The sequence below is a fragment of the Falco cherrug genome, chromosome 16, assembly GCF_023634085.1.
Source record: "Falco cherrug isolate bFalChe1 chromosome 16, bFalChe1.pri, whole genome shotgun sequence".
In the NCBI taxonomy this organism is placed as follows: Eukaryota; Metazoa; Chordata; class Aves; order Falconiformes; family Falconidae; genus Falco; species Falco cherrug.
This window is the reverse complement of record NC_073712.1, coordinates 9,888,709-10,032,126: the sequence shown is the minus strand read 5'-3', so window position 1 is coordinate 10,032,126 and position 143,418 is coordinate 9,888,709. Positions and strand designations below refer to the sequence as shown.

At 46.6% G+C, this 143,418-nt stretch overlaps 1 protein-coding gene and 2 pseudogenes across 1 annotated transcript; all 3 read left to right on the top strand.

Annotated features, from left to right (window-relative positions):
* The first annotated feature begins 38,857 nt into the window (after positions 1–38,857).
* LOC129737460 (ankyrin repeat domain-containing protein 26-like) lies at positions 38,858–41,512 on the top strand. The gene is made up of 3 exons (XM_055727924.1): positions 38,858–39,147; positions 39,570–39,704; positions 40,854–41,512. Exons 1-3 carry the CDS (start codon positions 38,995–38,997, stop codon positions 40,896–40,898), a joined length of 333 nt encoding a protein of 110 aa, XP_055583899.1. The 5' UTR covers positions 38,858–38,994; the 3' UTR covers positions 40,899–41,512.
* On the top strand, positions 41,046–115,159 carry LOC114018152 (ankyrin repeat domain-containing protein 26-like; annotated as a pseudogene).
* An 8,169-nt stretch (positions 115,160–123,328) lies between these two features.
* On the top strand, positions 123,329–124,269 carry LOC106631149 (olfactory receptor 14C36-like; annotated as a pseudogene).
* Positions 124,270–143,418: the final 19,149 nt, after the last annotated feature.

The window sequence follows — 143,418 nt, the reverse complement described above, 5'->3', positions numbered from 1 at the left end:
AAATACGAGCGTGGGCACTGACAGGTGGCCTTTGTCAGAGATCCAGCACACTTTGAAGGTGATGCCATTAGCTTCCTGACAGCAAAACAGCTCAGAGCAGCGCATAGAGGTAGCTCTATGGGAGGTGCAGCAAAAAGCATATGGTGGGGAGGGCTGGATCCAGCCACAGGGGACTCCTCTCACTTTCCAGAGATCGTTAGCCTGGTGAAATGACTCCCTTCTCCGGTGGTGAAGTGGCATCAGCAGACCTTTGCACGCTGTTTGAAAAACCAGAATATGCTGGTGGTGGTGAGTGTAGCAGGAGCAAAAGAACTGCTCAGAGGATCGATGTGGAGGTACAATGACACTCTTCTGAGTGAAGAGCTTGGCTTTCGTTGCTTGCTTGTATTTTCAGTGAAAAAGCAGCAGGACCTGTCTCTTCTAGAAGACGTGAGAGCCAGGCATAGTTTTCTGACAAACTGGGCAAATTAACTTAAACTTGCTTTCCCTGTTACCCAAATATTCTGAACCTGATTGTCATGCACTCCTAAAAAGGTTTAAAATCCAAATTCAGCAAGGAGAGAGTTACAGGGATAGAAGAAGAATATTAAGGTGAGGACTAAAGGCAGCAGAGTGCTGTTTTGTTTCTCTTCAGTCGTATCCATCTGGCTACCAGCTTCCTAATATTTAGAGCAGTAATCGATGGAGGAAGGTACTGGCTGTTGAATGCTAGGAACACATTCTTCATAAAACCTGAAATTTGTTTTGAAATCATGTTCAAGGGTTTGCTTTGATCAAGGGAAAGATACTTTAGCTCTTCTGTAAATTCCCTCTCCTCCTGCACAACAGGCCCCACAGAGGATGGCCCAGTGCTGGGTTTCTTACTTTCAGATAGTTAAAAGTTACCATGATGTGCTAAGATACCGGTGTCCATAGCCATGCAGATGGATGCTGGAATAAAACATGGTGGTGTTCCTGCTGTCTCAAAAAGCATCGTTCAGGAGTGCACAGCCCAAAGCACCTGCTCTACTGCTGTATAAGAAGCCTCTCTTTTAATTTCAAGTTCAGGTGTCGCTTTGTTCAGGTTGCAGAGTGAGCTGTGTTCTGCTCATGTAAGAATGCAAGAATGAGAGAACTGACAGCCTGTAATAAGATCGTGTTGTGTAAGTAACGCTAGGGCAGGTACGTCTGGCTTCAGTAAATGTGCTTTCATGGCAGCAAAGCATCCCAAACCACAGACCCATGGACATTACCCCGTCAAGTGAAATACCTAGGGCTACATTGCTGGTACAGTACAGAGATTGTTTTGTTGTGGGTTGTTTTTTTTTTTTTTTTTTCCTCCAGACTTATATATTAAACAACCAAGAGTCTTAAATAAATGTCACATCTAATTTGGCACCCAGGACATGAAGCCTGCAGCTGCCCTGGGCCAACCCTGACAGCTCTGCTCTGTGTCAGTTTATCTGCCTGGCAGAAAGACCTGCTGCTCCTTCCTGACTCGCTGGCATCTGCACGCTCTTGTCTGTACCGGGAGGTTTGTGGGTTTACACAGTCAGCACGATGCCAGATCCTTCTCTCTGTGGTAGAAGGTGCTCTGGCAAAGCCCTCCAGCCTTCAGAAGCATCCTCGGTGCCTGCAGCCGGGAGTGTAAGTGCTCTCCAGGAAAGCAGCAGTAGGGGATGCTTAGCAAAGCGTGTAGAAGCAGGCAGTGCATGTGCTTTCTCCCTCGTGGGCCTTGGAGGCAGCATTTTTCTGTGCTGGAGGCTTTATTCACGTCTTTGTTTAATCGCTTTTGATGGTTTTACCTTCCAAGCCTTTGTCCAGTTGCTTTGTGGATTTATAGTGATGAGCGTCTGTAGGCACCTATGGCAGTATGTTCCAAAGGAAGGAATATTCCTCGGAAAAGTACTAGTACTACTTTTCTCTAATTTTGACTAATACTATTTCAGGCCCTCGGGTTCCTGTTTTATAACAAATGGTGACAATTTTTTCCTCGTTCACTTTCTCCCAGGCCATTCATACTTTTACAAACCTACCTATCCCCTATATGATTTCTAGGTTGAGGAATCCTGTTCAGTCTTTGTATAGAAGCTGCTCTGTACTTCGGAGAAGGGCAGAAAGAATGATTACATTTCAAAGGCTTCAGCTTGGTTTTTAAGATCAGAACTATACCCATTGTTTCAAGACCCACCTGTCCATGGGCCTAGACAGGGAGATCATGATAGTTTTTGTGGAGTTTATTTTGCAGTAGTTAGTTGTCTTGTAGAGCATTTTTCATGTCATGTTTCCATGAACCTGAGTTGTACATGCTCAAAGCACTGTGCATGTCTCCCATTTCTTGGGTCCTGCTTCCTCTGCTTGCCAATGTACGCTGAGGATTCAGCGGAGGGGGAAGGCAATGCTTATAAAGCACGCCTGCCTCTGTAACGCTTCTGGACCTTGGTTATTTTTGTACGCTGAGCTGTCTGTTATAGAAAGCAGGCTGTCCAGTCATTGGAGACGTTGCTGTTTCTTGCAACATAACTCATGTCTGGCCACGAATCCCTCCCACTCCTCCTCGGCTCCCTTAAGAGCAGAGAAGTTGAGGTTATACAGGCACAAAGGCTGAACTCTCCATGTGTGGAGGTGAAGGAATGGCTGCAGAGATCTGTTTGAAGGGTGATTCATTCCCCAACCTCCCTCCAAGAGAGGGGCTCTCTTTCTTCTGGCACGACTGTGATTCGCCGCATTGTGTCTGGCTTAGGGTTTAAGGAGTCCATCCAGTAAGCAGCCAGCTCTTCCCCTGTGCTGTTGCGTGGCAGCCTTGGAAAGGCAGGTCCATCCCCTGGCTGCCTTGCTGTAACCCGTGCAGCGAGGGGAAGGCTCTGCCTCGGCAGAGGGATGCTCTCCAGGGATGGCCGGGTCGCTGCCCTTCTCAGCTGGGGCTGGCTCTGAGGCTTTAAACACCCTCCACAGAAGTGCCATTTTGATGGAGAATGTCTCATGTTTGGGGTTTGCTTCTCACCTGGGAGACCCTCACCTGCAACAGGCAGAGTAGGCTCGGTGCTCAAGTTTGAGCTTAGTTGATTCCCGGGAGTTGCTTGGTTGGGAAGAATGAAGGTTTGGAAGCTCTGGCAGTGAGGGACGCTTTGGTGGGGGTCTCTTCTGGAGGGTGAAGGGCTGGCAGGTGCTCCAGCAAGACTCCAGGCATTAATTGGCTGCCGTGCGCAGCCAGGGGCTCTCTCCTCTTCAGCTTGGGCCGAGGCGGAAAGCAAAGGTGTGCTCGCTCGGGTTGTGGGACAGCTTGGGAATACTCGGTGTAGACTTGCACACTCGGGCATAGGCATCGATAGGCTCCAGGCAGAAGAAATGGGCTTGCAGGGCTGTGATGGGCAGGTTGGTGTGGGCCGTGCCCCACCAGTCTCATTCCGACCTATCTTCACAGACCCACAGCAAGTGAGGGCACTGCTGCTCCAACACAGTGAAGTTCTCATCTGCGTCCCATCCAGCCGTGGGCTGTCACTTTGCCTGTTTCTCTTCACCTCTCTCTTCTTCCTACATGCCCCAGGCACCTTCGCTTGTTGGCAACAAGGGATCAGGAGAGACACAACCCTGGTGGCATGTTTGCAGGAGACTCTGGGCGAGCTGTGACCGAGGTGGGGCCTTCTCAGAGTCACCTGAATGACTCAGATGCAGAATTCCCTGTGACCCGCGTGGGATTGCAACCCAAAGGCCACCTGGGCACATCTGAAAAAGTCTCCCTGTAGGTAGTGTCACCTTGGGGATAAATCTTTACAAGCCCACCCAGAAATAAGGTGCTTAAGGTGGTGTCCAGGACATCCTTATTCTGTACACGTGCAGCTATCAGGATGTGATAAATGTATTGATCTGTGGAACTGCTAATATAGCTAAAGGCTGTGACACTTCTGTTCCTTGTGGCTTCCTCTGTTCCTTGTACTCCCATCAGCAAGGGCGATGAGCAAAGTCTCCCTTTTGCTTTATTCCAGGTGAAGATATTCATGCAAGCCTTCATGGAGCCGCTGAAGATGTCAACATCAGGCTAGACAGGAACTCTTTGACAGTTGGGAAGACCTACATCACGCTGTCAAACCACAAATCCATCGTCATCCACAATCGGAGTAAAGTCATAGCCCACTCCAGTGGAAGGCTTTTGTTAGTCAAGAAGAGGAGGATCAGGAGAAGCTGAGGTTCACTGGGAAGATTCCTTTCAGTAACACACACTGCCCAAGGGTAAAACTAATGTACAGCCTCAGAGGGATGTTGATGCTTTTTTGAATGTCATAGGACAAGTAAACCATCCACGACATCAGGGTGTCCCCCTGGGCTTCAGGGTAATGGAGCTCAGTGCTTCCCATTCTGGTTCCATCCATGTTCCAGCTGATGTTTTGGGGAGGAAAGGTTGATTGCAATGACTGCATTTCCTCAGAGAGCAAATTCCCATCTGTGGGAGCCCTAAGTCAGTGAGGCCAGGTCCCTGGGCTTGCAGAGGGTCTGTGAGGCTGAGGAAAGTGTCGGCACTCCTTACCTGGGACTGCGTTGAGCAGTAGCACCTAACAGCTGCAGGCAGCGTACCTGCTGTGATATTCACTGCAGTTTCTTCCCCTCCAGCTCTGGTAGGATGGCAACCTCCTTCAGCCTTCTTTTGCAGTAGTGCGCAGGGCAGGGTGCTTTGCTGGCCCCGAAAGTAGAGGCCATCCGGCTGTAGGATGCTAGGTTGCCTTGCACTGTCCCGGCTTCCAGCACAACGAGGTATACCTGCCCCTTCTCCGGGGCTGGGGAGAGTTTGGAGGTGGAGGGTTCTGCGGGGAAGTCAGGGACAGGACTTGGAAGTGCCTTTGGGCGTCAGAACCTGTGTCTTCATGGTGCTGAGAGATGGGGCAGGCTCTCCAAAGGGTGTCTCTGAAGCTTTGAAATTCCATTTGGGGCAGCAAGGAAATGCTTCTGGCCCAGGGGGAGGCACTGGAAATGACACTTCAAAGCTGGGGTGATGTAGGGGGTCCTTGTGTGACTTTTCAGAGTTGGACGGCTGTAGGTGTATAGGAGTTAGTCTGAACCCAGAGCTGATCAGGAAACTGACTTAAACTGGAGCACTTTTTAAGGGCTTCTGAGAAAATAAAGTTCAATGTAATTAGGTCAGAAATGCCTTGAAGACCAAAACTAGTTTTCCACTGTTCTCTGTTTTTAATTGCACAGTGCATGACTTCTCTGCAAGATCAGTATGTTAACAGAAAAAGTCTGTAGTTACAGAAAAAGTATGTAGTCCCTGCATGCACAGGCTATCTGCCCTGGCTGAAACCTGACAGGATAACAAACGGTGATTGCTTCAGGCAGCTTCCCTATGCAGATGTCCCCGGAACCCCTTTGGAAGAGTAACCCAGAGAGGGTGCTTCAGGGAAACCACAGGCACTTCCAAAGCACGGAACTAATGAGCAGGACATGCATGGGAGAGTCTGTGTTTAGTAGCCACCTTATAGCTTGAAGTGAGCTTTCCAAATCCGTTTTCCTCCTGCCTAACCCAACTGGAAGAGTGAGTTCCACCGCATTTTTTTCTGATGTACTGAATGTATTCTTTTTTAAAAGCAGGTGCCACCTTCTTGGCTTTGCTTCATGCTTTGTGCTGTCCCCTTTTTCTATGTACAAGAAACTGCACTGAAGACAGGGCGTTGATGGTTCTATTCAGCTGAAGGGGAACTGCCATGGAGGCTGTAAGAGAGGGGCAGGGCCGGGCGCAGGCCGGGGGGTTTATCCGTTCTGAGCCCCTCGACCCTTGCTGTGCATATCTGAGAGCCCTGCCTCGCTCACAGCCGCTGTCCCAGAGGGAACAAAGCCCACGAGAGAAAGTTCTCTGTCGGCTCAGGGGAAGCACACATGCATGGGTGCAGCACGCTCGTGTTGCAGCCAAAGTGATAAACCAGCCTTGCTTAGCGCAGCTCTCCGTGCAAAAACCTCCATGGCTGCAAGGATCTCAAGCCTCGACTCTGAGCGCTCGATGGAGCTCCCTCCCAGCCAGCCAAGATTCCCGACCGTCCTGACGTGGCGCTTTCCCTCCCAGCAGCGACCATGCCCATTGAGTGCCTTTCGCTTGCAGCCGGCTGTAATGCCGGCATCACCCCTGCACTCCAGTTTTTGGCCTCTCTGAGTGTTGCTCACTAGAATAGCCCCGAGAGTGACACCCCCCCCCACCCCCCCCTTTGTGCCGGCTGCCCCCATTGTGTCCGTAGGGATAGCGGTTTGCCTGCGGGCATGGTGGGATGGTGTTTCTTCCAGGAACCACATGGATGGCAGGGTGAGCCCTGGGGGGGCTTGCGCCACCCGGGCTCACAGCTGGGGAGGCGGATTCCCCGCTCGCAGGGACTGGGGGCGAGGGGAAGTGTTTTAGGGACGAACTGTGGGGGCCGGAGGGAGGGATTTGAGGGACGGACGCCGAGGAAGGCCTCCTCTCTGCAGAGATGGCTCAGGCCCAGGGCAGGGCTCTTCTCTGGATGCCACGGGGTCGATTGCAAAGGACCAGGCTGCCCCATGCAGGGAGCAGGTGCGTGCCGGGGCTGCCAGGGGCCCTGCCTGGCTGTTCCCAGCCCAGCCCCGGCTGGGGCCAGCCCTGCGCTGCAGCCCTGGGGCCGAGGCGCAAGGAGCCGGGCATTGCTGAGGGTGCTGCACCCTGACGTGCCCTGCCGCCAGCTGCCGGCTGCCCTGGGCTGCCCCTCGCTCTCCCCAGCTCTGCCTGCTGCCAGCGCCGGGGGCACCGCCACGGGGCTTGCCCCCTGCCCACAGCTGCCCTGACCCACATCTGCAGCTGTACGTGTGCCCACATCGCACAGCTGGGGCGGGGGGTGGCAGGTCTCTCTGGTGGCGGCCTGCGACTGGGGGCAAAGCCAAGCCCATCCCTCACTTGTGATCTTTGTCCCCAGGGAGATGTGCTGCGCTGGAGAGCGTCCCGCGGGGAGGTGACGGCCGACTGCAGAGCAGCACTGAGACCCGCGTGACAGCAACGGCAGCCGGTGGCCGCAGAGCAGCCCAGGGGAGCTGGTTCCCTTGACGGGCCCCAAAGCAGCCTTCCTCAGCCCCTGCTTTTGGTGACCTGTGGAGCAGCGCAGGGATGTCTCTCAGGATTACAAGGTTATGGTATGCCACTGGTTAAGCGAGTAAAGTGTTAAAGCGTGTTATTGTTATGGACAGAATGTAGGTTTGCTGACCTGGGTTCCTGGGGTAATAGTAGTGTGATCTTGTGTTCTGTGTGTGTGGGGTTTTTTGTGGAGAGTGCCTTTTCTCAGCTTTTTGGCCTTTGCAGGGTTTGGATGGGGGCCATTGGTTTGTGTACAAAGTTTCTTCTGGTTGTTTTTCTGCTGTGCTGGTGGATGGTGGTGTTTATTCTGTCTTGAAACCATCGTTACTGGTCTAATATATCTCCTGCAGGTCAGGCAGTGTCACTTCTGGTGTGGTCTGACTCATTTCTGGTGAGCTGGTAGGTAGGTATGGAGGACTTGTGGTCCCTCCCTGGAAAATGACTGCTAGAGGACTAAGAGGCAGATCTGTGGAGGGGTGAGAGGACTGCTGGCCTGTAAGTAGTGACTGTCAGAGGACTAAGTGTACTTGAATTTACATGGGCTTCCAAATTCATGGTTATTTCTCCTGCCTTGCAGAAGAGCCATGGGAAGTCACCAGCCACACAGAAGGACAAGGGGTTTCCCAAGGCTACGTGGCTTTTTGGGTTTTGCTTTTGAGTAAGAAAGTCTTGTCTCTACATGAGTGCAACTGTGAACGGTCAATTTTGCTGACTTTAGAAAGCAGGGAGCAGCACTTTTCTGCTGTGCCTCACATGGCTGTAAGGATAGAGTGAGAAACAGCAAGAGGATTCCTTCCTGTCACCTTCTCCAGGGGAGCAGTGCTGCACTTGTCAAGGTGAGGGTGTTTTTGGCTCTATACAATTGCAAATGTGAGGGGTTCATTTTCAGAAGACAGATATTAGGGAGCAGAACATTTGTGCTGTGCCTCACATGGATGCAAGGACAGAGTGAGAAACAGCAAGAGAATTCCTTCCTGGCACATTCTCCAGGGGAGCCGTGCTGCACTTTCCCACAGTGAGGGTTTTTTTGGCTCTGCGTGATCGCAAATTGAGAGGTCAATTTTCTCACCACAGGAAGCCGGGAGCTGAACTTTTGTGCTGTTCCTCACATGGCTGCCCGGGCACCGTGAGAAGTAGCAAGAGAATTCCTTACTGGCACTTTTTTCAGGGGAGCAGTGCTGCAGTTTCCCAAGGTGTGTTTTTTTGTCTTTCTATGAGTGCAACCATGATGGGTCAATTTTGCTTACCACAGAAAGCAGGGAGCAGAACTTTTGTGCTGTGCCTCACATGGCTGCCAGGGCAGGGTGAGAAGCAGCAAGATAATTCCTTCCTGGAACCTTCTCTAGGGGAGCTGTGCTGCACTTTCCCAAGATTTATTTTTTCTTTTAGCTCTGCATGAGTGCAAAAGGTTTGGGTCAATGTTCTCACCACAGAAAGCAGGGAGAAGAAGTTTTGTGCTGTTCCTCACATGGCTGCCAGGGCAGGGTGAGAACAGCAAGAGAATTTTTTCCTGGTACCTTCTTTATGGGAGGCGTGCTGCACTTTCCCAAAGTTACTTTTTTGGGCTCTTAACGACTGCAACTCTGAAGGATTAATTGTGCTCACCACAGAAAGCAGGGAGCAGAACTCTTGTGCTGTGCCTGACATGGCTGCCAGGGCAGGGTGAGAAGCAAAAAGAGAATTTCCTCCTGGTACCTTCTCCAGGGGAATTTCTCTGTTCCCGAGAGACTCCTGGCACCGTCTGCAAGGGGGCTCCCAGATGAAGGGTGGGCCTGGGTGTTGTTGGGGTGGGAATTGGTGATGTCTCCTTTCCTTAGTCACATTAACACTTTGGAATAACAATTGGATGCTTCGCTCCTGTTGCTCTTTTATCATATCGCTCACAATGACTGCTACTGGTGCCTTATATCATATTGCATGCTATTCTCTTTTATTGTAATATAAGAAACTGCATTTGATATATTCCATTATTTGATATAATTGGTAGATTTGATTATATTTGATGTGGAGTTCATCTTTGCTGGGTATCCAGTCAGTCAGAAAAACATAATTTGCCGTAGTCGGCAGTGTACGAGGTAAAATGCTCTCTATTTAGGGAAAAAAAAAAAAAAAGTTCTTCGACTTGCTATTCTCAGGTGGGAACCATTGCCTTATGGTGTTTGGGCCAGAGTGGTCTGGTGGTGCTGGGCAGTTGGGCCATGCCAGGGACAGAGGGACGGGAGTAGGGGAGGGGGCGGGGGAAGGGGTTTAGGGACGGACGGGTGGGAATCGATGAAGGTGTTTAGGGATGGACCGGGGTGTGTGGGGGTGGGGAGTGGGGCAAGGATGTGTGTTTGTGGGAGTGGGTGTGTGGGGTGTGGGGGGAGGTGGGGTGGGGGAGTGGGGGAGGTGGGGGTATGGGGTGTGTGTGTATTGATACACGGGGGGGGGCGGGGAGAGGTGTTGAGGCTGTGTGTGTTATTTAGAGAACAGAGTGGGGAGTCTGGGGGAAGGGTTTAGGGATGGACGGGGGTTTGATGAAGGCCTTTAGAGAAGGACGGGGGGGGGGGGGGGGCGGGGGTTGGGGGAAGGACTTCAGGGACAGATCGAGGGTGGGGGAGCGACTTTAGGGCTGGACCAGGGTCTGGGGGAAAAGTTTTAGGGCCAGGGCGGGGAGGTGGAGGTGGGGGATGACTTCAGGAACAGCCTGGGGTGGAGGAGGGGGTCAAGGGAAGTCTTTCAGGGTTGTTTGGGGGAAGGATTTTAGGGATGGTTGTGGTGTCTGGCAGGACGTTTGATGCCACCGTATAGATTCCACTGTATATACGTTTATGTCCAGGGATTCTGTTAAGGGAAAGCTGCTGGCTCGGCAAAGGGACAAGATGTCTGAGCTCCCCAGTTACCACGCTCTGATTTGCTGTGTAGCTCTACGTTAAACACACCTGCGCACAAAGGTTAGGCCAAGCTGACTCTCTAAAGCTGTTAGAAGTGACGAATTAAGGGACCTCTCATCCAGGGAGTCAGCCTTGGGAAAGATGGGGAACAAAGAATGAATGGGAAAAAGATCTCCGCTCTCTTCAGTGATGCAGAAAGAGCCTCCGGGTGAGGACGTTGTGGCCGCAGGAGGAGACAAGCCGATAGAGTGCTGCGATCCGCAGAAAGTTGGTTGGAAGTCGGGCAGAGGTAATTGTTGTGCGGGGAGATTGCGACCCCTGACTCAGATAGCCCCCCGAGAGAGGGCAAGGCCCCGCTTGGGGAGCACGGGGAGCTAGTAAAAAACCTCAGCAGTGCTGTCTGAGGGTGTGTGCTCGTTTGCATTAAAGCAAGCAACTTGTAACCCATCTCGTGCCTGACTGAAAATGCATGTGTAATGCGCTATGAGTGTGCAAGTGCTCTGCTGTCCATAGTGCGTGCCCTCGAGTAACTGGGTGAGCACGCTCAGAGGAAACATTCCCCCGTGCTCCCAGCACTGCCATAAAGAATGCCTGCCTTCTGAAACTTGCAAGCAAGTCTTAGAGGGCTTTTCTCCCTGACCAACTTTATGGTATCATTCCCACCATACTGGAGAAAGCATATCTTTTTCTGTTTGGTGGTGAAAGCAGCTTGGGGAGCGTCACAGAAGTGCAGCACTTTTTTAACCTCAGGTCTAAAGTGCCACCGGTCCTACCGTGGAATACATCCTTTCCTCAGGCTTTCAACAAACGGAAAGGATGCATCAAACCCACCCCACAAAGATGTCCTGCACTTTTTTTATCTTCCTTGGAACATGGGGACATGACCCTGCTGGGCCATCTGTGCCACCTGCCTGGGAGCCAAGAGGGTGCCTTTACATTCCAGGCTAAGAACTTACCTTCTTTTTTTCCTTTTCAGCGACTTTAGAACCATCCTTAGGGAGGCTGGTTAAGCTGGTTTACTGCACAGCTGGTCGCCAGTGGAGGGAAACGGTAAGCTCTGCTACTGCCTTTGGTGTTTACTTGTTACTGTGTTGCTCATTTGAGTGATCTTCTCATGCCCTGGCAAGCAGAAGCTATCATTCCACTTTAGGCCTTGGTCTAATAGTCATGCAAAGCAATACTGAAAGTCATTCTGAGATCTGGAACAGGCCCCAATGTGCATTTTATAAAAGTGCATCTTGGCTGTTCTTTATCTTTGTATGGGTTTTTTTCCCGTTTCTCCCGACTGTTGAAGCTCTGAAAGGCACCAATGAGCTGCTCTCCCTCAGTTTGCTCCTTTGCCTTTGGGGAGTGCTGTTCATGTTTTCTTCATGGCTTTGCAGAGGAGAAAATCCATGAATACACAATCTTGCTTGAATTGATCTTGCTGGAAAGTGGTTGAAAGCTTATTGCTGCCCCATCTTGCAAATGGCATACATTCTGGTTCTCATTTGATGGGCAGCGTGTCGGCTTGTCAGATAACTGTAGAACAATTCAGTTGCTCAAAGCAGCAATGCTGATAGGGAGAGTTTATGTACTTCTTTGCACAAAGCAGTACTGGGCTTTTTTCCCTCTGCGTGTGTTTCTGTGCAGACATGTGCATGAAACACAGGCGTCTCTCTGTGCCACAGGTGGGACTGATGACAGCTTTTCATCTCATTTCAACTAGAATTTAAACAAAGATTGTGCCTGCAAAAGAATTTGAGCGGCTGTCCTTGTTTCCCAGAGCAAGCATGCAAGCACTGGAGAGCAGTTTGCATGACAGATGGACGTTCCCACAACTCAACATCGTCTTTACATTCATGTCCCAATTGGTATACACTATGTCTGATGCGTTTAAACTTGTTACTTGTGTTAAGCATTTGATGGATACTAGGGGCAAATAATGTTAGTTTGCCAAAGTAGCATGGTCCTCCTTGTGCCCTTGCAGGTACGGCGGGCCAGGCACCATCTCCACAAATAAGGAATACTCCCAGAGGCAACATCTTTGTTTTCTCGTTTGTCTTACCAGACCATGAAACAGGCCAAGTCCAATTGTTACAGTAACTGGTGATGTTATAACGCCAGGGGGACCCAGGGGCAATCCAAGTATTATCATTTCTTGGTTTGTGGATCCTAAAATTACCTGAGTCAATGTCTTTCTTGTAAAATCCAAAAATCAAACAGTAGCTTCCCGGCATAGATCCTAAGATGTCAAGCTCCTGAGGTTCCATGCCGGTAACGTTCCAGCCCTGAGCAATTTTGAATGCTTGAGCCCCCAAGGGCTTTCTTGGAATACCAAGTGATTGGCACCAATCGGCTTGCACAGATCCACTGTTGATGGTCTAAAAGTCATTGGCTGCTTGGTCAAGGTAGTCGGAGTATATTTTACCTGGTTTCCAGTGCCCAAACTCCTTCATATGGTTTAAAGGGACCCAAATCAAACAAGTATAAAATGGGTCAGATGGGGTAGCTAACGATAAGCAAAATGAATTTTGCCCTGTCTTGTTGGCCCAGGTAACCCACATGGTCATTTGTGGTTGGGCAGGAACCCACACTGTTCCTTGTGAGGGTATTTTGATTATTCCTACCAGCCCTATAATCAAAGCACGCAATGTCATTATCTCACAATTCTTGTTTCCAACTGACAAAACAAGTACCACAAACCAAGAGCTTGTGTTTTCTTTGTATTTACAACCACAGTTAAGGCTTTGGTCAAGGCCCACCAAGTGATAGCTTCACTTATGCTGACAATACTTTCTGGCATCCATATTTCTGGAAAATGTTGATTTGGCTTAAGGTTCAAAATTCCCCTACAAGTATTTTCCAAAGTGATATTAACAAAGCTGTTTTGACAGTCTAAGCACAAAGCATAATCATTTCAGAAGCGGCTACAATATGTAACAAAATTCTGTCTACAGTTAACACAACTTAATATTATTGCTGCTGGTTCCCTACAATTTCCACAAACAGTATTCTTGGTATTACAAAGTTTTTTCAAAACAGTATTACAAGCTTGTGACCCGAATGATTGTCCTCTCGCTGCTGTCAACAGAACGTCTTCTATGGCACTTAGCTATTGTTCATGCACCATCACACACCATTTGATTGGTCCCGGTATGGTACCCACACGCTGCTCCCCCCTTGTGCAGGCATCCAGTTTTTTCTCACCTCTCTGTCCAGATCTCTTATCTCTCTGCGAATACACAGTCTCTTTGTCTCTCTTGGCCTTGCATATGTCCTTCACAACACCTGCAGCTTGTTACAGCTGCGGCCTGCTCGGCCTGCTATTACAACAAAGTTACGTGGTCTGCATTGCTCATAATACGTCCGTTGCCTTCCAGCCACTCCACAAATCCCCCTTTTTGTTTTTGAGCGATCCAGACCCCTTTTATCAATCTGTTCACCATTCTCATAAAGCAATTCCACACGCAGCCCATTATCACTAAAGAGATTACAATGGCAATTAACATCGTTATCCCATGCAGAAACAAGCCTTTTAACCCTCCAGTGATTCCTAAACTCTGCAGCCAGTCCGTTAACCCGTTCTCAACCTTTATGGCCTGTACGTTTTTTCTCAACTCTGCAAGCTGCTTATGAATAGAGTTTGAGTGATCAGTCAAATTCATACAACACGTTCCTTAGCGCTGTTCACTCTAGGCTACTCTCTACTGTTCATGCTGGTTCCTTATCTTCTAGAGGTGAGATCGCATTCCTCCTTTGTTTCTGTCGCATCCTAGTTTCTTCTCATACTCCCTCAAAGTTATTGAACTCCTTGCTGCAGGATCTCAGCTGCACATCGCCAAAGCAAGGCCAAAACTGCACATTATCAATGTCAAAACAACCCACTGTCTCCGTTCAGTACGATTCTACAATTACCAACACACACACACCCACCCCCTTTGGTTTCTTTTGTTTGTTTTTTGAACAGCTAGTACCAGGTTTGCCATGTTCTGCAGGGCCCTTGCAAACATGACAGCAACCAAGGCAATAGCAAAGAAACAATACTGCCCATTGAGTGAATGGATGCCAAAAAGGCTGACATTTTCTCAGGTTTTGATAACATGTTGCTGCAATGGGGCGCCTAAAATCCACGCAGCATGTACCATCAAAATCCTCACAGCCATGTCCTTGAGTCAACAACAAAAAGCCAATACTTGCTCTGTTTTGTATGTAATAGTGGTCAATTTGACTCACGTTCTTAACTGCCTAACAAACAAGGTGATTTAACTCTTGAATGCTTTCCCTGCTGTTACTCCGGAGAAGAGAAGAACTACTGCAATACGTTCCCGCCAGTTCCATAAATCAACTACATCATTACCTGCTTCATCCAAAGCTATATTGCGTTTAAGCGCATGATGCTTATCAACATGTTCACGTGTTGATTTATGTGGGTGTCATGGTCCCATCATAGCCTCCTACTACATTAGCATCTACATAAAGACAACTATCGACACTCAAAGTGCAAACAATATCAGCTTCTTATTGGATTAACATTATACAGAGGTAATCACTTATCCCCGATATCAAGGCTTTCTGTAAGATTCTTCATTCCCCACATACATTCACTTTTTTGCAACAATGTTTGCAAGTCAGGAAGGGCACACCAAGCCAGGATGTGCTCGGTTGCTGTGCTAAGGAGACCCACACATCAGTTGTTGGGTTGACTGGCGGCGGCAGCGCTCCCACGCTCCCACGGTCCCACGCTAAGCTCAGGCCGCACACAGCGAGCAGGTATCCATCGCGTGCCTTCATCTGTAGAAACACAAGCATCACCTCTCCCGCAAGTTAACAATCCATGCGGTCCTGACCAATGCCTGGTATGAGGGTCTTTCACGCGTTCTAAGACACCTTGGTGCTTTTGCTGCTTGTCACCAATTGACACAAAATATCGTACAATGGGAGGCACCGCATGCTCGACAGAGATTGTCAAAAAGTTCAAAATATAGCATACTTTCTCTGAACATTCCTCTGGGTCATTCCCCTCATTCCCCTTTTCTGTTTTTCAAGCAGGCGTTTAAGAGTATCATTCATGCATTCAGTGATGGCTTGGCCCGCAGGGGAATGGGGAATACCAAATTGCTGGGGATCCCCCGCCAGCATTGTAACAACTTACATCTGTTGTAACACCAGACTTGTTACACCAGACCTCTGCCATTAACTCCAAAACTGGGCATGGGGATACCGTTTGGACAGTCTGGACAGGCTGCAACAATGCTGCGTGCAGCAGCCTGAGAGAGACTCTTTTGGCCAATCTGTTGATACAAGCATCGCCAATTCTGATGATAAAATTGGTGGGCTAACACGACCTGCAGGTGGGCCTCAGGAACAGGCACCGACAGAGCCACAGAAACTGGAGCATCAACTCCAGCGTTGCCATCGATTGCAGAACCGCGTAGGGAAGTGTGGCAGTAACATGCATAACATAGAATGGAGAACGGCGTTTCCAAATCCCTTCCCAAACTACAGTCAAAATTGCCAAAAAGCTTAGGATGGTTGATATGGCCATGGACAGCCATCTCCAACTAGGAAAGGAGGGCTGCCACACAGGCTGAATCAGTAATGAGATTAACAGGGCCTGGGAAATAAGGAAATGCCAAGGCCGCAGCCCGCAACGCCATGACTTGCGATGATCCCTCCTGATGCACAATTTGGGAAGGCCATTGCCCATTTTTTTCCAAGCCACTGCGGCTTTTCCCACTTTTCCAGACCCATCTGTAAATACCGTATCACCTTTGATTGGTCGTCTCCAACTCAGTTGCCGTGGCTGCAAAGTTAGATCTACAGTCATTGTCCAAAGTGCATGAGGTGGATGATGGTACTGAACTTGCCCTTGAAAATTGCCAAGAGCCACTTGAAGGGCAGTAGAGTCTGACAGCGCCCATGCAGCACAAAAGTGTTGTACAGGGGCTATCACAACATGTGGAACACCTCCAGTCAACTCTAAATATCTTTTGGGGATTTTTATGATCAATTCAGTAACAAGTTCGTACCATCAAACCAGCAGATTTCATAGACTGCAAAGGCAAAGTGATCCCAGCTTCTGCTTCCACTCCTGCTTGGAGCCCCTCCTATTGCCTCCCCTCCCTACCCTCACCCCCCCGCCCCACCCCCCCCCGCCCCCCCGACACCACCACGCCCAGCACCCGGAACCAGGCACTCTGTGACATCAGTCCCACGTCCAAGGGAACCCTGGGCAACGGGAATCCTGCGGCCAGTACGTCAGCAGCCGTACTGGTGGCGACAAGCCCTCGTCCTTGCAGCTGCCACATGTGGCTGGCAGCGATGGATTTTCTGCGTCTCCTCATTGTCCTGCTGGCCGCGTGCTGTCCTGTGCACGGCACATGGGACAGCTGTGGGTAAGTGGCCCGAGGCTCTGGGAGGGAGCTTGGGCAAGCCTTGGTGGCTTCACTGGAGGGGGCCTGCTTGTCCCCCGTGGCCACCCCCCAGATTTCTGAAAGCCATGTGGCAGGCTCAGTGCCTTGACAGCAGCCAGGCTGCCGGCACAACTCGTCTATGGGCTGAAGCAGAAAGCGGGGCGAGGGGAGCGGGTTTTGGCCCCACGGGTTTCCTCGGCTCTTCTGGCCACGCCTTGTGGGGAGGGAAGGCGGCTGGCCTTCAGCCGCAATGGCACAAGCCATCCAACAGCATAGTAAGGAGCTTCTGGTTACAGAGGGAGCTGCGGGCTTCGTCCCATGGCTTTGCACTACGGCATGTCGCGCGTCGTGGGTGGCATAGATGCCCAGCCAGGGGCCTGGCCCTGGATTGTCAGCATCCAGGCTCTCGTGGAAGGAGGCACGGTGCACATCTGCGGGGGCTCCCTCATCAGCCCACAGTGGGTTCTCACAGCAGCCCACTGCTTCATCGAGGTCAGGTAAGGAGGACCAGGGGTCGGGGCTAGCCCCACAACACTAGCAGGTGCCCTGAGCGCAGCAGCACGTGCTACTGCCGTCCCGTTGCCCTGCAGTACGCCCAGTGCCTGGGCACTCCGGAGCCCCGCCGAGGGGCTGCTCAGGAGAAGGCTGGGCTCGTGCCACTGCTTCCCAGCAGCCTCCCGCTCGACACTGCTTGAGCCCAAGGCACGCGAGGGCAGTCGCAGCCTCCCTAGCGCTGCTTGCCTCTCTCCCTCGTCGAGAAGAAGGCAGGGCAAGTGCCGGGCTGCTGCAGCACGTGGCTGCGCTCCCTCTGATCCCTCTCTCCATCTGCCTTCCAGGCACATCACCGTCTTGCGCGTGGTGCTCGGTGCCACCCAGCTGACTCAGCTGGGCCCTGAGGCTCAGGTGCGCGCCGTCAGGCGGCTGCTGGTTCACCAGCACTACTGGAACGTCACGCAGAGGAATGACATTGCCTTGCTGGAACTGGACCAGCCTGTCCAGTGCAACAGCTACGTACAGCTTGCCTGTGTGCCTGACGCCTCGCTGAGAGTCTCAGAGCTGACAGCCTGCTACGTCAGTGGCTGGGGTGCCAGGAAAGCAAGAGGTGAGTGGCCCAAACGCAGTGGCGGCGCCAGTGCAAGCTTGGCCAGCTTGGGGAAGCATGGCCAGCTTGGGGAAGCCGGGTGCGCTTCCTGGTGGCAGAGGCGAAAGCCAGAGTCAGGCTGTGGGGGCGTATGCCTCTCTCTTCCAGAGAGGGGCCGGCGCCATTGACCCAGAGCAAGGCAGAAAGGCAAGAGCGGTCCAGCGCCTGTCGGCATGCAAAGCCAAGCCCCGGGGGAGGGCTTCAGCCAGACGGGGGAGGAGAACTGGCAATGAGCTGCTGGGTGTTCATTCCTTTCTGTGCTCTTCACAGCTGGAGGATCGGCATACGCGCTGCAGGAGGCCCAGGTCCACCTCATTGATGCCAGGGTCTGTAACAGCAGCGGCTGGTACAGGGGGGCCATCCACAGCCACAACATCTGTGCTGGCTACCCGCAGGGTGGCATCGACACCTGCCAGGTAGGAGCGTGCTACAAGCCAAGCCCCGGCAGCACAGGCAGCCCCGCCACAACCGCCCAAACGTGCGCCATCACGGCCTTTTGCTGGCCACTCACACTCCCATGGCTGGGTCCCCACCGCTGAGGGCCTTACCCGCCCTTCCCCATGGGCAGGCCCTTGCTCAGGGCCTGCCCGCCTTGTCCCAGAGGCCTGGCACGCTGCCCAGAAGGCCCACCCGGTGCCCTTGGCAGCCCACAGCTCCACCATCCCAGCCGTCTGACACACCTTCACCACCACCGTGCCGCGGTGAGAGCAAGCCCTGCCTTACAGGCCCACCGCCCCCTGCCAGGCAAGCTTCTACACAGCTTGGCTGGCCACTGAATGCAGCTCTGGCAGGTGCCGTGAGAGAGAAGGAGCCAGCCACCGGGCTGACGGTGGCCACCCAACAACCCCTTCATCCTCTCTCCCGCACTGCAGGGGGACAGCGGTGGGCCTCTCGTGTGCCAAGACGAGCAGCACCATGAGGAGCATCCAGGGCAGGCTGCAGCGCACAACGACCGTTTCCTGCTGGGGCAATTCCTGCTGATGAAAGGCAGCCTCAGTGACAAAGGCCTGCTCTGTCCTGCCCGTGCTGCTTGCAACGGCAGAACTCAGCAGGCTGCCTTCTTGCAATAAAGTGTTTCCGTTGGCATGGCTAACCATGCGCCCGTGCACTGCAGTCTCCTGTGCGAGGCAAGGACTTCCAGAGCCGGCACCTGCCGAAGGAGGCAGGCTGCCAAGTCGGGCACAAAGGGTCACCGCAAAGGGCTGTAGCTCTGCCTGCTCCGAGAGAAGCATGAGGGAACAGCGGAAGGAAGGAAGGCAGGTCATAGGAGGGCTCAGAGCCTTGGGGGTGGCAGTTGGAAGCAGAGAATGCCTTAGGCTGGCTCCTGCTGGCATCCCTGTGGGCTTCTGTACGAGGTGCAAGCCAGCTTGAAAGTGGCCTCTCAGGGCCAGCTGGGCTTCAGGGCAAATCCACGAGCTGGGGCCTTTGCTCATGCCACGGAGTTCCTGGGCTTCCCCAGGCTGCTCTGCTTTCACAGCTGTGCCACGTTTCCAAGCCCAAGCCTACGGCTGCAGTGGCCGCAGGGAGCGCCATGAGCTTTGAGTGGGAGCAAAGAGGCTGCTGCTGCTGCTGCTCGGCAGTTGCCCCCCTCCCTGGCTGCCTTCTGGCTGTAGTAGCGGCCACGCTAGAGGAGCAACCGGAGGCCTGGGGCATACCAGACCCCTATGGAGGGGTGCCGCGGGGACTCGAGTGGAATGGTCGAGACTAGGGGACCGGGCCCCCAGTCCGGTGTCTTTTTGAGGGCTTGAGGCTCTGCAGAGGGGTCTGGGGTGCAACGAAGGCCTCAGAAGGGGGCCTGAGTGGACTAGAGAGAGCCTAAGGCAGCCTCCGGGTAGCCAGGGGAAAGGGTGCCCAGTGCCAGGTGGCCTCCACAGCCATCAGGGACCTGGGCACAGGCACTGTCATGTGGGGAGGCAGGGAGCGTGGCATGGGCCTGTTGTGCTCATCATCTCCTTGCCCCTTTGCAGTGCCTTGATGTTGCAGCTAGCCCAGGCACTGCCCCCCACCAGCACAGGGACCCTTGCACAGCACTCCAGCTTAAGATCACTGGCACCGGCTGCCCAGAGAGGCCTCTGGAAACATTCCAGCACCACCTGCACAGGAGTTTGTGCAACCTGCTCTAGCACAGCCTGCTTTTGCAGGGCGTTGGACTAGATAATCTCCAGAGGTTCCCTCCAACAATGACCATTGTGTGATTCTGGGACTCGTGGCACTTTGGCTGAGGAAGAAGAGGTCAGGACCCTCAGGCCACCCGACACCTGACTGCCTTCCCAGTGCCTGTCCAAGAAACCTGCCAGTCCTCACTAACAGAAGTTGGACCTGCACACGTGGGCTTGCACATGTGCATGAGCGCTGCAGGGCAGCAGCCTTCTCTCTCTTCCCCGTCCTCTACCGCAGGGCGAGTGCAGATGTTCTGCCAAGGGAGCACCAGCCTGCACAGGCCCTGCCGCTGTCGCTGCCATGCAGCGGCTCTCCTACCCCCGGGCTCCCTCTACTGTGTCCCACACCACTGGCCTGGTGTGACGGCAGAGCCAGTGGCACTACCCGGCTCTGCACCTTCCTGGTCCATCAGGGCAACCTGGGTGCCAGTGGGGAAGCTGGGAATTGCCCTTGGCCAGGGCCTCTCACTGGAGCTGCCAGAGGAGGAATTCCTTGTGGATGGCAGGGATGCCAAAGCATGAGGAAGTCCCCATTGGATGGCACGGACAGTGCGTAGAGCCCCATCAATTTGAAGCCACCCCCAGCAGCCCCTCAGCCATGGCCACGGTCACACAGAACCTCACCAAAGGGCTCATCCATATCGTCCAGGGCACCCTCATAGTGACCAGGCAGTACCAAAAGTTTCTGCAAGTAATGATGGCCAAGTGGCAAGAGGCGGTCTGTAGTGGGACACACACCACACACACCACCACCCCACAGTTCTCTCCCTCCTCTGCCGCCACGAAAGATGAGCAGCAGAAAAGAGGATCAGCTCTCTCCAGGGCTGCTGGAGCCCAGAGGGTTTTTTCCAGGGCTTTCGAGTAGAGCTGCTGGGGGCAGATGCGCACATGGAGAAGATGGCAGATGGGGACAAAGACCAAGGGGAGGACATGGGGCCAAGCAGAAGCAGCCCTGTGCAGATGGGCAGAAGGAACCCAATGGGGATGAGGAAGAGGAGCCCCATGACACCAGACAGAATCAGCTCCATGGGCCTGGGCAGCACCATCCACGTGGGGCCGGGCAGCATTACCCCAGCAGAGCCCAGGCCCCAGCACCATGTCCCCATGGGCAGGGCACGTGGGCAGGCAGCCTCAGGACGGTGCTGGGCAGGATTGTGCCTGCAGGAGGGCTGCTCCCACCTGTGGGGGTACCCAAAGGCTTGGTGGAGATGCGACTGCCGGCACCACTGTGTCTGTTTCTGCAAGCCCCCGTGGTGGCAGCGCTGCTCCCAGAAGAGCAGTGGGTTCCCCTGCCAGTGAGCAGCTGGCAGAGTGCAGGGCTGGGAACCCTCTGGGGTGCACCCCCATGTGAAATGTTAAATCTTTCCTCTGTCCTGGTGCTGGGGCTCATCCATCCATCCCGCATATGGGGCTGTGTCACCCTCAGTGCCTGAACCCAGTGGGGATGTGGGCACTGCTGGCACCCACAAAATGGGAGGTGGGGGTGTCTAGTACCACAGTGGGTGTGCTAGAATGTGGGGACCAGGCTGGGCTAGAGAAAAGGGCCAGCATGAACCTCATCAGGTCCAACAAGTGCCGACTCTGGCCCCTGGGGATGAACAAGCCCAGGCCCCAGCACAGGCAGGGGCCACCTTGCTGGAAAGCAGCTTGGCAAAGAAGGTCCTGCTAGGCTCCTCAATGAGCTGCCTGCTGGGCAGGGGATCTGTGCCCCTTGCAAAGGGGGGAACTGGTATGTATTGAGACCCCACGGTGAATCCATACACCACAAATAGAAAGTCATGTTATCCCCAGGTTGGCATATTCAAAAGGCTAACAAATGGGGTATGGGCTTGGTGCCTTAAACATTTTTGTCCAATCTAGATAACAGAGTTGAAACATGGGAATAAATCCCCCACCCCATCAAACACTCCCCTCAGGAATTTTTTGTGAACCATTTGTTGTGAATTGTGGAATAGAACTATGGAGCATGGCATACCCCAGACTTGAGAACCCTTATTCCAAGCATGTGTCCTTGTTGGGGTTTTCAGGCACCAGGGTTTAAACCTGGAGATCCCACCTGTTATGAAAAAACTACCAGTCAAGGAAACACATTGCAATATGCAGTTTTGCTTACCCACAAAACAAAATGGAATTTTGTGTGGGAAGGAAAAAAACAAACTACAACCCATAACACGCTCCACTGTTCAATATCCAGCCCCTCAGGGACCTTTCTGAGCATGTTCGGATGGGAAGATGTACTTTGTACTAACTACTTCCTCAAAATTATTTACATATGCATAAGGCACTTGGGTATGTCACTTTGATCCCGGGGGCCTTTCTTGGGGTCTTTAGAGATCGTTAGTGGTCAACAACTTGGTGAACTTCAGCTGAACTTTCCTGGGGCACCTGCACTCTACTTGTTGTTCTAGAACTTCATTTATTCTCCGTGCTGTATGGTCTTGAAGGCAACACACCGTTACCCCACTTCCCTCATCTATTGGTATAGCCCAGGTGCCTCAGAAAGCTTGCCACCCCTTACTGAGCTTATTCAATAGGTCGAGTTAATCATTGCTTTAGTTGCAGCCTCTCCTAGTGATTCTTTATAACTTCATCCCATCAGCGAGGAGAAGCATCCAGCTGTGCCACTGAAGGCAGCAGCCTCGAGTCACCAGGCTGCTCCCTACAGGAAGCAATCCCGTAGGATCTCATCTGCCTGGATCTCACCGCTGAGAGGCTGTATTTAAGAATGAAGTGTTTTCCAGCAAGGGAAACAAGGCTTGAGCCCTCATACTCCGTCTGGTGACTCTCCCAGGCAGCTGCATATTGCCAGTCCCTCAGCAGGGCAGGTGTAGCCAGAGCTCTGCTGGAGTCAGCAGCAAAACACGCTAGTCCTATTCCTGCAGGAAATACAAACGCCGGGGTGGCTCTGGGGGGCTCTGCGAGTCGGGGTGCCCGCTGCCTGTGCCCAGGGCACCTGCCAGCGCCTCTTTCCCTCCTTAGCTCTCGGCTCACCTCCAGGGCTGCCCCGGCCGGGCCTGACTCCAGCTGCCCTGGGGGCCCGGCACACCGGGGGGTTGGAGCCTCCCCACAGAACCCCCAAGCAGCCAGCAGGCAGCAGATATCCCTGCGCTGGCCTAAGGGCTTCCCTCACCCCATGGCCGGCCACAGGCCCCCCTCAGCTGGGACACAGCCCCAGCACAGGCTGTGCCTGCCCAGACCAACATGGCTGCCAGGAGGCTGACGGTGGGCAACAGCAGCTCCCAGCATGCCCTGGGAACAACATGGCTGCCAGCAGCCCCGGGCCTACAGCTCCCAGCATGCCCTGGGTACAACATGGCTGCCAGCAGCCCCAGGCCTACAGCTCCCAGCATGCCCCGGGAACAACCTGGCCATGGGGCAGCCCCGGGCCTACAGCTCCCAGCATGCCCCGGGGCACAGCTTCTCCCAGCAGGCCCCGGGGTGCCCCTGCGCTGCAGTCGGGCCCTGTGGGGACACCAGCCCCCAGCCCTGGCCTTGCAGGCCGCACAGCCACTGCCCAGGGCTGCTTGAGCACAGGCCTAGGACCTGGAGCCCCCGTGGGACGAGGGGGAGAGAGGCACCGAGCGACAGGGAGAGGTGGGTCAAGGCGGAGGGGTGGACGGAGAGGGACAGTAGGCATCCAGAGGGGCAGGGGGAGCGGGAGGGGCTGGGCAGGGATGGAGAAAGGGCAGGGACTGGTGAGGAGCAGGCAGAGGGTTGGAGCGGGACAGAGACAGAGGGGCAGGGGGGTGCCAGAGGGAATGCAGGGTCAGCAGCAGGAGAGAGGGACAGGGAGAGGAGCGGAGGGGTGGGAAGGGGGACAGAGGCACAGACCAGCACAGACAGGGTGAGGGACCAGGATGAGCAGGCTGTGACTTTGGCAGTGGGCGGCAAAGCTGCTTCTGTGGGTCTTTCCTTTCTCCCTCTGCCCTTATCCCCTCCTCACCCTTCCCCTCGGTGAGGCTGTGTCTGTGGTGTGCCTGCTCTCATGAAAGGAGCTCCTGTACCAGCCTGAGGGCAAAAGAAGAGGGGCAAGGAGCGAGGTGTTGCAGTCCTTAGTTTGCAGGTTTCATGTATCGTCCCTTTTCAGAAAACACAGCGTGTATGTGGGTCAGTGGTGCCGGCAGATTTTTATTCTTTATAGCAATTTCTTTAAATACTGGGCTTCATGCAGAAGGTTCACATGGTGCTGTGCTTCTAGTAAACAGAATTGCTTTTATGCATGCTGCAGTCTGGAGGTGGCAAGTGCCAGGTGAGAGATGAAGATGGAAATGAAAGCAAGTGACGCACATGCAGTGGTGATCCTGCCACAAGCATGCTGTGTATTGACCTGGGAGAACGCTGCAGGGACTCTCAGAAGTCAAGGTTTTCAGTGCTGTTTCTGTATTTGAGACCCAAGGGATGGTTTCCCTCTGCGTGTGTTTCTGTGCAGGTATGTTCATGGAACATGGGTGTGTCCCTGTGCCATAAGTGGGACTGATGGCAGCTTTTCATTTCATTCCAACTCAAAAGTAAAGAAAGACTGTACCTGCAAAAGAATTCAAACAGCCGTCTTTGTTTCCCAAAGCGAGCATAGAAGCATGGGGGAGCGGTTTACAGGTTCAGAACTTCAGCCAGCTCTGGATGGTAAACCCTCAGGAGAGGAAAGAGAAGCCCCACTTTTTTAACTACAGCTCTGCTTCCCTTAATGTGTCTTCTTGTTAGATTGTGTCGGTGGTCAGTTTAAAAGGACATGATTAAACTGTGCTTGTTTATCAAGATATTTGAGGGTTATTTACTGTCTTAAATCCACTTACGAGTGGGGCACTCTGTGCCCTGTGGCACAGTACAATGTCGAGACTGGTATTTTTCCTTTTCTTCCCTAGTGTACGGATGCATTTATGAAGGCAAGTGTTGGGTCTTATTGGTGCCGCACAAGAAACCAACGTGTGAAGCCCAGACATTCACTGTTAGAAACAGGAAGAAGCTATGGGCCCTTGCTTCAGATTCTGCAAAAGATGTACCAAGGCTGAGGAAAGTGGCAAAAAGGGAAGAAATGCCGTAGCATAACTTTGGGATGGCAGGTGAGGTTTCCATCAGTGTTCCTCAAACGTAGCAGCCTCATTTTGTTTGCGGATGTGGTGTTGAACTCAAACTGCGAGACTAGTTTCCTTTATTGTGGGTGATACTATAGCGCACGTACCTTTCATGTCCCAAGTGAAGTTGCCAAGGCTCTAGTTAAACTACTGCAGAACCACCTCAAATTTTCCTTAGTGCATGATTTCCTTCAACAGTCAAGTCCAGGTCTGTGGCATGCAATAACCCCTACCCCATTTGGGATCTGGATGTGGCTGTTTTTTAATTTAGACTTATCTGCTGTTAGAAATTTTCTTTTTTTGGTCCAAATAGGGAAATGCTGATTGTGTGCATTCTTTTGCTTTTTCATAGTGTTGTTCCATGTTTAGTCATTTGTTCCTTACAAAAAAAAATGTATGGGTGTCTATGAAGCTGGAGGTGTTTACGTTCTTGTGGCTGAATGTAGCAGTGGAGCTATCTTGCTGTATTTAAATCAAGAGGAGCATAATGTAATTTCACTTAAAATCTGGTCTTGGTAGGCAGATCCTACCCTGATAAGCATTTAAAAAAAACAATACAAAAAAATTCAAATCTGTAAAGAGGTATAGGTGGAGCACCTGAACTGGTGCAAAGCAGGAATTCTCTCGCTGGTATCCACACATTGCAGAACTGTTGCCATCATGACCTTGAAATAGTGAGCCATTAATGTTAACTACTGGCAGCTTGTGAACCTAATAGTCAAGGTAGAAATTAATTTCCCACTGCCACCTTTCTTAAATTTTCTTTTATGTTTTAAAGTTTCTGATTTGATACTTTCTGATGTATTTGAAACCTGTGTCATATCCTGTGTAGTTTGTGACATGTGTGTGGCAGATGGGACTTTTCTGCTTGGAGAGGTGGTGAGATGGAGAATGGTTTTATGGCACAAGTGTAAAAGTATAAAAAGGGATTAAGAGGCTTGTGTACCTTGCTGCCAGTTCAGTGGCATGAGAATTCCTGTAATGACAAATTCCTTCTGGCTCTGAAGGAATGAACATGCCAGCCTGCTGAGTTTCCACCCAGAGCAACACTAGCAACGGATGTCGTTCCCAAATGGTGAGGTGGTTGTAAGCTTCATCAGTAGTAGAAGCTGTGGAGAAAGTCACGAATCATCTGCCATTCTGCAAGTCAAGTGCTTGGCTCTTTTGTCACTAGTGTTGATTTAAGGGTACGTTGCTTATAAATAGCACTTGACCTTTGTAATTCTTCATACTGCTAAGTTCTCGGTGCCATAAGAGAAACATTGTGCTGTGAAGGCCCTGTAAACATACGGCAATGTTTGTGTTTATCCATTTTGCCTTCCCTTAGATGATGCTATTTTGTAATTTGAAACCTTAGTGGCAGGATTTGGGGCTTTATCCTGATCAGCCATCTAAGGGCCAGCTCTCAGCTGCAGCTGCAGCATAAATATTCAGGTAGTTTGAGCACCAAATGAAACTTCCACTTGGCTGTCATTTTGGCTTTTCCCTTCCTCTTAATTTTTATATTTTAATAAAGAGTTTTAAGTATTTGGCTTCCTTACAGAAAAAAAAAACCAACCCAACAGTGCTATCCTTGTCCTGTTATGATAGACCCCTAATCTGGAGGGCAGAAAGCTGAGACCACCAGGAAGATGTTTAAAGGAAGGGGAAGAATGTTAGAGCCATGAGTTGGGTGTTCTTCAGCTGGCCAGATCTGAGGAGATGGAAAAGGTGCCTCCCAGGTAGCTACAGGGAAGCGCAGGAGAGCAGCTTGGAGCCAGAAGTGTGGTGTGGGCATATGGAAGTGCTACGCTGTGGTGTGTCAGGTAAATTATTTTCAGGAAGTTTCACATTTGTTGTCATTTCCCAGGCTCCTGAGGTGCAGGAATGCTGGAGGCAAGCAGCTGCCAGCATCAACTATGTGGAGAAAGAACACTTCTATCTCCATTTTACTTTCCTCACTTCTGTGTTGCAGTGGCAGGGCAGTAAAGACCCAGACCCTGACCCGGACCCGGACCCTGACCCGGACCCAGACCCTGACCCTGACCCTGACCCTGTGAGTACGCAGGCAGCTTGTGTGGCCAGTGCCGGTGTGGTTCTGGCACAGAGGATCAAGCGCTTCATGCTTCAGAGCTGTCAGGCTGACACTCTTCAGCACTCAATGAAGCTCTAAATTACAGCTAAAGGAAGACAGAAATTTTGCTTCAGAGCTTGATAATGTCATTCTGATCCATCCTTTTGCTTGTTCAGTGGCTACAGAAGGGAGCCACTGCCTTGGTAGGAGCATCCATTGAGTTCTTCCTGTGTGATATTAGAGAATCATTGTGTCTGTTTATGCATGAGATCATTACAGTAGGTGTTTTGATGATGTTCACATGTGGTACATAAAACCTTTGCCAGTTAAATAGTAAATCCACGCAGTGGGGTCTAAAGCACACAGATCCAATGCAATCCTCCAAAGAGCTTTGAAAGTCTCTCCCCGAGGGTACAGACCTGGCTGTTGGTGATTCTGTTGAACTGCCTTTTATAGCAGGTTGCTTGGAGAAGTTGCTGTGTCAGAAGTCGTCTTCTGCGGGCTGGATGCTGCAAATGGTAGGATGTTTAAGGAAGCAAATGAATAACCTTCAGACTTGGTTTTATTCTTTTAACAGATTGTACACAAATGAGTAGGCTGCTTTTAGCAGGGAAACATGACCTGACTGCACAGGAGGCAAGGAACTCTCTTCTTCTCACTGACCATGAGCCCTCAGTTTCAAGGCAGATCTGAAGAGGAATATTTGACCCGTGGGAAATGCAACTTCAGATAAGTAGCTCAGGTGGGACTGCCGTGTGTGCCCTGTGATAGGAGCCGTGTATCCCAACCGTGAACATAGAGACTGGCCCCGGTTTTTAGCTTGGTTCAGTATGAACTGTGCTGACTGATTCTGTGATCAAGAGCAGGCAAGTCTGCCCCCTGAGAGGATGCTGTCATGGGTGGAAGGGTTGAAGTGCAGTGACTGCGTCAACAAACAGGTGGTTTGAAAAGTCTTTTGGGAAGGATCTGGTACGCTGGTGTAATGCCTTTTCCCTTTACAAAGGTGTCCAGTAAACACAAGTGTTCCTGCCTGTGTCCAGTAGCGCAGAGACCTCTGTACTTTCTTTGGACTGATTGTTGTGTAAGATCTGGGGGTTTTTGGACAGCTCTGAAAATTGTTCAAAAGATGTCTTGTATGTTGGGTGAAATGGGTCATCACTTCCATAAACCTCTAGCCTGTAAAGAAGAGCCGTGGAAGTAAGGAGATTTTCTTTTTTTTTTCTCTTTTTATTGTTACTGGGAGGAAAAGAAGTGATTAACTATTTGACCTGTAATACCCCCAGATGCAGGCTGTGCAGTGCATTTGAGGTGGATCACTCCTGTACTGCCAAGGCTGAGCCCAGACTCCTCAATGCTTTGCACACTGGCAGTGGAAGTCCTTGTGCAACTGTGGGTACTGGCTTTCTGTGCTGTAGCATGAAAAATACAAAGCACTGGGGTTAAGGTTTGCAGAGAAGTGGGAAAAAGTTGATTATTTTGTGCTAGGAAGAGAATGTCCTGTAGTTTTCAAACTTTGAATGTCTCCACTTGGAATTTAAAAACTGCTTTTAACTCTGCTGCTATGTTTCAGTGGGCGGGAAGGTGTCTTGTAGTTACAGATGATCTGTTCCCTTAAGAAGGATCTTTGCCTTCTGAGTTGAGCTTTGTTGGCTTTACATGAAAAGTGCCTCAAGCTGTACGATTTCAGATGGCAGTGAGGGAATTACATCTCCGTGGGGATTTAGAGACAAATCCAGAAGTATGTTGCCTTATCGTTTCAGTATATGAACTTTTCTAAACAGGATTTGCTGGGTTTTGAGCAAGAGACCCACTTCCCACGTGCCTACATAAACCCCATTTTCTCAGACAGACACATGCATTATGGTTTGTGATGCAATATTGACTTGATTCGTAAGCCGTACTGTGCTGTGCTCTTCTGGGCTTGTCGTAGTCCTTTGAAACACAGCCCTGCACATCAAAGGGGCAAGTTGCTTTCCCCCACAGCATAGAGCAATGTAACTGTCATAAGTACAGGCAGAACAAAACTAGTTGAGGGATTTGTGGGCTGCTGTTCGAATCATGGTGGGCCAGGAATCAGCCCATGCTTACTAATAAGTTTAATTGTCCTACGCCACCTGAGGGGCAGGGCAGTGTCAGGGCATTTCCCCAGGGAATAAAACTGGACATGTCTGATTCTCTCCGAGGGTCCCCTATGTAAAAAAAAAATCCTTCAGCACCATCTGGGTGCTTGGTGTTCTCAAAAGGACCCAAAGGGATGAAGTTCACTCCTGCTGCCTGCGTGACAGCAGGAATTATGTCTGCAGCTGTGCTTCTGCGCACTTCGAAACTGCCTCCGTTTCTTTGCTTGGCCAACCAGAAAAAACCAAAAAAACCTAAGCTGAGTTGGCAACAGTGTCTTGCTGTCCTCTCTGAAGGAAGTAATTTACCATCATCTCGCAGCTTGTCAAACGTGCACTAAGTGTGCAGAAGAACATGACGTGCACTGTCCTAAGCTCTCAGCAGGTCAGGTTTTGCTGTCCTCTGGAAACTGTCTAGCTCTTCAGCTTTTCTCCACGAAGGTCACATTGTTTGGAGTAGTGATGAGGTGGCCCCCCAGATGCCCCAGCTTTGTTTCTAAACGCTACTAAAGTATTTTGCCTCCTGAAGAGACTGTGTTCCTCATGAGGAACGGTTACTTCTCAATAAAGTGACACCCTTCCCGTCTAAAGGGATGGAGCTTGAGACTGTGGAGGTGGAGGTGCTTGGTGAGGGAGGCAGTCAGGCAGTGCCCGTCTGGGGTGCCCAGCTGCGCAGGGCAGTGACGGCACCCATGTGCCTGGTGAGCGCTTCTCTCGCAGTGTTGCAGGGAGAAGGTGTGAGGGTGCTGGGAGAGAGCCGTCGCCCCTGGGAATGACAGCAGCTAAAGGTGAGGGCTGGCTGCGTGGGCAGCAAAGGGTGAGCCAGCCACTCCCTTTGCAAATGCAGTGGAGAGGGAGGGAGCCCCTCCACCAGCACAGCAATGTCTGCTGGGGCAGGGCCAGAGGCACCGGCACCCAGGGCAGGGCTGGCAGGGGGTCTGAGAGAGCCACTCTGCCACCCCCTTGCTTACTGACCCTGTGGGGAAATCACTTTGGGGGCAGCGATTAAAAAGTGCGTGCAAAGTTTTTAGGTCCAGTTGGAACACTGAGAAGGGGTTCAGGGCCTTTCTCAGAGCACCACACGTTGCATAGTCATGTGTCATACACAGGTTTGGTGACTGGTTTCTCGCTTCTAATGCAAACGCGTACGCATCCTCAATAGCACTGCTGAAGTGTTTTACGGACTACGCATGCTCCCCAAGCGGGATTTTGGCCTCTTTGGGGCAGAACTATTTCAGTTAGAGGTCACCATCTCCCACTACCACAATTATCTTTGTCCTATTTTAAACTCATTTTCTGTTGATGTCAGTGGATCCCAAGACCTGATCAACTTGTGTTCTCTTGCAGCCAGAACTTTCCTCATTGGAAGTCTTCTTCCTGGGCAACTTAGATAACGGTGCTCTTTTCGCTACCTGGTCTTTGTTTCTCACCCCTGCCAAGGCTGCCTCCCTTGATGAAAAGTCCCTTCATTTGTAAATACTTTCAAGAGTGGGTCAGCTCGGTGGAGGTGTCACCTCGACAGAGGGGAAGGTGGAGGGTCCGATCTCTGCATGCGGCAGGGGCTGCATTAATCCCTGTCTCCCACTGCGTGAATGACTGCAGGCAGAGGCACTGTGCAAGGAACATCAAGCCTTTAATGAATTAAGACAGACAGATCTGGTAGAGGGCCGGGGCTGCAGTGGGTGGGTGCAGGTCACACGTCAGAGGGATCTGTGCCCCACACCTTCTCTATCAATATATCAACGGTGACTGGGGCAGTGTGGAGCACTTTGTCTCCTGGTGTTCCTCAGGGTTCTGGCTCGCTTGGTGGGCACATAGTTGCTATTGGATGCCCTCTGCTTGCTGCTGCCCCCCTGCTCCCCACAACAGCCCACCGCTGTGGCATCCCTGGCGTGGCATCCGGCTTCCCCTCCCAGAGGGTTTTGGAGCTTTTTGGCACCGGGCACACCACCATCTTCTTCCTCTTCTTGGGTGGCATGCTGCCCCGTGGGGACGTCTCTGGCATCCTGAGGGTGTCAGTCAATGTGGGGCACTTGCCCTGTTTACCAGCAGCCTTGCCTGATCTGGGCACCACCCGGCAGGAGGAGATGCCCGGTGGTGGTGGCGGCAAGCGGGTCAAAATGACCCGGGGCTGCCTCTGCAGCACCTCCTCCACCACCCGGCACGAAAGGACGCCCGGTGGTGGTGGCAAGTGGGTCAAAATGACCCGGGGCTGCCTCCGCAGCACCTCCTCCACCAGTTGGGCCATGCAGGGTGGATGATGCTGGGGTGCAGTTGGGGGGCTGGCCAGGGGACTCTTCAGCAAGATCTGCTGAGGACTCTCTGGGAGACCCTTGTGGGGACCCTCTGGGCATCCCTTCAAGGGGCTCTCCTCTGGAGTGTCCATAGGACCCTCCTGAGAGGGCTCCATGGGACTCTCTGGCAGCCGGGTGGGGAAGACCGCTGCCAGCCCACCCTGCCTGCCCGTGGTGTCCAGCAAGGGGGATGTTGCCACCCTCTGCCAGGAGGGGTTGGTGTCCTCCTGCACTGCGGCCACCACTTGGTCCTTGGGACAGTCGCCCTCCATCATGCACTCTTAAGAGGTCAGGGATCCTGTTGAGGGTGGTGGTCAAGACAGGACATCAGGGACACCATGGCTGGTGTCCTCGCTGTCCCCCAGCCCTGCTGCCAGTGATTGCTCCTTAGAGCAGCCACCCTTTGCCACGTACTGTGAGAGCTCTGGGAGCTTGTTGAGGATGGTGGTCAAGCAGGAGCCGCTGAGAACTTCAGAGAGCTCCAGGATGCTGTCGAGCCAGGCGAGCGGGTCACTGCTGTCCATGGTGGCCGAATGCTCATCCTGAAACTGCAGATTGTCCTCTGCCAGCTCAGGAAAGGCCTTGTTGAAGGCATCTGGCCCCAGCTCGGGCAGGTCCAGGAGATTCTCTGGGCTTGCCAGGGTGGTCACCACTTCTGAAAAAGCAAACGAAGCCAAGCCACCCCCAGGGTGATGCAAGCCTTCCTTGGTGCAGGTCACCCCCTATGGGCTCTGCCACCCTGCAGACCTCACCTTGGTGCTTGGTCCTGCTTCTGCCAGAGAGCATATCCAGGGTGGGCTGGCAGGGGGTGGCGGCAGGGATGCCATCCTCACTGGCTACCACGTCGTTGTTAAAGGCCTCCAACAGCTTCTGGGCACTGCCAGGATGGGTGCAGAGCACAGGGGGGACCTGCACGCAGTGCTGAGCTGCAGGGTGTTGGGGTGGCAGGGGCCCAGCATGGGCAGGGACGTTCAGCACAGTGCAGCTAGTAGGGTAGAGGGGCTGCCCCTGGCCCACGTCCCATGGGCCCAGCCCCACTGGCTGGTAGGGCACAAGTGTCCCATCACCACTTGCTGTCCCTGGCCATAGGCAGGGGGACAAGGAGCAGGCAGAGGGGGCAGCTGCACACCACTGGGGAGCTGCAGCACGTGTGGCAGCTGCACGACCTGCCCCGAGTCCCCCAGGGGCCCCTGCACCCCCTGCCAGGTTGCCTGGGCGGGCTGGTGGGTGATGGTGTGGAGCTGGGAACGCCGAACGGTGATCAGCAGCCCCGGGACAGAGGGCAGCACACCAGCAGTGACCGGTGGCGGCATGGTCAGGGTGGTGAAGCTCATGCCGGGCCCCTCTGATGCCATCTGCAGCTGGAGGGGGAACCTCTCTGTTGGCAGAAGCGAAGGGGGTGATGGGGTGAGGTGCTGGCCGGCAGAGCTGGTTGGGGGTTACCCGGAGGGCAGGAGCACCACAAGGAGCGTGCTGCTCTATGCCGTGGCAGTTGGCCAGCGTGGCGTTTGTTGGGGCAAACAGTGTTCTGGGGTTCCGTCTCCATGGCGATCATTATGCCAGCACCTGCGTCAGCCAGCGTTGTGACGGTTTGACTTTTAATGACAGAACAACTTCCCATCTCAATGGTTTCCCATCCTGCTGATGCTTTCCTGCCCTCAGCGCTGATTTCCCACCCCCACCATAGTTTCCCATCACAACTGTTTTTTGTTTGGGGAGTTGAGTTTCATGTGAAAGGGGAGTTTTCACCTAAATTTCTGTTGATGTCAGTGGATCCCAAGACCTGGTCAGCTTGTATTCTCTTGCAGCCAGAACTTCCCTCATTTGAAGGCTTCTTTCTGCCTTCTTTCAGCCAGGGCAGGGCTGGGAGGGAGTTTGAGAGAGCCACTCCTCCACTGCCTTGCTTAGGGACCCTGTGGGGAAATTGCTTTGGGGTGGGGGCAATTCGAGAAAAGTGGGACCTCAGAGAAGCATAGTATTACAGGAAGCTTTTTAGGGTAAAAGACAGCTGTCGCTTTCAGGATGGCCGGCATTCACCATCCTAAATGTGTGTTGCCACGGCTCCCTAAGCAGCGCAGCCTGCAACCTCAGCACGTGCTGACAGGAGTAACGGAGGCTGGAGCGGAGAGCCCGCGGCCAGGCTCTGTTATGCAGGAAGGGGAACTTGACGGTACCACAGAGCTATTGAGATGTCCACTGCCATGATTTTCCCTTTTATAACAAATTATACCAGGGACGAGCAATGACAGAAAAGGCAGGAATATGGTTACGCCAGTACTTCACAGTCCCTTGAACTTGTTGTAGTTCCAGCGTACTGGATGGATTGTGCCCAGATTCTTTCTTTTCCAGTGTGTCTAGTGGAAGAGAGGCAGCTCCTGCAACCCACCAGACTCCTTGGAATTTAACTTCTCATGCTGGCCCTTGGCACTTTGACTCTGGGACTTCCAGTCCCAACTTGATTAGTGTTGCCCAAATGGTTTTCATTGCATCTGTAATGCTTTCTGGCCCTTCTGCCCCGCTGAGGATGCCATCAATGTATCGATACACTGTGAGGCCAGGTGGAATGGTGATCTGTGCTAAGACTGTGGCCAGAGCATTGTGAGCGATAGTGGGGCAGTGTTTGTATCCTTGCAGAAAACTGTTTGAAAACATACCGAGTCCCGCTCCAGGCAAAGGCAAACTGGGCTTTTTCTTGTGCGTGGAGCAGAATCACGAGAAATACATCTCTAACATGTAAAGCATCTAAAGCTAACCTAACATCTATGCTAACCCTAATGTCCCACAAAAATCACTGGGTAGCTAGGTTACTGACAACGAAAGGAGAGGAAACAGCACTGTGAGAATGAAAATACCCCACTAAGCCAATTTTTTTGTCTACCTATATGACAGAAGTGTTCTTTCATGTTAAAGTCAGAGTATGTTCTGATTTGCACTGCCCCACTAAATGGTTTTATGCTGTAAAAGTTTACTAAGAAATAATTGTTAGTGTTCTTCCTGGTTATGCACCCACATCTTATAATGAAAAAATTGGATGATAATGCCTTTGCTGTGCTACACTGTTGTATAAGTGAGAGTTAGGTTGTGTTTCATTTCAAACATTCTCAAAAAATACAGATAATTACAGCTTTTACTAACAGCACTGCGGCAAATGTGAATACACTGGTGGGCTTTTAAGCCTTTAAGCCTCACCTCAGCATGTTTGGTGTAGGAACAAACATAACAAGTACTCTAGTATTTTTGCCAATGCTTTCCTGCACAAATTGTATTAAAAGCATAGATTCTTCTGGTCTTCCATGCAGAAAGTATGGTGAGAATAAATCTGATATCAAAATTACTTCTTCAGGTGTCAGAGGTTTATTTAGAAATGTCCACTACCTGTATTTTTTCTTATTTACTTGCAGTGGGTCATAACAACCTGCAGAGAAGATATGCAAAGTATGTCATCCCTATTATTTCCATTCCTGGGTTATGATAGAATTTGGCACAGAATTTTAGATCAGTTGCAAAAAGTAATGCTGGGCCACACATATTCAGATTGATCCATGATCCCAGGCAGCTGTATGGGATTTGGTAATTTTCTTTAATAAGCAAAGGAAAACTGCATGTATTATGGAAATGAGAATTTAGTGAGACAAAGCGCAGGTCCAGTTCCTTTTTGACTACTACACAGAGATATTCTAACATATCAAATGAGAAGAATTTCTAAAGAAGTAGACCTTTCTGAGCTGGAGAAGAGATAGATGAAATAGAAAAGAGAGAACTAAAATCTGCAGCAAAATATTGCCTCTAAAGGAAGATGTGGTGTTTTTTTTTTTCTTTCACGGAAACAAACCAACAATTACTGTGCGATTCTCCAAACTGGAAATTTGCAAAAAGCTGTGTAGCGTGGTTTTCAGTAGTATAAAAAGCAAAAGCTCTTCAGGGTTTCAAGTACACCTTTGCAACAGCTGTTAAAAAATGTAAACATGCAGATTGTTCCATTGTGTGAAAACACCTTCATTTACTACTTATTTGTCATACAGGGAATAAACTAGCAGTGACGACTTGGAAAATTTTACATGAATAAAAAAATCCTCCAAACCAGGAAAAATACTGTGTTATCAGGTAGCTGCAGCTTTGCTGTGTGAGCTTATTATTCACATAGTGACACATTTAGAAAAATGTGTCACTTAAGGCAGGGATGGCTTCTTATTCTAAAAAGCCATTTGCCTAGAGCAGTCGCTCATGTGCCACATATAGGATTTTTATGCTAACACTATTAACAAATTTCCCTAGAAAATTTTCCACCACCTTTGAGTAAATACAACCGATGTCCCTGACTGTCTCCGTTTCCTATTCCACCATAGGTTGCTGTATTTCAAAGACAAAGTTAACCAACGGCTGGTTACTAACTGAGGGCTCAAACCAATTTTTGGAGCAGTCAGGTAGAGAGTTGCCATTTAGTCTGGACCCACTGAAGTGCCAATATAAATATAAACAAAATAAGGTATATCAAACTTTAGATTCTCTAGCAAAACAACAGAAAGGATATGAAGAACTACGTCTTGTCTACTGTCTGTTTCCCATATGTGTGGAAAACAAGAGGCTGTGCTGGTCCTGGCTGTGCCCATGAGCTTGCCAGCTGAGTGCTAGGTGGTAGCGAGCAGAGCACTAGAGAAAAGCACAGACCCATTGACCCAGCACCACCGTTCTCATGTTCTTCATGCCTTTGAGGCCTGTTAGCCATTGTACATGTATTTATTCTAACATGGGACATCAGTCAACTGTCACAACACCGGTGGATTACCAGCACTTCCGTCATATGCTTCACATATAGTGTTACAGGAGAAATTTACACAGATGTGGGTACCACTAGGTTTGCTTTAATCGCTCCTCAGAGCTGGGCCACCGCCCCAGCGAGTGGCAGAGAGCAAAGGGATACAGCATAGCTTATACACACTTATCAAATCATTAGTCAATGCCCGAGGTTTTTAGAAGTTTCCTTTGGTCTTGTCTGTTCTGCAAATCCATCACCTGACCCTGTCCCTGTTGATTCATCTATTTGCTTCCAGTCTCTGCCTCTGTTCCAAGCTCCTCCTCGGATCGTGATCTTTCTGCCTGCTTTAACTCACACACTCCTTCAAGCACACTTAGTCTTTGAACAAGCAATTCCTATTCACATATACTGATTTTTTTTCTCAAAACATCTGCATGTCTGCGAGCACCTGTGTGCACAAGTTGATCATCTGTTGTTTCTCTGCTCTCCCACTGATTAACTGGACTGGGTGTTAAACCAGCCTTGGATTAGGGCTACACTAGGGACAAGGCCTGGTTCTGCCACTTTAGCTGCTTTAGCACTTTAAATTTCTGAATTTAACACACATTTTCTTTAACAAGCAATACCAGAACAATGGAGAACAATTAATAATGGTTTGGTCACTGCCATGACAAAATAATGACAATTATTATTTCTGGTGTAGGTTGCTGTATGTCATATTTATGAAACTAGGATTTGCCGGAAGAAAAATGTTCTATTTCACACCCACAGATGAGCTCCCTGAGATAGGCATCCACGTTTTAACAAGCCTTTACATCAAAGGCTGTAAACGAGTGTCAGTCTGCACAACCAGCTGGGAATCTTGTGTTGTTCCAGGCCCATATTTTTGTCCCATTCAATACCTTGTCTGTGTGATTTGCCTTTTGTCTGTCCTCTGCTTTCCTGCTAAAGACTTTATAGGCTTCAGTCTTCTGATACTGCTCCAGCTCCTGCATCTAATGCTCCTTATCTCTATCTGCTCCATCAAGGTATTGCTGAAACAAAGAAGTCCAAGAGTACCAGGGAGTTGCCTCCCCTTCAGGAGGAAGGGAAGAGAAACAACTTGCCAGATGAAGTGCTGATCCATTTCACCTATGCAAACAGGAAAGGAGCGAAGAAACAATGAGAATGTACGTGAGATGCAAAGACACAGGATTTCTGGATAATATTACTGTATTCTGGCGTGTGTCGTGTCCATGTCTCACCACCACCACCACCACGGGTTTTTTTTAAATTCAAATCACTGTTCTGTTAACCCTTTTGTTTTTAGATCAAGCTTTAACGTTCAGACCTGTAACAGTGGGGTTCCAATACGCCCTTGGTTTTTTGCCCCACAGACAAAAATGCACTACCATTCTACAAGCACACACTTTTCCCATCTGAGAGGTGAACAAAACATCATGGCTATTGGAAAAGAGTAGCATAAAGATAAAAGAGCCTAGGTTATATCAATTTAAGCTATCTACATTTAGGTTAAAAGAAAACTTCAGGCTAGGAAGAAAAAATATATTTCACACGTACATAATAGAATGAGCTGAAGTGGAGAATTCTTTAGGGGGACCGATGAACTGAAAACCATTTAAGGAGTGGTCACAACCCTGTCTAAAGGGATCATTTCCAGGGAAAAAAAAAAAAAAAAAAAAGTTGTTGAGCAAGTTTTTTACCCAATGAGTTTAAAATTCAATGGAAATAAGTATTCAATCAGAGTGAACAGTAGTCACTGGGTATGCCTTTTATTTTCATTACATCATCACAACAATACATGCAATAGTTATACATTTCATGCATTTGCAAACCTGTTTTGATGCTGCCGAGGACACAGTTAACATTCTAGATTGGGGTGCAAATTTAGTGGTGCTGGGTTTGCATTTCTTTTGGACACTGTATTCTTCCAGAAGACATTAATTCTTCTCTTCTGTCTCCAGCAATGTGCTGCTGACAGAGTACAGTAACCGACTCAAAAACAGCAGAAGTTTTTCCTCAGCTTGTGTCTTGGATGGATTGTTTTGAATCAGTAAGAAGGAGTTCTACTGTACTACCTGTAAGTAGATGTCCTAGGTTTTCTAGCACAGACCCATACAGTTCTAGAAATATTTCTTTATATTTATATATATATATATTTCTTACAAAACTTAAACAAGAAGAATGATTTTTAGGGGTTTTGCTCTATGAGTATAGTAATGGTCTTTTTCTAGGGGAGACTCACCATTTGGTCAGCTCAACCAGTCCTTATTTCAGTCAATTCTAGTCAGCTCAGTGGTCCTTATGCTCACCACCCACAACAAGAAGTAGCAGGACTACCAGGCTGGAAGAGGGGAAGCGCCAGACCTTCCCTTTAACTGTTGTATCGGACAACTAGTTTGCTAGTTGCTGCAGCTCAGACACTTTTCCCTTGGACTGTGGGACAATAACCCACACACGGTAGTATACTATGACTCTACCACTTGCTTCAGGAGAACGACTTCATATTCGTTAGCTAACCAAAACCAAGCTTACTCAGCTTCAACAAGAATGTTGGGCTGTTGTATTAGGGATGGGGGCTGCCAAGCAGCAGTGGCCTTCAGTGCCACCTCAGTTGCCCGCCCCTGAGAGCTCTCTCTCCAACTTTATCCTCTTCTGCCTGGCTGCCCGCCCCTCCCCTCTTCACAGCCAATAATACATTCCTAATACAAAGTCCTGCCTTCAGTCACCAGAGTAATATTTGCAGTCAAACTATGGCTCTTAGTTCACAACAGATTTCTTTGGGGTTTGTTAGGAAAAAATACCTGATTGCAGTGTGTGCTTGTGTATTGTTCAAGGAAGAACAATACCTGAGCCTTTTTTATGTGTTAGGAAACAGAAATCCTCATGAACAGCTGCTGATAGTTGAAGGTGTGCAGCTGAGAAGGATGACGAGAGGTCATCATCCATGCAGATGCCTGCTGGTGGCAGGCAAAATTTCATACCTTTGGGTTCAATCTAAAGACAGGTCTAATTGTATAATAAAATAAGTTAAAGGCGTATTTCATGTTCTTAGAACTTTCTTCATGCTCATTTAACTGTTTTGTTAGGGCATGGTTGCACAACTGCAGCAGGAGCTTGCTGATGCACCTAAAAAGCAATCTATGCCAGAAGCTTCACTTGAAGTTACTACATGCTACCGCAGTGACCTGGAGAGAGACAAGCTGCACTTGCAAAAGGATTTGGAAAAAAAGTTGAAAACTAAGGTACTTAATGTCTGTAACTATATGAATAAATCTGAGTGTAGCTGTTGAAAGTAGGAGCGAATGTTGTCCTTTTGCACCACCTTTTGCAGTGTTCTTACGAAAACTGAAGTATAGAGGGAACCAGAGGAGCTTTGCAGGAAAGCTGTAGGGTGATTTTGTGTGTGCGTGGACACGTCATCTTGCCCCCCAAAGTTGTAACCTCATCCTGTCGCTTCTGGAGTATTCCTTCTTCCCACCAGCTCCAGCTGCTGTTCTTGGTTATGGTTCCTAAGGTGTGTTTTACACTCCACATCAACCTTGGCCATAGGTCTTGGATGGGTGGAGGAGAGTTAGGCCTGTTTCTGTGTAAGTTACTGCATTCTCCTGCGCTCTTGTCTTTTCCGGCCACCTTACTTTTTCTTCTGCCACGGTTGCTTTCACAGACGCAGAAGCAGAACACGCTGGCTCTGACATCCAAGGACTTGCACAGCACGTGGGAGGAGCACTTGAAGTCAAGATCCCACCTTGAAGAGCGTGTTGCTCATCTTGACAAGGAGAAGGCTGAACTGTTGCAACAGGTGAGCCCAGAAAATTCTCCGGGCACCGAGCCAATACCCAGGAGAACCATGCACCTTCTGGTCAGGTTCTTACATACTCATTGTTTTCTGTTATCCCTGCCATTCAGGCTGCGAGTACCTTATCGTTTGGGGGTCATGGAGGAAGCCAATCAAAGCTAGATGGGTATCTTTGTGTAAGTTCTGTAGTGGCTCTGTTGGGAAGAGTTCCCAGTTACTCCCTCTCGGAAGAGAGGGGAGTAACGCCACCATCACTCGGAACAGCTCTGTGCAGTTGGCCTTGCCCAAGGTCACCCCCTGAAGCCTGTCTCAGGCACGAGTTGAGCAGGAGGCAGGTGGGGGTTTGCTTTTCGGAATGGTGTCTTTGCTTCCCAGGGCACAATGCAGCGTGAGGTGATGCATAAAAAATGAATGCAGTAACTTATTGCTTACTAGTAGCTGACTCAGTCCGTCTTTCCCTTGTCATGGAGACCCAGAAGCAGAGTTCCCAGAAGTGCTTTTGAGGTTGCTCTGGGTGATAGATTCTAGTTTTTAGGTTTGCATCCTTTCTGGCTAATAATAAACAAATAGTGCCTGTTGTGCCCATAATACTATATCCACAGGACCCATCAGCAACCTCTTATCTTCAAAGCCTGAAACTGAATTTCAGCCCAGCCAGCTACCAAGTCCCTGCCAACTAAAACTGGGTAATCATGGGGGGGTTTAATACCATTCTGAAACATTTAATATTGCACAGGAACTGTAGAGTCTCCTGGTCTTGGTTGGGGAGTGACCTGTAAAAAACCCAAGTTTTTGTGGCTGAGCATGTGTGCACTTGAAAAAGGACTGGAGAAGAAATACTTCCTCCTGGAAAGAGCAGAGATGGATTGTGTTTACTCTGTATTGCCACCTTGTAAATAAAATCCTGCCTTTCTTCTAACGTCTGGAAGAAAAAAAATACACTCAATTAAAAAATGCATTTTGCTCTCCATTCCCCCATTAAATGGTCAGACGGATTACAGAGTTGCTCTTGAAATGGCTGCTGCTCATAGCCATTTCCCAAAACTCATAGAATTCAGGTTTTGCAGCCTGAATTTACTTGGCTGTGTTTTCAGCAAAAGTCTTTTTTCTGTCTTTTAAAAAATATTATTATTATTATTATTATTATTATAGCTCTTCCTTCTAGAGATCACGTCTGCAATAACGGAATGCTGCTAATACACTGAGCATCAACTAAGGAAAGTGACTGTACATCAGCCACTTTGGTCGGCGAGAACACTGCCAGAGCGAACAGGCTTGATAAAGCTGTGAAGGCTCATTCCAGAAAGCAAAATGAAGGTTTTAGGAGCTGTACCCTTATTAGCGATGAAGGAAGAGAAGGTATTTCAGAGGGCTGAATCTCCTCCCTAAAAAGTGGTACTAGATTCCTGTCCTGTTGTCATCAATATTTTCAGCGCTAATCACAGTGAAGTGTGTCCCTCTCTCTGATTTAGGTTTTCTTTGCCATCTCTCCCATTTTTCACAAACTCATTGGCAAGAGGCAGTTTCTAATAGGAAGTAGTGTGCTGGCAAGGTGTTCCATGAGTCAAACCATCTAGGGTATACTGGACTGTGACATCACCCCAAAACCATATGGTACTTATAGTAAGGTTTCACCACGCTGAACTACTTAGTGCCATCACCGCAGCAGTACAACACGGAGGATGGTTCCCAACTTATCTATACCAAAGGCACAACCTGTCTTTTGATTTCTGGACCACGTTTCCATACACTCAGTGGCTGCTTGTGTTCTTTTGTGGCAGTGCCAGCTTGGCCACATTTACTGGAAAGTAACTTTCTGACCCTGTCATGGCAAGGCAGGTAACTAGATGATGCCTACAGGCCCCCCCCCCAGCCCCCCTCCCGCTATTATTAACCCTTGCTGTTTGCTCCTTTGGCATCCATTTGCCCAGGGCTAACGATGGCACACAAGCAGGACTGCTCAACAAACTAGGAAGCGAATTGCGTCGGAGAACTGTTTTGGCCATAACTCCCTGACGAGACTTCCTTGCCCCGAACAACAAGCGCTTTCCCAGTTTGAGCCATTTTCTTTTAAAACCAACTCGCCCGAGCCGCCCCGCGAGCTCACAGCACGGGCCCCGCCGGGGCCAGCGGGGAGCTGCTGCTGCCCGGTACGCCGGCACCCCCCGGGCTTCCCGGCAGCGGCCCGAGTGCTCTGCGGGGGGCGCAGCGCCGCCGCCACCCGCCGCGCCTCTCGCTGCCCCCGGCCCCGCTCGGCAGCGCCGCGGCCGGGCACCGCGCAGGAGCCGCCGGGCACCGCGGGGCAGGAAGTGACGTCACTCGCGCTGGACACGCGCCGGAGCAGACCCCGCCCCCGCCAGCAGAGCCCGCCGGCCGTTTAACCGCCGCGCTCGCCGCTGAGGGAGGCGCTGTCCGCCGCTGCCGCGCTGAGGAGCAGCCTGTGCGCTCGGCTTCCCGCCCTCTGGTGGTTCGCTCCGTAGACAGTCGTACCGATCCCCCTGCCCCGGGGCCCCCCATCCCCCGGCCCTGCCCGGGGCCTGCCGCAGCCCGCCGCGTGCCTCCCGCCACCTCTTCCCTGAGGCGGGACCGTGCCGCGGGTTGTAGAGGTTTTTCGGGTTCGGGAGGAAGAAGAAGGGGCGGCCGGCAGCGTCCGGCAGCTCCGCCAAGCCCTTCCCCACCGGTGCCTACGAGCTCCGGCTGCAGGACCTGGGCAAGCTGCACCGTGCGGCCGCCCGTGGCGACCTGGGTCAGGTGCGGCAGAGACTGAAGAAATACAGCATCGACGAGCGGGACACGGCGGAGCGGTAAGCGGCGGGGGGCAGCAGCACCGGGCGGTGCTGGGGCGGGGTTTGGGGGGGTTGCGGGCAGCGCCGGGACCCGCAGGTGCAGCTGCAGCCGCCCGCAGCTCAAGGGTGCTGGGAGCGAACGGCAGCATCGCTGCGGGGAGCCTCAGCCTGGGCGGGGAGCCAGGCCTGTGCTGCCAGGAGCCCTTGGAGTCGGCCGAGCATCCCCCGTCTTGCCCCGGCCCGCTCCGTGCCCTCGTTCCCGGGGGTGCTGCCTTGCCTGGGGGCACAGGAGCGGCAGGGGGCTGGCAGCAGCCTGGCCAGGGCGGGTTGCAGAAGGAGCCTCAGGGCCATTCTCCAGGCACCCTTGGAAGGCAGAGTGCATGCACCTTGGAGGCCTCAGCGTGCGGGGTTAGTAGTTGAGCTGAGCAAGCTGCACTGCCTCAGCTGGAGTAAAAGAGGGTAAGCACTGCGTTTAGGAAAGGGTAAATGTGCTGTGTATTGGTGCTGTGTGGACGGTTGCCTGATGTGCCTTTTGTGACTGTGATGTTGCAGCCAAAGCAACATCAGTCTGATTTTAGGTGGCAGTTACTTTGCTGTTTGCTCTGTGGCCTTGGTACAGCTAATTAGTGCCTTGGTTTGGAAGATCTGGGCAGTGCCATGCAGAGGAAGCTGCTGCTTCTGGCAGGTGTTAGGATGTGTGCGTTTGAGTCAAGCACAGCAAGTACTTGGCAGTTATATCTTAGGGAGAAGCCCTGGGCTGCAGCATAGCTCCTCATGATCCACCGTAAGCATAAGGGAATCAGCTGAAGTTTTTGGGTCTTGGATGTGTCGAGCTGTTAATGCCTTTTCTGAAAAGACCGAGTCAAAACATTCATGACATTCAGAGGAGATGCTGGTTTAATCGGAGTACTTCAGCATCCTGGGCTGTCTTTTCTGAAGACTGGACTTTTGCCAGCCAGCTAGCTTATTGCCCTGAAAACAGCTAAAACTGTCTAGATTTGTAGGAAGGCGATGAAGAGTGCAGTCAGTCAGCCTGTGGGCTGTGTGCCTGAGTGTTGCCAGCCAGTATTTGTTTATGCAGCTGCAGGTGGGGGATGCCATTTAAGGTGGCTTGAGTGCACTTTTGTGCATAATTCAGCTGCCAGAGTCAAAGTGCCCGATGGCATTTATGGAAATAGTTCGGAAAGTTTCTCTCTTTTTCTTCTTACTGCTTCCTGATTCAGTCAGCAGTCAGTCACCAGCTCTTAGCAGACCCTGGTATGAAATTTTGCTAGTTTTTGCGTTTCAAGTTCATCTTGTCTAGAAAGCTTCTTTTCCTCTGAAGGGTTTCCTTCTGTGTGCCAGGCAATTATCAGTGTTATAACAGGACAAATAAAGTCACAAACTGTAAAAAACCAAGCCGGGGGGGGGGGGGGGGGGGGGGGGGGGAGAGGGAGGGAAGAAAGAAAAGGCAGCATACTATGATGAGCACTGTGGTGGGTTTGCCATGATAATGCCCAGTGCTGAAAAGCGAGGCTGAGAGCAATTCAGTGGACAGAGCCTGCCTACTTGCTGCAGCCACTGCACTCTGTACCAGCCATGAGGGTTGCAAGGCCACCTGTGCCCTCTTAGTGCTTGTGGGTGTGATGTGTGTTGTGAGTGACCACCAGATGCAGTTGCATTTCAGGGCTTTGTGTTGGAAGACTTGGTGTCATTGGAAATAGAGGTGAAGAATAGGAAATAATGCAAAGTAACGGCAAAAATGTGTGCATTGGTTGTATGAATATCTCAGTTTTGCTGCTCAGGATTTCCAAAAGCAAAATCCTGCACCAGGAACATGGCAAGGATCACACCAACAGGTTCCTTCCATAAAGTGGGTCCTGTAGCCCATAAGACCTCCCGAAAGTGTGCTTGATACAGCATCAGTTAGGAGCAGGCAGCTTTCAGAAGTGGTCTAGCAAAACCTTCAGCCTCACTGACAGAGACAGGCAAAACTCTGTAGTTGGAAGCACTGTGGGCACATTGCCAGCTAGTCATGGATCCTGGGTCAGAGCTCATCGCTAAGGGAGATTTACCCTGTCAGCTGCCTGTCAGACTGAACTCCAGTGCTTTCATTGCTTGGCTTGTAGCTGCTGGGTTGTCGGCTCAAGGGCCATTCAAAGTGCGTACTGCCAGCCTGGTGTTTCCCAGTGGGGTTGTTTCGTGGCTGCTCAGGCATCAGCAGTTCTCTTCTACTCTGTAGGTGATCAGCGTAGCAGCAGCAGGAGCAGGAACAGAATCTGGGCAGTGTCCCCAGGGCTGGGTGGCAGAAGAACTTCGGTGTTACTGGAGGCCTCTTGCAGGGACAGGCAACCCTGAAACACTGATGTTCTCTGCCAGCCTGTTCCCTGAAGTGGATCTTCTGTGGAGCACAGCAGGCCTTGCTCCAAGCAGAGCCGTCTCCTGTTGACAGACTGAGAGGCTTGGTTGAGGAGGACAGCAACAAGTCCAAGTTTTCTGAAGGCTTTTCTGTTTGCAGAGCTGATAGTGACTACTTCACATCTGTCATGCTTCCTAGTGGTTGGTAGTAGCAGCTTTCAGATGATTGTGGACTCCTTCATAACCGGTCCTGGTTAGCTTTCAGATAATCTTAGTCAGTCATTTCTTCAGAGATGAAGAATCCTGCATGTTTCCATGGAAATTTCTCAAAACGTGGTGGTAGTTGCTCTTGAGCTACTCCTCTGTCAGTGCTCCAGTCTGTTCCCTGTCTGTAGCAAGACATTACAAAGTCTTTGAAGTTTTCTGTATTTCTCTCATCCTCATCTTTGTTGCAGTGGAGGAGGATGTCAGCTGCCCTGTAACAAGTATCTGTGTTACAGATTACTGTGTTTCTGCATCACCTGCCACTGCATTTGTGTACCTCTCCCTTTCTATTCCCCCTTAGCCAGGGAGCTGTTGTGCTCCTGTCTCAGCAAGGTACCAAAACAATTGCAAGGCTAGTTGAGCTTTCCTAAATACAGAGAAGGACCTACCTACAGCAATGTGGTTCAGAACTAGTTCTGGTGTTCCCCTCAGTTCTTGAGGAACTGTGGGATTGTTACTGCATCACCTTCAAGGGAGGAAGGTCCCAGCTGTTTTCTAGCTTGTCTTCTGCTCTGTTGGGACAGGTGTCCTGCAGAGCAGCAGGTGCTTTGCTTTTGCACAGAGTGAAGCTTGTGCTGATTTGTGCCTCTGATTTAGGGGGAAACACATGTAAGGACTTTCTGGGCAATTTCTTTCAGTATAAGTAGGCTGGTTAATTGACATCAAACCTAAGATGTTCTGTGGTTTGAAGGAGGGGTTTTTTAGTTTTTTTTTTTTTTTCCTCTGGCAAGGCTTTAACTTGAAGAAAAGAGTTTCATTTTCTTATGCTGGTTATGTATTATGGAAACACAGTATTCCCTCCCTGGAGAGGACTTCCTCTGTAGTAGGCTTATTATGACTATCGTAGTTATACATATCTGAAGGATCGGGTATTACTTTCCTGTACTCAGGATTAAAGTGTTCTGCTGTCTGGTTTGCTGCATGTTATGGGGGGCACTTTGGTGCAAGTGAGTACTTGGTTTTGTTGCAGTAGTAAGCAAGCTAGAGAAAAAGCAGAAATCCTCAAAGTGCAGGGAAACGCTAATACTCTTTATATAAAGCCCATCTACATCTCTGATACACTTCTGGCACATGAATAATTATAGAACTTAGAGGGTTGCTTGCCATAGTTGTCAGATTCCCAAGCTTTGGTCTTTTTTGCTGTGCCACAGGTGTAGTCCTGCTGGAGTCAGTGACCAACGCCTGGGCACAGGAATCTGTGCAGATTAAGTTCTAGAGTGAAGGAAATGGCAGCTTACTAAGCAGATGCTGCGGAGGGGTTTTGCTGGCCAGTCTTGGGTGTTTGGTGCGCAGCTGCTGTTACTGGTAACAGAATGAGAAATCATTTCTTAAGCTTGCTTTGTGCAAAGTGAAACTTGTGGTCATATCAATTTATCAGAGCCTGAAATTATTTCTCTAGTTGTCTGTTTGTGCTAATTTAATATGTTTAATTTTTAGGACACCTCTGCATCTTGCTTCTGCGAATGGCCATGTGAATGTTGTTACATATCTCGTAGAAAACAAGTGTAAACTAAATCTTACTGACAGTGATAACAGATCGCCACTGATGAAGGTATGTGGAATATGTTATGCTCTTTCAAGTGGGGCTTGTCAACTGTGCATTAAATGAGAGGTGGCTGGTAGGATTCTTTACACAGCTCTGCATAGAAGCATGCATCTGGTAATCAGCGTGGAATAGGCTTATGTTAGCTCAGCTTTGAAGGTGCTCTTATTTTCCAGCATTGGGAAGCTGGGGCAATTGTAAGAGAGTGCTGGAAGTTCTTCCTTTTTTGCGTGTTGTTCCCAGGCTGTACAGTGCCAGCAAGAAGAATGTGTAGCTATTCTGCTAGAGCACGGTGCCAACCCACACCTGGCAGATGCTGACGGCAACACTGCCCTTCACCTTGCTGTCCGATCTCCTAATACAACTGTAGCGGGGCTGTTACTTGAGCATAATGCCAATATTGATGCTCGGAATAAGGTAAATTTTTGTATTTGTTGAAGAAGTTCTTTCAAAAAGTTGTATTAGTATTTCTCTTGTAGGGGTTTTTTTTTCTTTTATTTTTAAATTTATTTATCTGCCCTTTCAGGAGGGAAACACTCCGCTTATTCTTGCTTTCTCTGAACATCATGAAGATATAGCAGAGTTTCTTCTGCAGAGAGGAGCTGATGTGCATGCTCGAGATCACTGTGAAAGGTGAGTGGTTTGTCAAAACTCTGCATGGGTCTCTTTAGTATTCTTTAGGTTTGATTAATCGGAGGCATGAGAGTGAGCTCTGAAAAAAACCCAGGGAGCCACATAGCAGCTATTTCTGTGTGACTTGTGAAAGCACATCTGCGCTTGGCTGTTGTCATACCTCAGTGGGTGCTTTCCTCGTTGAGGATTACAAGAAGGCATTGTCTGTGGTGGCCCTTCTGGCAGGAAACATGCTGTTAGCTCAGCAGCACTGCCTCAATTTGAAAAAACATCTCCTGCATAGTGACATAGTTTGTATGTGAGTGTTGTCTATGTGGAAGCTTTGTCTGAAGATTGAATGTTTGGTTGTTTTGACTCCCTCTTGCATTTTATGGTTGCTCTTAATATTTAATGAAAACTGTTTTTTCTTTTGCTCATTCAGTAATGAGGAAAGTAGTTTTTGAGAGCAAACAGGAATAAAAATAATTACAGTGTCTGTGTCAAATGATCTACTTAATAACATATTTTTGGTGTTTCAGAACCCCACTTATGACTGCAGCATCTGGTGGACAGCTTAATTTAATAAAAGTTCTTCTTCGATATGGTGCTGATCTTTTCCATAAAGACACTAACGGATGGACAGCTGAGGATTATGCTGTTACTCATGGATATTCTAGGTAAATTTTTGACTTTATTGTTAGAATAGGTTGTCAGTTGTCAGTGTGGCTTTTGAATGTTTTTGGTAATAGCAGCAAGGTTTAACGGTGTGTTGAGAGCTGTCCTGAAGCTGTGCTCAGTGACGTCTTCTGATACGTATCGTTCCCTGTGTCTAGTATTAATCTGGATGTTGAAGAAAATTTCCGCCCCGAATTGTCTGTTAGATTTCAAGTTTTGATGCTAAACTTGCACCTGCCCAATACAAACTCTAAAACATGTCTGTATCCTACAGTTATCCAGATGTAGAACGTGGCAAACTGAAATGCATGTCAGTCCTCTCCTCAGACCAGCACCATTGTCCTTACTGACTTCCACTACAATCACCAGGAACTACCAGCCTTTTTTTCCCGAGATCTAACATATCCCTTTTGTTAAAATCTTGAGCAGTTTCACCCCTCTTATGGATAGCTTTGTACCTGTGCGTATCCCTTCTCTAAGGTGGTTATGTGTGCTTAACAGCTAGGCTGAAAATATTGTGCCGAGCTGGAGCTAATAGCTTCGTAGGTATGGCTATGCACCTCTAGAGTGAACATGACTGTGGTGAATATTGAAGTAGGTAGTAGCCGTGCAGTAAGTTCTGTGTGTATTACTCTCAGTGAATGCATACAAGCATATGAATTCGTACGGCTATGAATATGTGTAGGGTGGATAAGTGGCGGTTAACTGTTCTATTAAATTGTATAAGCAAGTATGTGGTTGTTTTTACCAAATACGTTTCTTCTCTTTCCCTATATAGTCTTTGTAAACAACTGGTGTCATATGCATTCCGGGGAGACAGAGACGAAGGTGGTGCACAAGGCGACACAGTACCTGGCATTCCTCACTGGGCCAGAGGTGCTGGCGTGACATTGGTGCACCTGCTGTGGACAGAGGAGGTAGGATCTTTAATCACGCAGGAGCTCACGAGGAAAATCACTGTGGCCTTTTCTTTAGGGGTTTTGTGTTGTCAGCGCTCACTGTGTTCGCCGTTGACTTTAGTGGAGGCATCAGGTGGGGTAGCGCAAGAAGCTTTGTGAATATGCTGACTTGTTGCTGGTTGGAGGTGCTTCTTGTCAGGGGTGAAGGCAGCTGCGGTTTGTGTGCTACGGGCCCACGTACCGGGTTGTTGTGTTCTGCCTGACAGATTGCCCATCTGTATAGGTTTTCATACCGAGAGAGAAGGGAGACAGGGAAGGAACTAGGTGAGAGTGGTTTTGGTTTTGGGGTGTGTACTTGTACTTGTAGATGGCCATTCAGATTGTGAAAACAAATTGCAAAAGGTTCATCCTAAAGTAGTTGTTCATCTTCCTGTAGTTGGGAAGCAACAGATGAGTTAGCAGGACTGTACATGTCTTGTTAATTTCCACTGAGTTTGTGCAGTGGTGTTTTAATATTTTCACCTGCACTAAGCTGCTTTTAGTGAGTTGTCTTATTTCTTAGCATCAGTTACGATTGTTTCTGTGTAGGTGCTGTAGAGACATACTTAGGAAAAATCATCTTGGAAAAGTCACTTGGTTAGAAACAATAATGCAGCTTCTGTGTGTACTGTATCTTCATGGACATAGTTTGATTTCCAGTAAAAATAAATAACATTTTTCTTCTACTTCCAGTAATTTTATGAAATAAACATTAAAAAGTCCATATTAACTTGTGATCCAGAAAAACAATTGAATTGCCTTGTTATCAAAAAATTGGCTCCTTCAGTGATTTCATTTTAAATTAAAAAAAACAACAACTCCTTAATTTTTAAGATCCAGTCTATGCTTATGAGCTCATATAGCCCTAGAGGAATCTTAGAAAACTAATCTTTTAATATAGATCGAACTTCTTGTACTTTTACATTTCAGGCCCTACAGTGGGAAGTGCGGCGAATGAAGAGACGGGACGCAGCTTGATGCAAGCAAATGTCAATTTATTGTACAGAAGCACGCGTTTTTATACACTTTCAGAAGCTGCGCATTTTAAACAGATTGGTTCTTGAAGCTAAGCCTTGCATACTAGGCAATCCCTGATTGGTGGTTAACTACCAGCAATTAACAGCAAGGTGTTACCTTTCCTTGGCGCCATCCTTGGCACCATCCGTCTCCCACTCCCCTGTGCTCTGCAAACATGCCCCATCATGTTAATTGTTGTCTAGACAAGCTCGAGCACATTCCCCTCAGCTAACTGATTGCCGCGCATGGTCCTAGTTTCCAGCCCGCTCCTGCAGGGAAGTTCTATCCTTTCTGGTTTTTTTAAGGGTGTTACATCAGAACTTTGTGGCAAATGGGCAGCAGACAGTGTTCAAACACAGTTTATTACTCCTTTTTTAAATATGTCATGAAATATGAGCAAAACACGGGATATTTTTCCAACTTCACTTTTCCCAGATAGGGGAATTTAATTTAGAGCCAAACTTCGTTCCTTTGACTTAGGAATAGTTATTTTGATCTAGTCAGCAATGTGTAAAGTTTCTGGATAGACTGAAGGAAGATGCAGAGGTTTTTATATTTTATTTTATTTTTGGAAAGGGCTTGGTACAGGTAGTTTAATCAACAAAATGTTGCTTTTACCCAAACAGCACTCTGTGGCTGCCTCCTGTGCACCTAGATAATTGCTGTGGTACCACATTGTGATGACTGACAGGCCTGGGTTATTTTAAAATATGTGGCTTGAAGAATAATACTGTTGTGTGATTCCAAAATTAATATGCCCTCAGGGAAATATGGGTTCTTGAACCAAGTGATTTGCTCGGTTCCTTGAAGACAGTAATACTACTAGCATAAGTCCACAATGTTATGGGAAATCCTCACTTGAAGAGGCATAGTAAGTGTGAAGAGAATATTTATGTGGGTTAAGGACTTGGGAGGAGAAAGAGTGTGCTGTGTTCTCAGACTGTTCATAGTAGGGCTTGTTTTTCTTGAGTAGTACGAATCTTTTTCTCCTTGTGCTCAGTCTCCTGGAAAATGACCCCGGCCTGTTGAGTGAGAGGGATTAGTCGCATGCAGGGAACACTTGGTGGCATTGATTCTGCAGTCTCTTGCTTGCATCCACAAAGCACAGGTCCTGCATCCTGAGTCCCTTTTATAGGCTGCAGTAAAAGCTTTGAAGCCCCTGTTAGAGGAGAAGCTAGACTGATCTTGAGACAACGGAGGAATACCCACTTTGAATTCTTTGTTTTAATCTTGCTCTTCATTCCTATTTTTCTGGGATCTTCAATGTAGTCCTTCCTCCTTTTGCTACTTTTGCACTTGTTGAACATTGTTCAAAATACTTGCCTCTAGTGAGCAAGTCGGTATATTTAAGAAGTTGGCTCATGCTTATTTGAGTGTTTACTTTTTGTCAGAACATGAACCTTTTTGTTGATGACAGACAGACTTGCAAAAACCTCCAAATGAATGGCTTCCACCTCTAGCATATCGAATGACAGACTTTTCAGATTTGAAGTTGAAATTTCTTTGGCAAAAAGTAATTATGCATTTTTTCTAAAAGCGAGGGTTCAGATTTCTAGTATGTCTTCAGTGGCAGCTTTTTTTAGCTGCTGCACTGCGTATTGGTGTATTGTTCCTACAGAAACCATTGGTTTTTCGTCATAGAGCTCTTGGAAAAGAAACGAGTGATATCTGCTGTATCACCTTTTAAGAAAATTGAGAAATGGAGAAGGAATGAGAAACAATCTTGAGGTCCTTTTTTTAACTCTTACATGTGTATTTTTGATAGGAGTCCTCTTGGCACATCCATTCCACGTATTTGTGGTAACATCAATATAAGCAGGACTCCCTGTTGCTCTGAGGCAAATGTTATGGCCTTGTCACACAGACATTTGGTGTTGGGTAGCTGCAATAACAACCACACCATTCATTAATATAAAAAATAAAATTTTTCTAAGTAGGATGGGTAGAGCAGGCGGATGGTGATTTATATTCTAAAGCTTCTGTTCCACAACATGTAGACACGCGTACACACACAAGCACACATGCATGACACACACCAGTCAGTGCACCCGTTCTGGTCCAGTTGTGGCCTGCCCTATAGCCCTGGGGGAACAGGGTATTCATTCTGACTGCTTGTCAAGCCTGCGTTCTGGCTGGTGGCATAGCTTCTCTATGTGAACAGTTCAGCATGGTCAAATCAATATATGCAGGGCTTTTACCTTCAAATTGAGGTAGGAGGGGGCTGTGTTTGCATCAGGCACCATCTGACACAACTGGCTAGCATATCTCCAAAGTTTGTTGGCACCTACAGATTTTTGGGATGCTTAGACGGAGGGATTTTAAGTGTGCCATACGTATAAAACACTCTACAAATATGAAGGAATTGCATTGGCAGTCAGTGCTGGGCAAGGACTAGTCAAGCTGAGAGAAATACAAAGTTGGCAGTACAGTAAACTTCCAAGAATCTGTTTCAGTGTTTCAAAATATTGGAATATAGGTATTTTACAATGGAGCAAATAAATTTACACTGTTTGACACTGTCCCTTAAGAGTAGAGTTCTGTAGGTTGTCATAGGTTTGGCTTCTACTTCTTGTAACTGTAGAGTAGGCTGATGGTCACAGTACATTCTCCATTGCTATAGCTTTGTTAATGTACTGGTTCTGTTTTCCAAATTTCTGGGAATTCACATTTATTCTGGCGTCCTTGTTTGGTCTGTCCTTGACATGCCTTTCCCTAAATGGATATAGGAATGCCACAATCTCCTAGCCAGACATCAAGAACAGGAAAACCAAAGAAAGGTATTCTATACAGTAGCATTTCAACTGTTGTGTTGTGAAACATGTTGTGTGATGTACAAATACTAACACACCTGTGATGTTTATTATCTTGGAGGTCTCTATTCTGATGGTTTTGGTTTTATAAATTAGGTTTGAGAGCAGGCTTTGGGTGCTTTTTGTTTGCGTGTTTTGCACGGGTCCTTTATTACTGAATTGAGTGATTGCTTTGTGTCATTAGTGATAATAACTAATATTAAAAAAAAAATATGCTCTTCTGTTACTCCAAAATGAAAATGGACTTCTATTAAATTAGAAACAAGTGATCCCTAGATACTACTTTTCTAGATCCCATTTCTACGGTAGGGCATCAAGATCTGTCTGAAAACTAGCTCATAAACTTTCTCTCTTGCTTTTTAAAGGAGAATGGGAACTGGTTTTGATCACTGCTTAAAGTTACTATCCATGGAAAGCTAAAGTTCAGATAACTTACTCAACATGATATGCCCTTTGTTTTCTTTTCCTTTTAATGATTTTGTCTAAGACCTCAGTTTGGCTGTCATCATACAACTTTATGGAAGGCCACCAATCTCCTATTTATAAGCAACTTCATTTTGTGATGATAGTTAACGAGAACTAATTATCGAGGACTTGAGGAATGCTGAAATAGATACGATGTGGAGGCTCTATTTGTTTTTTTCCTTTCTGTCCTGGGAATTGAAGAGACCTTTTATTTCATCTTAGTTGTTGATAATTGAGAGGTTTTCGCACTCTTCAGGCTGGATTCCTAGAATTCGGGTTTCTTTAGTACATCAGTGGTGTGCTAGAGTGCGCTATTGTTGAATTTGCAACATGTGCATCTGGGCCACGCTGCCATTCAGAGGGATCTTGACAAGCTGGGTAAATGGACTGTCAGGCCTGTCTTAACAGAATTCAACAAGGGCAGATGCCAAGTCCTGCACATGGAAAGGAACAACCATTTGCTACAGCACGTGCTGGAGCTGCCTGGCTGGAGAGCTGCTTTGCTGGGAATAGCCAGAGGGTCTTGGCAGAAAGTGAGCTGAGAATGAGCCAGCAGGGTGCCCTGCCGGCTGAGAGGGTTAACGGTGTCCTGGGCTGTATGAAGAGCAGCATAGCCAGGAGACTGAGGAAGGGGATTGTACACCACTACTTGGCAGTCCTTGGCTTGTGTCCAGCTCCCTGGGTATAATTTTGAGCCCCCAGTGCAAGAGAGAGTGGTCTTTCATCCGTGAGCGAGTTCAGTGGAGGGCCATCAGACTTTGCCAGCAACAGGACTCCTTGCCTTTGGGGGAGAGACTGGGGGAACTGGGCTTGTTCAGTGTAGAGAAGAGATGACTTTGAAGGGGACCCAGCAGCAGCTTCCAGCACATATAAGGAGAAGACAGAGACAGGTGCCTCCCAGTGGTGCGTGACAGGAAGCAAAGGTACAAGAGGCATAAATGGAAACAAGAGAATTTCTAATGGAATGTGGGCAGCTTCACCATGGTGAGAACAGTAAAACAGAGAGGTTGTGCAGTCTCCCTCCTTGAATGGTTCAAGATCAGACTGGAAAAAGCCCTGTGAGCCTTATCTGACCTCAGAGCTGAGTCCGCTTAGAGGAGGCGGTTGGCTGAGAGACTTGCCGAGGTCCCTTGTGACCTGATTTATCCTGTGATCCTGTGTGCCAGTTGCTTTCTTAACATGGATGAAAGCTTGGAGCGTAGTATAGAATGCCCTGGTTACGCCTGTTTTGCCTGTTGAATACCCTTTTTGGTGCAGTGTAGAGAAGTGCTGGAGATTCTTCTACCTGAGGATAAGCTTTAGATCTTGGTTATGCTTTTTGATGTTTTTTACCTTCTCAGGATAACCTGTAACTGGGTAGAGCACCAGCTAGTATAGTATATAAACCAGTAAAATCTCTGTCAATAGTGTGTGCTTGTGTGTGCAGTATGAGTACTTCAGCAGTTCATTTATTTACTGTCTTGCTAAAGCACCAGTATTTTGTTAACTGTTTACTAACACAGCATATTCATGCTATGCTGGGCTTTTTTTAGTTTAGAGGTAGTTCTTAAACTTTTAGTTATAAAAGTTCAAAGGAGATAAAACTCTAGTCTTTTTTGCTTTGTCAGTTCAGTGTGACTTGAAAAAGCAGTTGTTTGGAAATGCATGCATTCATTCATGCTGTCTTACGTTAAGTTGACTCCCCAAAGTTTCATTCTGCTATGACATGTAGAGTTGTCCAGGTTAAATTTTTGTATATGCTGGTTGATTTTTGGCATGCCAAATCTAATTTCAACATGTCAATTAATGTTTGAACAGCAATAGACAACTTGTCACAAGGAGACTCAATCAGGTAAGACTTTAAACATACCCAGCACATACCTGAGGAATAATTGGAGAGACACAGTACTCATTTTGCTTTACTTTTTAAGAAGCTTGGAGAAAGAGGGGAGCGATGTCAGTTGGCATACTTCTGAGGAAGAACTCGATTTTTCTCCCAAGGTATGGTGTATTTACAGTAAGTGTCCTGTAAAAATAAGTGATCTGAAGGCAAGTTTTCTGGGGGATTGAAAGAAACTACAGTTCTAGCCAATATTTTTTTCTCCTTAGAAGCAGTCTCTGACCTGCCAGCCTTTCTTCTGCTGTGAGTGTTTCCTAAAAGACCTGTAGCTGTGGCAGATCATGCACCAGATTTGTGGTTTGAGACAAAAGAGCAATAGGCAATGAGATAAACCACCACAGTTTTATTTGTTCTTGGTCATTTGAGTCAGATTTTAAGTTTATAAGTTACTAATATAACCTGTTCTGTTCTTCCTCAAACACTGTTAATGTTTCCTGTAAATTTCGTGATAGAATCCTAACCAATAAAGGGCACTTTTAAATGAAGATGTACTGAAATCCTTCATCACCTAGTTCTCCTTTCCTCCTCATCACTTACTCAAGAGTGCTCAGCGGATGAGTTACTCAAATGGGTCATCTTTTTTTCTTCTATTGAGATGGCATTCTGTGCTTGCATGTAATCTCACACTGCATGTTTTCCCTCTTTTTTGAATGCTTAGGTAGTATTCTTTTTGTCAGCTACAGGCTCTCAGGCCTATTTTTTTTTGCTAGTGTTCTGAAGAATAATTAACTTCTGCAGTGATGTCTGGAGCATCTGTTCTGTTGCTCTGGGATTCTGCAGCGATGAGAAACCAGTGTTCTAGTTCAACCTACTCTGTAATACTGGAGGTGCAAGCATGTTTAGTTTTAACATGATTTAATTTTCTTGCACTGATTTAAATATAAATTATGCATTTTTTGGCATGTTTTTGAAATTTAAGGATATTCTGGTAAGTGTACTTGCAGGGACTAATTAATGCATTAAACCTAGGGTTCTTAACAGTTACTTCCCTTGTGCACACTTGCAAGTAAGCATCCAGAAGCTGCGATCTTAAATATAACTGAATTTTACTGAAGTACTACAAATATTAAACCCAGATTTTTTAAAACTGCTATGCATGTAACCATAGTTTTGGAAATGATTTTCAGAAGGGTGCGTGCATGGTATTTTGGGGGTGAAATACTCACTGAACTGCATATGTGAGGAGTGTTTTTGTAGTTAGAAGTATAGGATGGAGCCAACACCTGACCACTATCAAAAGGACAGCCTGATTACATTTAGTGTTCAAGATTTGATGTGACCAAAGGATTTGTTGTTGTCGTTAGTGTTCTAAAAAAAAAAAAAAAATTATTTACAGAAGCTGCAGAAGCCAAATTTGACATGGTTAATGAATGTTTCCCAGCAGTTCAGGAAAAACAGTAAGCTATTTGGAAAAGATTGCCTAGTATACTAATACATAAAAGTAGATTTGCTAAGTAGTTTTTTAAACAATACTTTTCCTATGGTAAATGAGAAAAGTAGCATTTTGAAAACACAGCACTTAGGCATTTCAGAAAACATAAGTCATGTTGTTAAAATGAAGGTATTATTCCCCTCCTAAGCCTTTGTCCCTGGCCAAGTCCTTCCTCCATCCTGCCCATCCTTGACTTGGTTCCTTTTCCAGACATTCTCAGATTACTCCATTAATCTGGTAACATTCCTGTTGCCATTTCCATAACTCCTTTTGTTGTTTTGACATAACTGCCATGTCTCCAAAGACGGTGAATAATGAAGTATCTTGCAAGTCAGTATCAAAGCAAACTGTCTTTCAAAATCTAAATAATTTGCAAGATAAACAAGGAAGTTGGAACAAGAAAAGCATGATTCAAGCGAAGTTTCACAGAAACAATGACTCCCTTTTTGCAGAATCTAAGATGACAAACTGGAAAAAAGAGACACCTCAGCTTCTCTCAGATAGTTGTGGTCTTAAGGAGAAAAAGTCAAGCTTCAGTAATGGCTTTGAAAGTGATAATAGTTCTTTGTCACCAGGAAAAAACCCAAGGCTTGAAAGTCAAAGACCAAACTCTGTCTTTCTTGAACATGTGGATGATGAAGATACAGAAGAAGAGCAATGTGAAGTAGATAATAAAGTCTGTGAAGCACTGAAACAAGGAAGTGAACACTTGTGCTTGAATAGGCATGAAGAAAATGTAAGAGCAGCATTTCACCCAGGCACCAAAGTAAGTTATATAAGGATGATTCAATCACAAAGGTATTTTCTAAGGGTAATAAAGGTAAGAAACAAAAGGTAAACTGGATTTCTGTTAATATTTCACGTATATCCATCTTTTGATCACCCTTTTTTTATATTAGAAAATGCCTTTACTCCTAACCAAAGCAGTTTCTTAGGTATAAGAATAATATTGGGCAGTATTTTCAATATTTTTTTATTGGTTGCAGTGGTTTTGCAGGAAAACTAATAGGCAGTATAATTTTTCTGAAATAAATTCATTTTTTCTTAGTTGTATGTACAGTTTTTATCTGTCAAGATTTATTGCCATTTAGTAAAATACCTGGTGTGATGGCTGAAAGTGAGGAACAAAAAAGTTTGAGTAAGATTGAGAGCAGGAAGTTAGTGATTTTCCTGGAGCAAAGTAGAGGAAAAGGAGCGTGTTCCAAAACAACGTAACTGCAATGAAAGCTAGAGTTAGGCTGACATGAAGAATTGCTTCTCAGGAGCTTTGCAGAGCCAGGGCTAATGACTTAGGGCTAATGTCATTGCTGTCTCCTCAGAGATTCCCATGGAAAAACTGAAGGCGTTGTAAAACAAAGCTCAACAAAGTTTCCCTGTTGTCTTACACAGGAAAAGCATTTTTAAAGTTGTCGATGGGTGGCTGAGAAGGTGCTTGTTTCTGCTATTTCCAGCTGTTTGATCAATCTCTTTTAGGAAAAATCACCTGAACAGGAAGAAGAGGAGAAGGAGCAGGAAAAGGAAGACACTGGTGAAGAGCTACGAACTGCAGTTGTTGAGGGTGTGAGAAACTCTATTTGTAATGATAGCCATCAAGTCCACAGTGCTTCCAAAGACAACACTGGTGAGAGAAGTGAGTTAGTGAATACTGATCTCAGTTCTTCCTCTATAAATATTAATGCACAGTAAATGAACTGAAATGGTGATTGACTTCTGAAACAGTAAGTTTTTCCCTTGCCTGTGAACCCTAGTGGGCATTGGCAAGGAGGAAAGTAGCTTTTGTTCCTTTTCGTTCGTTACTGAAGAACAAATTGTGGCCTTGGATTCCAAATGATGCTACATGGAGCAGGTGTCATTCTTGGTTTTGTTGCTGTGTTCTCCCTGAAGTGATCAGAACAAAATGCACAGTTGAAAAAGAGGAGGATTAGAGTGTCTTGGTGTGACAGTAGTATTCCCCTTTCTGGCCCGTACTGTCAGACTGAAAAGTTGTGATTGCTCTTGGCTGAAGCCTGGGAAAGATTTGAGTCAATCTGAGAGAAAGCTGTTCTGTTCCAGTGCCTCACCTTGTCCAGTTTTAAAATGTAGAAAGTCTCTCCAGTGCCACGCTTGAGTGTGCTCGAAAGCATTGCCCCGTCAGTCAGGGCTGAGCACTCCGGTACTCACCTCAGGTCTTGGAGCAGGAGGAGAAGGCACGCTTTCCATTGTCTGTCTCCAGAGAGTACTGTGGTATGGTAGATGTTACCAGAGCGTGTGTAGCTGCTGATCAAATGCTACAGAGCGGGCCTGGCAGAACCTGCTGTATTCCAGGTGTTGTGCCTGTACATGCTCTTCTGTTGGTGCATTTTACCATAAGCCTGCATTTGGCACAGTGTAAGTAGTCCTAGCTGAGGCTGGAACCAGCAGTTCCCCTCTGCTAGGACGGGTGCCCTCACTGGTCTCTAGCTCCTTTCCCGTTTTTTGTGTGCATGTCTCCACAAGAGCGAATCCTGAATCAGTTTTAGCTAATGGACTAGCTTAAAACAGAGAAATTAAGATAGTTTAATCTGGCCAGGAACCTACTGAGACTGAGCCTTGCGTGTGTCTAGTAGAGAAGAGATTCGGATGTTAGCCCCCTGAGATAGAGACAAGTTGTGTGTTTGGGGTGAGTTTTTGGGCTGTGAGCCTCTACTCTTTTTAAATGGCAATGCTTAGGTGTCTACCTTCTGAGAAGGTGCAGGGTAAAAACTGCTAGTCAAGGAAGATCTTTTCTGGTAGTGCTACAAATGTAGCATTGTTTCTTGGTGATCTTAGCATGAAGATGTGTCGGATGGTGTTTCTGCGGTACTTCTTGTACAGTGGATAGTGGTAGTCAATGGCAATTTCTGGAGCTGTGGACTGGAGAGCAGGTGACCTAAACACTGTAGGCCACAGGGCTGCAGCGTGCTGGAGCCTTTTCCTGAGTGTGACCCAAACACGTCTTCAGTGCTGCTTGTAGCTGTGTCAGCTGTTGTGCATAGCCATCTCCTGCTGGAGAGGAGGCAAGAGAGGTGGCGATCTAAAGGAAATACCATGATGTTGTGTGCTGGGTGTGAAGAAACCCTTGAATAACACTCACTTCTTAGTTTGTCCTCAGCAACAGAACCGCTGTGCGTCTTTTGGGCGCAGGGGTGATGGGGAAAAGCAGAGTGAAATAGAAGGGCTCAGTGTCTCACCTCTTACTGCATTTGTAGGTGCCCTGACTGCAGTGGGAGCACAGGAAGAGGAAGATGCTGAATCTCCCTGGGATTCTGAGGTATTTCCTGTGAAGGACACCGGGGTTCCAAGTGGTGGGGGTGGGGAGTGAGATCCAGAAGCACTCGGAGCTTGGGCCCTGCCGCGGCTGAGGCTTATTTCCCCTTTTCCTGGTTCTGCTGTATGTTTGTAACTGGGGGCCCTTGAAATACTTGTGCTGTGTGCTAGCTGTTCAGCAAGGCTTGGGGTGAAGGTAGGTCGAGCTAATGATTTGGGTCTCATGGCAACTGGCCCTTGGAGTTTGGTTTCTAGTACAGTATTGCGGCAGTGAAGTTTCTTGCTGCTTAAAATACTCTGAGCTCCTCATGGGGGCTGGTGGGATTGTTGCTTTTTCACCACACAACTCTATTCCGCTGACGTGTTCAGTGGTTGCCCTTAGGATCTGCAGCCTAGATGATTAGCTGCTTCGGAAAAGAGCCTTTCTACCGTTTTGGCCCTTTTTGAGAGTAATGTTCAACAGAAATACCACACGCGCTGGCTGTGTTTGCCCTTTTAGTTCTTTCTGTCTGTGGTAATGGGTTAGAAGAAAATGAGCTGAGTCTGTAGCTTACGCCCTCTGACTTTTCTTGTGAGGAAGAAGGAACTCTTCCCCATCTCCTTCTTACAAATACAAGGCTAAAATATTATTGGGGGGGTTTAGGTAGCCTTGGTTTCTGTAAGCTTTGTCTTGCTCGTCTTTGTTCAGCCCAAATAGTCTTTGTTCAACCCTTGCAACTGGGAGTAGCAATGTGTTTGCTCCCCACTGCAGGATGTGTGCCTGGGGAACATCAGCACAAATCTGAGTATCGGGTACCAGTTCAGTCCGAAAGTTGGGTCCCCCCCAGACCTGCAGTTACCGTGTTAATTCTCTCTTGCGGCTGTGCAGTTTGCCAACGTGACAGAATAGTTTAGAAGAGTTGTGAGGTTTTTGCCTAAGATCTGAAAACACACAAGTCTGCTGTGATTTTCCAATATACTGTGTCTTGATGTGCCCTTTCCAAGGGGCTTATCAAAGGCTTTTGTGATTCCATGCTGTGCAAGTTGGCTTAGCAGGAACATTTTGCATAGAAATGAGTTGAGAATTTGTACCGATGCTCACGCCCGTGTGTTATGCTCTACAGACGGATTCTGAAAGTCTGGAAGAAGGATCACCTGGTGTGTTGCTTCCAGCTGCAGACAGACACGGAGCACGCTCGCGGATTGTTTCAGGGGAGCGCCACACTGGTAACTTCCTGGTGGACTAAATGTTTGTCTGTAAACACGTATAGGCTGAAGTGAGCTTTTATTGATGTCTGCCTTAGGAATGCACTTACGGTGTGGGTGTGTGCTATAGCAATGGAGTGCTTAGTATTTGTTAATTAACACCAGCTATCACGGCGCTTGCTAGCAAGTTGTAAAGGAAGTTACCTTGTTTGCGTTGCGTGTGTCCTTTGGATGTGTTTGTATCTCTTTGGGTTCGGGTTCTTGTGGCATAGTGCTGAAAGTGTATGTGGTTTAGGGCTGACCTGTCTGAACACCTGAACATTCTTGGATGATAACGTAGCAGAAGAAAGCTATGATCTGGCCAAGCACTTTCCCCCCGTCTTAATTTTTGATACCTTACTGTTATGCTTTGCCTAGGAGCTAAAATGTGACTAAAAGTTCAGGGTTTCTGCCTGTACTTTGTGATGCTGTCTCTTGAGCATCTGGAGTGTAGAGTGGCAGGGAAGTTTTGCTGTTGAGGTAGAACTCTTATCTGAAGGATTTCTTTTTTACTAAATGGTCAGTCCTGCTTGTAGTGTAAGTACAATAGAATAGCTGAAGAAGCTAATCCACTCTTAGTTTAGTAAGCTGGAAGCAAAACTTTAAAAGCTCCTGGGAGTTTGTAAATCTACTTGTCGAGTCGTTGCCATGAAAGTCTGCTTTGTATGAACCTACTAAGATGAGTTTAAAATCAGTGTAAAAAGGGGATAAAAGGTGATTATGATAATCTTGCTAAGGTATTTCCATACTGCTAGACCACCAAGTTTCCTGAAATCAAATGCTGTTTGTTTTTTAATTATTTTTTTAAATACAAAAGTTTTGCTATGGAGCCATTCTTAATAACATTTCATACACTTCTTTCATGAGAGGACTCAAACTGTAAGATGACTAAAGCAGAGGACTTGAGAAATACAGGTGGGCCAGTAGATTGTGTGGGTTTGTAAGTGATTTAATGTTGGAAAAAAATCTTAAAAAAAACATAAAACTATTTGGAACTGTGCTATAAATGCAGATTACAACCAATTGTAATTTGGGTTTTTTCTTTCCTTCCAAGCTGAACCAGAACAACCTGATAAGAACTAGTTTGATTATTCCTCATTGAATGATGTGTATGAGATTTCTATGTCTGCACCCATGTTTTCTCTGTCCTATCGATGGAAAGGAAAATATCCCTCAACATCACGGTCATAGAGCTGTTATTTTATATAAATCGTAGTGTTATTTTATGATAATTCATTACAGCAGACCAGCTTTGGCTTTTGAAATAATCTTTGTAGAAAGCAGGATTCAGCTCCTCAAAATAAGTATTTTGATCTTGTTTTGTTAACAAGCAAATCCTTATTGCTTCCTATGGATTGTCCTAGTTCTGTGAGTATTATTTCTTAAATCCAAGGTGCATGATGGGAAGCATGCATTGTCCATTTCTTGTATACTGATACAAATGCTGGATGATGAGGTAAATTGAATGTTAAGTATCGCAGTCTCGATGAAATAATGCTTGCAACTAATACTTAGTTGTAGAAACTACTGATGTTGAATGGAGTAAAAATTTTATAAATTAAATAAAAATTAAATCAAATAACACTTTCTAAACCATTTTTCACTTCCAGGCTTTTTGGAGAAACCCAACAATTCCCAGGTAAGTATTTGTTCATGTCAGACTGACTACTTGTTCTGCTCATTAAATATTATGTAGTTACTTTAAGTGTGATTTTTTTTTTTTTTTTTTTTTTTGTCATTGGATTGTCTTTCATAGCTGAAGGCCCCTGAATCTGTTTTGGAAAGGAATGAAACCTCTCCTAACAAAAAGCAACAGAAATCGGGTAATGTTCACTTCATGTGGTTCTGGGTTTAGCTTCATAATCTTTCTAGATAGGAGTATTTATTAAAGCATCTGATTTGTTTTGCAGATCTATTGGAGGAATTTGGCTTAGGAGATGCAGAAGATGTTGAAGGTATTCATAACAATCTCTTTGTAGTGTTCTTTTATGGACAGACACTTTGTACTTGCAATTTTCTTTCTAATGTTAAATTAATGGCTCTAGCAAGGCATCCCGGGAGCAGAAGATCTACTGAAATATACCTCTGTGTATGTGCTTGCTCCCTCCTCTAGTCTGCTGTTCAGCACTGTCCATACCCTTCCATGATGTACGCTTCCTACACCGTACTTGCTGTCATTTCCCCTTTTCAGGCAGTCCTGAAGTTTGCTTCTCTTTCACTTTCTCAAACCCCCCCTTCCTGACTTTCCTGGGTCTCTGAGCATGTGCTGTGGCTGATTCCAGGCTAGGGATCTGTAGGCTAGGCTGTCCAGGAGCTGCAGGTGAGCCACAAAGGGTAATTCTTGGGCTCGTGCCGTAGCTGTAGTTTTCAGGAATTATTACTTGCCTGGCTTTATCTCTACCTGTCTGGCTGTTGTTTTGAAACATGTACAAACACGTTCCTCTGAGGCTTCCCTCTCTTGTTTCATGGAAAATGACCAGCAGGCTCAGAGGCAGGGGAAGGAAGTGAGGAAGAGAGACAAGATGGGAGGAAATTAGTGTCAGCGTGTTTCAGGAATTCTCTTTTCTTCGGAAACAAGGCTAAAGTTGAAGCGGCTAGCTGGTTCGCTATGTATTGGAGAGAGGATATGTAACCTTAATGGGGTTTTAATGTCTTTGTTCTAATGTTTTTTAATTTGCATATTTGATAATTTGTGTTGTATTTTGTATTAATCACACTTGTTAATCAGATGAGAAACAATTTGCCACTCAGGTTTTAGAGTTTCTACAATTGGCTACTGACAATATAAACCAGAGAGAGGTGAACAGATATGTAGACAAGTAAGTGGACTTGTAACTTCTAAGTATAGAATACAAATAGTTCCAAGTTCTTTGGCGTCTTCACTTTAGGGGAAGAAAAAAAAAAAAAGTACTGTTCTTTTTGACAATAATAGAGGTGCAACTTCTCTCTAGAAGTATCTCCCTCCTTCTCCTCTCGCTCTTCTCCCTTTCATGTGTTTGCAATGGGTAAGCAACAGGTCCCCTTTTGCCCTTTATTTTGCAGTGACAGTGTTCTGGTAAGACACACAGATATTTGTTAGAGGTTGTTCAGTTAAAACGTGAGTTTTCGTTATGTCTGTATTCCACAGTAATGTGGAGTGTAGCCCCATAATGGACCAGTACGTTACAATTTTACGAACGTGGAAAGGAAAGGTTGCCTTTTCATGGCTCGTTTCATGTCAGCTGTTTTTCCTGTGTGGCTTTATTCATTTGCGTCATGCTGGTTTTTACCCGTATGTTATCTTGAAGGTCAGGTGCTAAGAAGTAGATGTAAAAATTTCTTTCTTTCAAACATTTTATGTTTGGATTGGGGTTTAAGCAATTTAGATTGCTTCAGCAAAGCATCATCATTCCTGCAGCACAAATATTTCTGACTCTAAAGGGGTTGAATGCCATCCTTGACAACTTGATTTCATAAATCTGGAGAACAGGTACAGTATCTTGCATAATTAAATATCCAATGAGAGATGGAATTTCCTATTCTATTTACTTTGTTACTGACTCATAGTAATACATTCTAAAAATTATTTTTGAGTCAAAATAAAATAGCAGTGTTCTCATGTTTTCTGTATAGCAAAGTAGCTGCTGTCCACTGTAATCTGCAAAAAGTCGTTATGTACATTATGTACAATTTATGAGGAGGGAAGTCTCAGAATAGAGTGGAGAGGTAAAGACTAATTGGAAAGAACTACGATGACTAGAAGTCATCTTTCAATGCTAGCTAGAGAGCAGACAGAGTAAAAGGTGGGGGAATGACAGGCAAAAATACTGGAATCTGGTTTACCCTGTGAATTTTTTATATACATTTTTTTTGAATGACGGGCTCTTCAGAAGCCTTGGAGTAGGGTTCTACCAGTGTTTTAACTAAGAATTTCTCCCTGTGCTAAAAGTGAAGAACTCTTGACAATGAGGAGTCATCCTCTTTCACAGTGTTGACAGAAGCCAATAACACAGAAAATAGACTCATGAATTACTGCTCCAAGAAAAGAAGAAATTTTACTTGCAACAGCTAGTGGGAGAAGTCCTTAACTTTTTAGTTGATGTTTTTTGAGTTATTTTTCCAGTGGTTGGAAAAATAATTACTGACTAGAGTTACTGACACGATGAGAACTGGAATTTTGCAGGTAGAAGAACACTGTAGCCTTTCATCTTTCCTGCTTCTTCCTTGTTCTGTACCCATCATACAGAAATGTCAAGTTTGATTAAACCCTATGGAAAAGGATTCTTAGGGGCTCCAATGTTATTAAAATCTTATCTAAAAAGGGAGACTTCAGACTCAAATAGCTGCTGCTGAAATCTTTCCTGTTGACCGTGATGGGCAAGGCTGAACAGGAGTTAGGGTTGCTTTTCATTCTAGCAGCATGGCACCTAATTTTAAAGTGACTGCACTCTGAAACAGAATCCAAAAGACGAAGACACCTACGTACTCTGAACAGAGAATGTGACTTGCATCCTTAGAAGGGCAGTACAAAACTCTGGGTGCTCGCAGATCTGCTTTTATCCAGTTTTCAGGCGGATACAGTTGACCAGAAAAGCTTATTCAGTCTGTGTTGTGCAGACAAGAGAGGTGTCACAGCTCTCCTGCATCCACAAAATGTCAAAGTCTATCTTCTAAGCAAAATTGTGGTGCCCATGTTACGTGATGGGGGTGATGACGCATATCAAATTGTATGGTAGGAAGCTGCCTGCATTTTGCTGTTTGTGACCTGAATGAACATTGGTGAAGTGACAGAAGAAATCTGGTAAACGTACCTTCATGGAAGCAGAGTAGGAGCAGCCCCGTCTGTCTGACTGACTGAGCACCCGCTGCTGTACTTGGGTGGAGAGGCTTCTAGGAGTAGCACGTAGGCAATGAAAGTTTGTAAAAGGAGTCACCTACAGGAGAAAATGCCAAGAGTGAGGTTGGCCCTGTGACTCATAAATAGTGGACCCTTTTGTATTTTTATGATTTTATCTTATGTTCTTCCTGTCTTGCTCGCTTTTCTTGTGGGAAGAATGTTGTGTCCCTCTCCAGCAGCGAAGCTTTGTGTATTGAAAGGCTATTAGGTAGAAGCCATAGGATTATGGAGCAGGAAAGGAGATTAAGTGATTGAGGTGAAAAGAATCCATCTCTGGTTTTAGATGCCACACTTGACCTGCTGGGACTTGTTTCTTTCTGAATACTTGTTCCTTCAAAATGTTCAGTGTGCCTTCCCACAAACAATACAATGAGTTGCTGCTTCTAAATTGTGTCTGGAACTATCTGGAGTCTAGTTCTCAGATATAACAGGGATTCAAGGTAGGCACCCCATAATGGGGAGCCCAGACTGAGTGAGTGACTGCTTCCGAGGAGTTTGTGACCTGTCCAGTATTATGCAGAAATTCTGAGAGAGGAAAGGATGGAGTCCAGTTTTCAACAGTAAAAACATCCGGATCATGGGTTATTTCTCCACATTTCACAAGCCTGTCTTTCATTCAGTGGCCCGTCCATGTCTTCTGGAACAGATGGGGCACCAGTCTGACTGAAATACTCTGTCTAGATCCATGTCTAGAGACAGATTTGTGTCGTGCAAGGAATAAAGCTGGGGTCTTCAAGATTTCAAGCCTGTGACTTTGTTGTTCATGATTTTCTGTGCACAACACATAGGGAAACTGAAATTGCTGGAGGAATACTGTGTGGCGCACAGTGTGTCAGAGATACAGAGGTGTATATCTACGTATGAGAGAGAGACATTGTGCATGTTTAAGAAACAGGAATGGCCTCTTTGTGACCGTATATAATGATTTTCAGCAAATTTCCCTTATATATTAAAAAGTAGAATGCCCTGGAAGAAAGGAATTCACCCAGATGCATCTTAAATCTGTATTATGATAATTTTCTCTCGGAGTGCACAAATTTGAGGGGATGTTTTATTTTGTGTTAAGATTTTTGTCACAAGTAGGATGATTCAAGATGCACTCTAGGTGTAAATAAGTAGTATTAAGTCATGCTGGTTATAAAAATGTGTGGTTTTTCACTGCAGGTGTGTGGATAACTGGCTAGCTGAAAAGGGTCACATAGACATAGTCCAGCTGGCTGGACAGAAATGCACATCCCTCTCAGCTTATCTGAAGTAAAGCAAAAATACACTGTCCTTGGCTGTTCTTGTTACACAGTAACAGGAAGATTTCGGTGGGAAAAGAATGTTGCAGGTGGGAACAGAAAACTACAGAAGAGAAACTAGGGGCGGGCTTGGTATTTAGGCAACTAACCAATAATGAGCTTAACTTTTGTAATATGTATGAGCTAATTATAATAAGGTATAAAAGATGGCTGTAAGGCACAATAAATGAAGTCTGCTGACCACTCATATTGAGTGACTGTGTCTTCCCTCCGTCGCAACAAATGGCGCCCGAACAGGGACCCTAGAGAGGGCTGAACCTGCGAGCCACGGTTCGACGGAGATTCGGGTACCGGTCCTGAAAGCAGCGCAGGAGGCGGAAGGGCACAGTCCCCACGCCCGGGAGCACCTACAGAGGGTCCCGCCGGCCACGCGTCGCCGAAGTCTCGCAAAGGCTGCAACAGCGCTGACGAAGGTATGGAGAGACAAGCGACGTATGATTCGCTCATATGCTTTTTAGAAAAGCGGAGTGTTCAGGACATAGATTGTAAAAAGGAATTACTCGGGTTATTAGCGTATGGGATAGCATCCGGGACCCCCGCGGCAGCGGCGAGTGGCGGCGCAGCCCGGCAGGCCCCTTCCCGGCCGCGGTTTCTCTCCAAGGCGGCACCCCCCCTCTCCGATCGGCGCCATGGCGATGCAAGCGGCCAAGCAAGCTAACATCTGGCTGCCCCCAGAGGTCAATCGGATCCTCTATATTCGGAACCTGCCGTATAAAATCACAGCGGAGGAAATGTATGATATTTTTGGGAAATACGGACCTATTCGACACATCAGAGTTGGAAACACTCCTGAAACAAGAGGAACAGCTTAAGCTTCTCAAGGAAAAATACGGACTTGATTACAAACCCACCAAAAAAAAAAAAAAAAAAAAAGTGCTTCAGTCGTCCCCTACAAGAAATGGGTTTCTGCCTTGAACTAGCAAACATCCCTGTGCTTAAAGAGAAGCCTTTTTGCCTTGATGGAGATAATTTAGTCTGTATTCTGTATTTATGCTGTATTCTGAATGTGGAAATTGGTTGGGACTAGGAGGCTGGCTTAAAGGCATTTTGCAAACGGGATTATTATTTTTGATCATTATTGTAATAATAGTTTTTTGATCAAAACCAGCCAAAATTATTTGTAAGCATTAGGCATATCTGAAGAGAATGCCTTTATTTGAATCAGCAGTTAAGGTGTAGTTTAGTCTGAGGCTGTGGTTTTATCTGCTTCTGGTGAATTTTTGAAGTGATGAAATCAGAGATACAAGGTATACTAAGAGTTATGAGGTAATAAGGTAATAATCTAAGTAAGGGTGCTGTCTTTTGTATCTACAAGTGCAGCATGCTTTTATGTAGCAGAGAGAAACTTTAACAATAATGTTGCTTGAGCGAGATGTGCATGTGACGACTTGGGAAAAGGGATATCACAACTGGAGTGCAACAGTGTTTCTACGTCTGGCAGAGTGAAATCTTTCAAGACCTGAGTTTAGACAGTCTAAAATAAATTGTTAGCATTCAGAAAACCCATCTTAAGCCTCTTTTGCTTACATAGTGTTATGGAAGTCAACTGCTATTGTAGAGAATTAATGATTTTTTAATACTTATTAACAAATACTACTATTTTAACTTGAGGCAGTTGAGTGAGAAATACTCACGTGTAGCATTTGAGGGAATGTCAGCATAAATCGCACTTACAGTAAGACTGCATTTTTAATTACTGTACTCGTTAAGATTCGATGATGCCATAACGCTAAGGCCTTTTATCACAGATTGGTTCTGAACTAAAAGGTGTGTGCACATGTAGATATGCACATTTGTGTTATTTTCCTTAATTGGCTACAAAATAATATAATTAGGTTGGGGACTAGATCTTTGGAATTTGTCTATTATACTTCTGTTTGTTAAGGAACGTGCATAACATACAGCACCCATGTAGGCTTGGCTTGTGGCATAGTTGTCAAATTTAGCATAGACATTCAGACAGATAAGCAACGTACTCTTCTTGTGTGTATCACCTACAAGCCATTATGGCTTAGTGTGTAAATCTGTATGTAACTATTGAAAAATCCACTTATGAATGTATATAGCTTAGAACTAATTTTTTCCCTTTGTTAATTCTTTGATATCAATGAGGTATTCTTCAGAAAATGTATGGACTGGTTGGTTGCATAAGGGCAGCTGTTATTTGGACAGAAAATTGTTAACGGTCAGGGATTTTCCACTAAAATATTTGCAAATATTCCTAGTCAAACATCAGTTTGGTTTCTTTTTGGGTTTTGAGCTTGCATTAGTCCATGTTCAGAACTTTAAAATTACCTTTGAATTTTTTAAACTTTTTATATTACTGGAACAGAAAGAACATCTAAATTAAAGCTTCAAGCTAACTTTATTTTTCAAGTATTTCAGGAATTATACTTCTGAACTGAGATTTTATAAGTTGGCTGTGTATTTTCCTGTGTTAAAACGCTGTTATTGAAAATGGTCAACCAAGACTATGTCGCCCAAAATAAAAACGGGGGAATTGTGGATAACTGGCTAGCTGAAAAGGGTCACATAGACATAGTCCAGCTGGCTGGACAAAAATGCACATCCCTCTCAGCTTATCTGAAGTAAAGCAAAAATACACTGTCCTTGGCTGTTCTTGTTACACATGAACAGGAAGATCGCGGTGGGAAAAGAATGTTACAGGTGGGAACAGATAACTACAGAAGAGAAACTAGGGGCGGGCTTGGTATTTAGGCAACTAACCAATAATGAGCTTAACTTTTGTAATATGTATGAGCTAATTATAATAAGGTATAAAAGATGGCTGTAAGGCACAATAAATGAAGTCTGCTGACCACTCATATTGAGTAACTGTGTCTTCCCTCCGTCGCAACACAGGTGAGAACTCGGGATCTACCTTTCATATGTCATCATCAGCTGAAAAAGACGTGAAGGATGCCATTGAATATTATGGGGTGCAGGTATGTAAGCCCAAATATTTTGGATTACAGTCTGATTCAGTAAGTTGTATTATACACTAAGGTAAAGAAAACTTACCAGTCAGTGAATAATGCTGAAGAGAGAGTCCTGTAGGTGAAGGCTGTATTACAGTCTGAAGGAAAGTTGGATACAGTCGTCTTGTGGTGGGGTAAAATCCTTGTCACTATGTCGGATGCTTGCTGTTACACTGATCTGTTTTCAGTTGGTTTGCTTAAATTTTGAGGGGTGTTTTTCCTCTTGTGCAATGCTGAGAAACAGTGCGGCCAAATGCGGGGCTTTTTGCACAGGCAAAATGCACATTCAAGTGAAGAGGGAGATTTGTCTGTAATAGGCTGATCTGTTTGATGAAACATGCTGGTCTTCCTCTTTGTAAGCCAAAGGTCAAAGAGAACACCTTGAAATGTGGTGACCTTTCTGAGGCTTCCCCAGCCTCTGCAAAATATGCTCTTGTTTAGCCACGTGAAGTGTTTGAAAAGGGTTTTCTCAGAGGGTATCCTAGAGGGGAATAAGGCAGGTGTCCCGCTTGTGTTGGGCGTGCGGGGCAGGGCTGCACAGTGGGGTCTGGCGTCCTCTGGAACACCCGAAGGGACAGCGTAGCAAATGATTTCCAACCCACAGCCGGGCATCACGAGAGAGGGACGTGCCTAATTCTAGGAGGCAAAGCGCAGGACTTAAGCCTGTTGCAAGGTGGTAGTAGTTGGCCAGTGAGCTTGGGAAGGGGGAGGGTGAGACAGGTGGTGTCTGGCTGAGGTGCTCCTTCCCTCTTGTGAGCGGAGGGGTCTTTGCCGCGGGAGAACAGGGCCTGGCTGACGAGAGGAGCGCGAGGAGCGTGACGGTCTCAGCCCGCTGGGACACCAAGGCTGCAGGCCCTGTTCAGAAGGCACCACGAGCCGAGGAGGCGTGTGGGCAGGACTGTGACACGGGGCAGAAGCAGTCAGAACTGTTGAGAAACAGAGCGTGGGGACAGGGGCTTGAGGGGGCTGGGTAGGGTTAAGGCATGGTGCGGTTTTCCTGCAAGCTTGGGTTCCTGATTCCTGGGATGAGGGCAGGAGCAGGCAGGTTTCCCTAATAAATCCTTTCCTTTGCATCTTGGAGTGGAATTTATTATTTCTGAAGCTTGGGTGAAGAAATAATCCTCCCTTAGCCAGTTCTCTGTGTGGTGAACGGTAAGAAGCTTGTCATGTTCGTTCCCGTTGGGTTAGCTTAGGTGGCCGGGGACTATACAATGCCAGATGGTAGAGCGAGATGGAGGGAGGAGGGTGGGTGAGAAAATGTTGGCAGTTTAATGAAAAGTGGTATTAAAGCAATAAAACATGAAAAATAAACATGCTCTGTGACAAGCGCTGGCAGTTACAGAAAGCAAGCAGGCTAAAAGGTAAAAGCAACCCTAATGCCTAGGCAAACCTAACCCAAGAAACTGCTGTCTCTGAGTTCTCTTCTCTTCTCTTGTTAAGAAGATGGTGTGCAGTGAACCTTTCATTTAGTATCCCTTGATTTTTCTTATGAAAATGGCTTTCAAAATGCCTTATTTCTATTATAGGATGAGTTTGCAACAGTAATTGCATAGATCAACTGTAATGTTTTTTTCTTGATAATCTTTCTGTCTGTACCTGTTTACTTAAGGATAAATGTATTTTAGAAACTATCAACTTGATACAAAAAACAGCACATGAAAATCACACTGATAAGGCAGAAATTTCACATCAGAAATTTCACATCAGAAAATGAGGAATTGCACAGTGCTGACAAGCAGTTCTAAGTCCAAAACCTTGGAAAGAAAGAGATGCAAGACTGCGGGTTGAAAATGAGAAGAGGGAATTGAAAACAAGTTTTAAAAACGTTACAGCAGAACTAAAGCAGCTGCTTGGTGAAATTAATGAAACTGGGAAAACTCCTTGTGGAAGAAATGTCAGAAGATGGCTTCAGTGCTGAGCTGAAGAGTTCTCATGTTGTTTCGTCTCATGCAACAGAATCAAGTAACAGCTTAGAAAGTAAAGGTGAATTTGGAGACATTAAACTTATGCTAGGTGGAAAAGTACCCAAAATGGAAACTGTAATCCGAGTCTTGGTGTCCTTTCTGATCAAGATAACTGAAATGCAAACATGGAAGATACCTGGAGTACAGATGAAGAAGATTGCACAAACAATATCAGTGATACAAAGGTGCCTCTAGCAAATGGAAGTAGTAGAAACGTAGTGGGAGGTCCTGAGTACTCCCTGAGATACAGCTTAAAACCCAGTCTTTTGGATGACATTTCTAATATTATTCCTACAATAAGACAGTTTCTAGACGTGGTGAAAATGCACTTTTTGTAACAGAGAGGGAACTTGGAAAAGACTCTAGATTTAGTGATGATTTTCCCAGGGACAGCTTTATCAACAAAATAGGAGAAACAGAAATGGAAGGTCTTTTTGCAAATGCTCAGCAATCATACGCCATGCTGAAAAGGAATCTTGATGAAGAACTACAACAAGATACAGGAAGATTTAAGGGTAAGGTAGGAATGCTGCAAATAGTATTCCTGGCTTTGGAGAAAGAGAAGGTACAGCTGCCAGAAGAGGTGGTTCACCTGCTACTCTTTAATCTCACTCCGGATCAACGGTCCTGTTCACTTTAGCTATTCATCATTAAAGGAAGATGCTTCCTACAAATTGGGTTTTGTTCTAATGGAAATATGTTACTTGTGAACAAAGAGAGCAGTGGAGAGTTGTCTTTTTCCCCATTTTTGGAAAACGGAATGTAGTATTGCTCGAGTTTAACAGTAGGTGGCACTTGATTCCAGTGCAAGTAGTTATCACTTCATTGCCTTAAAAAGAAATCCATACAATTCTATCGGTTCTGATTCTGAATCAAAGAATGAAAATAGCTTCTGAACAGGGTCTTGACTAATAATTCATGTGCTGTGCTATCTGCGTGGTGTGTCTTCATTGCCTTTCACTAAAATTTGTCTTCCCTGTGAAACCAGTTGTGTTTGTGGGTTTGGGATCTTTTTTTTTTTTTTCCTCCCCTTGTTCAGGGAGCAGTAGCCCAGCACAGTTCCACTTGATATTCTTTTCTGGTGGTGTTACAACTGACATTGTGCAGTCCTCCTAACTCTTTGTCCATCGGTAATGCTTTCACTTTTTTGTTGTTCTCATGTTTTAAGATACACTATTGTTTTCTTTCTAAGGGCCGTATTCTTGTTATCTTTAATCATGAGTGAATTCAAAGTACTTTCAATGACATAATACGCTTTGTAGTGTAATTTTGTGAAAATGCTTCTCTAATTTTATATTATTTCAGGGGTAAACCCTGAATTAATCAATCTTGGATGTGGTGTTTCTTTTAGAAATACTAAGAAATACATGAAGCTTAACTTTGTTTTTATAGGTTGAGAAGGAAAAACGCAAACGAAGAATTTCAAAAGTGCAGGCGGTGGCAAAACAGGAATGTCTTGGTAAATTAAATATACCATCACACGACATCACTAACTGGCAAATGAAACAAAAGATTACTGTAAGGAAGAATGACTGTTTGAAAATGGAGAATGAAAACACGATAGAAGAAAAAGGCAAAAAGAATTTTTCATCTGAGGAGAGCTCAAAATTGATTAAAATGCCAATGAAATGGTAAGCTAAGGAAATAATCTCTAATTCCTATTTGTAGTACTATGTAAGTGTCTTAGGTTTTCTAATATTGTAGTAGTTGAAGTAGTTTCCTCAGTGGTGAAAGCCATAATGAGTAGTCCACTGCTTCTCAAAAAGTGAAGAAAATGTCTTTTTAGAAAACACGACACTCACAATATTCAAATTTATTGCCTGCTCTACAAAAAAGAAAAGGGAAAAAAAAAAAAAAAAACCAAACCAATCAAATTGCTGTGTTTTCCTTGTCAATACTGAGGCAAAATGCATCTTCAAAACCAGAACTGAAGACTGGAAAAAACAGTTATTTTTGTGAGAAATGGCCACCTAGAAAAGAAAAGTAGGAACTTGGGGTTTGCTACTACTCCCTTTTCTAGGTGATTTTAGTGATCTCCGTGCAGTTGGTGTTTTCCTTTTCATTAAGTTAATATGCCCTTTGTCAGGAGAGGGGAAAAGATGATATTACCAAGCCAATTTCAAAAGTCTAAAGAAGGCACACGTATTTTTATGCAGACCTAAGCAGGAGCTTTTTCTGTCTGTCCTTCAAAGGAATCTCTGCTCTAGATGCTTTCTGTAACGTGGCTATTGGATATAGTCCAGCTTAACCTGGATCTAGCTCAGATTCCACGTGTCCCCCTCACTCCTAGGGGAAGGGTTTTAAATACTTGGGCGTATTCCACGATCTTTACAGTCAAGTCTGTGATTTTATCATAGATATTTTTTGTCTCCGTTTTTTCTGAACATCATCTTAAGTATGTCTGTTTCACAGAAATATTTTTTATAAACCTAGTCACTTGGTGATTTCTTACTTTCTTTCTGTGTAATGCAGTAAAATTGCCCTGAATGCCAAAGGTGCAAAGAAAAGTAAAAGACAGCCTTCAAAGCAGAAGGCTCATCAGCAGATGAGCTCTTCCAGTGGCAATCATGGTCAAGTTCCGGATGATAGCACTTCCAGTGAAACATCTGAGGATGAAGGAAGGTATGCATGTAAGGAATGTTGAAAATAAAACTTACTTAATGATAAAAATTGGCCTGAGAGCTAGAGGCAAGTTTGGGTTTTTGTTGTGTGTTGAGGTTTTTTGTAAACCTGATGCATATGAAGATTCTTGTTCTTCCGTGTGACCACACTACCTGATGCACTTTGTGTTGACAAACACTTTGCTTTTGTTTAGAGTGCTTTGAGCATGCTGGCCAAGTTAACCATAAGGTCACGTGCACAAATTCTGATTAATTACATGAGTGTGTGCACAGGCATAGAAGTATTTCATGTGTTTAAAACGGGTGAGGTATCTCAGGTTTTTTTCACTGCAGGTATCTCAGGATTTTTTGCCCTGCTCCCCGCTCCACCTTTTCTCTTGCAGCTGTGTACCCTCCTGACTTCTTGCCCACCCTGAACTTACTTGTGTGGGTTGTGGCAAAGTGAGAAAGAGAAGTTGTTGACACTGTTCAGCACTAGCTAAAAATCTGGTGTGTTATCACCACTGTTTTGGTCAGAAATCTAACACTCAGCCCTGTGTGGGCTGCTGCGAAGACAATAAGCTGCATCCCAGCCAGACCCAGGACACCAGAGAATCCAAAATTACAGTTCTTTGACCTGTAGGAGAAGGATTCTCGGTACTGAAGAGAGCTAAACCCCTGGTATTAAACAGGGAATGCACGTAACCGTATAGCTACATCTCTGTAGCTGTAAGATTTCTGTCACTTTGCGTGAAGTTTAGGGAACGGTTATTTCAACTATTTGCTTAATATCTTGCGGAAAAATTAGCCTTCCTGTAGACATAATAATTGTTTCAGTCTTGAACTATATTTAGCAAAGTTACTATACCAGATTTTAGTTTAATTCAGTTCTGCAATTAAGTTTTCAAAGCAACTGTATTATTCATAACGCAAAGTAAGCATTTCAGTACTGAAATGTATTTCTGTTTTCTAGACCTGCAGCAACAACCAGGAGTGAAAAGAACGAGGTACTGTAAAACTAAGTTCTTGATAAACAGTTTCTGTCAACTTTTAATCACTTAAATGGGAGCAGTGTTTATGTAGTGATCAACCAGATGTACAATTGCTGCTGGTATGCAGCTTTATTGTATTTGAGACAAATCTGTGGGCTGTGAAGGAGAGAATGAATCATTCATGCATTTGTAATGGTCTGTAATCCTAGACAGTGGAATTACAGAAAGTACTGTATTTTTTGTAGATCAGCATACCAATGGAAGTAACTGATGACCCTGGTTTAACTCCCTCATCTGACCCAGCTTCAGAGGATGTGGAATTACGAACTTCAACCTACAAGGAGGCTATGCTGCTGTTAGAACAGCTTCGTGTGGGTCATACCGGTATGTTTTCAAGTCACCGTCTTCAGCTGTTACAAGTTCCCCTTAAAACATGATTTCTTTGTATGAATTCCTAAGTATTTTAGTTTCATATTTTGATATCTCTTTGTGACTAGAGATCCCCCTCAAAAGCTGTGAAACTATCACCTAACCTGAGATGTTGCCTGTATTACCAGCCAACGTGCCTTATGTTATCATTGGTTCTCTGTCTAGTCAGAGCTGGAGAAGCGGTTTCTTGCAAAGTACAGTTCAGCTCCTTCTAATGCGGTCATCAAAAGTCAGCAAGAGCTTTTTCTTCTTTATATCCCCTTGATGTGGTTTAAGCCCAGCCACACCTAAACACCTAAGCACCACACAGCCACTCACTTGTTCCACCCCAGTGGGGTGGGGGAGAGCATCGGAAAGGGAAACGTGAGAAAACTCATGGGTTGGCATGAAAACAGGTTAATAGCAAAAGCCACGCACGCAAGCAAAGCAAAGCAAGGAATTCATCCAGCACGTCCCATAGGCAGGCGGGTGTTCAGCCATCTCCAGGACAGCAGGGCTCCGTCACGCATAACAAATACTTGGGAAGACAAAGTGCCATCACTCTGGATGTCCCTCCCTTCCTTCGTCCTCCCCCAGCTTTATATGCTGAGCATGATGCCGCATGGCATGGCACATCCCTTGGGTCAGCTGGGGTCAGCTGTCCCAGCTGTGGCCCAGCCCGGCTCCTTGCGTACCCCCAGCCTACTCGCTGGTGGGGTGGGGTGAGGAGCAGGAAAGGCCTTGGCTCTGTGTGAGCGCTGCTGGGCCATAAGGAACACATCCCCGTGCTACCAACCCTGTTTGTGGCACAACTGTAAAACATGGCCCCGTGCCAGCAACTGTGAAGAAAATTAACACTATCCCAGCCACAACCAGCACACCCCTCAACAGCTAATGACAAAGAGTACAGCAAAATAATGGCTTTGCTTAAAAATAAGTATATATATATAACAAATTTCAACTGTCATAAGATGCTTGCATATATGCACAAGGCATTATATAAACATAAGCATCACTTACTAGGGCTCTTAAACTATGCTAAAATTTCATTAGGCAAGTGTTAACCTTGGCCGAAGGCCAAACTCCCCCCCCAGTGCTGCCACTGCCCGTCCTTGACAAAACGGGGTGAAAAAGCTTGTGGGTCAATGTGAAGGCAGGGCTGTCACTTCCCAGTGACTGTCACTGGCAAAACAGACTCCACCGATTAAAATACATTTGGATAGTGAGAAACAAAGACCCAAAACCCAAAAAGGACACGTCGGCACCCCCCCTGCTCAAGCTCTGCTGCGCTCCTTCCCTGCCACCTCCCCAGGCAGCGCGGGGAGGCTGCGGTCTGCAGTCGGGACGTAGCAGTTTCTCTCTGCTGCTCCTTCCTCGTCCCTTTTCTCTGCTCCAGTGTGAGTCCTCCCCCAGGCTGCAGTCCTTCGGGGAAAATCTCCTCCAGCCTGGGCCCTCCTTGGGTCGCAGGTCCTTCGGGAAAGATCCACCTGCTCTGGCACGGTGTCCTCCGCAGCACTGCGCTGTGGGTATCTGCTCCAGGAAATTGGAGGATAAAAGGGAGGAGTCACAGTTCAGAGCGGAGAAGACTCAAGATTTGAAATTCTTATTGGCTCACCAAGAAGCAGAATGGAAAAGTGATATCCAAAGCCTTAAGTATGTAAATTGTGGTCTGATAATGTATTATCTTGTCAGTGGTTTTGTTCCGAAAGACACTGATGGTGCAGGCAACAGGATGAGAAGTTTCCAGTCTTTTGGGTTTGGGTTTTTTGAATCCCGTGAGCCAGTTATGCTATGAAGTACATAATGTGAGAGGGGAAAAACGTCTGGATACCAGCTCCATGTACAGTCTTCTGGATGTTGTTCTAACTTTGTTTTCTAGCAACAAAAGAGCAGGAGAGTGTGTATGGGGAAATCAGATTTATAAGAGAGATTTGAGAGATGGTTGGGTGTTTTTTTTTTTTTTCATTTTGTCCTTGCAGCTTCAGTTGGCCTATAATACTAGGATTTCTGGTAACTCCACCCAGTGCAAGTCAAACCAGAGCTTAGAGCATTTGTTTGCTTACCTGTTTGTTTGTTGGAAAGGTCAAGTTTGGGATTGCCCCTTTCCCCACACTCCTGAGCTAGACCCGGAGGTGTGAGGTTTCTCATCGCTGTTGACATCACGTCAGACAGGGGTGGCCAGCAGGCACCGTAGGCAGTTGAGCAAGGACAACTGCAGAGCCCTGGCCTGGGAGGGGAGATCTCCTTGTGGTGACCCCCGGTGGGATGACGTGGCTGGGGAGCTGGCCCAGCAGGGCCAGGCGGCCCAGGCAGAGAGCGAGCTCAGCAGGAGCCACCGTGAGCTGGCAGCTGGGGCGGCCCGCAGCGGCCTGGGCTGTATGGGGGGCAGCAGTGCCAGGGCACTGGGGGCAGTGAGTGCCCACCCCTCCTCAGGGCTTGCTGAGCTGTGTCTCGAGCCCGGGGTCCGGTTTTTGGCCGCCCAGCCCAGGAGATCTTGCCCAGCCCGTGTGAGGTCGGCAGGGAGATGCCGGGCTGGCCCGGGGGCAGGAGCACCAGCCCTGTGAGGGGAGGCTGCGGGAGCTGGGCCTGGGGGAGTTGGGCCTCCCAGCGCGGGGGAGGGGAGTACGAGGAAGACGAGGCCGGTCCCAGCTTGGCCTGGGTTTGACTTCAGCAGGTGTTCAAAATCCTCAAGCATCTGTCAAGTATAAAGAAGTAGTATTTTCATTCTAAGTGAATTCTCCAAGCAGCATTAAATTTTTACTTTCAAAAGTTACACTTTTTGCGAAATTACACTAGGAATTACATGTAAAGCTTTTTCCTTGCAATATACGCCATTCAAATACAAATGTTTCTGTCAGTCTTTCAAGTAATTTTAGTGGTTGTTGATTCTTGTTTTGCAGAATTTCTAAAGCAGGCTTTCAATTGGCAGTTCTTCCCTTACGTTGACACTTGATTTTATTTTTTTTCTTTTTTTTTGTTCACTGTTGCAAGTATATGGGAAAAAATAGTCAAAATAATGATCAAACACAAAGCTGCTTTCTTGTTTGGGTACCGCGGGCACACCATGGACCGTTTTTTACCATGTCAGTGCTTATTGCTGATTGTTTCAGTTGGTAAAGAAGCTGACCTTCCATAAGGCTTTCCTTATAAATCAGCTTCAAAATGAAATTGCTGTAGTTTCTCCCAGAGGTAGATCCAACTGAGGTTTAAAACTGTTCTTAATCGTATTCAGCTTAAACCCCATGCATTTCTGAATCTGGTTTTGAACACTGACATCCTTCTTGAGTAAACAGAAGCTGCTTGTTCTGTCTGTGGTCAGCAGTTGTTTTAGACTTACAGAAGGCTTGCTGAAAAATTGTTGGGTCTGCCATAGATAAGTGGCGTGCTGATTCACCAGTATTGCTTCTGGTCACTGAATCCGTAATATGTAGGCAATGCTCAGTATACTAAGAAAATGTATACTAACCATAGTAAAAGTTTGCGATGCTTTGATCTGATGAGACAACAAACTCCTTTTTCAACAAAATGGCTGTAATATGAAGATGGGTTTTTTTAATTTTATTATAGAAGTGTGCACACTGGTGTGTGTTTCCCTGTACAAACTTACAAATAACTGATAAATCACTCAAAGTTTTTTTTCTGTATCTTGTACAACTGATACCACGCACAATGGAATGAAGTTAGAATTCTTTAAAAAGTTAAAAAGTACAGTAAAAATATGAACTCTGAAAACATTTAACATTTTTTATGGTTTGAGTTGTCTCTGCAAGTTCATCATGTGGAACATCTACTTTTATATCGGTGCTTTTGTTTCTCAAATACTCTGTTAAATCCCAGATGTTCTTTGAAACAAGAAGAGGCAAAGAGACTCAGAGTAGAAGTGCTGTGTGAGAAAATGAGAGAAAAACTGCAAAGGAAAGAAGATCAATATTGTAAAGAAATGGAGGAGGAACAGAAAATTGAGTTACACTCAAGGAATTTAGAAATGGAGTTAAGAACACTGAGAAAGCTCTTGAAACAGGTATATTAAATAATGAATTAAACTCTTTGTCTTATTTTCTGCTTCTTTTCAATTGTATTCCAGTATGCCTAGAGAAGGAGGCGCTTTGCTCACGGAAGAGGCGTTGGATAACAATTGTCAAATTTTGAGAACAGTAGAGTACAGTTCGTTCACAATTGGGCTGTTCTTTTTTTTTTTTGCTTTGCAGTTTATTATTCCTTTTTTCCTTTTTCAAAATTTAGGTTTCATTTGTATTTCAGGCAAAGCCTGACCTTTTTTTTTAATTACTACAAAACAGCCTGTATTTTGCCTTCTTAAATTTTCATAAGAAAATTTAAATTTATTTATTTATAGGTGGATTATCATAACAGTGGGGAATCAAAAATGTTTTCAAGTATGCAAGGGAGAATGGGAAGATGTATTGCTAGCTCTGTTTTTTCTTAAGATGCAAGCAGTTTTATTGTATTACTGTAGGTTGAAGAGGAACGTGATGAAACACAGAGACAGCTCTCTCAGGAAAAGAGGGCCAGAGCCCTTCAAGAAGGAATTTTGAACAACCACCTTGGGAGACAAAGGGAACTAGAAGAAGAGACGAGAAGATCTATAGGAAAAAAATCAGAGGTAAGCAGATTTTTTTTCTAAAAAGTCAGATTTCACCATGTTTGTTTTAAAGTCATAATAAATTTTACATAACTTTTTCTGTTTCTTGATGGTTTGTTTACTGTTTATCTGGGTAAATACCTTTCTTGTTTTCTCTTATGTCTAAAAGTTCTGGAAAGCAGCATCACTCCTGTATGTACCTGAATTACTTGTGCAAGTAGGAAACTAATAGAAGACACTATTTACACCGTTTCTTAACCTATCTGTTATTTTCCATTTCATAGACATTTTGTCATCACTTTTTAGGCTTTCTAGCAATGAAACACCTAGCTACCTATGGCAAGGTTGACCAGGAAGAAAGTTGTTTGACAGTGTTTGTGTTTCCATTGCTTTTTTTTTTAAATTAGTTATTCCCTTATTGAACTTACTTCAAGTATGCCTTTCTTTTCCACCTCACATACTAAAATTTTATGATCGAATATCAGCAATGAATCAACTCTCTGTAAGAGTTAGAGTAACTGGAGGAGAAAAAGCAACCATAAACACTGTATTAAAAAAGATCTTGAAAAGAGTTTACTGAATTTCCTAAAGAATGTGCAGTGCCTGGAAGCCTTTTTGTTCTTGGCTGTGCTGCCCAATAAATGTAGGGTGAATGTGTTTAAGTGGAAAAAAGTTATACATACAATAAAGAGGAAATATACAGGACTATTGCATTCCGGGGGTGATTGAGTTTTATAGCTAACTTTCAGTAATACAAAAGGATAAGTGTTCAGAAGACATTTGAGAAGGAAAATACCCTTTCTGGCCTTGTTTTTACCAGATCTGTAGCACAACTAATTCAACCTTAAAGGCAGTATTAGAAAGGCATGCACATACAAGAAGGCGCTGTCATTTTAAAAGCTTTGGTTGCTGGTTTAAGGGGGGAAAAAACCGTAACTGTATATTTGGGATGTTCATTTAGGTTTTAAGGATATGTTGCACTTCCGTTGTGTACGTACATTGTACATGTGCATGGGTTCACAGAGTAGCTTATTGCCTGAAACTTCATCTTTGAAGTCATGCTTTAGTACTCGAAATGTTAAAATGCAGTTTATTGCTGCAGGTTTTTTGTAGATTCATTTCCCAATTGGCTCTTTACTCATTTTCCCTGTCATTCAGGAATCCAGCACTGATAGAGAACAGGATCTGTTGTACAAGAATCAGTTACTACAAGATAAGATTGCTATGCTAAGGCTAGAACTCACTCAAGTAAGACTTAGGCACCAGGAGGAACAAGGAAAATATTTAAAGGAAAATGAGACCTTGAAAGAAAAAAATGAAGCTCTCAGAAAGGAACTTAAACTGAACAAGGAAGCATTAAGACAAATGTTTTTTCAGTTCAACGCGGAGCTGGACTTACTAAAGACAGAATCTGCAGTGCTGACTTCCAAACTTGAGCAGACAAACAAAAGCAAGGACAGACTAGAGACAGAAATTGAATCATTTCGTTCCTCCCTGAACACTGCAGTTCAAGAACTTGAACTTCATTTGTCATCAAAAAGCAATGCTGAACGAAGATTTCCCAGAGAACGTGATGAATGCCTTTGCTTGCAAGTCGAGCTCCATCGTGACCTCTCTGACGTGCAAGAAACCAACAAGAGCTTGTCTCTGCAGCTGTGTAAAGCTAAAAGCAAAGCTAATAGGCTAGAAAATGAGCTTCACCAGTTGAAGCAAATGCTCAGAGAAAAAGCTTTGCTTTTAGAAATGACAAAAAAGGATTAAGTCAAGGCCAGTGTCGGGCAAAGGAATGTGATCATGCTCGACAACTTGAGAAAGATCCAGTAAGCAAACTTGTAATAAAACAGGAGTCCTTGCAGGAGCGATTGGCCCAGCTCCAGAGTGAAAACCTTTTTACTCCATCAGCAATGGGAAGAGATGCAGAACAAGAGGATCATGAAAGAAAAAATAGTGGATTATGGGCAGGACCGGTTTAATGACATTTTCAACAAACTTAGAGCTGATACAGAAAAGCAAGTTTATCTAATAGAAGAGCGAAACAAGGATTTAGATGCCAAGTGTACTGATTTAAGGGAACAAGTCTTTAAATATGAGACTGACGTAGTAGAAAGACAGGTAAAGTATATGCGTAGAAAGAACAATTTAAAGTTTGTCCATTCTTGAAATTAGTTTGTTCCTACAATGTATCCGGTGTAAGTTATATGCATGGGACCAAAGAATACTGATTTGTTCTGGTTTGTTATGTTTCTCTCGGAATTGCGGAAAGTTTTGGCAACGGGGATATTAGTCCTCAGATCTAAGCAGAGAACAGAAAAAAGGTATCCAAGTCTAAGCTTTGATCAAGAAAGGTGATTCTTCTCTAGAACTTTTTTTCATCTATTTTCCTTAGTCCATGTTATGCCCTATAGAATAGTCTTAAGTATTTGATGGTTTTGATCTAAGTATTGCACTGATGACATGAATGAGAGTGGTATAAAAGGAGGAACCATCCAATACATGAGGGCTGAGAAATGAAGATACAGAGAAGTGAAGTGGTTGGCGATAGATTTATATGAAGCTTCTATAGAGGGGAAAAAATAGGTTCTCTGTAAGCTGCTATCAAGATTGAAGAGTATTAGTAATGTCCAGCTGTTGATTTCTGTATGTGTTTTGAGGGTTCTGAGGGGCCTGCCTGTTCCTCAAAGTTCATGTCAGATGGTGAGCTTAAGCTTTCTCTTTTATGATGTGTAGCCACGCTCCAGCAGTACTGTCAATCATTGTAAACTGTGACTTGCTTTGTATTCTTACTGCCAAAATAATGGGTTCCTTTTGAAGATCATGTGAGAGAGTGTGTGTGTGTATATGTATATAGCTATATATATATATATGAGCTATCCAGATTTTTGTAAACCTAATCTATCAGTACTTCTAAAACGAGCTGAGTAAGAAGACAAGAGGATGTGATTCAACATACCCTTAAAGTGTATCTCAAAGGAGCTTTCAGATATTTGTATTCGTTTAATTGTATTTGTATAGTGAAGAAACAGAAGAAAGAACAATCTAACACAAAGTCCTGCCTTCAGTCACCAGAGTAATATTTGCAGTCAAACTGTGGCTCTTAGATCACAACAGATTTCTTTGGGTTTTGTTAGGAAAAAAATACCCGATTGCAGTGTGTTCCTGTGTATTGTTCAAGGAAGAACAATACCTGAGCCTTTTTTATGTGTTAGGAAACAGAAATCCTCATGAACAGCTGCTGATAGTCAAAGGTGCTCAGCCTGAGAAAGATGACGAGAGGTCATCATCCATGCAGATGCCTGCTGGTGGCAGGCAAAATTTCATACTTTTGGGTTCAATCTAGACAGGTCTAATTGTATAACAAAATAAGTTAAAGGTGTATTTCATGTTCTTAGAACTTTCTTCATGCTAATTTAACTGTTTCGTTAGGGCATGTTTGGACAACTGCAGCAGGAGCTTGCTGATGCACCTAAAAAGCAATCTATGCCAGAAGCTTCGCTTGAAGTTACTACACGCTACCGCAGTGACCTGGAGGAAGACACGCTGTGCTTGCAAAAGGATTTGGAAAAAAAGTTGAAAACTAAGGTACTTAATGTCTGTAACTATATGAATAAATCTGAGTGTAGCTGTTGAAAGTAGGAGCGAATGTTGTCCTTTTGCACCACCTTTTGCAGTGTTCTTACGAAAACTGAAGTATAGAGGGAACCAGAGGAGCTTTGCAGGAAAGCTGTAGGGTGATTTTGTGTGTGTGTGCATGTCATCTTATCCCCCAAAGTTGTAACCTCATCCTGTCGCTTCTGGAGTATTCCTTCTTCCCACCAGCTCCAGCTGCTGTTCTTGGTTATGGTTCCTAAGGTGTGTTTTACACTCCACATCAACCTTGGCCATAGGTCTTGGATGGGTGGAGGAGAGTTAGGCCTGTTTCTGTGTAAGTTACTGCATTCTCCTGCGCTCTTGTCTTTTCCGGCCACCTTACTTTTTCTTCTGCCACTGTTGCTTTCACAGACGCAGAAGCAGAACACGCTGGCTCTGACATCCAAGGACTTGCACAGCACGTGGGAGGAGCACTTGAAGTCAAGATCCCACCTTGAAGAGCGCGTTGCTCAGCTGGACGAGGAGAAGGCTGAACTGTTGCAACAGGTGAGCCCAGAAAATTCTCCGGGCACCGAGCCAATACCCAGGAGAACCATGCACCTTCTGGTCAGGTTCTTACATATCATTGTTTTCTGTTATCCCTGCCATTCAGGCTGCGAGTACCTTATCGTTTGGGGGTCATGGAGGAAGCCAATCAAAGCTAGATGGGTATCTTTGTGTAAGTTCTGTAGTGGCTCTGTTGGGAAGAGTTCCCAGTGTGGTTTGGTATCAGCTGAGCACATCGAGCAAGGCCACAGTTCCCAGTTCTTCCTTGGATTTTGTGTCGTCATCTTCTGACACCTTGGTTTCTGGGCAGGTTTAAAATGCTTGATGTTTCCAGTGCGTGTATGGAGGAGCTGCTGTATGTTTTCAGCGTAGCGGGAGCTTAAAAGCCTTGCAGGAAAACATACTGAAGGAATGCTGGGTAAATGAACGAGTGCTTGGGAAACAAGCAGCGCCTGCCAGTTGCCAAGGGACAGCCTTCCCCTTTTCTCCTTTTCTGTAGAGGGAAGATGGAAGTACAAAGTCAAAACAGCTGCCGGCTCTCCTCTGGTGTGGCTGAGAAAACACCAAGAGCAAGAGGAGGAAAACCAGCATGTGGCTAAGTAAATGCCCACACAGAAGAGGTGGAGGTAATGGCCGAGGGGAATAAAATGTTGAAGAACTCCAAAAGATCAGATTCCTCCACAAGCCCCTGCCTGCTGCTTGGTGGAAGATCCCATGAAAGCTTTGGATGGATCGATGTTCTCCCATGAAGTGCATACCTACGTAATCTGCAGGAGCGGGCTGGAAACTAGGACCATGCGTGGCAATCAGTTAGCTGAGGGGAATGTGCTCGAGCTTGTCTAGACAACAATTAACAGGATGGGGCATGTTTGCAGAGCACAGGGGAGCGGGAGACGGATGGTGCCAAGGATGGCGCCAAGGAAAGGTAACACCTTGCTGTTAATTGCTGGTAGTTAACCACCAATCAGGGATTGCCTAGTATGCAAGGCTTAGCTTCAAGAACCAATCTGTTTAAAATGCGCAGCTTCTGAAAGTGTATAAAAACGCGTGCTTCTGTACAATAAATTGACATTTGCTTGCAGCAAGCTGCGTCCCGTCTCTTCATTCGCTGCAAATTGGTGACCCCGACGTGATGCGTTTAAGGATCTAACGTGAAGGGCTCTCAAATCGCCTATCTGAGCGACATGCAGCGAATCCCACAGAACTTTGAATGATCTGCTGAAAGGAAGCAGGAGCCGGCCTGAAATCCCTCCGGAGTTGAGAGGTGAGCTGTGGGAAATCCGTAACGGGGAATCAGGCTTTGTCCCCAGAAAGAGACGTATATGGACTCATAGAGGGTCTTCTAGTCAGATCAGAGAGTCCGTGCCTCAGTCTCCTCAAATGGTGACCCCTATGGTGGTGTTCCGAAGCCTTGGAAGAATAAGGACGGAAAAAAGACAGCTCGTGGAAGAGGGCTGCGTTCCGGAGGAGACGGCTTGGCTGAACGATCGTCTTGCTGTCTGGACCAGGCGGACAACCTAAACCCCGAGGATAACACCTGTATGCATCGAGACAGGTGAGCAGCCAAGAAACTTTAGAGACTTGGAAAGAATGAAAGTGTGTACATACAGCAGCCAATTGTATGATGCTGCCGCGGAGGGGAACTCCATGTCAGGAATGCATTTAACATCTTGGTGGCAAATTCTGACTACTCTTTGCCAAGTGTGGACGAATCTACTAACGGTGCTAAACCAGAGGAAGCTGTAAATTCCACTGACAGCGCGACTCTTCTCAAGACACGGTCAGCGATGGCGATTCTGTCCACACCTCCTCTGCCCCCAAAGCTTCTGTCACTGGTTGCAGCGACTCTCACAACACAGGACCAAGCACGGGAACAGGACAACTCGGACAATGATTTTATTGACACTGATAAACCTTTTGATCCAGGTCCTATAGATCTGGAAAAGGAGCTAGACCTTTTCCCCACCCCCTCATCTCTCCTGATGCACTGATTTTATTTTTGGGGAGGATGAAAGGGAGTCTGAGGGATTGGTGGCAGGAATGCAAGTGGGAAACACTTCAGTGATGGGTTTTGGGAGTCGCTAGGGCATGTTCAGTATTTTGTCAGACAAATCAACCTGCAGAGTGGCAGCCTGTGCAATACGAGGCTGTTAAAGGGTTAAGCAAAGCAGTGTGGGAAGGGAGGATTCATAATACATTTGCTATGTCCCTTCTTGAAGTGATGGCAGAGCCTTATACACTCACACTGCATGATTGGAAGTTATTGCTTTGTATGGTACTAACTGATACAGTATATGATGTGGTTATCTGATTTTTGTGAGCTATGTGTAGTGGCCTTGACTGAAAACCTTAATCCGGGAATTGCTGTTAACTATGAGCAGTTAGCTGGAGCAATTAACTGTGCCGATTCTGTGACTCAGGCAAGGTATCCCAGGGACAACTGTTTGCAAATGAATGAGATGGCTATTAAAGCAGTCAGGATGCGGGGAGTCTTGCCACAGTCTTGCAGGGTCCTAGAGAGTCACTAACTTTAATACTAACTTGATTGATTGGCTTCAGAATATTTTGCAACAAGTCGAACATCAGGAAGCTCAAGGGTTGCTTTTAAAACAACGAGCTGTGATAATGTCAATGAAAACTGTAAACGGGCAACTTTCACAATCGCAACCCCAACATGTGTCAAATGATTGTAACGCAGAACTCACAGCAGACTGTAATTCTCAGGCTGAGTTCTGGAATGCAGCATAACAGACTTTTGCTTCTCTAATCTTTTCTCTAAGAATAGTACACGCTCTTAACTTGGTTAGTAAATTAGGCTGCTAGCTTGCTAAACAAAGTAATACTACAAATACTGTTCTTTTTTTTCTGGCTTATTAACAGATGTTGATTCTGTCCATCATATGTTGCTACAGAACCGAGTTGCTATTGATTTTTATTATTAGCACAGGGACACAAGTGTGAAGACTTTGATAGGATGTGTTACGTGAATCTGAGTGACCACTGTGAATTAATTTACAAAAGTATACAAAACTCAAAAGCCTTAAAACAAAGATCTGCAACAGAGCCAGGGGCGGGATGCCTTTGGTCTCTTCTCACGGCTGGGAAACTTTGGGCCATGACTCAAAAGTATTACAGGATTTATTATAATTACCTTTAACCACCTTATTGATGTTTGCCTTATGTCTCCCATACCTTTTTTTTTTTTTCCTGTATTCAGTGTTTAGTTGATTGTAACATAAATCAGGTCATGGTCACCCAGCTACACACAACCTTTGCCTTGTCGCAATTAACAATCAAAAAAGAGGAGGATAGAGAATGTCTGAAGAGAGATATAGGAGAGGAAGCTGGAGAATATTTGACCTAACAAGAGATGAGAGAACAGCTGGGTATTGTGAAGGAGACTAGGAAAGATAAACATGGTTATCTAGTGAAAAATAGGTGTCTGCACGCTTGTAGAGATATATAGCTATGTAACTACATGAATGATTCCTGCCCTGAGCCTGGTGGAGCATACAGCTGCCGTTTGTGTCTGGGCTCAGATGTAAATAGGGGCTTCTCTGTTATGGTAAAAGTGTTTCTCTTTGCATTAAAAAGAGAAGGAATGAAGGGAATGACCCCAGAGGTATGTTCAGAGAAGGCATGGGATGTTTCGAACTTTTTGACTGGTGCAGTTCTTGTTTGGTGTGCCCTTCCACCTATGTATAATGTTAATCCAAAAGAAGCTGATATTGTTTAAACACTTTGTCGATAACTGTCTCTCTGTAGATGCTAATGGAGTAGGAGGCTATGATGGGAACGTGTCGCAGTGGTTCTTCTCTTATCCAGAGTAGCAGCAGGGAAAGCATTCAAGAGTTAAATCACCTTGTTTGGTAGGCAGTTAAGAATGTGAGCCAAAATTGCCACTGCTTTTTGTTGTTGGTTCAAGGACATGGCTGTGAGGATTTTGATGGTATGTGCTGCATGGATTTTAGGCGCCCCATTGCAGCAACATGTTATCAAAATCTGAGAAAATTTCAGCCTTTTTTTGGCATCCATTCACTCAATTGGCAGTATTGTTTGTTTGCTATTACCTTGGTTGCTGTCATGTTTGCAAGGGCCCTGCAGAACATGGCAAACCTGGTACTAGCTGTTCAAAAACAAAAAGGGGAAATTGTAAAATTGTACGGAACAAAGACAGTGGGTTATTTTGACATTGATAATATGTCTTAGTTAGTTTTTTATTTGTTCTATTACTTGTGCCTTGTTTTTGCTCGGTTTCAGGGGTTCTTTTGTGCAACAGGAAGGGGGAGATGCAGGAGCGGGCTGCAAACTAGGACCATGCATGGCAATCAGTTAGCTGAGGGGAATGTGCTCGAGCTTGTCTAGACAACTATTAACATGATGAGGCATGTTTGCAGAGCACAGGGGAGTGGGAGACGGATGGCGCCAAGGAAAGGTAACACCTTGCGGTTAATTGATGGCAGTTAACCACCAATTAGGGATTGCCTAGTATGCAAGGCTTAGCTTCAAGAACCAATCTGTTTAAAACGCGCAGCTTATGAAAGTGTATATAAACTCGTGCTTCTGTACAATAAATTGACATTTGCTTGCATCAAGCTGCGTCCCGTCTCTTCATTCACCGCAAGGGAGCTCTCAGCAGCCTCCCACCAAGGTCTGCTTTTGAGCTCTCCCTGCCTCCCTCCTCTGCCCCTCTGGGCTCCCTCCAGGTGTCCCTGGGGCTGCAGGGGAACCTGCTGGGCAGCAGGATGAGGCAATCCCTCATGGGCCTTGCCTCACCTGGGGACACACACTTATTTCCAGCAGTGGCAATTCTCTTAGGAGAAAAAGTTTTGTGCCTGAGTATCAACTTTTGTTAACCCATTACTAGACAGGACAGCAGGAAGACTGCAGCAAAGGATCCAAGTACTCCTAAAGGAGCCCGTGTGTACATGTGTGTCTGGTGGTTCTACAGGCAGGGGCAGGGAGGATGTCTTCAGTGCTTCAGTAAGCCCTGCAGAGCCCATTTCAGCAGTTCATTGCACAGTCCGAGGGCTAAAGACTCAGCTCTCCTTTGCCCAGGCCATGTCTCTGCTCTGAAGCAAAGCCTTTGCACCCACGGGCTCGGGGACACTTGGTACCAGGTTGCCTTATGGCCAGGCAGAGCTGGGCTGGTGCCACAGCTGGGGGGCTTCAGCCCACATGTGCAGCAGTGCCCTCAGCCAGGGGCCCACGCAGAGGCAGCTGGAGCCCGTCCTGTTGCAGACAGAGCTGTGACACTGAGGGAACCAAGTGCCAAGGCAGGTGGCAGAGCTCAGCACAGCTGCTCGGCAAGGGCAGCAGCCTCCAACAGCTCCAACATTGACAATGGAGTTTATGCTTGTGAGGCAATTCCAGGGCACCCAAAGGAGTGTTCCCTCCTTCAGGAGCAGTCACAGAAGACACAGAGATACTGTGTGGCCGCTGCTGAATTGAGCAAGGGCAGGTGTGGGTACAGCTGAGGTTGTCTCTGTCCTCTTCTCCTCTGCCTTCCCTGGCCAGTTCTCCCAGGCCTCTGTGGCTGCAGGCAGGACTCTGGAGGAGAACAACCAGCACTGGGAGGGGATCAAGTGCCTTGACCTCCGGCAACCTTGAGCAGTCTGTGGGAGCAGAGGGGCGGTATCCCAGGGAGCTGAGCGAGCAGGCTGCTGTCACAGGGAGGCCACTCGCCATCCTCTGGGAAAGGCCACGGAGACTGGGAGAGCTCTCGCAGGGCTGGCAGCACCCACCCATGGCACGCACTTTTAAAACATGACCAAGGGTTGAGCAGGGGAAGTAAAATTCCCAGAGACTGACCACTAGTGTTATATTTCTGGGTGTATTAATGTGGTGAGTGGGTTGACCCAGGGGAGATTGTGCCTGGACATCCTCTCTGCTTTCTGCGGGGGAAGGACAGGATTGCTTGACTTAGACAGAGCCATGGTGGTCTTTCAGTGGAAGGCAGCAAAACTTCCAAACCATCATCCACAATATTCTTGTGCCCACATTAGGATATCGTGGCCTGCATGGGTAGAGAAGCAGAGGGGTAGAAAGCAAGGTGGATCATCAGTCTCTGAAATACATGAGCAGTGCCTCGTTCTCTGCCTGGAGGCATCCAGCTAGCAGGGTCCTGCTGGGGTCTGCCCTGCCATCTGCCCTGTTGAACCTGGAGAGCATGAGTGGGTGATTTTTTTATAGCATCTATATAAGACACCACAATCAAAACAGCAGCACCAAAAGTGGTTTGGACAATAAAACACTGGAGACTCACACACAGCCGTAACCTCTGGTTACAGCTGGCTGAATTGAATTGAAGCTCACTTTGCTTCGCCTGTATGGACTGTCCATGTTTGTGTCATTAGTTACCCACACAACGGTCTCCTCAGGGACCACAAGTTCTGGACGTCTTTTCCTCTTGGCATGAACTTACACAGTGAGGGTGGGTTAGCAATGGCTCAGTGCTGATTACACTGAAACAAAGAGAAATACCTGGTACCAATGCAGTTGTAAACTGAAACAAACATTAGTACATGGTAACACTTCTCCCCTTTGAGGCGTGTGATGTCAGAAACATGGTCAGTCTCACACCAGTCCCTGCTAAATCTGGGATCTACCAAAGGGAGCATGTTGAGCCACACAGCAAGTGACAATGATCAATACTTCTAGTAATAACACAAACAGGAACACTTGCTTCAGCCAATGCAGATTGGGAAGCAAAGAGAGTAACTATGAAAAGTCTAATCCTTTTTCCTTAATCCCTGAAAATCTTTCAATTGTTGACTTTTTCCTGCCACTAATTGGGAATTATCTGTAAGGTTGAAACAAGACATCCCTTTGAACTCTTCACACCCATCATTATGTCTCAATAAGGGATAATCAACAGCTGCTCTGTTTTCCAGGGTTGCTCCCCTTACCTGTGTCACCTCAGTCCCAATGGCCATAAGAGCCTGTTTTGTTCTTACGCCATACACAGGTGGTTCTGTTCAGCCTGTGATCATTCATTGCCACCCCCACTCCAGGTGTGAGTATTGCTGCAGCTGACACTTCAGGAATGCTGTGTAGAGTTACTTGTGAATGGCAGTCTTCTGGTAATGGTTGTACCTCCCTGCTAACTCTCCTCACTCTTTCCTGGGGTACTACATCCTCCTTCCTCAACAACGGAGCTGTTCCCCCAGTGGTGCAGGGCCCCCTGGGAGATAGGAATAGGCTGTCCTTCCACATCACGGGAACCATCTTGGAGCATGTCGAGTATGAGCCCAAGCACAACTTTGGGATTGTATATCACTCTAGTTCAGAGGGGGCTTTTAAGCATGTCAAACCATTATACTTTGGAAAACACCCTTCAAACACAACACATGGTTCTGCAGGGAGTGTCCCTCACACGTTTACCCTCAACTTTCCTCGTCCCTTGATCTGTCTTGTTTGCCCCAGATCATATATTTTTGCATAGGTTAAAGCAAAGCCAAAGCTCCGTAGCATAGTAGATTCTTGAGTAATTCTGAGGGGGTTGGTACTCCTGCTAGACAAGAGCTATGTATCCCTCCTGTTGAATTTTCAGCTGAAATGCTGTAGGATGACATGCTGGTGATTTCCCTGGCTGAAAGTTCCCAGATGTTGCAGTGTCTATCCCATTTAGTATCAAAATCTGACCATTCTCATTATCTATTGAAACTAGAAATGAGATTATTGAAGTCTATTTATTTCATCCTTCTTGTGGGATTATGGCATTTGATACAGTTTTTGATGTAACAGCTCATGAGGTCTAATCCTACCTTCAGTTGGTGGTTGTAGCCTAATTCTCCAAAGAGCTGATGGAAGAGCCTGTGGCCATTTGAAAGGAGTTTCCTGACATAGTTTAGTGATTTGTCACTTCAAGGTTTCATTCATTCTTTCTATGTTTCCAATTGATTGTGGTCTCCACAGAATATGTAAATCCCATTTGATAGTGAGGATTTTACTGAACTCTGAACAGTGCCTGCTACAAACTGTGGACCTCGATCAGAGGAAATCCCTATCAGTACCCCAGAACTTGGTGTTATTTCTCTGAGTAATGCCTTAGTTCCTTCTCTAGCTTTGTTGGTGTGACAGGGGAAAGCTTTGGCCACCCAAAGAAGGTACCGATCAATACTAAGAGGTACCCATACCAATTCTGTCTTGGTAGTTCAGAAAAATCAATTTGCCAGTAATCTCCAGGTGAGTTTCCCTGCTTCATGGTCCCTGGGGGTGGGCTTTTCCTGTTCATGGAGTCATTTTTTTCAACAAATGGGACACTTTGCTATTACAGACTTGTCTATACTGGTCATTCCTACACTTGCAATGGAAATGTGAAGGCTAGAGTTGATGGCCTCACTACTCCAGTGGGTTACTTCATGTCTGTTTTCTGCAATCTCAGTCATTATTTGTGATGGAATAATTACTTGTTTTGTGTGGGTTTATTAACCAGCCCTCTCTATTTATAGTTGTTTTTAAGGGCGATGCCCATTGTTGATCTCCATCCCTATAACTGGGCTTCAGAATTGGGAGCTGTGCCTGTTCTACTGGCACTAATGCAAGGATGCTTTGTTCAGCCACCTCCTTAGCAGGTTTCTCAGCCAAGCCATCACCCACCGTCACTGCAGTTTGTCCACATCAATGTGCTTTGCAATGCTTTATCACTGCTTCCTTAGTTTTTTCTGGTATCCCGTAAAAGTTGAAGAATTTCTTCCTTGTACTTCATAGGTGATTCTTGGGCTGACAAAGACCTCTGTCCTTCCAGATAGCCCCATGTGCATGGAGTATCCCAAATGCATATTTTGAAACAGCTCATATATTTACTCCTTTCCTCAAGCATCCTCACCATCCTTTGTAATGAAAGTAATGAATCATCTCCCATTCTGCAAGTCAAATTCTTGGCTCTTCTGTCACTACTGTTGGTTTAAGGGTACATTGCCTATAAATAGGACTTCAAATTTGTAATTCTTCATACTGGGAAATTCTTGGTGCTGTAAGAGAAACATTGTGCTGAGAAGGCCCTGTAAACACATGGCGATGTTTGTATTTGTCCATTTTTCCTTCGCTTCGATGAAGTTATTTTGTAACTTGAAACCTCAGTGGAAGGATTTGGGGCTTTATCCTGATCAGCCACTAAGGGCCAGCTCTCGGCTGCAGCATAAGTATTCAAGTGGTTTAAGCACCAAATGAAACTTCCACTTAGCTATAATTTGGGGTTTTTTTCCCCTTCCTCTTATTTTTCATTTTAAATAAAGAGTTTTAAGTATTTGGCTTCCTTACGTGTGGGAAAAAAAAGAAAAAAGAAACAAAAAAACGGACCAGTACTACCCTTGTCCTGTTATGATAAGCTCCTTTATTTGGAGGGCAGAATGCTGACACCACCAAGAAGATGTTAAGAAGAAGGGTCAGAATGTGAGAGCCATAAGTTGGGTGTTCTTCAGCTGGCCAGATCTGAGGAGATGGAAAAGGTGCCTCCCAGGTAGCTAAAGGGAAGCACAGGAGAGCAGCTGGGAGCCAGAAGTGTGGTGTGGGCATACGGAAGTGCTACACTGTGGTGTGTCAGGCAAAGAATTTTCAGGAACTTTCACTTCTTTTTGTCATTTCCCAGGCTCCTGAGGTGCAGGAATGCTGAAGGTAAGAACCTGCCGGCATATGTGGAGAAAGAACATTTCTGTCTCCATTGTACTTTCCTCGCTTCTCTGTTGCGGTGCAAGGGCAGTGAGTACGCAGGCAGCTTGCGTGGCCAGTGCCGGTGTGGTTCTGGCACAGAGGATCAAGCGCTTCATGCTTCAGAGCTGTCAGGCTGACACTCTTCAGCACTCAATGAAGCTCTAAATTACAGCTAAAGGAAGACAGAAATGTTGCTTCAGAGCTTGATGATGTTGTTTTGATCCATCTTTTTGCTTGTTCAGTGGCTACAGAAGGGAACCACTGCCTTGGTAGGAGCATCCATTGAGTTCTTCATGTGTGATATTAGAGAATCGTTGTGTCTATTTATGAATGAGATCATTACAGTAGGTGTTTTTGATGATGTTCACATGTGTGGTACATAAGACCTTTGCCAGTTAAATAGTAAATCCACACAATGGGGGTGTCCAAAGCAGCAAATCCAATGCAATCCTCCAAAGAGCTTTGAAAGTCTGTCCCAGAGGGTACAGACTGGTTGCTGGTGATTTTGCTGAACTGCCTTTCATGGCAGGTTGCTTGGAGCGCCTGTGAGAAGTCATCTTCTGGGGGTTGCATGCTGCAAATGGTAGGTTCTTTCAAGAAGGTAATGAAGAAACTTCACCTTTGGTTTTTCTCTTTTAACAGATTGTACACAAATGGGAGTCCTGAGCATGCTGCTTTTAGCAGGGGAACATGCCCTGACTGCACAGGATGTAAGGAACTCTCTTCTCTCACTGACCATGAGCCCTCAGTCTCAAGGGAGCTCTGAGGGGGAATATTTGACCTGTGGGAGATGCAACTTCAGATACGTACCTCAGGTGGGACTGCAGTGTGAGCCCTGTGGTTGGAGCCATGTATCCCAAGCGTGAACGTAGAGGTTGGGCCCAGTTTTTAGTTTGGTTCGATGTGAACTCTGCTGACTGATTCTCTGATCAGAGCAGGCAAGTCTTCCCCTGAGAGGATATTGTCATGGGTGTAAGGGTTGAAGTGCAGGGACTGCGTCAACAAACAGGTGGTTTGAAAAGTCTTTGGGGCAAGGATCTGGTACGGTTGTGTAACGCCTTTTGCTTTTAGAAAGGTGTCTAGTAAATCCAAGTGTTCCTGCCTGTGTCCTAGTAGTGCAGAGACCTCTGGTCTTTCTTTAGACTGATTGTTGTGTAAGATCTGGGTTTTTTGGGACAGCTCTGAAAATTGTTCAAAAGGTGTCTTGAATGTTGGGTGAAATCGGTTGTCACTTTCATAAACCTCTAGCCTGGAAAGAAGGGCCGTGGAAGCAAGGAGGGTTTCTTTTTTACTTTTTTTTTTATTTTTACTGGGAGGAAAAGCAGTGGTTAACTATCACTCTATGATACCCCCAGGAGCAGGCTGTGCAGTGCATTTGAGGTGCATCACTCCTGTACTGCCAAGATGGAGCCCAGACTCCTCAATGCTTTGCACACTGGCAGTGGAGCCTTTGTGCAGCTGTGGGGACTGGCTTTCTGTGCTGCAGCATGAAAAATAAGAAACACTAGGGTAAGGCAGGCAGAGAAGTGGAAAGAAATGGATTGTTTTGTGCTAAAAAGTGAATGTCCTGTAGTTTTCAAACTTTGAATCTCTCCACATGGAACTTAAAAACTGCTTTTAGCTATGCTGTTCTGTTTCAACGAGAGGGAAGATGTCTTGTACTCACAGATGATGTGTTCTCTTAAGAAGGATCTTTGCCTTCGGAGGTGAACTTTCTCAGTTTTACATGAAAAGTGCCTCAAGCTGTACGATTTCAGATGGCAGTGAAGGAATTTCATCTACATGGGGATTTAGATACAAATGCCACATCTGTTGCAACTTTTAAAAAGAAAAACACAGATCTTTTAGCCCCAAGGCCTTTAACGCCTGCAGCCTTGGCACTTGTGAAAGAAGTCAAACACTTGATCTCTACACGACATGTTGTGTATAGATATCACGCTTCCATTAAGTGGTTTTCTTTTATTGGACCAATCTTCGCCTTATGCTATGTTGGCCCTGTGGAACCAGGCTTGGGAAGATCCACTGCATGTACGTGAATGGTTGGTTTTGCCTTTGCAGTCTTAGAAAAATAAATGGGGTTTTTCTCAGTCCCCATGTCTGGAGGTTGGGCTCTCCTTCCAAAGCTGAGCTCAGGAATAGGCTGAAGGAATTGCCCCCAGGAGCGTGCTGCTGGGCTTGGGTTCCCCATGGCTCAGGGGAGGAGGGCATGGGTCAATGCGTTAAGGAATGGGCCTGTGTTGAGCCTTCCCGTGTGGGTGCCCAGTGCCCATGGGAATGGTGGGTGACCAAGAGGGATGTGCCTGGGACCATCTCCCTGGGCTTTCAGGCACCACTGCCCTGCACAGCAGCACCGCCTGCTCAGGGCCATGCCTGAGACCACATCCCTGGGCAAGAGCAGGTGTCTCTCTGCACGCCCCAGCTGGGGCAGGCTGCTGTGTCCCTGGTGCAGCAGGAGGTGCCTGGGGAGCCCCCAGGCCAGCAGCCTGGTGCTGGGGACAGGGACTGGCCCAGAGGGGCTACCAGGAGTGGGCCATCAGGGTGTGTGTGAGAGAAGAGCAGCAGACAGAGGGAGACACTGGCCTCTGTGTCCTCATGCCGTGGCTGGCACCTGCCCTGGGACTGACTGGCAGGATGAGTCCCCTCTCTGCCCACCAGCATATGCTGTGCCCTTGTGAGGGTCTGCGGCCATGGGGTGAGTGCCCAGAGCTCTGCAGCCCCCTTTGGGTGGGCAATTGCATGGGGCCAGCCCAGCGTGGGCTGCTGTGTCTGCCTGGGCTGGGGAGAGGGCAGGGGAGGGGGGCAGAGCTGTGGGGGGGCTGGGAAGGGCCAGGGAGAGGGAAACTCCAGTGAGAGCTCAGCGGTGTGGGTGTGCAGGGTGGGGGCACACAGCAGGGTGGTCCTGGTGCAGATCTGGGTGTCAATGACGAAGGAAGCAAGGCACCGGGGGAGCAAGACTGAGGTTCCTCCTCTGTGTCATGTTCTTTGGAACCTAAGGAAGCCGTCCCAGGGAAATTTTCCTCCAAGAAGTCCCAAACAATGCTCATTTCCATGTCTGGTTATAGAACCCAGCCTCTATGAGGGTCGTTTGCTGCATGGTCACCTCTGTCCTCCTCTCTGCTTCAGTGATACCCAACTTCATCACCATTTTCAATAAAAAGCGAATCAATTTTCTACTGTCCCTTGTTACACACAAGTCACATAGCTCTTGCCACAGTTGGTCACTCACCCAAGGTGGTGGTCAGACACCTTCAGCCAGATCAGGTGCTCATGGCTTCATTTTGACAAATATTGAGGCAGGCATTGAATGAGATCCCACCAGCTGGCCTGGGTCTAGCACATCAGTCGAACTCTAAACAGCTTCTCAAAGACTCCCAAATCTCTCTCAGCCTTTCATTGTCTATAATGTCCTCCAGGTTCCAGCCATCATTCTGGACTGTGCAGGAATTGCTCCCATCTGGCAGGGTCTCTCTTGTGCTGGGGAGCCCCATTGTGGGCTCAGCAGTCCTGATGTGGTCCTGTGGTGCGTTAACCTTGGCCAGCACCTAGCCAGCCCTTAGCTGCTCATCCGCTCCCCTGACTCAACAGGACAAAAGCAGAAATTATACCAGAAATGCTCATGGGTCATGGCCAAAGATGTGTCATGATGTCAAAATTCAATTTTATTTATTGCCAATTCAAAAATACATGAATTGCTAGAAACCAGGACTAAAACATAAAGACCATTCCCCTCACAATTTCTCCAAGGGCCGAATTACTCCATTGTTCCCAATTCACCTACACACCAACACCCTGAAAGGTGCAGGGGCGATAGTGAAGAGCGGGTGATGGCACAGAACATCTCTGTTGCTCCTCGCTCCTCACACATTTCCTCTGCTCCAGCTTGGTTTCTCTCTATGGACCCTGTCACGGTCCACTCAGTGGACTCGTGATGGTTCGTTAACTATGACCTCAAAGCACAAAAAATCAAGGCGACCACGCCAAGGGGTTATGCTTCAATCAAACAGCACAATTTTATTGTTTGCCCATAAAGCGGCGTGTGATAGGTAGAAAGACAGAAACTGAATAAAAGGTAAAGTAAAAAGAAAAGGAAAGAGGAGAATAGCTACCACCACAGGTCCAAGGCGTCCCTATGGTCCCAGGTCCAGGCAGCGTCCCGCTGGTCCTTCCGATCGTCATGATCCTTGGTGGGGAAGATCTCCAAAGTTCAGTTGCTAAGAAGGCATCTTTTTATGCCAAGCAACACACCTTGCTCCTCCTCTGGTCCATGGACTTCCACCAGTCTCCGCCCTCTTGAGCCAGGGTATCTTGCTCCAGTGGCGGGTAGCTTCAGACCAGGAGGCGTATTCTTGTATTGTTTTCTGGTTCGTTGTTATGACCACGGTTGTGATCCATCTTCTGGACAGCTGTTATGTGGCCTTATTCAATCCCAGGTGGCAGGGAGCGGCATAGTACTCCTCGTACCGTGCAGTTCTCTTTCCAGGGTCTTTGTGTCTTGGTGTCCATGAGGACCACATTCCATCTCCAGGTCTCTGTTGACAATGTTGAGACAATATTGTTCTCTTTAGACCAACTCTTACACCACCCCGTGGCTCAACATTGTTATCAGGACCACGTGGCAGCAATATAATCCTCTAAGAGGGGTAAAAGAGGATAGGGAAAGAAAAAGGGGAAAGGAAAATGACAGACAGGAAAAGAAGGGGAAAATAATAATCTTTATCTCAAACAATTCACAATAATCAAATGGTATTCATAAAAATGACTAAACATAAATCCGTTTAGGTCTTATACAATTTTCCTTGTGTCAATAGATTTAGGGATGTCCACATTGGAGGGGATATTCAACAAGTTATGTGCGTTGATTACAGATGTCAGATATGTCAATTGCTTTACCATTATCCAATTTAAGACATACAATATCATTGACAAAATAAGACCAATCAAGACCAATATCAAAAGGACAACAGTGGGGTGACACAACTTGTTCAAGATGCCAGTAGCAGTTGGTGACCATCAGAAAAGTGTGTCCCACCATCCATGTTCTGCATCTTTTCTCACTCTTCTCAAGACACGGTGTATTTCTTCCACATTGTGATGGACAGTTATCAAGGTTTTATGTTCGTTTTCTCTAACCTTTTCCAGAATCTTTATCAAGTCTTGATGCTGTAACAGTTGTTTTACCAAGGTGAGATTCATTCCAATGGATACAGGCGGCAATTCGTGAATCAGTGTATAATTAGATTTCAAGAGCTGGTGAGATGTGCCTGGGGCTAAATAGGAGAAGTCACATCCAGTGATGTTCAAAAAAATTGCAAACGCAAAAATTGGAATGATTCTTACTATCTACAATCACCGTATCTACAGATACAGAATTACAAGCGGTTCTCAAACATGCACAACCTTTGCCAATATATACAAGCACTGTTTCAGGGTTATCATCAGGACGAATCTCAAAATGACAGATATTCTGTGTAGTGTCTAAACAAATGTCCTGAGCTCTGATTGTGTTGCCTTCACAGGCAAATCTTTGTTGTTCCCGCACGATAGAAGATTCCAAATCTACAGTTTGCCATTTCTCATCCACCTTTTGGGCCCATACTCTATGCTTGAAAGGATAGAGTATGGTTCCATTCTGGTTCAATCCTAAGGCAATAATGGGGTAGATTACATTTACTGATGCATGGGATATCGTCAACACAATAGGGGTGGCAATGTTTGTGGTGGGGTTATAAGTAAACTTTACCAAATTCCACCAGGATTGGAGTTTCCTCTCAAAGTCGATGGCACTGTCCCAGACTACTTTCCGAATTTCAGTGGGAAAAGTGCCTCCTTCACCTTCTCTAATAATCGAGGCAGCCACTGATTGTATCCATAATTGGGCCTGGATACAACTAAGAGCCAAAGAAAGGTTATTTTGGATTATACCAAGTGCATCTACAATCAATTTGTGATCTTCCACACTCACCTTTTCCCATTGTGGTAACACATCTGCTAACTGCCACTGGTTAGTTCCCAGAGCCAATAGGGAAGATTGCAAAGGTTGTTGCAATCCTGCCAGATCATTAGCTGTAGTTGCCAATTTGTTCATTAATATCTCTGAGTCAATGCCATTCAGAAACCCCAATACTGTTCCCAAAACACCAGTTAGGTCTCTCCGAGTTCGTTTCCCAGAAGATGTCTGTCTCTGCAGCCAGTTTATCCATCCCTAATAAGAGGGTTTTAGGAAAGGAGAGCAGGCTGGCTGAATATCTGAAACATTAATTTGCATCAACAACTCAACTCATTTAAGAGACCATTCTGGATTAAACAACATTTGTTTCTGACCTGTATTTCTGATCATGTATGGTCCATTTTCAAAAAATTTTGGATTGGGTACAGCCATTGGTTGAGTGGTAGGTGTAATGACATCTATTCTGAGTTCCTCCTAGTATTCCGTGTTGTTTATGCCACACATAATCTTATAGGGGTACTGCATTGCAGTCAAATTCAGCCAACAATCTTGGCTTTGGTTTTTACATGACAAAATAGAACATGGGGTTCAATTCCATAGCTGTTTGTTGGCACAATAAGGGATTCAGTAATTAATCTGCATCATATGGAGATGTTGTCACCCTGAACCACCATAAAAGGGGGTAAAACTTTATTTTTGTCATTCAGTGTGAAGGTCATGTCCATGCCATCGTGTGTGACTATTGCAACAAGCATCACTGGGGTTTTAGTTACAGCATTTATTTTGAATTTGAAGGTCAGACTCAATAGATCTGATCAGTTTGCCGGATTGCTTCGCCAATTACACGCCACATAGACAGGTCTCGTCAAGGTGAGGTTATACCAACAGTCAGTCTTGTCATTTTTACAAGATTTAGAGATCTCAGCGTTGCTGGTACTTGGATCCAGGGTGGTATAATTGCCAATGTGCTTTTGGCAACAGCACAAAATAAGGGATTCTTGTTTATCACATTCCCACTCAGCAGTATGACAAAGTTTTGCTGAAATACCAGGGTGAATTCTGGTTGTTAAATTTGGATCCAAAAGATTCCCAGAGACGGTAACTAAAGAGGCCTTTTCATAGAGAAGTCCTTCCACTTTTCTACATCCTACCATAATCTTTTCTCCAATTATTCCAGTTAAAGTTCTGATCCAGTCTTTCTTATCCCACTCCCATCCAAGTGGGGAATAGGCCTTATCATCATGCAGTACTACAGTGGCCAAATTTGGAAAGTGATTCTTGGGATACTGCCTGGTAAAACCAGTATACCCGACAATGGCTTTAGACCAAGGCCATTCAGCACCCTTTGGGTTATACGTAAGTGGGAAAATACAAAAAAGTAGTACCAGTCCAATTTTACTATTAGTCATTTTAAAATTTAGGGCTATGAATTTTCATCTATTTATAGTTCATGTTCTCAGTGTCCCTCGGAGTTCTCCTGTAAAAATAAAACAACAGAGCTTGCCTCCCTGAGGCAAAAAGATTTAAAACGATGGGATTATCCAGCGGGTGTTTATCTTATGTTCCTTTCCCACGGCATCAGAGGCTACCCAAGCACATGCATTCAGTGGGGTTTTCAGTACCAGTGGTACGTTTCCCACAGTAGGTAGTGCCACCAGAACGGGTTGTCCTGGGAAGTGAGCTGGGTTTTTTGAGTCATTTGGTCCCTTTAATGAGGGAATCAAGGAAGGAGTCGTTGGGCAAAAAGCGGTTATTTTGGGGCATCCGTTTACCCCCCATCTATCATTTACACCTTTAACAACTTCCCACAAGCGGACATCCCAATTTCCCTCATGAGGTTTCAAAAGTTGTTTTAAGGTCCTTTCTACAATTCCATTAGCTTGCGGATAATAGGGTGTATGAATCACCCATTTAATCCTTTCACTTCGTGCCCAATCCTGTACAATTCTGGCAGTAACGTGGGAACGATTATCAGATCGTATTTATTGTGGTTTTGGAAAAGTTCCAAACCATTCACGCAGCGCTTTCACAGTGTTCTCCCCCGTAGCCCTGTTAAAGGCTTCTACTTGGACTAGTCCTGATGTTATTTCCACTCCCACCAGCACAAAATATTTTCCTGCCCATCTCTTAAAGGGGCCAATATAATCCACCTGCCAGGCATCCCACAAGCCTTTTCCCTCCCTCAAATGCAAAGGGTCATCCTCTAAAGTGTGCCTTTCAAGTCGTCTTCGACATTGTTTGCAGGCTGATATACAGGTTTTACACATTTCTCTGGTGACGGGCCAGCCTCGGGCAAGGGCTTCACGGTACAGATCTTTAGCTCCTGTGTGTTTGTGTTTTCATGCAACTATTCTAACAGGCATTCCCAGTCTTCTGAAATCTGGTCCTTCTGTACAGGAGCTAGCCTTGCTAACTCATCAGCCCGGTTATTCCATTCTCCCGCTGACCCCCGGTCTATCTGATGGGAAGCTACCCAACCTACAGCAAAGTTCCCTCAGCTAGCGATACTTAAAATGTCTTGCCATTTTTCCTTTTGACACACTGGAATCTTATTAACCTGCCATTCATTTTGCTCCCAGAAAGGAAGCCATTTGGTACATCCTTTAAACACTGCATAAGAATCAGTATAAATGTAAATAGGAGAAGCAGTTTGTGCTTCATGTTGAAAAATGCTCCATACTGCAATTAATTCACCAACTTGTGCACTACTCTCTCCCTCTGTTATAATTTGCTCATCGGAAGAGGTATGGAGTGCTACTGCTCGGTATTTCCACACTTTTCCTTCTCGTTTGGCAGAAGCATCAGTAAACCAAGCACTAACTGGCCGTTCACAGGGAAAAGGAGGGGCCACCTGGATGACTGAGGCAGGTTTATCTTGGCCCTCGTCCAGGCTCTCTACTTCTTATATAGCTAGGTTTTTTAAAACTCCTTCAGATACAGAGAAAGTGTTACAGTAGTTTTCAATCTGAGCATACCACTTTCGTACTGAGGCTTTCTGGGCCACCCCGTCAAGGGGAGGGGTCCCAGTAGTGACTGTTTTTGTAACTTTAAATGGGCCTTTCAATATAATGGGTTGTTGTCATACGATTTTTTCTACTTCTATGAGAGCCAAGCTAACCACAAACAACGCTTTTTCCCAAACAGTGTATCTTTTCTCAGCATCCCTAAAGCCACGGGAGTAAAATCCCAGAGGCCGGGTTGGACCCTCAGGGCCCCGCTGCCATATGTGAACTGACAGTCCTGATAAAGCAAACCCCTACTCCACCTGGAAGGGGTCTGTAGGGTGGATAGGGCCAAGAGCTTGGTGTGCTGTTGCTTCAAAAATTAACAATTGCATAGCCTCTTCCTGAGAATCATCCGTTCCCATTTGACCCCTTTTCTTAGCAAATCATAAAGAGGTCTGGCAATGATAGAAAAGTCCAGGATGTGTTTTCTCCAGAACACCAATAATCCTAAGACATGTTGCAGATCCTTTTTTGACTCAGGCATTTTGATCTGTTCTAAGGAAGCCAGGGTATCTGGTGGGATGCATGTATTCCCCCTTTCCACCAGATTCCTGAGAATTTCACTTCTTGTGAGGGCTTTTGGACCTTTTCTGAAGGGATCTGCAAACCCAAATTTTCCAAATGTGAAATTATGTTCTGTTGGGTTGCTCCCACATCCTCTGTTTCATCCCCCCTCCACAAGAATATCATTAATATACTGATAAACAGCTATGCCTTCGGGTTTTGGTATTTTTTCCAGCTCCTGGGCTAAAGCATGATGAGCCAGTGTGGGGGAGTGTTTGTATCTTTGAGGAAGGTGGGTGAAAGTAAATTGTTGCCCTTCCCACGTGAAAGCAAAACATTCTCTGTCTTCTGGTCACAAAGGAATCATGAAAAACATGTCTTTAACATCTATTGTTGCCATGATTGGATGGGCTTTTTCCTGGATTACTATTATCAACTCAGCCAGATTAGGGACTGCGGCAGTTAAAGGATCTGTGTTAGCATTCAGTCTCCGCAAATCTACCGTAAGCCGCCACTTCCCATTAGGTTTTCTTACAGGCCACACTGGAGAATTAAAAGGGGAATGGGTATTTATCACCACTCCCTGTTCTCGTAACTCCTGCATGACTGGTTTAATGTCCTCCTTCGCTCCCAAGGGAAGGGCATATTGTTTGGCATTAGTTACTCTGCTGAACGGCAGTGGGGGTGAGGTTTGAAGCAATCTGACATGTAGTGGTGGCGTTCCAAAGGTCCACAACAATCCTTCAGAGTCCTCCCACTGCTTTCCCCTGAGGGCATCCATTCCTAACAAATTTCTTGGAATGTCTCCGACCACCATTATGATAGTCATCATACCTCCCTCTCCTGGAAGAGTCAACCTTACTGGGGCAGCTTTCATAATTTCTGTTGACCCTAAGGCATTCAGAACACAAAAATGGCGCTTCAAGGGAAAAACCCCACATCTTTCAGCATCTTCCTTTGTCAGAGCAGAGACCTGTGCACCGGTATCAATTAGAAAAGTCACTGGTGCACGCTTAGGGCCAGCTATAGCTGTGATTAGCAAATCTCCTCCTTTAGCTTTCATGAGCTGTCAGATATAAATCCATCCTCCATTCCCCCACCCACTACTAGGCAATGGAGGTTCTAGTTTCCCTGCTTATGGGAAACAGCTTCCTCAGCAGGGGGGAGCTGAGGGTGCATCAGGTGATATTTCTTTCCTACACTGTGTATGAGAGGGTTGTTTTGGGTTATGCAACTTTAACACTACCTTGCTCAAAAGCCACCACTGTTGTCGAGTCATGGACTGTCCTCCCTTTCCTCTTTTATGGTGCGGATGTTCCTTTTTCAGGACATCTACAGCAGCTACAATTTTACCGGTGGGGAGGGGAAAATACTCAACTTCTATTTGACGGATTCCCCTCGACTTTTCCTCCAGGATTTTTACAGGACCATATTTCCTACTATAATCTATCAATTCTTGTGCTACATGTCCCCAGGTCCACACCTTTTTATTAGTTGATGCTGGAGTCGTATGGTGGGAAAAAACTGAATCTGGTGTGGCATCGATTTAATTTCTCTGGCTTCTAATAAAAGCTTCCAGCCTTTCTACAGCACCCATCGATGCGATGGTCCTCTGAAGGCTAACCCCCGTAGGTCTGAGTGACTCTGGAAGTCCCCTTATCAAGGGGGTCATGATTTCAGGATTCACCAGCAGCATCATTGGGGATTCACATCTGGGAATTAATTTTCTTTCATGTATCATCTGTAAACAAGCTGCTTTGTGTACACTTTCTAACAATTGATCAGCTGTGCTAGTGATTGCCAGGGGATCCCCTCTGTCCAAAGGGTTCAATCCTCCAGCCCAATAAGCAGCTCGCTGGGTTAAAGACCATGGGGCACGTTTATCTCCTGTTGTCAAGAAAACTCCGTGACCCCAATAGCCACCAGCTTCCTTTTCACTCAATTGAATTTGGTCCCCCCTAGTTAGGGATATGTGCCACACATACTCTGTTTCGGACTCTTTAGGAAGACATCCATACTCTCTTTTCAGTTTGGCTAACTCGGTGGCAGTATATGGTATCTCTTTGGTTGTAATGTGAGGATCATCATCGCCCTCATTCAGATAAGTGTATTCTGTTTTAATTAGGGGCCTCACTTGAGGATTGTCCACAAAATGTTTTCTCGCCTCCACCAACTCCTTCTGAGGGTATATTGGGTTAATTAGTCGAATACCCTTTTCCTCTACTTCCGGCTCCATTTCACTCAGGACTTCAGTGTTTTTAGAGCATGCTGCCTTCAGGGTGGTTTTTAATAAGTGGTTTTCTTCCCTTTCTTTCTCTAATTGTTGTTCTAAGTCATAATTCATTTTTTGCAGAACTTTCACCAAATTTTCAAGGGATTCTATAATTTTGTTTTCATTGCTACATTTTCTAAGGTGATCTTCAATTGCTGCAACCAGGCTGGCTCCTAAAATGGCACAGACTATAGATTTGCCCTTACCTGATCTAACCTTGGCTTCAGCCTGTAAGGACATCACTCAGTCCACTACATTCTGCAAGTTTGCCCAATCATCTAGAGCCCAGTCTTCTCTGGGTACAGAGGATCAAGCCCCATACTTTGCCAGAAATGTGTAAAACATGTCCCAATCTTTCATTAACAAAGGATTTTGTTTATCAGCTTTTTCGGCCATTGTTACTATGAATGGACCAAACCCACTTAGGGGAGGCTAGCCTTAGTTACAAACACACAGCCACTGCTGTGTCGCCCTTCTCTTCCCCGAATGGTTGAAGGGACCAAAAATCTGCTTCGGGAAGGCAGCTTATAGTTACTACAGGGTAGTTCCTTCACTTTCCCGAGCAGAGCCGACAAATACTCATTAACACGAGGGCAGCCCCCCTCTTTAGCACTTTCCCCCTTTTTCACTTTGAATTCTTTTAGTTTGATCCCAACAGACAGAGCCCTCAATCGGAGTTTGGGGTGCTAAGGCCTAGGCGTGTGTGGTATGTGGGAAATTCGAGTTGCCCCCCTTGCTTTCTGGACACCTCTCACCCAGGTGGGTGTAGGGCCAGGTGCAGCTAGAACGAAACGTCCTTCCCCTGTTACAAACCACACACAACCTGCAGTCCTCTGTCTCTCAGGATCGTGTCCGTGATGCCAGTTTAATGTCACGGTCCACTCAGTGGACTCGTGATGGTTCGTTAACTATGATCTCGAAGTGCAAAAAATCAAGGCAACCACACAAAGGGGTTATGCTTCAATCAAACAGCACAATTTTATTGTTTGCCCATAAAGCGGCGTGTGATAGGTAGAAAGACAGAAACTGAATAAAAGGTAAAGTAAAAAGAAAAGGAAAGAGGAGAATAGCTACCACCACAGGTCCAAGGCGTCCCTATGGTCCCAGGTCCAGGCAGCGTCCCGCTGGTCCTTCCGATCGTCATGATCCTTGGTGGGGAAGATCTCCGAAGTTCAGTTGCTAAGAAGGCATCTTTTTATGCCAAGCAACACACCTTGCTCCTCCTCTGGTCCATGGACTTCCACCAGTCTCCACCCTCTTGAGCCAGGTTATCTTGCTCCAGTGGCAGGTAGCTTCAGACCAGGAGGCGTATTCTTGTGTTGTTTTCTGGTTCGTTGTTATGACCACGGTTGTGATCCATCTTCTGGACAGCTGTTATGTGGCCTTATTCAATCCCAGGTGGCAGGGAGCGGCATAGTACTCCTCGTACTGTGCAGTTCTCCTTCCCAGGGTGTAGCTGTTCCTTCCAGTCCCAGGTTGCAGGGAGCGGCATAGTACTCCTCGTACCGTGCAGTTCTCTTTTTCAGGGTCTTTGTGTCTTGGTGTCCATGAGGACCACATTCCATCTCCCGGTCTCTGTTGACAATGTTGAGACAATATTGTTCTCTTTAGACCGACTCTTACAGACACCACCATCTTTGTGGTCAAAGGTATATGTGTTACATTTCTTTCTGTCTTACTTTACTCTTTGATGTTACCAGAATGACAGAAAATTGAATTTTGAAGGGACCTCTGGAGATCATCCAGTGCAATCCTCAGATGAGGCAAGCTCAGCTTGAACAGTTTGTTCAAGACCTTGTGTAGGTGGGTTTGGAATATCTCCGGGGATGGACATTCCACAGCTGCTCCTGGCAATCATTTCCAGTGATTGATCACACTCAGAGTCCAAAATAATTTCCTTGAGTTCAGATGGAGTTTTATCTACACTAATGTGACCCTCTCAAGGCTTTTCTTCGCCAAATGAAACTGTCAATGTCTCTCATGCTTTCTTCCTTTGACAGATGCTCCAGTCCCTTCAAGAAGCTTGGTGGCCATTTGCAGAACTTATTTAGTAGGTCAACAACTCCCTTGCTCTGTGAAGCCCAGCCCTGGACACGGCACTCCAGATGTGGCCTCAGCAGTGCTGAGAGGAGGGGAAGGATCACCTCCCCGCATTGGCCAGTGATGCTTTTCCTAATGCAGCCCAGGGGGCTGTTGGCCTTTCCCATGAGGGTGCATCGATGGCTCCTGCTCAGCTGCTTGTCCTCTGGCACCCAAAGGTCCTTCTCTGCAGAGCTGCACTCTAGCCATCCTCCCACCAGCAGGATAGCCACAGGATGGCTGGATCACAGGCTGGCCTCCCCCAGGGACTTGCTCAGCAGCAGCATCAGAATCTTGCCCATCTAGGAGATGAGCTTCAGCTCTGACACAGGCCGCAGGGTGCTACAGAGTCACCTGGGAGAGCAAAGTCCTCTCCTGCCAGGGCTGCACAGACCAGGCCTGTTGCCCTCTGGCCTTGGCCACTGCAGCCTTTGCTCTCATGCTGGGAACCTCCTTCATCCTTCTGCTGCCCCTTGCCACCCACTCCAGCATCCTCTGCTGGGCAGCAAACCCTTCCCACACAAGGGCTCCCATCCCTGGGTACCAGTGTCCGTGTGACAAGCCTGCCCTTGGCCCTGGTGCCACACCTGAGGTGCTGCAGCCCACATGGGCCCCAGAGCCCGCTGCCTGGGTGCGCGGGAAGCAGGAGCCCCCTGTGCCACCACAGAGCTGTGACATCAGTGCCGTAAGCGCTGAGGAGGGGCAGGGCAGCTCCCACGCCTTTGGCGGTGGATGGAGACACAAGGTCTGTAGGGGAGACCTACAGGAAAGATGAGGGGAGGGGGACGCTCTGTGTGATGTCAGGGCAGCTCAGACAGATGGAGCTCTTCTAGTGGATGGGCCAAGGGGTGAGGTCGGAGCTTGTGCGTGGATCAAAGGGAAGACCAGCCAGGGTGGCACTGAGGGAGGAATTAGTTGTGGTTTGACCCAGTCCAGCACCCAAAAGCCCAGAATTAGTTGCTCATTGACCCCTTACATGCCCAGCATGGTGGGGGTGAGGATCAGAAGAAAACTCACAGGTCAGGACAAAGTTCAATAGGAGAAGCAAAAGCTTTGTGTGCAAGGAGAGCAACATGAGCAATTCGCTCACTCTTGCCATGGGCAGGCAGGGGTTTAGCCATCTCCAGAAAAGCTGCTCTTCAGCACATCTGCCAGTGACACGGGAAGACTAATGCCATGACCACACATGTCCTCTTTTCATCCTCCTTTCCCTGAGCTGTTATTGATGAGCACAATGTCCTGGGATATGCAATATCCCTGTGGTCATTTGAGGTCAGCTGCCCAAGCTTCTTGCGTCCCTCCAGTCTCCTTGTAGCGCAGGCAGAGTGTGAGAAAGAGAAGCCTTGGTGATTACTCTGCAGCTGTGGCCAAAACACTGGTGTGTGGTCAGCGCTGCCTTAGGAAGAGATGCAAAGCACAGCACCAGAAGGGCTGCGGTGAAGAACATGCACTCCATGCCAGCCAGAGCCAGGACAGAGTGACAGGTCATACAGTCAGGGTGAGGCATGAACAATGTCTTGAAATGACCTGAGGAAACCAGTGGACCACAGAGCCTGGCTTTTCTGGAGGAATCAGTCTCCTTGGTGATCACTGCACAGGTAAGCAAGGATGCCAGGAGGCCAGGGGCTTGTGGGCAAGTTCCCCATGACCAACAGCCCACCCAGTCTGATGCCCACCTGCACCTGGGACTCCAAAAAGTAAGAAATCCTCAGTGATGTGAAGACCAGTGCCAGCCTTGTTGTAGTGACTGTGAAGTTGTGGTGTCCCTGATGCCCAGGCACGTGGGGAAGGAGAGCAGCAGAGCACAGCCCTGGGACAGGAGGGAAGGAGAACCTGGCCTGCTGAGGGCACTGGCAGGTGGGGTGCCATGGGGGCAGGGGCAGGGCCCTGAGAGCATCCCTAGGCCTTCCTGGCCCTGACCAGCCTCACCTGGGGCCTCCACCCAAAGCTTTGTCCATGGCTCCAGGAGACCATTGAAGCCAGGCAGGAGTTTCAACCCCAGCGTGATCTATGCTGTAAGTCTTCAGGCAATATTTTAGACACAGCATTGCCTGTCCATAGACCTTGTTCATTTGGCCTTGCAGGCTCATTTTCCCTCTTGATACTTGATGGGACGTCCAAGGAAATGACACTGTAACCCTTTAAATCCTAGGGGCTCTCTGCTTCCTTACTTCCCATCCCTTCATCAGTTGTTAGGAGGAGGAGAAGGAAAAGCAAGTCAGGCTTCTGGGTGTCAGGGACTGAAAAGGAGGAACAAAATTGTTACCTTCAGCTCCTTTCATAGAGGTATTAAATCCTTCACAGGAACCAGAAAGCACTGAGATTTCTCTGCCCCCCCCCTCCCCCCTTTTAGCAAAGAAGTTCACAGTACCCAAGTAAAGCATTTGTTTGCATTCTGTTTACAGCTTCAGGCACCCCATGATGTGGAGGTTGGTCACTGCATTACCTCTGGCCAAGAATATTCTTATTTCCACATCTTACGATTGCTTATCACATTCCTGCCAGGCACCACAGTTCCAAGACTCGCTTCATCTTCCTGACCACCTCCCCGTTGGGACTGGCAGGTCACTAGGAGGCTCCCAAGGCCTTCCCTTGTGCAGGCAGAACAAGGGCCTTGCCCTCAGTTTCCCCTCCGCAGGAAAGTGTTCCAGCCCCTGAGCATCTCAGTGACCCTTCACTGAACTCACTCCCAGTCATACACATCTTCCATGCTGTCATGGGTTCTCTCTGGAGCCATCCAGCAACTTCTTTCCTCTTCCCTCCCCAGTCAACACCAAAAATTAACACAGCAGTCTACTCATGGTCTAACAAGTGATGAGTACGGGGCACAATCACTTCCCTCACTCTCTTGGCAAGGCACCTCTTCATACGCTCCAGGGCACTGCTGGCTGCCTCTGCTACCAGGTCACGGGGTGGGATTGTGTTTTGCCTTCTGTCCCCCAGCACCACCAGGGCCTTTTCTGCACAGACACTGCCCAGCCAGGCAGGTCCCAGGCCCTGCAGCTGCAGGGTGTTAGTCCATCTAAGGGAGGTGCAGGCTCTGCCCTTGGTCCGTCCTGCATCTGTGCAGCTCCTGACAGGGCGGCCACCCCACCTGCCAGGGTTCCCCTCCATGGCATCCCTAGGGCACAGGGATGGTCCTCTCAGTTTGGTGCCACCGACAGACACTGTGAGAGTTGCCTCCACTGGATTATCTTTACAGGTCTTAAACTGTAAGCAGGAGAGCCCCCTGTGCTGCCCACAATGCCCCAGTATGTCCCAGTGGCCTCCAGGTGGGGTGTGAGCCCTTCCCCACTGCTCTCTCAGCCTGACCACCCAGCTGGTGTTTTACCCATCTCTTTCCGTTCGCACCCAGAGTGTCAAGGCCTCACGTGGGCAGAAGAACACTGATGAAGACCATGACAAGAGTTTTGCTGAAGCCGAGGGAAATGACATCCACTTTGGAGCTCCTCACGCACAACTGCAGGCTGTCAGGTTGGTGAGGTGTGATTTACCCTTGGAAAATCCACCTTGACAGTTACCCTTTCAGGTGCCGGAAGTGGGGAGTGAGTTTTTTTATTTATGACACTTGATCATGCTTCACATTGCTTGCAGATATGAAAAATTCTTCTGCACCTGTGTGCAGCCAGTCCTCTAAGGCAAACAGGTGGGAGCTGGTGCAAAGGAGCTGCAGCACCCACCTGCAGAATTGAGGAGAGAAGTCTGATGTAAGGAGAAGGGATGTAAAGTCCCCAGGGACAATGAGAAAAAGGGTGGGCTTTGGGACATTCAGAGCAAGATTGTCCATTCTGTGTCAGACCTCAAGGGACTGCATTTCCTACCACTCCAGACCTCCTGAGGAGATCTTCTGAATCATTATCACTTGGAGAATGCTGCTAGAACCTCCTCTCTAACCAAAAAAGCATCAAAATATAAGCGATGAAATAAATATTAATTATTTTCAGGTGCACTATGAACTCCTCTCTCTTACCTTCATATAAGAATGAAACAACTCCAATTAGCTTATCTTTAAGACTGGAGGGAAATGACAAAAAGATAAATACCTCATTAAGGCATTGAAGTCTGCTTTCATGAACCTGAGCTACTGAGAAAAGACTGAACCAGCAACTGAAGGAATGCAAGTCAGAAGCAATACTCAAAATACCTTCAAACATTAATGGGTCCCGCTGAGGGCCTTTACTGACAAAGTGTCCCCATGGACTCGTTAGAGTAGCTAATTAGAGGCCAGAACTGCAGGTAGGCAAAGGTACTGTGTCGGTGGCTGTAATGCTGCAAAACACATTTGAATTTTTTATGAAGCAGAAAGGCCAAGCCCTGACCCCCAGGCTCTTGGAGGGCAGAACATAAGACCCTCCAAATCAAGTTTCCTGTCACAGGCCTTGGTGGCATGGGCAGCTGCCAGTGCCAGGGGGACAGAGGCCTCAGCCCCCTGTGGGGCCATTCAGCCTTGCTGCAGCCCTGGGCCATCTCCACTGCAAGTTGCCCTACACTGTCCATGTGGCACCTCTTTCTGCTCTGGTGGTTGGACTCTTCCTTGCTTTCCTACCCAGCCCTCACACCCGCATTTCTTTGCCTTTTCTGAAGTTTCTCCCCTCATCCCTGCTTGTTCCTTGAAACTCAAAGCCATGGGACGATCCAGGCTCCCTCTGGTTGAACTCTGGCATCAGAGGGCAACTCTCCGAGGGACATTTCTTCTTCCTCACATCCAATCTTACCCTTCCAAGCAGCACTTTGAGGAGGTTTTCTCTTCCTGCCGCTATCAGGAATCACTCCCTTATCTCTGACGTTCCCCTTCAAGCAGGTGCATGCTATTACTGTGGTGCCCTGAGGCTCCACTTTGGCAGTCTCAAGGAATCCAGGACCTTCTGTCTGTCTCCACAGGCTCCATCCAGGCAGGTATCCTCCACAGCCTCTCCAGTTTTTCCCCATTCCTCCAGAATGAGAAACCTCAAAGCCCAGACACAGATAATCCGGATGTGGCCACAACAGTGCTGTGTCAAGGGGGATGATGCTGAGTCAAGGGGGATGATCAATCCCTCTTCTGAGTGGCCACCTATGGTGAAAACCTCCAAAGAATCACCAAAGGAGGACAGACAATGGCCAGGGAGGAAAGGGAATGGAGAGGTGGGCTTCTTGCATGGGAGGATACAGGGGTGGTCAAGGAGAAGCAATTGTGCGTGGGAAAGGAGGGAAAAGTTGGGAAAGGGTGAAGAATAGGAATTAATAGGAACCAGCCAAGCAGCCCTGCATCTGAGCAGCAAAGCTTGGAGTGGGAAAGGAACGTCGCAGGTCATCTGACCAACTTTCTGATTGGCTTCAACAGCTGCCGGGAACCGAAGTGGTTCCTCCAATCATGAAGGAAAGATCCATGGTGGATGGAGATCCAGAATCATTCATGCTGGAAGGGACCTCAGGAGGTGTCCAGGCCTACATGCTGCTCAGAGAACGATCAGTTCTGGGTTTGAAGCAAGTAGCTCAGGCTTTCCTTCAAGTGGGGCTTGAAAAGCTCCAAGGATGGACATGGCACAAGCTCTGTGGGACATCTGCTCCACTGCTTGACTGTCTTCATGGGGAAGGACATTGTCTTCCCTTGCTTCAGCTGATGCCCATTGGCCCACATCCTCCCATCATGCACAACAGGCAAGAACCTGGCTGCATTTTCTTGCTGATATGGCCCAAGAAGGTATGGGAAGGCTGTTATTAGGTATCCCCAAAGCCTCCTCTTCTCCTGGCTTTGCACCTTTCAAATAAGGCCCATGACGTCCTGGGCTGCATTAGGAAGAGCACTGCCCAAAAGTTGGTGGAGGTGATCTTTCCTCTCTACTCAGCCCTGCTACAATTTGTCTTGCTGACTTGCCCTTGATTTCTACTTTACCAACATCACCCATACTTGACTGAAATGTGCCATCCACATTATTCACCACCCCTGCCTTGTCTTTTTGTTCAAAACAAGTCCACCAAAGCATTTGTGCCACGTTGGTGAGGGATCATCTTCCACTTTCCAATCAACAAAGCCCTTGAGTTAAACTTATTTTCTGTAGTGGTCTAAAGGAGATGTTGTTCTCCTTCTAACCTTCATCAGGAGGTTCAGAGAATCTGAGCAGAAGACCTTTGTACATGGAGGAGTTAGTGATGAGTGTCACAGAAAACCTGAGCAGGACTGTGCTGTGCTCCACGTACCTCTTGGCCTTCAGGCTGTGCTGAGCTGAGTGTGCCCCTGGGTTGCAGAATAAGCCATATTGGAAGAAGAAATCTGCAGGAAGCTGCTGGTGAATGGCCAACCCCACGCACTTACCTTTGCCTGAGACTGCAGTTGCCAACTCCCAAGTGAACATCTCCTCTTAGAACACGAGAAGTGATGACTAGAATGGGTTTCCCTGGCAGAAAACACTTCAAGAGCTGACAGGAGCAGTGTGGGATAACCCTTCTGCAGGCAGGATCTGCACAACTTGCTGCACCACTCTCCCAACGCTGTAAACTCCGTGTTCCCGGCGTCGGAAGGGACGGAATACAGCTGACACGATTGTCTCCGTGTGAGGAGAGTTTGCTCTAACCAAGGCCATTTGAAATGACACTTTGTCTCAGAGTCCAAGTGCCTTTCTTACTGCAGCCATAACCAGCTGGGCTGCTGATGGCCAGTCCCCGAAGGAAACTGGAGACTCCAGGGACCTCAAACTTGCCTTCATGGCCACGTGCCTCCTAGTGGCCTATGAGCTTCTCAGATGTCATGGATGTCATAATGATAGCCCAGATCATCAGTCTGCTTGTGGCCTCGGTTACTCCTTGGTTAGTGGTTCCTGAATGGGAGAAGGCAGTGATAAAGAGATCCACAGCAATGGAAGAGATGGCCAAGGACCCTGCAGGTGCCATGAAGGCTTTTCAGGAAGTAGTGTGAGAAATAGCCCCTATAGCTGTGCAAAATGGAATGGCATTAGATATGAAGCTGGCGCCTCAAGGCAGAGTCTGTGCTGTTCTTATCACCAGCTGTTTTGTATACGTAGATCAAGGTGTGAGAATTTCTACAGATATATGAGTAAAAAAAAATTTGGACACCGACTATAATTTATCATGAGCCCCAGAATGTTCACACCTTCTCTGGAATTCAAGACATTTGGAATACACTGACGTCCTGTTTTCCTGATTTATAGCTATGGGTTAAGAAGTTCATCTCCAGATGCCTTTCTCCTCTTCCTCTATGATCACTCCAATCCATTTTACCTATGTAGCTTCTGCTTTAAGGTTCAGAGAGGAAAAGTTAGACTGTCTTTCAGTAGTGTCTGAAATATTCCCTATGGGCAACTCTTCAGTTGTGGCAATAGACCTCATGGGGATCTGTATGAAGTAAAAATAATACAGATGAGAAATGTATTTTTTATTTATTAATTTCTAACCCACTCACACACACACACACCCCTCTGATAAGTAATCCCTCTTTTATTCCTGTGTACACCCTGTTCTATAAGGAAAGTAGGCAATAATTACTGCCAAGAATTTGCTATATTCAGCTGCAGAGTTGGTTGAAGAAGTCTGATGTAAAGTGATGTAAGTCTCATGGGGCTGAGGACAAAAATATTGAGGATGGAGTGCTGAGGAGCAAGGCTGTCCACATGGTGTTTAGCTCCAGGGACTGATTTTCCTACCTGTCCGCACCTCCTCAGGAGACACTCTGCATCAATAGCAATTGGGAAAGCCTTCTATCATTTCCCCAAAGTGCTCATTACCTGCCTTTCCCTTTCACTGTACGGCTGAAACGTATCTCATTAAGTGTACAAGCCAAACTTGAAGACCAGATGTCCCTGATGGAAGAGACAGGGCTCGTCAGGGTGTTCTGCCTCGTCATGAGCCCAGGGTGTCTGTGGTGCTGTGGACTTCAGGTGTTTGGAAGAGACTGAAGAAACCTCTCAAGAACACCAAGTCAGAAGCAAACCCCAATGTCCCTGGAAGCATTAACAAGCTCCACTGAGGGCCATGACTGAGAAAACCTCCCCATGGCCTTGTTAGAGCCCATCCTTGGAGGCTGTGAGTGCAGGAAGGCAAAGGCGCTGTGCAGGCAGCTCTGCTGCTGAGCAAAGCCTTGGCTTGCTTGATGAAACAGAAAGGCCAAGCCATGGCCTGCAGCCTGTGGGAAGGTCGGTGCTGTCCCTCACACAGGGCTCAGGGCCCTTCCTGGGCACCATGGAAGGTGGGCATCCAATGCCCAGTGAAGGATAGCAATGGCACAGCAACTTCCAGCTTCCCGGTGGGGCTGCAAGGAGGCAACGATGCCCCCGTGCCGTGAAGACATCATGTTATGTCATGGCCCTCAGAGGCAGAAACAGCTGCCTCAGCCAAGGGGACACAGACCTGGGTCCTCTTGGCGCCTTCCTGCCTTCCCAGTGCCCTCTGCCATCTCCACCACAGGCTGTCCTACATGGTTGGAGCCCTGCCCCTGTTTCCCTGCAGGCTGTAGGCACCATCTCGCTGCCCTGCCTTGCTCTCACCCCAACAGTTCCATGTGTTCACTGAGGTACCTCCACTCTCACTGGCTGTTCCTTGAAACACAAAGCCATGGGCTGATCCACGCTCCCTCTGGCTGAGCTCTTGCAAGGCAGCAGGACCCTTGGTCACAGTTCTTCCTGCTGAGGTCCAGTCTCTGCTTCCCAAGTTGAAACTTTGTGACATTTTTTCCTCTCTCCTGCTGTTTTCCACTGCCTAGGAAAGGTTTACCATCTCAGAAAATACCCTTCCCGCAGGGAATGCAGCCAGGAAGCCTTTTCTTATGCTCTGCTCTCTCACCAGAGAGAAAGAATACTCACATGGTCTCCCAAACCACGTAACTGCTGCTGGCCTTTCAGCTTCTCCCTGGGACATGACCAAGCCATGTGCCTGCTGCTGTCCCATCATGTCCCCAGGCAAAAACAACCCCTTTCCCAGCCCTTCTCCTGGATGGGGCCTATGGGGTCCCTTTGCAGAGGGACTGTCCCAGCCACGTTCCTGATGCTGGCCTGTCACCTCCAGAGGCAGAACTGACCTCACAGACCCCTCACAGCCAGGCACGTCCTCCTGCATGAAGAGTTCCTGAGACCGATTTTCCCTCCCAATACCACACCCCTCCATCACCCTCATTCTGGCCCAGGTCCTGACCGCAGAAAAGCATGCTTGTTTCATCAGATTTGTCAAATATCTTTCCCACAACCCATTTCCCACAAGCTCATCTTCAGCTGAGCCCCTCTATTTGTGTTGACACATTTTATATATGCCTTTATAGCTCTATGGTGTTTTCCCAGGTTGGACTGACCTCTGGAGGTCATCGAGTCCACCCCTCCAGGTGAGGCAGGGTCAGCTAAACCAACTTTCTCAGCAACTTGTCTAGGTAGGCTTGCGATATCATAGAAGCACAGAAACAGAGAATCATTTAGCTTGGAAACGAACTTAAAGGTCATCAAATCCAAATGTAAACTCAGGATGGCCAATTCCATCACTAAATCATGCCATGAAGAACTGCATCTACCTCTTTTTGAAACACCTCCAGGGCTGATGATTCCACCAGCTCCCTGGTTCCAATGCTTGAGCACCTTTGCAGTGAAGATGTTTTTCCTCATATCCAATCTGAACCTTTCCTGGTGTAACTTGAGGCTCTTGCCTCTTGTCCTGTCACTTGTTATCTGGGAGAAGAGACCTACCCACCCCATCTACAAACTCCTTTCAGGTACTTCTAGAGAGCAGTAAGGTCCCCCCTGAGCCTTCTACTATCCACACTAAACAACTCAAGTCCTCTCAGCCACTCTTCATCCAAGCAGGGATCCAGACCCTTCACCAGCTTTGTTGCCCTTCTCTGGACACGCTCCAGGACCTCAACGTTTCTCTTGAAGTGAGGGGCCCAAAACAGAAACACGTTGTTTGAGGTTTGACTTCAGCAGTGCCGAGTACAGGGGGTAAATCACTGCCCTGGTCCTGCTGGCCATGCTCTTTCTGATACCAGACAGGATGATATTGGCCTTCTTGGCCACCTGGGCACACTGCTGGCTCATGCTCAACCATCTGTCAACCCTCACCCCCAGGGTACTTTCCCACCAGGCAGCCTTCCATCCACTCTGCCCAAAGCCTGTAGCGTTGTGTGGGGCTGTTGTGACCCAAGTGCAGAACTGGCACTTCTCCTGGTTGAAGTTTATACAGTTGGACTCACTCGAATGGTCCAACCTGTCCAGATCCCTCTGCAGAGCCTTCCTGCCCTTCAAGGACATCAGCACTGCCACCCCACTTGATATTGTATGCAAACTCACTGAGGGTGCACTCAATCCCCTTGTCTGGATTGTTGATAAAGTTCTGAAACAGGACTGGCCCCAACACTGAGCCCTGGGGAACGCCACTCCTTATGGGCTGTCACCTGGATGTCACTCCATTTACTACCACTCCTGGGGCTCGGCTGTCCAGCCAGCTCTAACCCAGTGTGGAGAACACCCACCAAAGCCATGAGCAGCCAGTTTCTCCAGGAGAATGCAGCGGGAGATGGAGCTAAAAGGCTTTCCTAAGGTCCAGGTAGACAGCATCCACAGCCTTTCCCTCATCCACTAGGCAGGTCACCTTGTCCCAGAAGGAGATCAGGTTCATCAGGCAAGACCTGCCTTTCATAAACCCATGCAGGCTGGTCCTGACCTCCTGGTTTTCCTGCACCTCCTGTGTGATGGTGCTCAGGATGATCAGCTCCACAACCTTCCCTGGCACTAAGATCAGGTTGACAGGCCTGTAGTTATCTCTACCCTTCTTTTATGTGGCACCACGTGACTAACATTCAGCCTTCTTGGACCTCACCAGTTAGCCAGCACTGTTGAAAGTCATCATTGTGGTGAGGCAATAGAGAAACAGACCAATGATTTTCAAAGTGTTCCTGCATCACAGGATGTCCATTGTCAAGGACACATTCAAAAGCACCTTGTCCTTTCTGGATATAAGGTTCACCTGAACCCCATGTCCTCTGGGGCGGCAGAGGCATCACTGGCAGCAATGCCTTCTCCTGCAGCACTGCACAGTCCAGCCCTGCATGTCTCTGGTCCCAAGGACAGCATGGATTGCTCTCCTTAGGGACATCTCATTTCACCTTCACAGTGACCTCTGTCCACCACCCCAGCATGCTCTGCAGCAAAACATTTTGCTTGTGTCTGACCTTGGACACTTGGTACCCATTATTATTTTTGTTGTTACATGTCTGAGCTTGGCCCTGGGGACACAGGTGTGGTTCAGGGTAACTCTGCTCTGAAATAACCTAAATCAGGGAGGGGAAGGGGAAAAGTCTTATTTAACCAGCGTGAGGAAGCCTTAGGATCAATAACCTCACATCATACTGGGGAATTTAGAGATTCTGTGGGTTTACATGGCAAGGGTTTGGGAGTAGTTTGGAGGTGTTCGTAGGGCTGGCAAAGGTGAGAAGAGATCCAGAGCTGACTCCATGGCCATAACAGCCACTTTCATTTGACTCCAAAATGGACCAGCCCCTGCCCAAACCTGAGCCAATAAGCAATTCTAGTGGCACGTCTGTGATACCCTAAGGCAGAAAGGACAAAACACAATGGGAGAGGAGTGAGAATGATGTGAGAGAACAACCCTACAGACATTAAGGTGAGTGAAGAAGGTGGGAGCAGCGAGACAGAGGCTTGGTGGGATCCTGCAAGCCTGTGGTCAAGTAACCACCCACTGACAGTCACAGGACAGTGCAGTGACAATGCTCCTTTAGGTGTCTGCAGGTACTTTGCATCGGCATTCTAGCACAGTTGACAGATAGTCCAACAGCTGTGATGCTCCCCTGGATCTGAAACCCTGCATCATTCGTGTCCACCTTGGTTCTAGGAGCAAAGAAATGGTGGAGTCTCATCTCCCAGGGGAGTGAGGCAGGACAGCAGCAGAGTGCAGGCCCCAGGTCACACACTGGCAGGCTGTGGCCTGTGCAGAAGGAGGGAACACTCTTTCGGGTGCCCTGGAATTGCCTCACAAGCATAAACTCCATTGTCAATGTTGGACCTGTTGGAGGCTGCTGTCCTTGCCGAGCAGCTGTGCTGAGCTCTGCCACCTGCCTTGGCACTTGGTTCCCTCAGTGTCACAGCTCTGTCTGCAACAGGACGGGCTCCAGCTGCCTCTGCGTGGGCCCCTGGCTGAGGGCACTGCTGCACATGTGGGCTGAAGCCCCCCAGCTGTGGCACCAGCCCAGCTCTGCCTGGCCATAAGGCAACCTGGTACCGAGTGTCCCCGAGCCTGCGGGTGCAAAGGCTTTGCTTCAGAGCAGAGACATGGCCTGGGCAAAGGAGAGCTGAGTCTTTAGCCCTGAGACTACAAACCCAGACTTACATGCCTACATTGTGTGAGAGTAACTGAAGACATCACACACCAAAACCACACACTGGAGATCTGAGCTGCTTTCATGTGAACTTCCTTCTGTACTGTCTACTGAAGGGTTAACAAAAGTTGACTCTCATGCTGAAAGCTTTTTTTTCTAGTAGGAGAAATTCCACTGCTGGAAATAAGTGTCTGCAGAGCTGAGAGACAAAACATCAGTGATTGCCTCATCCTGCTGCCCAGCAGGTTCCCCTGCAGCCCCAGGGACACCTGGAGGGAGCCCAGAGGGTCAGAGGAGGGAGGCAGGGAGAGCTCAAAAAGCAGACTTTGGTGGGAGGCTGCTGAGAGCTCACTGCTGGAGAAATCTGCAGAGCCCTTGAGCCGGTAAGTGTGTGGCTGCAGGGCAATGCCTCTGCAGTTCCTAGCCGGGTCTGCAGCAGCTGGGGCACCCCCAGCCTGTGGGACCGTGTGGGAGCCTTTTGCTGTGGAGGAGGCCAGTGTGCTGCAGAGCAGGGCTTCCCTGCTGCAGCGTGGGAGGGCCAGGGCATGTGGGCTGCCTTGTGCCAGGGCCGGCTGCAGGGCTGTGAAGGTGGCTGTGCAGGCAGGGGTGCCCAGGGCTGTCCTTGCCAGCAGGGTCCCTGCAGCCCAGGGGGCTGTGTGCTGGGGCAGGGGCTCTGCCGCCTGCCAGGGGCAGCTCTCAGCCTGCTGGGGGGCTCCCCACAACTCTGGGGGCGTATGGACTGAGCCCCGATAGGGAAGGATCTCTCTGCTGTTGAGAATGTGCTGCATGGGTGAGCACTGCTTAGAAGTATAGGTTACCCTCAGAATATGTCTGGATGAGACTTTTCATATCGAAGGTCAGCGCAGGGATTGCTATGATAAATACAGGGCTCTCCTCAATCTGTGTTTTCAGTTTTCTGTTGTTGGGGGCATGAGAGGGAAGGCAGAAATGTTAATGGAGATCTCGAGTTTGAAGATGTCACTGAGACTCCCAGCTGTATCTCTGAGTGATGAGGAGGTCTGCCAGGAGCCTCCTGAAGTGCCCTCAGCCACTCCTCCGCCTATCAACAGCAGCAGCAGCACCTTTGCTGGAGCCATCAGGGTCATTGTGAGCTGACCTTTTCCCCCTGCGGACAGGACCCTGCGCCCAGCCAGTGCCCTGCAGACAGGCAGGTTTGTGTAGGGCCAGAGCACAGAGGCAGAGGTGTGGTCTGTGAGCACTGACAGGGGAAGACCTGGCACAGGGAGATACTTCCCAAAAGGAAAATCTCCTGACAGCCAGAATATTGCAAGGACTGATAGAAAACTTCAGACAGAATTGTTGTTGAAGGGAGAATCAGAAAGCTCTCTATGCCCATGTGCAGTGCAGACCCCTTTCTCTGAGGCATCCCCCTGGCCTGCTCTCCCCCCAGCAAAGCCTCTGCCCTCAGGGCTGGGGGTCCCGAAGAATGAGCCACCCCCTCTGCAGCCAGAGCTCCAGCAGAGCCGTGGTGCAGCTCTGCAGCCATGTGCCCCGGTCCCTCTGCAGAGCACAGGGGCTGAGAGCAGCTGCCCGGCAATGTTGGTGTGTGGGAGGTGGCGAGCAGAGCTGCCCTCAGTGCCCGGCACACTTGCCCTGGACACTCTTACCTAGACCATCAGTGCAATTTTACTTCTTTCTCTGCCTTTTTGTGTTAGTTTTATTCTCTAGCTCTTGCTGTCAGGCTCTCTGGGGATGGGTGTTTCAGCTGCAGAGTCACACTCTGACCTTGTGGGTCCTCTCCTGCAGGTGTGTCCATGGGAACAAGTGTCCCAGCTTTCCTCTCACCTGTGGGGCTGTGGGCAATGCCCTATGTGGGGCTGGGCAATGGGCTGGTTCTCCCTGAATCTCATGCTCTTGTTAGGGCACTTGGCTACCTCCTTGAAGTTCCCTTCCAAGCAGTGAGTTGCCCTCCAGAATGGTAACCTGTCCCCTCGCACTCATTAGTGATCTGAAAGCCCCACATAGAAGCGTAGAGTTTCTGTGATGGAGCAAATGCTGTTGGGGTGGAAGAAATGAGCTGTGTATCCTTTGCTGTGGGTGGGATGCTGAGTTCTGATGAAAGTCTACAACCTTTACTGGTCTGTGGTGGGTCAGTCCGTTCTCAGCAGTGCCTTGTGGTATTTCAGGGTAACATGGGAGTGTGGCCACCATTCATCTCAGGAAGGTGCAAGCCCATAGAAACTGGGAACCAGCAGGACAGACCATCTCCCCTCACTGGGCACTCACCCACAGGCAATCCTCTTGCCTCACAGACCTCACTCTGTTCCACCTGAGGGCAGCAAAAATGCTCTGCTTTTCTGACATCCAAGAATACTCAACAGGAGAGATGGGGGGGAGCTGTGAAAAAACCCTAAAACTCTCTTAAAATGCCTTCACCCTTCCTGTTACTTAGCACTGGCGCTGCAGACGCTGACCAGCCCTTCTGCGTTGGCACTGGTTTCAAAGGACAAAGTTAAACACCAGGACTGGTCCCTGCCCCCACCCACTGCTGCAGAGTGGGGCTGGCTGGTCAAGAGCCCGTGGGCAGATGCCCTGCTCTTCATCACCCACACGGCCAGCACCAAGCAGGGCTGCAGCCACACAGCTGCAGGAAGGTCTCCGAGAAAAGAGAGGGATGTCTGTGTGTGACGGGGGGATGGTCTGTGGGAAATGGCTTTGATTTTGCTTTCAGAAGTCTCCCATAAACTATCAGTTTCTTTTTCTCCTGTGACAGGACCATATGCCCAGAGGCAGCAGATGTCCAACAGCAGCTCCATCACCCAGTTCCTCCTCCTGGCATTGGCAGACACGCGGGAGCTGCAGCTCTTGCACTTCTGGCTCTCCCTGGGCATCTACCTGGCTGCCCTCATAGCCAACGGCCTCATCATCACCACCGTAGTGTGCGACCACCACCTGCACACCCCCATGTACTTCTTCCTCCTCAACCTCTCCCTCCTTGACCTGGGCTCCATCTCCACCACTCTCCCCAAAGCCATGGCCAACTCCCTCTGGGACACCAGGGACATCTCCTACTCAGGATGTGCTGCACAGCTCTTCTTGATTGTCTTTTTCCTTTCAGCAGAGTATTTTCTCCTCACTGTCATGGCCTATGACCGCTTTGTGGCCATCTGCCAGCCCCTGCACTACGGGACCCTGCTGGGCAGCAGAGCTTGTGTCCACATGGCAGCAGCTGCCTGGGCCAGTGGGTTTCTCTATGCTGCGCTGCACACGGCCAATACACTGTCACTGCCGCTCTGCCAAGGCAATGCCCTGGGACAGGTCTTCTGTGAAATCCCACAGATCCTCAGGCTCTCCTGCTCACACACCTACCTCAGGGAAGTGGGGCTAATTGTGGCGGTGCCGCTTTATTCTTTGGCTGTTTTGTTTTCATTGTTCTGTCCTACGTGCAGATCTTCAGGGCTGTGCTGAGGATCCCCTCTGAGCAGGGACGGCACAAAGCCTTTTCCACGTGCCTCCCTCACCTGGCCGTGGTCTCCCTCTTTCTCAGCACTGCCACGTCTGCCTGCCTGAAGCCCTCCTCTATCTCCTTCCCATCCCTGGACTTGGTGGTGGCAGTTCTGTACTCGGTGGTGCCTCCAGCACTGAACCCCCTCATCTACAGCATGAGGAACCAGGAACTCAAGGTTGCAATGTGCAAACTGATAGCTGGATGTTTTTCTGAAGCATTAAAATTATGAATAGCGTTTATAATGTAATTCATCACAGACCCAGACTATCTTCTGAATTTTTTTGTAGTTACTTATGGTATTTCATTTCTGATAAAGTTGTCATCCCCATTCTAATTCCTTCTGTGGTTTTCTTTTCTGTAGGTGCCCTGCTCTCTCTTCATCTAACAAAGCTAAAGGGGCATTAAACAATTTTATTTTTCCTGGGATTCTTTCTTCCAAGGCCTTTCTGGAGCTGCAGGGACAGTTCCTGTGTCCACAGACGGAGGGGAAAAGGTTCCTGGCATGGCAGCAGTACCAGGGAACACCACCCCTTGGCTCTCCAGTGCTGTCCTCCTTCCACTTCCACAGTATCCTTCTGACCCCTTGCCTTGGTGTAAGGCCTGAGTGCTCTGGCAGCTTGGTCACCACCGTGCTGCGTGGCGGTCCTGTGAGCGCAGGCAGGGGCAGGCAACAGGCACTCTGTGACGGTGCTGGCCTCCATAAAATGTTCTGGATTTGTGGAGACCACCTGAATGCAGCACTGCAATGTGCTTCCTTGAACCGAGGTCCCCGTGCCCGTTGCTCATGACGAGGGCCATCTCCGAGAGGTGCCGAGCAGGGCGCGACACCCCCGGGCTGAGGTGCTGCCAGCCTCTGGCAGGGGCAGCAGGAGGCCAGGCATTCACTGTGCCTGCTGCACTGCTCTGCTTCCTCACTTGCCAGGGATGGGCTCGTGCCTCTGAGCACCCCTGTGTGTGTGAGGCTGGGGTTCAACCACACCAGCAGTGCATGAGGCCAGCTGAGGTGGGGACACCTCCCAGGGCCCGGACGTTCCTGTGTGTGACCGCAGGAAGAAAGCGCGCTGTCCCAGGGATATTCATCTCAGCCGCCTTGGGCAGGCTCATTGTAAGTGTCTCTGTCTGATCACGGCGCCCTTTCTGGATGGTGCCCTCAAATGTGTCCGAGCAATCAGGAGATTCTGGGGTCCTGGGAAAAGGCAGACATCCAGCCTTTGTTCAGGAAAAGCAAGAAGGACAATTGGAAGAAATACAAGCTGGTCATCCTCACCTTAGTGTCTGGGAAAATGACGGTGGAAATACTCCTGCAGCCATTTCCAGGTAATTGTGGGACATCAAAGGGGTTGCTGCACCCATACATATTGAGGGAAGAAGGGGATGGTTTGTACCTGGACCTTTGCAAGGGTTTTGACTTTTTCTCCTGCAGTTTCTTTATAGGCAGATGAAACTTCTGGAGTGAAGAAATGGAGGATACTGTGGGTGGGAAGTTGGCTGGTGGCTTGTGGCTATGTCTCGAGCTAGCTCAACAGCGTCAGGGAGCAAAAACTGACCTTGGGAGAGAGACACAGTTATGCTTGTTGGAAGGAAGCCATGGGAGCAAGAAGAGGAACTTAAAGATAGGGAGTGGTCTGCAGAGCTTGTGGCCTTGTAGATAAAGGGAGTTGCTGAGCTGCTGTGTCTGTAATAAAAAAAGAGCCAAGAGTGGAAAATTGCTGAGCTCAGTTACAGGCTGACACATCAGCCCACTGCAAAGGTATAAAAGGCTTGCTTGATTTTAATAAAGTGTCTTTGAGGTGTCTTCGAGTGTCTTCGTGCCTTTGATCCACTCCCAGAGTCAGTGCATCATACGCCACAGGGGCTCAAGACCAAATGTCACCAGTGGTCAAGTCCTCCTGGTGGCCACTGACTAGTGGCATCTTCCAGTGCAAGCACTTGGGCCAACTGTGTTGAATGTCTTTATTGTCTCCCAGCACAAGTTGACAAAGTGGCTTTTCAATCCCTTCTGTGGATGATGCCAAAGTGGGCAGAGCCCTTGAAAGATGCCATCCAGTTCACCCTGCCTTGAGCAGGACAGCTGAACAAGGGCCTTTACAGGGGCTTCTCCCAACCTGAGATATTCTAGGACTCATTGACTCACTTCCCTGGAGAGCTCAGTTAGGATGGGATAGCAGGGGGAAGAAGGGAAAACAGAGGCGCAGAAACAGAGACAAAACATGGTCCAGTAGAAACAGAGCAGTTCCCCTGAGGAATGTTTCTCCACCCAAACTGTGGGTAGGAAATCCATGAGATAAATTGGCTGAGAGAAGCTTCCCTTCATCTGCTGGGGTGCTAAGCCATGGGGAGGGTGACGGCTGAGGACGGTATCTCGTGGTCAGTTGTGTCTCAGGGACTCACGTTCCAGCAGGAAGCCAATGGCTGTGGCGGGGGCAGTGAGGCCAGTTCTGCCTGCGGAGGGGACAGGCCACCAGCAGCAATGTGCCTGGGAAAGGGGCTGTGAGGTCACCTCTGCCTGACACAGCGCGTAGGGCAGCCCCTGACTCATGGCTGGGACACGTGCTGTTAAGCTCCATCTGCCAGTGTCTCGGGCAGGCCAGCAGAAGGCCCCTGGGTGGCACATGGGCTGTGAGATCCCCTCTGCCTAAGGACCTGGGCTCACTCCACCAAGGGGCTTATTTCTTGCTTGTCACATCTCTGCTGCCTGAGTACATCTTGGCACAGCAGCAGGCACACCACTTGCTCGTGTCTATGCAAGAACTTGAAAGGCTAGCAGCCTTGGAAGAGCACGGTGAGGCCGTGGCATGGTCAGGGGAAAGGCCACAAGGAGGGTGACGGGTCGGGATGCCTGCCTGAAGGGTGGTTGCCCAGGTGGTGAAGCTTTCCTTGGAGGTAGGGAAGAGCAGGAGGGAGAAGCACTGCCACCCAGTGCAGCTGGGAAAGTGGAGACTGGAGGTCAGGAGGAGGAAATGTCACTCAAGGGCTTGTGCTGTGGTGGGAGACGTTGTCCAGAAGGAGTATGAGATCAGTCCATGTCTGTGTGTTTGAAGGAACAGCGTGTGAGGGTGGGCAGACATCAGTGCATGTGTGGCAAGGGCAGGGTGACAGCAACCTGGGGAAGCCAGATGGGTGCCTGCAGCCTGCCGGGGAAAAGCAGCAGCTGTGGGACAGCGTAGGGCAACGTGAGATGGAAGGCAAAGGGCACGGGCAAGGCTGGAAGTCACCAAAAGAACCCAAGGGTTGTCCCCTTGAGTACAGCTGCGGCGAATGAAGAGACAGGACGCAGCTTGATGCAAGCAAGTTGTCCGTTTATTAGTGATTTTCTTACAGTTATATACGTTTCTATCTTCTACATATTACACACTGATTGGTTAAATCTTAAGCGTAAAAACCACTGATTGGTTGACATTTAAGGCACACCCTTAAAACAATAGGAACTGATTAGTTTACCTTGACATAGCAACAATTCCTACTCTAAGATTAGGGGGTTTCTTCCTACGCGACTTTCTTAATTAATAAAGTTCCTTACCGGCACTATCCGTTCCCTTATCTGGCTACTTGTTCCTCTTTGTCCGTCTGGTTGCCATCTCAACCACAACGGCTCAAGAGTCTGCAGTTAGTTAGCTTGCTCCTTTGTTCCCAGGGCTTGTGCCCTACAAGTTCTAACATGTCTCTATTCATCAGGCTAACAGTACTTGGACTCTTGTCCTTGAGGCCTTGTCCTACATCTCCCCCTTCCTGTTGCACAAAAAGAACCCTTGAAATCGAACGAGTTTTTGATTTTTGTAAGCATTGTAAAAGACAAGGTATAAGTAATAAAACATACAAAAAAGCAACTAAAGCATATATAATCATCTTCACTAAACTTCTTAACCATCCTGAAATGCCCCAACCACTAAACAGTTTATCTAACCAATCCCAAGTATCACTTTGTTGAAGATGAGAAACTCCATTGATTCCAAACGATCTGAAAGGTTCATGCAACACGTCCCTTCAAACTCTTCACAACCATGACCTTGTGCCAGAAGCAAAAAATCTATTACAGCTCTATTTTGTAATGTCGCGTGGCGAACACTATCAAAATCTAATAAAAGACCAGACAGGGCACTGCTTGTGGCATTAGTTTGGCAAGCCAACAGCCAAGCTTATCTAATGTTGCCAGAGCCTTTCCTGCAGCAGCTCCAGGCAACAAAAGAGATGCAGTAAAGCATTGGCCAAAGGACCAAAATTGCATGTTATCATCACAATCAGGGGCAAATGCATGAGTGCCATGCTTTGCCCTTCGAGAGTAGCGATGTTGTAAAATCATAGATGTGTTAGGAGTCAGGACGGAAAGCTGCCCTAAACTGCACGGACCTCCTTTTATATGAGAATGACAGGCCATGCTTGATCTCCACAAATAAAAAATACTCCAGCAGGTAGTGAGAGCGGAGCATTGCTAGATTTAGACAAGTTGTTAGCAATGTAATTACACCAGATACTTGCATTTCTAAAAACAGGATGAATAGGGGAAACGTCCCATGCCCTAGATTGATTCTTTCCTGTGTAGTTAAATTTTATGCAAAAATCCATTTTTACAGAACCAAGGAGTTCAATTTCTTGTGGTTCCAAAGCGGCCAGTGGGAGATGGGGTGTCCATACATCCCAATTGTCTGTCACATTTTTTGATACGTTTTTGGGTGGAAAAAGACTTTGAAGGTCCCTAGGTATAGGCCATTCATCTAATGGTAAGCCCACAAGACATGTGGAAAAAGGCTGATCCGGAGTGGCCATAGCAAGACACAGAGTATCCTGTCCAGTCAAGTTTGCAAACATGACCCAAACATTTACCTTTGGTAGAAAAGGCCGATAAGAGCTACCTTCAATAGGCCAAGGTCCAGGTATGAACATCATTATCCATATTAATGATGCTTGTTTCTCCTTTTCTTTTTCCATTGTTCATAGCAACATAACTGTAGAAATCGAGACACTGTCCAATCTGGTTCATGACAGTGTCGTTGAAAGTCCATGTAGGGGAAGATAATATCTGCTAGTGGTGCCGTCAGTGCGCTGGGGATCTGGTCTGGTCCAAACGTATTACCTTTGTTAAGTGGTTTGATCCAGGGTGATAGTGTTTGTTCTAAGCGCTGTAAAAAGCGAAATCTATATTCTATGTCCTGATTTTGGGTATCTGACATTAATGCAAAACAGAAATCCTCACGCAGTTTTTATTTCATTCTGTAGGGTCAGTGTCAGTATCAGTTGTCTGTGGTAAAGGTTCACGGAAAGGTCTTACATTCTTCGCTGGGATCCATCTGGGTCCTTTTTCTGTGGAGACACAAGCATAACCTTTTCCCCATGTAACAAGGGGATATGGTCCCATAATTTTACCTGTTTCTGGATCTCGAACCAATACTGGGGCTTTATTCCTGTCTCGAAGGAGGTATTAGCAGTAAAATGTTGAACTATTGGTGGGTTGTTATCTATTAAAGAGCAATTAAAAAAAATAAAAACATACAATGCTTTCTGTAACCGTTCCTCCGGAATAGCCATGCCCATTCCCCCTTTTTGTTGTTGTAATAGACGTTTTAGACACTGATGAGACCGTTCAATGAGAGAGTGACCGGTGGGGGAATGAGGAATGCCAGTAATATGAGTTATACCCCATAGGGCAAAGAAGGTTTTTATAGTTGTTGAAACATAAGCTGGACCATTATCTCTCTTTATCTTTGAAGGAATACCCAAGGCAGCAAAAGCACGCATTAAATGTCTACGAACATCTCGTGCCTTTTCTCCTGTATGACAAGAGGCAAACAAGGCACCTGAAAATGTATCAATGGAGGAGTGGATATATTTAAGGCTACCAAATTCAGAATAATGTGTGACATCTGTTTGCCATAATTGTAGGCTTTGTAATCCTCTAGGGTTAACTCCTGCAGCAATTGATGGGAAAAAATGTTTTTGACAATCGGGACAGACAGCAATAATATTTGACGCTTGTTGAGAAGTAAGGTCAAACTGTCGTTTAAGAGCTCCAGCATTTTGATGGAAAAAAGAGTGACTTAGTTTAGCTTGTGCAATACGGTCTGGCAATACTTGAACTGGTAACGTCAATAGATCAGCTCGATTGCCTTCTGCAAGAAAACCAGGTAGTGAGGTGTGAGACCTAATATGCATAACAAAATAAGGCACAGATCGAGAGTCCAAAAGGAAAATAAGTTCCTGTAACAGGGTAAAAAGTTGTGAATGTGAAACATTCCGCAGCACAGAAGCTTCGGCTCGTGTAACAATACCTGCAACATAAGCTGAATCAGTAACAAGGTTGAGTGGTACGTTCCATTTTCGGAAAAGGCGAGCAACTGCATTCAGTTCTACTGTTTGAGGTGAACCGGAGACTGTCTCTATGTCTGAGTCCCATCGTCTCCATTGATCATCCCACCATAGAAGAACAGATTTATGTGATTTGCCTGATCCACCTGTAAATACAGTAAGTGCCTGTAAGGGTTGTTCGCTTCTTTTCGGTTTTAACATCAGACGAAAGTCAACATTAAACAGTTTGTGTGAAGGTGGATGGGAAGTGATTTGACCTGTATAGTCGGCAAGTGCCCTAACAAAGGTGTCTGATTGCTGATAAAGCCATTGTAAGTATACTGTTGTTATTGGTAGACAAATAGAGACAAAATCCTTCCCTGATAAGGTTAACAGGCGTGATCTAGCTTTAACAATCAGGGAGGCAAACATTTCATGTTGTGTCAAAATAGTTTTTGTAGACTGGTTAGGTAAAAAGATCCATTCAATAATTAACAAGGGGTCTGAGTTCTGAAGGTCCATTTGAACCATGAGGCTGTCGAGCAGGGTTTAAAATAATCAAGTAAAAAGGTAGTTCAGGGGCCCGTCGGTGGGCCTGTCGAGAAGCGATAGCTGAGGCAACCTTTTGTAAAGATGTATCTGCTTCAGAGTTAAGATTACGTGGAGAGCAAAGATTAGTGTCCCCTTTTAGTAGGTCAAACAGAGGACCCAAGTCTGTATTAGAAATTCCCAATAGTGGTCGAACCCAATTTAATGTTCCCAATAATTTTTGTGCATCATGCAGGTTCCTTACATTGGTATTGATCTGCCATGGTTGAGGAACAATAGTTTGTGCTCTTATTCGCCAGCCCAGATATTTCTAAAGGGGGAAACTTCTGGACCTTTTCTGGTGCTGTACAGAGACCTGCCGAATTCACGGCATCTGTGACAAGGGCTACAGCTTTCTCCATGACTTCGTGATGTTGTGCTGCCACTAAAAGGTCATCCATATAACGATACAATAACACAGTAAGCATAGCATTTCGGACAGGACTGAGTATTTTCGCAACATACCATGACACATTGTAGGGCTATTTTTCATACCTTGTGGCAGTACAACCCACTGATATCTCTGTAACGGAGCTTGCATGTTGATGCTTGGAAATGAAAAGGCAAATTTCGGGGCATCATCTGGATGTAATGGGATACTGAAAAAACAATCTTTAAGATCTATGACAGTCAGATGCCAGTGTCGAGGGATCATAGTCGGGGACGGGAGCCCGGGTTGGAGGGCTCCCATATCTTCCATAGCATCATTAATTTTTCTGAGATCATGGAGCAAGCGCCACTTGCCAGTTTGTTTTTTTAATAACAAAAACTGGTGAATTCCATGGGCTAGTAGAAGGTACAATGTGTCCTTTGGACAGTTGTTCAGAGACTCAGTTTTGAGGTGCGCGAAGTTTTTCCAAAGGAAGGGGCCATTGATCCACCCAAATAGGAACATCAGTTTTCCAGGTTATTTTTAGGGTGTCACGCACTTCAATGGCCCCATCTAAAAATGTGTACGGATAGACATTCCCCGTTGTGACAATACATCACGTCCCCACAAAACCATAGGGGACAGGCAGCACAAAAGGTTTAACAGAAGCCACATGTCCCTCTGGTCCTTGAATTTGAATTAGTTCCAAACTCTGATGACTGTTACCGGTCCCCCCAGTCCCAGCCAGTGTCTGAGAGACATTAGTCAGTGGCCATTGCGGAGGCCATTTGGCTTGAGAAATTACTGTGACATCAGCTCCAGTGTCAATGATTCCATTTAGTGCTATTTGTTGGTCATTGTAAATAAGGGTACACTGATACATAGGTCGCTGTGGAGAAATGGATTGTACCCACAAAATGTGAGGGAACCCTGTAGATCCAAACTTCCTTTTCTCTGCGGTGGATGATCAGTAGTAAGAGAGCTTACCCTTGCCGGAATCAGAATCAATTGTGCTATTCGACTACCCTGAGGTATCGTAGAAGGTGGAAATGGAGTCCATGCCATGATTTTGATTTCATCCACACTGTCAGAGTCAATAACACCTGGTAAAACAAAGAGACCAGACAATGTTGTGGAAGATCTACCAATTAACAGAGCTTGTGTATCGGGGGTAATGGTCCTTTGACATTTGTTGGTAATAAATGAACTGAGGAATCGAGCAACGTTACTGTGTGTGAGGTTGCCAGGTCCAATCCGGCGCTGCCTGAGGTTGCTGGACAGAGACTTGAGGTGTCGGTACTTCTCTCCGAGCTTGTTGAAATGTCAGCTGTGGCACTTGTGTCTGCGCGCATCGCTGCCCCGCGCTCCGCGGTCGGTTTCCCTGTATCGGTTGTCCCTGGAAGTCATACTTAGATCGACATTGATTAGCATAATGTCGCCCTTTCCGACATTTCGGACAAACTCCAGGACCAGGAGGTTGTTGTCTATTCCCTGCAGCCCGAGCAAGACAATTTCTCTTTAGATGACCAGGCTTACCACAACCATAGCAATTTCCCACACCACGCATCGCTGCAAAAGCAGCAGCCATAGTTTCAAACTTATGGTCAACTGTACCGATTCGGTTACATGCTTCCACCATTTCCACCAGAGCGGGGTTCGGGTTGGGAAGAGACTTCAGTAGCCTTTTACAATCAACATTAGCATTTTCAACAGCTGGTTTTGTTAACAGTATATCCCGAGCTTCCGCATTATCTACTTGACGTTCCAAAGCCTGTTTTAGTCTATCAATAAACTGCATATAAGGTTCTCGAGACTCCTGAGTGTTGTTAGTAAAAGCTTTTTGTGGGTTATGTAAGTCAGGGGCCTGGAAAAAAGCCTTTTTCGCCTCTTCTCTAATTGCCTCGAGAGCCGCACGGGGGCAGTGTTGAGCCTGCGCTACCGGATCAGCACGTGCACCGGTGCCCGTACGGTGCTCTATTGTCAGTGCAGCTAATGCAGCATCATTATGATTAACGTACGTGAGCAGGAGTGCTTGCAGTCCCCCTCTCCAGTGCGACTCCCATAACGTGTACTGAGTCGGGGTTAGTAGCAATCGTGCTAAAGATTTCAAATCATGAGGAGTCATGACATAAGTATCAAACACAGAAGACAGCAGACTTATAAAATAGGGAGAAGAAATACCATGTTCCGTAACCGTGCCGCGCAGTTCTTTAACAACCGAAAAAGAAATAGCCTCCCATCGTGCTCCCCCTGCCTGACCCTGAGAATACAAGACTGGAGCAACTATAGTTTTAGCCATTTCTAAATCCCCCTCCTTTAAGGCTTGTTTATTTTTGTCCACACATCACGCAGATCAGGAGGGTATAAATCAGGTTCTTTTTCAGGGTCTCTCGGTCCTGGGTCAAAGGGGTCTTCTTCTGGCAGATACTCCACTGCGTTAACACCCAGGGGTTTAGAGCACTGTGACTTAGAGGCTGATAAGGACAGGGCTATAGGAGCTTGCGACTCCTCCTCCTCTCCTTCCTCTGCCTTTTCTTCCTGTGCTTTCAGAGTCTCAAAAATAACTCTCCATGAAGAGAGCAGACGGTGGGACTCAGTATTGCCTTTTGTCGCAGAATCCCACAATTTCACCCCTGTGTCGTCCCAAAGTTCCTGCGTAAAAATTGTAGATGCAGTCACTGCGGGCATATTTACTTGCACCCATTTGAGCATTGCTTTAAGGTCTTGCCCAGAAATACTTTTCTCATGTTTGTTAGGGAGACCTTTCATAAGCTCATATACGTCTCTTTCTGGGGACGAAGCCTGATTCCCCATTATGCATTTCCCACAGCTCATCTCTCAACTCCGGAGGGATTTCAGGCCGGCCGGCTCCTGCTTCCTTTCACCAGATCATTCGAAGTTCTGTGGGATTCGCTGCAAGTCGCTCTGATAGGTGATTCGAGATCCCCTCCACGTCAGATCCTTCACCAGATCACGTTTGGGTCACCAATCTGTGGCGAATGAAGAGACAGGACGCAGCTTGATGCAAGCAAGTTGTCCGTTTATTAGTGATTTTCTTACAGTTATATACGTTTCTATCTTCTACATATTACACACTGATTGGTTAAATCTTAAGCGTAAAAACCACTGATTGGTTGACATTTAAGGCACACCCTTAAAACAATAGGAACTGATTAGTTTACCTTGACATAGCAACAATTCCTACTCTAAGATTAGGGGGTTTCTTCCTACGCGACTTTCTTAATTAATAAAGTTCCTTACCGGCACTATCCGTTCCCTTATCTGGCTACTTGTTCCTCTTTGTCCGTCTGGTTGCCATCTCAACCACAACGGCTCAAGAGTCTGCAGTTAGTTAGCTTGCTCCTTTGTTCCCAGGGCTTGTGCCCTACAAGTTCTAACATGTCTCTATTCATCAGGCTAACAGTACTTGGACTCTTGTCCTTGAGGCCTTGTCCTACAATCAGCCTTTGTTCCCAAAACAAACTTTGGTCATTCTTTGTTCACTTCCTTTGCTAGAAGGAAATGCCATTTCTTGAGAATATTCATTGGAGGCTGGTACTGCTACCGATGCAAACATGGGAGTGCTAACCACCATCTATTGGCCTTTGTTTTAAGAGCCTTTTAACCAACTTTGTTAATGGACTGAATGCAATTTAGATATGGAACTTGGCTAAAATGTAGCTTCAATTGGCTATTAAAATTTAAGAGCCAACTAAGATAGCTAATTACAAAAAAAGCTCCGGTGATAATCTTAAGCAGAATTAGTAATAGCAAATGACAGGCTGTCTAGTCTTATTCCCAAAGGGAAAGAAACTCTTAACTAAGAAGTCAACCAGACAACGTGCAGAAAACCTAATTGCATTACTGTTATTATGGCATCCCAAATCTGGCAGCTCACTAGGATAAAACAGTGAGTAAAGTCTGTCAAACTACTCAGGAAAGCAACTGACCCTTCTTAATGCTAGCTGTAACAGACATCGGAAATTACGTTATCATGTTATATTAACTTATTGGGAAATATTCCTGTAAAAATTAGCAAAGCAGCACCATCTAAAAAATATCTTATACCCATCCTGAATTTGATTCTCTCACCAGGTATTTTAGATTAAGGAAAAAAAAAATATAAACAATCTGTCTGCAAAGTGTTCAAGCACTAAAAGAAGCATTCTGTGCTTCTTTATCAATAGCCTCATTACACCATCAGCTGAAGTGCCGACTAGTTCTCCTGCGAAGATTTGTCATGTATAGTGGCCACTTTGAAACATAGGTAGCGGAGTCTTTAACATTCCCTACTCAAGAGTCTCCCTGCTGTGCTGTAAATGTCAGTCCGTTTTTTTCACGGCTGTGTGCACAGATTGGAAACAGCAGGAGAGCTTGGGAGTATGACTGCAATACCAGTAAGGACACTTGTCTTCACGGCACTGCTCAAGTGGCTCTGGGAATGCAGGACCCTGCTGTTCTCTAATATTTACACACACCTGGAGTCATCAAGAGCCTTAAATGCAGTCTAAAGGCAGCTTGCTTCTTTTGTGTTGGGGGCTTTACTTTCAAACAGGGATGGCAACAAAATCCTACTGTTTCCCTATCCCTGTTCTGCAAAACAACACACACGTGTGCAAGCACATACAGTATGCCGTATGTACAGTAGCACTGCAGGGATTATCACAGCCTTCCGCTTCGCTTATCCTGACCATCCCACGCTTTAAAACATCATTGCAGTTCACAGTGAGCCAAAGGCGTTCTTGCTTGCCGAGACTGTAGTTTTGCAGTCTCTTGTGAGCAAAGGCAAGCCCTGAAACAACATTCACCTTGGATGGAAAGCACCCTTTTTCTTCACAGAACACTTGTCAGTACAAACTTTTTCCAGGACTTTTTTGGGGTGGGAAGAGGCGGGGGTGGTTTACGAAATCTGCACCTCAGAACATTCTTTTCAAATATATGGACATGTCTGTGTTTCCTGCTTGTGGCTTTGGCAGTCTCAAAAGAAAACACACTCCTCGTAAACTTCAAAATAGAGAGAAAGTTTACTGGTAAATAAGTTACTAAAACAAATAAAACGTCAAACAACTAAAGTACAAAAGAATGACATTAACTTTGAGTATGCAAGACAGCAAGAGAATACAATATGCTTTCCTGACTACAGTTCTTCGGAATAGTGTAACATACTTTTTGAACAAAATAATTAAAGTCAGTCATTAAAATGATAGTTTGGTTTGAGGAGTTTTAAATATGAGAGAGGCTTTAGCAGTCCTGTTTTTGCATCTGAAATGAAAAGAATGCTATGCTTAAAGTCATCAGCCACACTTTGCTAACTGAGTCTGTATAGCAGTCAGAGTAGAAACGAACTTTTAAATATGTTATTCCAGTTTTATTTCAAAACAATGGATTCCCTTGTTTTCAAAACATAACCTCAGCATTCATTCAACATTTTATGCTACAACATATTTATTTCAGTAGCGATTCAGACATAAAATCAAGCAAGCATAGCACTGGGCATCCACACAAATACACCACCCACTGGCTCATATGCATTCGTTTTGGTTTGCCGAACTTCATAAAGCAGTCTCCCTGATAAGAATAATGTTCATGCCCTAACAATGTTGGTGTTTTTTTTTTTTTTGCAGTATCTAAATGTAAAGTAGTGGTATTTCACACCAAAATTAAACACTGCATTTTTTTACTTACAACTCTGAAAACAAGACTCAAAGCCAGGCAAGGAAGTACTTTTAAGAAAGGTTTTGGAAGGTTACATGCTTCTCAACTATGCAAAAAAGGTAAGCCATTATTTTGTTATGAGAAGCACATGCAAGTCAAGCTTTCACTGGAACTAGACACTTTACAAAATTATTAATAATTACAACGTTTCACTAACATAAAAAGAAAACCTGAGGGGGCAGTTGAGAATGGACCTTGGGTTTTGGTTTGTTCTTTTCTTTTCCCTGGGCCCTATGTCTGAAATGCTGGTCTCCTCCTTTCCAGAGAAAATCTGAATAATTAGAAAAGTGACACAAACACAAATACTATGAAAAAAATAACTAACATTCACTACCTGTTCTCCAAATAATTGTTTAAACATATTTTGTAACAAACTGGAATGCAAGGATGTGATTTTTGTCTTACATTCTCTTTTTTTAATTCAAACACTTGAAAAATATTTAAAAGGTATCTCTACCATTTCAGACTTCCTCTTGGTGTACATCTAAGTGTCCCTCAATAGGACTTACTCAAAATTAGAAGAAATCAGATGCAACACCACTGTTTTTTATAAAGTACCCACAACAAAAGTAAATGAAGCTTTATTTCTACATTATAAAGCAGAAAAAAGCACTTTAGTTTGCCTTTAAGATATGGATTTGTCTATATAAAGAAAACACATCCTCACTTCAAAGTTGGCAAAACTTTGCATTTGTATTGAAGTATTCGTAAATTATGCAAATATTTTAATAAAAAAGCTATTTAATAAACATCTATTTTAATAAAACATCTATTCTTCAAAACAGGTACAAACAACATTAATGTTTTCAGGATTCATCACTTTAAAAGGAAAGAAATAGATTCCAGTGCTACGGTAACTGAAAAAAAAAAAAAAAAGACAGCCCAGAGGTAAGCCAAAGAGCAACTTAATTTGTTGTTCCATCTATAATTTACTTCTGGACTCCCCTTCTGGATGCTGTGCCTTTCTTGGCTTTTGGTGAGGTCATCTTCCGCCTTCTGGTAGCTACTGCATCAGCAATTCAAACAACAACAACAAAAAAAGACAAGACTTTCTAAAAAATAACAGAAACAGATCAGAAGAAAATACGTGTAGTCTTAAAGAGGACAGATCGACTCAAATCATGCATTTAGTTTTGACTGGGGGGCAGGTGGACACATGATAGGGACTCAGAAGAATTTACCACAACTTCTGGGCACAACATTTTTTCCTGAAAAACATGTTGTACAATTCAGCTTCTCAAATGGAAGCACTACATACCTTGGAGCCAACTTAATAGCTCAGGTCCACTAAAGGATGAAGAATCAGATCCTCTTCAAAACCTAAACCCCTCCTTCCTCCCCATGCACCAACTTTTAGTTCTGCATTAAGCCATTTTTCGTGCTCTTTAGCCCTTGTGCTAAGCTGATCCAGCTCCACAATCTGGCGAAGAACTTTTCTTTTGTCTAATAGTTTAGTGAGCTGCAGCATCTTAGAGCATTCTGAATGAAGCTTATACAAGGGGAGGTGGAAGGCACACAGGCAGAAAAGAGGAAGAGTTTTGTTTGGCACTGTTGAGCTGTTAAATCAGCTCAGCTATCAGTGCAACTTCACCTACACATTTCAAGCTACTATTTGGCAATATTTTATTAACAAGTGTAACAAACAGTGCCATCTAAGTAAGGTTCCTAACAAAATTGGCAGGCAGGTTGTTCAAAAAACCATACTCAAATGCAGCAATAAAAAACTCCCTGCACTTTGATTCTTTCCTGCCCACTAACAGGGAAAAGGGGAAAAAACCCCAACAAAACACCACAGCTCATTTCTGTAAATCACATTCAACTGTAGTCACTTTGAGAAAAAAATATTACTTACCATAAAAATTGCTACCATTTTCACAAATGCAGTAACAATAATGTTTTTCATCTCTTAGCCACAGTATTGTTTGGTTTACATTCTTGTTTTATCCTGACTTCCCCCTTGAAGTCAGTATGCCTAACTGTTTAAATTCTTGCTTGTAGAAGTATATGTAACTCTACAGGTCCTGTTAACCTCTTAATCTGGATTACTGACAAAGAAAAAAAGATAAAATTGAGTTTCATGGAAGTCTGTAAGAAAGAAGCTGCTTGCGTAAGACAACAGCCTTTGAGCGGTATGAGTCACTGATTGTTCAAGCTCAATGAGTATGTCTGGGGGAAAGTAAGAGGTAGAGAACAATACAAACCAAACCCAAACAGTTTTGAGTCTACCCAAAGCCAAAACCACACCAAGAAAAGCAGCAAACTACTGCAAACAATTTTGCTTTCCTGTTTGCTTAATTTTACACAACTTAATTTGCTCTGAAAATGTTGATTTGAAACTAAAAATACCAAAATTAGCTTTGAAGAATTCTAGTTTTGAAAATAAAATGGAGAATGAAAAAATATTCTTGTTCCTTTTTTGTCCAAAAGCACTTGCTGCAGTCAACACATAACTGTAAATAAATTGCCAGACAATACATCTTTGATTAATAAATCACTTTAAAAAAACCAACACAACGGACAGCTCTGGTGATAGTCTCTCATTGAGCAGAGCAGCTTTACCAATGAAAAATATGTTCTGGCAAAACACACCGCTGCCTCCCCCCCAGCTGCCATGTAAAAGTCAAACCCATTCTGGTACCCTTACATAGCTAAAAGATATACAAGCAGGTACCATAAACGGAAGTCGTAAATTAACTGTGTAAATCTTTCCTTCTCTCAGCTAAAATCTGGTTTATGTTCAAGAATTATTTAATAATTTTCAAAGTCACAAAAGTATTTCAGCTACTATAACTGTGAATTCTAGCAATAGATGGTTCTCCTGAGTTTTCAAATGGAGTATTCAGTGGTATGTAGGTCAAGCTGTCCTACCAACTGCATGAGCTGAAAGTTTTCCTCTCTCCACCCCTCCCGAGATTTTTTTTTTTTCCTGGAATCTTTGTATTGCAACAGAAAGCAGAGAACGACCCAAGTTTTCTCTTCAAGAAAATACAATAACCTGACCTTTCCCCCTTTCATTAATCCTCACTGGTTATGACTGAGGTAACCGTGATTTTTCTTCTCATCCGATCATAAGACTGTGTGATCAAACATGGCAAAGACAGGTCAAGTTCGTGCTTCTGCTATCACAAAGATGGTCGATATGAAAATGATGAACTTCAGTAGGAAGGTGTCGGTTTATAGAGAAAAAAAGAAATGAGTTACCAGATTTTCACATTTGTATTTCAAGAATGTAGTGTTTCATGGCTGTCACAGACAATGCAAGCAGCTGCAGCTCACCCATTCCTCATTCAGCAAGAGCTTACCCATTTCTAGTGCCTGTGCTGGAACATGAAAAAGGAGAAGACAGCTGCCCTGTCTCTGATTTGTCCTTTATGTTTATTGCATTAATGAATTGTTTTCAAGGCTTTTCTAAACAAACCATGATCGTGGAGAATCTCCAAGTGAATCATAACAAAAAAGGGAAGAAATCCTTGTCATGGTTCTTCTATTCATAATTTCAAACTTAAGCAGCAGAAAGACTCTCTTAAACTAAGTTAATTATGTTCAAGTCAGAATGACTGCTCTGAACCCAGGTTTATCTTCAAACTTTTCAGCTATTTCAGAACTAAAGGTCTTTTGTACCAAAAAGCTTGTCTGCTGTAAGAAACTATGGACTAGGGTATTGTTTATTAAGATTGATGTTAAGCCCAATGTAAAGATTAGGCAACAAAAGATAAGATAACCGCCAGGTGTCCAGGATGCCGCTTGTGAAAGATAAGATAACCGCCAGGTGTCCAGGATGCCGCTTGTGCATATGAATGAAGGGTCAACACCTCCACTACTTCATGAACACGAAAGTAAAAAAAAAGGTATAAAAAGGGACTGTTTGAACTGCTCAGGACGGCAGTTGGCGGAGCGCAGACTCCCCTGTCGTCCAGCGCTGTTTTTGCTCATATTCTACTTGCTATAACTAATAAAAATTTTAATTGGATTATGATCTATTGTGGTCTCAATTTATAACAATTCTGGTGCCATGACTCGGATAAGGAACGGTGGGCTTTGGTCCTCCGGGGAGGCGCCCCGCGACATTTCGCGGCCCCGCGACCAACAGCTGACTCCAACCTTACCTAAGAACCTAAATTCTAGAATAATGAGCAAAGGAGAAACCGTTAAAATCCCATAAAAATTCTGTGCACGGGAGTCCGGACGAAGACGCAGGATGCGTAAGTATATTGCGAATTTGTTCGCGGGTTTGCCGTTCGGGCGGGATTGGGTTTCCTGGAATATAACGAGTGAGTGTATGTTTGTGGATATTCCAGAAGATGGGGGCGAAGGGCAGCAAGCCTTTGACTCCCATGGGAAGGGTACCCATTGTACCTAAGAATACCCCTCTGGCATATATCTTAGACAATTGGAGATATTTCCCTGGAACTCTAGGGAAAGATAAGCAGAAGATGATAGAATATTGTACTAAGATATGGGGAGGGAAGAAAATTTCTAAAAATGTCTTTTGGCCAGTCTATGGGTCAGAAGAAGATTGGGTATGACAGCAATTAAACCTCTGGGTTAATAATAAAAAACCCCTTAACCCGGAGGAGAGTCAATATGCGGAAGTGTGGCTAGAAAGACCGGGAGCTAGACTTTACCCACTGAATGAAATAAAAACTAAACAAAAGAAAAAGCAGGAAGAGTTGGACGAAACCCTTCTAACCCCCCCTCCTTACATTCCTCCTCCTGCTCCCGCAGAGGTCCCCAGAGCGCCCACTCCCCCACCAGAGTCGGAACAAGGGTCTCCCCCTCTTCCTAGACGCATAACTAGAAGTCAGAAAGGGGCAGCTCAGATGTACCCCCTAAGGGAAATACCCATGGGGGGACCTCAACCTGTGATCGGATATATTTCCGTACCCCTAAACTCGGCTGACCTACGAGATTTTAAAAGAATTGAGATGGGAAACTTAATTGAGGACCCACTCGGAGTGGCAGAAAGATTAAATCAATTTTTTTGGACCAAACCTTTATACTTGGGATGAGATGTAATCTATCCTTGGTCAATTATTTACTACCGAGGAAAGAGATATGATGACGAGCAGGAATGAGACTGTGGGATGCTCAGCATGCCTAGGAACCCCAAGCAGATATTAAATGGCCACTCCAAAGACCTAATTGGGATAATCAGGATCCAGTGCATAGAACTCATATGCAGGACCTGAGAACTATAGTAATTCAGGGGATTAGGGAAGCAGTACCCCGTGGCCAGAATATCAATAAAGCATTTAATGAAATGCAAAAGAAAGATGAAAGCCCTACTGAGTGGCTGGAACGACTGAGGAAAGCCCTTCAGCTGTACTCTGGGGTAAATCCAGACGACCCTTTAGGGTAAGCGCTCCTAAAAACTCAGTTTGTGGCAAATAGGAGAGTCAGGGGCTCTATATCTTAGGGGACCGGAGTCATCATGAGCCCTTGATAAAATTAAAAATAGGTCCCCATAAACAAGAGTTCACCTTTTTAGTAGACACTGGGGCTGAAAAATCAACTATTAAGCAAATACCTGAGGGATGTAAAGTTTCCCCTGAAAAAGTACAAGTAATTGGGGCAAAAGGAGAACCCTTTAAAGTAAGCAAAATCAAAAATGTGGTATTCGAAACTGAAAATAAATTTGGAATGGGTGAACTCTTGCTCGTCCCTGAAGCAGAATTTAATCTGTTAGGACGAGATTTAATTGTTGAATTGCAATTAGAAATTAAAATAAAAAATCAAGAGCTAACAGTGATATGGAGAAATAGTGTGAAATGGGGACAATGGACATCGATTGTGATTGTATATGTCTGCTCAAGGAATGTGGGTATGGTGACTGGTCATGGGTGCGATGTCTGGTCACATAGGCACACAGCTCTGAGGAGACAACTACAGTTTTGAGGAGACGCCTGCCCTTCTTCCTCTAACAAAGGGGCTATTTAAAAGAGAATGAGAAAAGGATGAGAGATATTCCAATGCTATCTAGAGGGAGGGAGTGCTAAGTCTCCTTGCTGGAGAAGATCGGATGGTCACAAGGACATGAATCACCTACAAACCTGCAAGACCACCACATTCCAGGCAAAGGACTGATAAGCTAATTAACATACAAAAAAAAGAGGAAGCTAAAAACTTCCTTTAGGTTGTTTTAAGAATTGGGGAGTTCCTGGAATGTAACAACTGAAATAGCGCTCTGTGTCTTGTTTGTTCTATGTGTTGTCTTGTTATATGTTCAAAACTCGGAGTTATGAAATGTATGTTGAAAAATATTAACATTCTGGTAATTCGTGGCAAATAGCGGAAAACTTAACACTCTGCTTAAGACCAGGAAAAATTGGTTTTTGTTTATTGTTTGGTTTTTGACAATTGTTCATTGAAATGCATACTTTGTGAACTGTTAGTGTTCCTAAGAGTTTGTACATAAGTGCACGGTAC

Excerpts from the sequence above, each read along its gene's own strand:
- LOC129737460 (XM_055727924.1), top strand. The coding sequence starts at position 38,995 with ATGGTTGCACAACTGCAGCAGGAGCTTGCTGATGCACCTAAAAAGCAA. Across the intron at positions 39,148-39,569 it reads AAAAAAAGTTGAAAACTAAG|ACGCAGAAGCAGAACACGCT; the intron begins GTACTTAATGTC and ends TTGCTTTCACAG. Across the intron at positions 39,705-40,853 it reads AGGCTGAACTGTTGCAACAG|CTCTTCCTTCTAGAGATCAC; the intron begins GTGAGCCCAGAA and ends TTATTATTATAG.